This window comes from Polistes fuscatus, unplaced genomic scaffold (assembly GCF_010416935.1).
Source record: "Polistes fuscatus isolate 324 unplaced genomic scaffold, CU_Pfus_HIC Scaffold3, whole genome shotgun sequence".
Taxonomy (NCBI): Eukaryota; Metazoa; Arthropoda; class Insecta; order Hymenoptera; family Vespidae; genus Polistes; species Polistes fuscatus.
The window spans coordinates 15067585-15189972 of NW_025113107.1; the positions used below are offsets into that span (position 1 = coordinate 15067585).

The window sequence follows — 122388 nt, forward strand, 5'->3', positions numbered from 1 at the left end:
TTTTTTTTTCCCGCGTACACCACCTATGCGAGATCTCACTGAGATTTATAGTATATTATTAAATTTAACTTTTCTTTTCACTGTTACCAGGAATTAATATTGCCAATTATTATCATACATTATTATACTTTTCTATTTTCATTATTTTATTTAATATTCGTTCCCATAGATCGCGATTATTCATGCGAATTTCCTTCGTCGATCGGTTGCTTGTTGTATTATTTACGTAAATTTCTATATACTTATTTATTTATTTATATATAATATGTTAATCGTTACGTCAACACGTGAATGTTGAAATGAATAATATTATTTTATTTAAGATATAAACAAAATCGTATTAAAATGAATATATATAATACATTTTTTAGTATAACATTGTTTTGGTTTATGATAATTTTTATTTAACAGTCAGTATAATCATAATAATTATTATTGTTGTTGTTTTTGTTGCAAGGGATGTATCGAAAAGGTAAAAGATTTTCTATAATAGTTACGAGTTAAGAAGAAGGACGAATAGAAGTAGAGTATGGTAAAACCCGTCGCGGAATGTTTCCTCTTTTTTCGCGTGTGCGTAAGTAGGAAAGGGTTCGCATTCGCGAGGTGGAAAAACAATTTGAGCCAATTGCACGCACGCAAGCGGGCGTGGCTCGTTAGCGTGCGAAGACAAAGATTCGTTAGCACGCTACAAATCGGCCGCGTATGAATTTAAATTATAATGATTTTCCTTCGGTCGCAACGGCTCGGCCCACTCGTCGTCTTTTCGCGCTTCCGTCCACGCTTTATAATTATTATTATTAGTTGGCTCGCGAGACACTCTTTTATACCTCTCTTATATCGTCTTCCTTCCTTTCTTATTATTATTTTTTCTCCTGTTTTTTTTTATTTTATTTATTTTTTTCTTTTATTTTGTTTAAATTCTATCATCAGTCGCGAACTTCAAATAATTTCTATAACACGTATACGAATAATTTTGTGCATCGATAAATTAATGTTAAATTTTGTTTTCTTTCGTAAAAAAAAAAAGTAACATACGTATCCTGTATAAAAATACTAAAAAGAAAAAAAAAGAAAAGGGGTGAGTTACTCAAATGCGTAAATAAAATAACAATAGACGTGTAACGTAAATAAGAGAGTAGGTAAGAAAGAAGAAAGGAATAAAGATCGTTTGAGGTAAGCAGTTGGACGGAACAGTAGAGATAAGAAGGTTTATGCGTAAAAAGGGAAGAAAAATATAAAGGGAACAGCTCCTCGTTGTTATTACGTTAAGCGCGATTCGTGTCCATTCGGGGAGGAGGAGGAGGAGGAGGAAGGTATCGCGTACGCGGGATTCGCGATAAGGCATTCGCGATGAGCAAGGTATCCGCAAAAAGGGTTTCCTAAGAGAGAAGATTCCGGTGTATGTGTGTTTCCCCCTTGTACGGTAATACGCGCGAGGTAATCCGCGTGCAACCGCTAGATCGGAATACGCATCGCTTGCTGGCACGACCGGTAAACCGTAAACGTTGGCGCCAAGGAAAAGGATGCCACTTTTCTACACCGTTCCACCTTTAGCCCTATTTGCACTTTCCTTACCCACGGAGAAGACGTTTGCGCGTGTCTGACACGAACGACCATTTCGAGTTCAAGTTTTTATACCCTCCCTATGACTTTTTATTATTTTTCTTCTTTTATGGTAACACTGATGACCAAACACCGATTACATATATTTGTTCTTTCGCAAAGAATCTAACTAAGTTAACTTTAGATTGAATTATTTTATCTCCTATATGGTATTTGGGTTCTATATATGTACTTATCTAAGGAACCTAACCGATTTCACTTGATTTTTTCATTTTTTTTTATATTCAATCTTTTACCCGAGCTTCTTACTCTAAGCTCATCTTTCTCGTTACACTTATACTTCGTCTTGAAAATAATCAACTTTTATGTTTGATCATCAAAATTATCATTTCTTATAACATCAATGATATTCTTCGATATTGAAATAATCCATTTAACAACCGTATTGTTCTTTTCGAGATTCAATTGTCATTAAATTAATATAAAATCAAATGATAAATTTAAATAAGGATATTAGATTCGATGTTACTTCGTGTAATAACACCGGTTGACTTTTCGAAATAGTATGTTTAGAAAAAAAAAAACGAGAAGAATCGTCCTATATTTCGCGTTTTCCTTTGACATTTTCCCTTCGCGTTAACGCAACGACGGCGTTGTAAGGAAGAGACGCGTCTACGTGCATCCAAGCATAGAGTCGACGAAATAAAAGGAAAAGATGCGTTTCGCTCGTTATTCATCGCGTTGGAAGACGAGGACCCTGGCGTGGATGACTTCTACGTGTTTCTTTCTCTCTCTCTCTCTCTTTTATTCCATTCCCCAGTTCAGCACCGAAACTCTTCGCGTGTCTGCGCTACTTCAAGCGAACTTCTCAAAAGCGAGTCCTTGTTGACTCTCCTTACGCACATAGGTAGGTCGTACAAAGCTCGGTGGTAGTTATGATTACTCTACCAAACACTCTTCTTCTTCTTTTTTCTTCTTATTTCCATCGATTGATCTCGTTTCTCGAAAATACAATTAAAGAGTACTTTTGATGTAACAAACCTATGATAAAATAAGATTCGTAAGCTTACTCGTGCAAGTTGTCGATCGTATTAAAACTAAATCTTAACAAAAATAAGAAAGATATTTTCTGTTAGTATCTGTAAAGTTAGATGATGATAGTTTCTTACGTTATATATATAGAGGATTTTTATGTTACGTTACTTTGAATTATCCGATGGTAAGATGGTATATACTTTACAAAGTATTAAAATATCGTGCCACGTTAAATATATTATCGTAGAAAATTCCACAGTTTATAACGTAGAGAGAGAGAGTAAACCGCAACAAGTTGAAAATATCTCTGATTTACATGAATTGTGTATAACTTATTATTACCGATGAAACTTTCTCTACCAAGTAATATAAAGAAGAATAAAAAGAAAAAAAGAGTAAAAAAGGGATAAGAGATAAGATAAAACGAGATGAGATGAGATCAGATGAGTTTAGAAGAGAGAAGAGAAGAGAAGAGAAGAGAAGAGAAGCACGTAAGTCATCTCGAAGAAGTTTAGGAAAGTCGGGGCTTAGCTTAGGAAGAGCGTCGCGACGCTCTGCTCTGCTCTCCTCTCCTCTCTTCTTGTTCTCGTTCACGCGACGCTCTCGGGGTGGCACGAGTCAACGAAAGGGGGAAGTGTGACGGTAGCCAAGTCCTCATTAGCGCATTCCGCTGCGACGCCCGCGACTCAAAGCGTCGTAAAAACGGTTGAGATGTAGCGAAGCATACGAGTATACGAACGAGAAAGATAGATAGATGGATAGAGAGGAAAAAAAAAAGAAAGAAAGAAAGAAGAAAAAAAAGAGAGAGAGAGAGAGAGAGTGATGGGCGGTGAAGGGAGGGGAGGGGGGATGAAAGAGAAAGAAAGAGAGAGAGTGATAGGGTAGGGAGGAGGGGGATGGAATGAAGAGAAAAAGAATGAGAAGGGGGTGGGAGGAGGAGGAGGAGGGTGGAATCGGAGCTTTCAAATGCACCCACCCTGCGATCTGGAAGAGACTGCTAGTTGGACGGAGAGGAGGTGAAAGAGGTGAAGAAGAAGGGCGGGAGGGAGGGTAAAACGCGTGTGGTGGTACTTTCTTCCTCGTAGGTTCTTGCTTCCTAAGCCAGCTCTAATATCATCGCGTATCTCGATCTATTCCGAGCAACCAGTTGAGAGAGGTTCTCTTCTCGACGGATATTCGTCCGCCTCGTTGATTTCTTGGAACGAACATTTGCACCGTTCTCGTGGATTTCGTCACAATTTTCTCTTTACCTATATTTTTTTTGTTAACTCTATCTATCTATCTATCTATCTATCTATCTTTGTCTTTTTTAAGATCATTCTTTTCTTATCGCGAATCGAATCTCATTTTATTTCTTTGCACACTTTATTTTCTTTATTTTTCTTCTTTTACTTTAAATCTTCGTCTATTATAAAGGATTACGGTATTATATTATTTAGATTTTAAAAAATTAGGATTAATAAGTAATTCATTGTCATCGTTGTTTAAATGAGATAATCGTAATGTTAACTGAAAAATAATTAAAGAAGTTACGTTAGTCGGAGAAAAGATCTCGTTGCGAGAACGAAACGTTTTCTCGTCAGAGAGAAATCCGAGTGATTTATGAAAGAGAAAGAGAAAGAGAGATAGAAAGATAGATAGATAGATAGTTAGATAGAGAGAGAGAGAGTGGTACTTTGTGAAGAGAGCTTGTAGAAAGGGTTTGTAGCCGCGACGAGATACGAGACGCTTTTCGTCAACGTGTGTTCCTTCTTCTTCTTCTTCTTCTTCTTCTTCTTCTTCGTCGTTGCCGTCGTCGTCCGGAGGCTTTAAATTCATGTTGCGTGAGAGTGTTTATAAATACGGAAAGCCCAGTGGATTTGTCAAGTCGTCCTCCTCTCGTCTTTTCGACGAAGAAACGTGGAAAATAAGAGAAACAGAGAGAATAGAAAAGAACGGTGAAGAGATGAGGAAGGGTGAAGGGTGAATAGGGGAGTGGTAGAAGAAGAGGAGGGGGAGGGGGGGATAATACGACGAAATACACGTGTCACGGATGAACGCATAGAGAAAGTTACGTTTCGTGATCTTTCATTAGTTTCTTAGATTTTGATCGATATCCAATCTATCGAATTGTTTCCTTCTGTTGGTGTTAAAGATCTAAAGTATCATTAATTTTTGGATATTTTACTCTCTCACTCTTTTGATTCTATTTATTTATCGTATAAATATAATCAGAGAAATATTTTAGTATTAAGGGCTTTTGTATTTGATGGACACCCCATATAGACGATTTAAGATGGGGTTTGAATTTTCATTAATATTATATCAATTTATATCTTTTTTTATTAAAAAATAAATTATTAAAAAAAATGTATATTAAATATTCATCAACATATCTTTTTGTCTATTATTATCATCCAGGTTGGTAACATTTTTAGATCGTTAATTGGATACGCCAACAAAAAGTCACACACTTATGCGTGTATGTATTTTACGTGACATACTACAGATTACAAAAATATCATCCGCTTTGCTTATTGACACGGACGAACGTGGGCGTAGAATTTTCGTTCGATGAACTCTCGATGATCTACGAAGATGGATTTACGTTGGGCGGAAAATGAAATGCTTGTGTTGGGTGTTATTACACACGTTGCATAACTATAAGTAAATAAGTGCGTGTGTCTAGTTAAAATCGTTGTGTCGTTATCTTGACGATGATGAAAGTTTCGATAGATCGGTTGAGATTATTCCTGCTTTATTAGCCATTCTATTAAATATCGTTTTAACGAGCATAAAAGAACATGGATATTTCGTAACTATATGTGCGTGGTCGTTCGATTTCATTGGCCTATTTCATTCGGTAAAAAAAAATAAAAAAATAAATGTGAAGTCGTGGTCGTTCGAAAAAAATAAAAAATAATTTCATTCGGTAAAAAAAAAAATAAAAAAATAAATGTGAATTCATTTCTTTAAAGCGTTCTCGTAATCATATATTAGGTATAAAATATTCGCTCACATACACACACACACACACACACACGCATATGTATAAACATTTTATATAATAATTCTAACGTATTATACTTACTTCTGTACATTTATCTTTTTTTTTTGTACAATACATAGAAACAAGATAAAAATTTATCCTTGAAAATCTACACTGACGTGATCGCGTTTATTTCATTCTTAGATCTCGTCAAAGTCTTTCTGCGTGTTTCTAAGATTCTATAAAAAATACAAGATACGGTAAGTTTTTTTTTAATAATTAATCATTTATCTATCTCGATAAAAAATCAATGCACATACAACGAATATATATTTCTTTTTCGCAATAATATCTAATCGTGTTTAGATTCGCAAGTTTTTCCTCTTTTATTTTTTTCTCATCCCCCTCCCGTTGAGAATCGAGAAGAAATTATTTCAATCTGTTAGGCAAACCCATGTGATCATCGGCACCCCAAACATTTTCGTTGCCTTCTGTCATGGACAAAGTGGTTAGAACGGGCCGTGCAAATGTTTGCGGTCGTATTTGTTCGTGATCGGTAGGCAGACATAAGCCAGTTTGTACGGTTCCATGGGCCGATTCCATTCCCCGATCCAAGCCAGACGATACCAGACGTAAACTCGCGAAGGGTTGGTTGGTCGTGTAATGCGCCACGATTACAGGGGACAACAACCCCTTGAACGAAAGGCGCTTAAATATTGCTTTCGATCGAACGAGGATGCTCGTTAGCTTCCGTCTTTTCATCTTTCCGCCTCTCGTTCTGCCGAGTCTTTGACATTTTACGACGAGCCTAGCACGAGGCTTACGTTTCACGATAATCTTGCACCTATTAAATTAGATCCACTAGCTTCTTTTATTTTCTCTTTTTGTCTCTCTCTCGTTCTCTCTCTAATACGTTTTAATAAATTAATAAATTGTTTTAATATGTATATATTTAATTTCAAGGAAAAACAATATAAAGTAAAAATAAATAAATTTAAATATTACATTTTGCGTGTGTTATTTATTATTCGATATAAAGATTATATTGTTATTTAGGAAACTTATTTATTTACAGTAAAATTATAGAATTTGAGTTAATCGGTTTATGAATGTGTTCGTAATTATATTGAACGATAGAAAATAAAGAAGAAAAAAAAACGGTTGAAGTTGAAAAAATTGTTCTAACAGCGTTGTAAAGTTGATTATTTGTAAAGTATCGTTCATAGGTAGAGTAAAGGTATTGTATTATGGAACCGATGATGGTTCTCGATTTTCAAACACGAGAACCTACGTATACGTCTCTATAACGGCTTGTAAATACCACGTCCTTGTTTTCACGTCGTCCTGGAGAAGAAGTCAGTTTGTCGAGGAGAGAAACGATGATACTTTCGTAAGATAAAAAGCTATAGAAAGTGGGCAAGTCTTCGTATAAACGGCCGAACAAAGTGCTCAGTTTTATCACTTTATTGGTTTACTGCTGGAAGGCACCGACTCGAAACGCCTTCCCTTTCCCTTTTCAACCGGTCACAAACAATAAGTCGAGATTTCGTACTACTCGGCACAATATTGGCTGTCATAAATTTTCTAAACTTTAGTAGTTAGGAAAAGACTATTTCAGTTTTATATAAGAAAACGGTAAAAGTTTCTTTAGAATCTTTTTCAAAAAAAAAAAAAAAAAGAAGAAAAAAATCTTCCTTAAAACCTTTCTCTATCTAGACGATGATTTTTCTATTACTACGAAAATCATTTCTCAATTAGGTTCTATTATTCTTTAATCGAAATAATTTAATAAGAAATATATACTTCCTTCTTAGGTTTACCTAAAATTGTATCGACGAAAAAAAAAAAAGAGAAAAAAAGAAGAAAAAAAAAGAAAAAAAATACAAAAGTGTAGACAGTATAATAAATCAAAATAATTTGTAACATATGAAATTATTGCTTAATCGTTTCTCATTAATATAACTCGAAAGATTGACTTAATCTTTAGATTCAAAGGCTTAGTTCCGTGATGTACGATTTCGTGCGATATTAATTGCACTGCTAACGGCATCCGCCTTTTTACACTGGGCGAACCGACGGTGCGCGGGCCCGTGTAAAAGGGAAGAATTATTGCCACAGGAAATTCAATCAGTGTGCCTTATCCCTTCTCCTTTTTTGCTGCTTGATGCTCGCGTTGATTTTCCAGCGTGTAAGCAGGGAGCTGCTCTTTCACTTTGTATTTCTCTCTTTCCCTCTTTCCCTATTTCCTTTTTTTTTTTCTTTTCTTTTTTTCTTTTCTTTCAGCCCTTTTCGTACAGTTTGGTAGCGCGTCTTCGTTAAAACCACTCGAATCGGACAGGCACAATGACGAGAGAGAGAGAAAGAGAGAGGGAGCCCTTATCAATGTGTGCCCAACACGCGTAATTACGTGAAAAAGTGATAAGATCGATCCTGGTGTTATCGTTCCGATCACCCTTCGATTTCATGCCGTATCGATTCATCGAACGGTGCGACGACGCGCACTTACCAACCGATTCCGATCGCATCGAAGGGTGCGGCCTATTCATGCCAGGGTGAGAACATAGTTTGCGAAAGGATAGCCCTGCCTGCTTCGTTTTAACGAAGTAGTTGAGAAATTATTTCTACCTTCCTTCTTTACAAATCTTTTTTTTCTTCTTTTTTTATCCTTTTTTTTTTCTATACGTTTTCATTTTTAAACGCGTTTGCCATTAATCATGCGATAGAACAAATTTTTGTATTCTTACGATCGTATTTTATTATATTACGGGGAGAATTTATAATACGTTAAATGATAAAAATATTGTTGAAATTTTAAATAAAATAGAATCGAATGATATTCAACGAATATCGAATTTGGGATAATTCGTAATTTATTTAGTCGTTGTAAATACGAAAGAGCTAGCTAGGTTCGTGGGCGACGAAGTTAGCGGTTGTGGTTGTGGTGTTGGCGGTGATGGTGGTGGTGGTGGTCGTCGACAACGGGCCCATTTTCCCACAGTTAATAAAGCTATTAACTTATCTCCGAGCTGAAACTCATCCGGATAGGTATCCTTCGTGTGCTCACCGGTGAATATAATTCAAGTTGTCGTCTTATCCGACGGACATCTACGGGGACCAGTGCGAACTCTATGGGCTTTTAGGTCGCCGAGGGATTTTTATTTTGTGGTCGCGTGGCATTTTACCTATGGCCACGCACGTACCTATATGTATGTATATATATATGTATATTATATACGTCTCTAATGTTATAGTAGAAAACATGAAGGGCTTTCTAAAAGGGAAAAAGGGCCATTGTCGTTCGTTTAAAGATGCCACGGTTAAACGTTATCCGATGAGCTGTCAGAATCGATAAAGACACTTCCATGTCTCCTCTTCCCTTTGACTTCCTTTTTCCTTTTAACAACAGGTTTAGGTAAGAATCGAATACTCGCGTGAAAAACTTACTCGCGACAAAGCGATATCTCAGTTCTCGTAAAGTGGAAAAATTTACAACGAGAGATGATTCGGTATAGAACGATTGTGAAACGATTCGGTTTGGTAGATTAAATATTTCGTATCCGTTAAATCTTCGAGAACGTTATTTTATTGATCTTTTTTTTGTATTTTTTTAAATCTTTTTCAAACCGTTCGATCGTTTTATTTCTGTTTTCTTATATTTTCGAATAAATAAAATAGCCAAAAAATATACAAAAGAAAAAAAGAGAATAAGGAAAAAAAATGTTTGTTACGGTTGTCGACAGGTAGGTAAAAATTTCTTACAACCAAACGACCGAATGTAAACGTTTGCAAACGAGAAACGTCTCGGCCGTGGTCAGTGGTGCCACTTCATAAACGTTGGAATTATCAAAAGAATCTTTCATGTCCTCTTTCGAATCCTTTGAATCGCTTAAAATCATCGTCTCAGGGGTGAACGGGATAGTCGAGGACGGCGGTTGCCTTTGACGATTTTGTATTTCGAAGGAATAACCGTGACACGCAGGAAACTATAGGTAGCAAGGTTCCGGTAATCCGACCATTTACATGTTGAGCCGTGAAAATGTGTCCTTCTTAAATATTATTATAGCCAGCTTGAGAACATGGCCACACTGATACTTCCTTCCTCTCCTTTTTTTTCCTATTTTATTTCTTTTTCTTTCTTTTTCTTTCTCACTCTCTCTCTCTCTCTCTCTCTCTTTCTTATTCTCGTTTCCTGACTATGGAAAAGGACGAAAGGTAAAATGGTATTATTGTTCGGATGAATCCGAGGATAAATCCATGTTTGGTAATAGGAAACTATAACACGCGTACGTCCCCGTTAATCTGTTCTTTTCAATAAAAGTTTTCATTCTACGAACAACGAAAATATGTATACACATATAAATACCTATAAATGCGTGTATAGGTGGCTTATCAAGTATAGGACAGGGGGAATAGTTGTCTAATGCGATTATCGATACACATAATTCTCCTCTACTCTTCTCTTATTCCCATTTTCCAGGTGTCGAATTAGATTTTACTAATCACCTACGTGATTCGCAATCCAAATACGAATTTTATTAATATAATATATTCTTTTACACGCTCCGAGATCGTAATCATTTTCAATAATACAAATATTTTATCGAAGGTATGGTAACTATTAATCAGTATCGATCAATGTGCAAACTTGCAAAAGTATTGAAATTTATCACGATTACTTTTTTAAATTTATTTTATCGTTGAGACGAATAATAAACTCTTTGAAATATTCGAAAAACAAAATATATAAATATTTTCTTAGATCTGTAAATGAAATATTCTCTATTCTCATTTCCAAGTTTCAAATGACATTTCATAAATATATTCTCTCTTTTATTTTAATATTTTCAATATAATCAAGATATTTTATTCAACTATACGTTGTTATACCATTAATCAGCATGTCGCTAAAGTATTAAAATTTATCTTGATTATATCGCAGATTTATTTTATTGTTAAAATAAATAATGAATTTGCGTTGAAATATTCGAAACGTCGGAGAAGATTCCAAAAAATTGTAGATTCAAAGTATACATCTGCATATACATATATATATATATAATAAATTTTTTTAAATCTGTAGATAATTTTAGAATAATTAGCCGACGATGAGCGAGCATATTCGAGCGAAAAAAAAAAGATCGAATAGATAAGGTAGAAACGCATGAGCGAGAGGCAAAGTAACTAGAGGTTTGTTGAGAATGGCTGATTCGATATCTGTGTTAGTATACATATATATATATACTTTAATGTAAAATGTAGCATAGGTTGGATTTTACAAGGTGCTCGGTCGTTGGTCCGCAAGCGAAAAATTTCTTCTTTTTCACTTAATGAAATAGTTTGTTTGGCTTTAACCAGACGATCTTATCAGACCGGCAGACCATTTTTTTCTGCTTGAGATCTCACGAACGGGAGCAGAAAAGAGAGAAAAAGAGAGAGAGAAGCTCGAGTCGCGTTACGTAGTTGAATTCTCGATTTCCATGGAGCACACCATAGGGCGACCGGTCGATCGAGACGGGAAGTGGAGAACCGTTAAAATGTAAACGGAAGGAGCATACAAACTAACCGGTAGGTTCGTACTCCACGATTAAACGCATTGTACCCGCGGAAAATCATTACGATCAAACGATTTTTTCGAGACGTTATTAAGTAATACAACGTTAGGTTTGGAAAAGTGATGGTTAATTCGTCAAATGACTAGCCAAATCTTGAAATAACTATATTGACGTGTTTTAATATAAAAGTAGATAGAATTACGTATGAATTTATCAGATGTTAATAATTTAAAAGTATTCAATTGAAATTGAATTCGTAGATTAGATCCGATAGAACAGCACGACTGACGGAAGATTGGTGTTCAAAGTACGAGAAGAGATTAGAATATTGAATTATTTAAAACACCTGGTTATTTTAGAAATAAAATCTAAAATTTTTATGATTTAATGTTAACATATATATATATCGAAATAGTTTAACGAGAGAGGTTATCGGCTAAAGTTCTCCTTTGATTTGACTCTAATCGTTACGAAAGGAAAAGAGATATATGCGAATAGATAAGAACGTAGAAATGTACGAGGAAGATATTTTTTTTCTTCTTCTTTCAAGATTTCTTTTAACAACGCGAGATATTCTTTTTATAAATACATGGAATATACAAGTAAGCCGAGTTATACATCTTCGAGATCTCGTTGGTTGTAAAGAATTTTAATTGAATTGCTAACGTAGATCATTTTTTTTTCCTTTTTTATTTTTTTTTTTAGATTCATTTGTTCTTCTCTTCTCTCTTATTTCACGAAACCAAGAGAGAGAGAGAGAGAGAGGGGGTATGAGAAAGATAGATAGATGACTTTGGCCAAACGAATAAAGTTATTTCCTCGCGAAAAATTCCGTTTCGCTTGGTTTCAATGAAGATTAGTCGAAACGTCGTTAGCGAAACACGCACGAACGTCCTTAACGTTGGTGGTTTCGTGCACCATGACCAATGTACATTATCGCTTGGTACTAATTGTTCGACCAAATTAGTGCCTTTTAATTCGAAAAACGGCATGAAGATTGGGAACGATGGACAAACGAGACGTCGACGTTTACGGTACGCTATCGTGTCCAAAGCGATAATAAGGATCCGTAACGAAACTTCTCGTACGTTTTGCTTGAAATTATTTTTTTTTTTCTTTTTTCCTTACTTTTTTCGAAGCGAGAGAGAGAGAGAGAGGGTAATCATACGCTTTTGCAAATGTTCCTAACGTTAATTAATTATTTTCCCTGTCAACGAAGTTTGTCGAATTATCGACCGATCATCTTTTCGCGATTAGTATGCACCCTATTGTTCGTCGTATATTTCTAATTGTAAGTTGTTTTAATATGTAAAAAAGGAACTTACAAGAAGAAGAAGAAGGAAAAAAGAAGACAAAGTCCCGTAATCATCGTATCCAATCAGGAATCACGCAAATGTTCTGAACTTGATGATGATAGTCGATTCACGCGGTTGGAAATTAGCGAGCGCATACTCGTTGCATTATTTCGTGGTTCTCAGGATGTAAGCGGCTCGGTTCTCAGCTCTTCTGCCGTGCAAAGTGCATTAATTAAAAATCCAAGATCTCGTTAATTTCACGTGATAAAGCAATTTCGTCGATAGGCGTCGAACCATCTCGAATTCCCTCGATTTCGTACCTTCATTTATATAAGAACATATAACGCGCGTGTGTGTGTGTGTGCGCGTAAATGTATATATAATGCATACATAATAAATCTTAGAGTTCTATCACGGTACACTTTCACCATGTAAGATTTTCTATTATTTTTAAGTGTCTCGCTTACGGTACTTTCGAGTTATTTCGTTATTTATTTCTACTTTTTTTTAAAAGAATAATTTATTTATTTTTTTTCTTTTATATTTGAAACGTTTACTCGAAAGTCATCGTTTAATTTAAATCTAAAGTAACATTTCGCGAAAATGAAAATCGTAAGAACGATAATTGTAACGCTTAGGTCAACGTTAGTTTGAAGAAAAAGTGATCGTAATTGGACGTAGTTTGTAAAAGGTGGAATTGTCGGTTCGATTTCGATTGGCGATAATCGAGGGAAAAACGAATAAGCATATCGATAAAGCAATATTATGACAGGTAGCTTTGCAAAGCGATCATTCTACGATTAGAAGGAGAAATAGGAGCAGGGAAAGTCAAAGGAAGGAAATGTCGAGGACGGTATTGGACGTTGACGTGGTGTATCGATAGATAATACGTAGGTACGTACGAGAAAGATTGCATGCTACTCGAGCATTCGGCATTAATTGCAGATCGGTTTTGGCAGGTGTCTGGCAGACGTAATAACGATGGATAAACATCTCTGAGGCAGAAACCGGAACAGGTATTATTCGCATACATAGATGAATAATTACGTAGTCAGATAAGTTAGTATTATTACGTAAATTATTTTTTTTCTTAGCAACAAAAGTTACTTCGCGAGAAAACAAACGGACATTACGTTACGTTACATTACATTACATTACGTTGCTCTACTTTGTTGCAATATTTTCGATTAGTCTCGGTGTGGCGACGCGTTATAATTAAAAAATTTCGATAAATTACGATAAATGAAACTTTCGACGACAAAAATTGATACAAAGTGTTAGGTTAAAGAAGTTGATGAACGAGAAGCTAAGAAGCAGGTGGTGGTTCGCGATGCTTGGACGAGTATCGCGCCTCGTCCTCGAGGAGGAAGCCGTCGAGAGGAAGGAAGCGAGCGAGCGAGCGAGCAAACCATCGTCGAGGAAACCGGCGAGTACGAAAGAAGAGAGCCGTCGACGTCGACGGTTTTAATAGGAGGCTCTGCTCCTTTATGGGGCCACTTTGTATGGGCAATTTCTCCTTAATGACCGTGGTTCATTTGCTCGAGTCATCGCGTGCGTCAGAGGGTTATGCGATATGTAAAGTATATACGCGCGTCGTTACGGGACGTCGATCGTCGACCTTATTTTATCGAACTTCGGGATCGTAGGATACGACGAGTTTATTCTTTCTAACTTATTTTTAACCCTTTATTATATTCCTTAAGTTTCTCGTTGACAGGAAAAATCAATGTTACGTTTTACGAGATTGATTTTTATTCTCTCCTTTTTCATCTATTTTTTAACGAAATGACCAAAAAGGGATCGTTGTTTTGTTTTGTTTTCTTATTGAAACGAAATCAAGTTGGATCGGGTTTAGCGATAGAAGCACGAGCCAGATCGGAGCCGGCCGATGTGTGTACTATGTAAGTGCACGCTCCGCGAAACAATAGGGGGAAGAAGAATGGGAAAATTGATGCGGCAGGAACGCTCGAGCACGTTGGCCCCGCAAACTTGCCAAGAAGAAGAACAACAACAAGAAGAAGAAGAAAAAGTGCCGAGAGAGATAGGGAGCAACTACCCGTTCCTTCTTTCGTTCCTTCGTTCGTTCCTTCTTTCGTTCCTTCTTTCGTTCCTTCTTTAGTTCTTTCGCTAGCTCGCGTAATCTCTGTTACGGCTGTGGTACTTTACGTACGACAATACGACATATCTCTCGAATCTTGCATAGATCTCACGCCTGTGACCTCTGTAAATGTTTGTTGCGCGCCCGAGCCTTTACATACCACCTTCCCTTCCCTTCCCTTCCCTTCCCTTACTCTCCCCTCTTTCTTTCTTTCTTTCTTTATTTATTTCAAAGGATAGAGAGAAAGTAATACGTAAGAAGTTTACTTCGTTCCCTGGCCATGTAAGTTCCCCCTTATCAGATTAATTACACCGTCCTTAGTGCGACGTGAAAAAATATTCAACTGACACGTTTTCTCGATTCGCCGGCCAAAGTGTATTAATTAAGATCCCTTGACCTTGATCCCTCTTTACTTTCAACGGAAGAGGAATCGCAATAGCGCGGAAAATAATTCGGACGTATGATATTTCGCATCTTCCTGATTATATTTACTTAGTGTTTTATTTATACAATCATGCATGTGTCTCTCTTTCACCCCCTGTCTCACTCTCTCTCTTTCTCTCTCTTTTGAATTACCGAACTGACATCTCAATGCTCTGACATCTCTGACACGAATGTTCTTTATAATCTTATCTATTATCGTGAGACACCATGCAGGTCTCTTAGCACATGTTTTACAATAATAATTCTACTTCACTTACTCCAAGTCTCTCTTTGTAACGATTATCATCTTCCCATTCTATACTAATCACCCTGTCGCATAATAATAACGTTCCAAATATATATAAATAACGTTCCACGGTAATTATCAAAATAAATAACCGTATACTCTTTAAAACTCGATATCAATAACACATACGCAACGTACAATCATTTCTTATTCGACATTCGATTAGGATGCACGTTGATTATTATTATTCTACTCGTCTAAATTCTAACGACAACGTACGATAAAATAATTTCATTCTAACACCAGTTCACTTATTTTATTATTATATATTATAATCATTTTCTTTCCTGTTGTTAGTTTTTATTTTACTCGAAAAAGGGGGAGACGAAAAGAAAAGGAGCAAGAAAAAAAACAAGAAAAGAAATAACATCGGACGAATTTACAAACGACATTATGTAAATTAAGGTGAAATCCGTTTTAAAAAGGATTTCGAATATACACATGTATGCTTGCTTATGTTTGCGCGCATGCTCGCCTTTGCTCGTGCGCGAGTATCCGAGTGATTAAACGTCTCGCTAGGTGCAATAATTTTACGGTAAACAGTAATAAAGTTTCTGGACTCTCCGTCGTATTACTCTCCCCCCTTCCTACCTCTCTTGGACATAATTAAATCTCGACTTGTTCTCTCTCTCTCTCTCTCTCTCTCTCTTTTTCTGTTGTAACAGTTGTTGTATACCGGCGCTTTTACCGTAATCCACGAGAACTATACGTCGGGGGATTCGGGTTGGTTTTCTTTCATCGAGACTCCATCTCGCAACTTGTTCTCTCGACAAGACGATGTGTGTCAACGATTTTTGAATATCGTCCTGTAAGATCTCCGAAACCTCTACACTACGGAATGATTTAGGAAATTGTTGTTTGTCTCTCTCTCTCTCTCTCTCTTTTGAAGAATTAATTTTGTTTATCCAATTATTTTCATGCTTGTCTAATCATAATTGCAATTTTTCTAATATTTTTATATTTTATTTCTAATTGTATAAGAGATATAAAATATTAATAGATAAGATTTTTAGACTAATTGTTAGTTTTCATAAGCGAATTGCATTTTAAATGAAATGATTTAAAAAGAAATAGAGATTAGGAATCGTTGCCATTAATTATATTTTAATTAAACGTATCATTTATATTACTTAGAGATGATGATTGATGTTTAGAGAGATTTTTAGATTCGTTATAAATCCTATAAGTATTATACGAGAGCGTCGTTATAATAATAAATCATTATCATACTAATTTGTGTAGACGCAATATATCAAACGGACTTTGTTATCGATTTATCTTTCACGTTGGTACAATTAAATACAATGTTCCAATTTTTCAATATCCTTTATAACTATGAATATTTGAGCGTACAATAATGAAGGAGCTTTCAGTACGACCGATGTTGAGAATCGAAAAGTTTTAAACGAGAATCGTTGCTGGCAATGAGAAAAAATGAGCGCTCGAAGGATTCCTCTCGTGGTCTCCCCCTCAAACCCCTCTTCTTCATCCAGCATCCTCTTAGCGGCGATCTCGTACGCACACGTGGGGAATGCCGAAACATAATGTAACAGTTTTATTCACAGCGACCAGTGTAAATATGCGAGATTATGAGAGGGGCCCTCTGCACGATGCAACTCTTACGAGTCGTGTGCTAGCGCGCGCGCACGCGCACACACACAACTAAACGCGACTTCTCTTTCTTTTTCTTTTTCTTTTTATTTTTATTATTTAATTTTTATTTTTCCCTCTTTCCATCTTCTTTAAGTTTCTTGCAAACTGTGCTTAACGTTTTGCGCCTAATTCCGACCGATCGCGATGCACCCTCGTCATTTTTTTTTTTTTTTCTATCTTCGCGTAAATCTAACTTGTTTATATGTAATTAGAATTTCACGCGCGTACGCGTAATTTTACGCGCAAATATATATATATATCACGGTGTGTGTACGTGTGTGTACGATTATACAATTCTTTTCTCGATTTCAAACTATCTTGACATTTACAACAATTTTTTAATTATTAATATTATAGTTGAGATCAAATACTGATAGACATTTTGTTTAAAGTATAACATATTTTTGTGAAGTTTATTAGAAAAGAAACATGTAGGTATCCGCAATTATGACAGTGGAAACAAAAAATCAATAAAATTAACTGTGAATGATTGATTTTATATTAAAATTATTATACATGTATTACACGTAAAATAAATCATAAAATAAATGAAAAAGAAAAAAAAAATATGTTATCTCAGTGTCCACTGTTATAATTATTACCGGTACACGTGTCGACCATTACGTGAAACATCCTATATACAGATATGATCTTGAAAAACGTAATAACGTTTGACAATTGTACAATCGTTATCTCGACTTTTCTATTATTTATCTATTTTATTGAAAATTATTTATCGTTCTTATAACCGAACGTTCTTAACTACGAACGCGCGTTAGAATATAAAATTATTGCTTTCTATAGGAACGAGTTTTCTGATCTTTCACCCACCATGTATAACGAATTCCTATTGAAAACGTAAGTAAATCGTTCGACCGATATCAACGGTTTCCAACGTAGAACGTTCCCTCCTCTCTTTCTCTCTCTTTCCCTTTTTCTTTTTCTTTCAGTTTGAAAGGATCGAGATCAAGGCGAGTGCAGAGAAGCACCTTCGTGGGTTCTACCAAGAAAGAGCAGATTGATCGTGAGCACGGGTACCATGAGAAACTGAGAGAGACAGAGATAGAAGGAGATTCGCGTCGTTCACACACACAGACACACACACACACAGACACACGTAAATATAAGTCATACATATACATCCAAACACGTACGTTTACAGCTACACGCAGACACGTATATACGCACATGTGTTAATCCAAGTAATGTGTATGGGTATACATACAAACCCGTACAGTTACATCTATACATACATATATACGTACACATAAATATATGGTCCTAGTCGTTGGTTTCGCAAGAGACCCCTTCGTCGTTCTCTTCTTCCTTCTTCTCATTCTCCTGATCGTCATCATCGTCCTCGAGGTTGCACTCGTGATTCGGTTCTATACACCACGCGCGAAATCCCATGTGCGTGCCCTACGGCAATTCACCGTTGAGGATGGAAGAAAGAAAGAAAGAAAGAAAGGGTAGAAGAGAAAGAGAGAGAGAGAGAGAGATGGAAAGAGAGATTCGCGATTCGCTGGGATTTAATGTGGAAGGAAGCGGGCATACTTGTTCACCGTGCTACACCGGCATACCTCCGGCGTGGATATCGTGCAGGTGGGATAACGCCTCTCCTACTTACCTCCCAACACATACGCGTAATCACATATACGTATAGTATATCGAAACACCTACGCTTTCGGTAACGCGAACTCATATGTAGGTATATACGGGGTGATTGCAATTGATCCGTATCTTTGACTCGATAGAAATATGATTTTTCTTTTTTATTCGAGATGAAATATAAAAATATGAATAAGAGAGAAAGAGAGAGAGAGAGAGTTTAAGGGAGAAAATTTATTCGATGGTCCTTTCAAAGTACGTAAAAGTGGACGTAAATGATAACTTCGTTTTCTTTTTTTTAATATTTTACGCAGTAAACAATTCAAATCAAAGATCGGCCAAGAGAGGAAGAAAAGGGGGAAGGGTTGGGCATAGAAAGAAAGAAAGAAACATAAGCTATCGTACATAATCAGGCTGTATATAAATGTATATAAATGAGTCGTTAGAAAAGGGAGAAGGGATACGGTTCACACTGCCGTGTAATGGGAAGCCGTGAACTACATCAGTAACTACCACTCTCTTTCCACTACTCTCGTTCGTATTTATTGCCGAGCACGGTCATGAGGGATGGCTCGCGCATAAAATTAGCGATATCCGTAATTGTTATTACCTATATGCCGGACGGCGAAACGATAGTGTTGTTGTACCTACGTAAGTCGCCTTTCGTGCGAATCATTCTTCGTTTCTTCCTCACGTGACCGTAGTTTCCTTTCGAAGCGGAAGTTACCAGAGATTACGTATGATCGTACATACCTTTTCTTTCGTTTTTTTCTTTTTTTTCTTCTTCTTCTTCTTCTTCTTTTTTCCTTTAGAGAAAAATAATCATTCCCAACTTGGTTCCTATTAATAATAATAATATTTCAGTAAATTAATATCTTTCGTAAGTTTTGTATCTTTCGAAATGAAGAAATTTGTTGAGACGACGAGTATACGCGATCGTTGTTCATTTTATTTTGAATTCTCATATATTCCTATATAGAGAAAAATAAAGTTATTATCGATTTCGTTATTTAGCATCCAAATGTCTAATGATATTTTTTAATGAGACGTAAAAAAAAGAAAGAAAAAAAGAAAAAGGTAGCAAAAGTTTTGAATCTTGGTCACGGAAGAGGTTCAAGATTTTGTTCTTCGCGTACGAGTATATGTGTTTTTGTATCGTTAGTCTCCGTTCGTTGAAACGACGAGAATCGGGGATGTCTCGAGCATGAAATTAGTGATACTCGTAATTGTTATTGTTTATGGGCCAGATGAACGCGATAAACGGGAATTAGCTTTGCCGACAAACGGCTGGCAAACGGCGTTTCATGGAACTTTCTGTTCTCCCTTTGCTCCTTACCAAGGAACGTTCTGAATGCCTTGTTTGTGAATGGCTTCCACGCTCGGCTCGCTTTTTGGCATCGATGAGCACGCGCAGGATTTCCATCTCCTGGAAAATGAGAACGATTAAAATGGAGATTCGCTTGGTGTTCTTGCAGGTAAGTAAGGATTTAGGTAAGTGCTCGCTAGCACGCTAACGCAATTTTGTTGAAAACAAATAAATTACATCGCGTTGGGACTCTGACAACTTTAGTTTTATTTTCTTTTTTAATTTCTCCCCGTGTCCCCCTTAGTTTTTTCGTTTTTCTTCGTCGCGAAGACGCGTCGTCGTTGTCTCCTCCTCCTCCTCCTCCTCCTCCCACGCATCCATACTCCGTGTGAAAACTTTTGAAAATATTTATTTGATAGTTGGCATATAGAAAATAAAGATGTTAACTTCTTCTCGACGGTCTCTCACTCTTACGGCATTATTTAAATTACTACATAACCGCTTGAGTTGCCACGAACACGATACGATTCACTGCGGGAATAATTATCTTGCATAAATAAGCAAATCATGAATTTCATCGGCTTAATGTATGTACACTTCCTTCTTCTTCTTCGAGTCGAAAATCACCGGCGACTCGATTATCCGCTTAGTTTCCTCATTCGCGTTTAATGAAATAAATAAATAAAGAAAAAGAAACGAAAAATATATTTAGAGAGGACCATTGAAATATCGATTATGGCGTAACAGTGTTTCGTATTTAAGGAAAAAACGGAAGATATTATTTTGTCGGGAAGTATCTTGTAAAGTTGAACGCGTTCGTTATTATCTTCAACCATAGATCAAGATAGATAATATAAGTTAATAAAATGAAAATTTCCTCCCATCTCCTTTCTCCCGCGTTCTTTCGTAAAATTACATAGGAATCAAAATGTACGTTCGGATCAGATGAAAAATCGTGTTTAGTCTCAGTTTGCGTGGACGTTAAGCTGAGTAATTAAATACAATAAAAAAAAAAGGGGGATGACGGGGGTATTACGTTTCTAACGTAATCTCGATCGAATCTAAATCAACGGGTTTCTTTTATTATAAGGTTTAATATCTCTCCAGTTGAAAAAATATCAAAGGAAAAAGAAAATTTATGAAATACAGAATATAGTTGTCTCTCGACTATATCGCAATGCTCGATGTGAAAACAAAACAAAACAAAGAAAAACAAAAATCCAAAGAAAAAGAAAAATTATAACTAACGTTAATTACGTGCTCAGGCATCGTTACACGTATCGTAAATTAGTTTGTAGGACAAAGGGATGAAGCGGCAGAGAAAGAGAGAGAAGTGAGGAGGAAAAAGGGTGGAGGAAAAAGGGAGGTGGAGTAGAAGATGGAGAAAAAGATGAGCGATGAATGAGCGGTCGGCTGTCATGCGTTTAATTACCAATCAGAGACGCTAGGTTCGCGTGGTTGATTCTAACTTGGAAGTTTCTTCGGGGCGGAACTTCCTACGCGATGTTAAAATAAGTTAGTGTATATACACACACACACACACATATATATATATAAATATATAAAATACTTACACATAAATACATTTATGGGTATACGTTAGTGGGTATATAATAGATGCATCTCTAACACATAAAGGATAGATACATGGAGCTTAGGTTCGAATCGCGTAAACGAGAGGGTTCTATACTTATACACGGAAATGATGTAGAGGTTGGTAGATTGGTTGTGTTGTAGATAGGCTCGTACGTTCGTACGTTCGTTCGTTCGAGGGCGAGCCCGTAGAAGACGGGTAACGTTTTTATTATACATTGTATGCCGACTCTAACACACACGTAAGGCTCGCGCATAATCAGCATCAGATAGGAGATCTCGATTCGTCGATGACAGGAACACGGGATCCCTCGGTAATCGTCTTCGAGCTACTTCCCGCGCATGTGTGCTCGCGGCAAATGAAATTATCTTCCTCCTCAATGCTACCTTCTTTGATCTTCTTCTCTCTTCTCTCTCTTCTCCTTCTTCGTTTTCTTATTTTCTTCTTCTTCTTCTTCTTCTTCTTCCTCCTCTGCTTCTTCCACCTGTCTCTCGAGTCGTAGAACTCGTAACTCGTTAACAGCGAGTTTCGTTGCTCTCGGTTCTCTTTCTCTCTCTTCTTCTTCTTCTTCGATCTTTTTCGAGATTTCTCTTCTATCTTCTTTCATTTTTCTTTTTTTCTTTTTTTTTAACAAATGTTAAAGTAAAGTAATGTTTCTTATTATTACGGCGACAGTTAGGTAAGAAAGTAAAGAGGGGGATGGGATAGGAGGGTGGGGGGGGGGGGAAAGATATTACGTTGTGCAATTTTTGTCGTCGGATTACGTTCGAAAGGAAATAGGAAACGGTTGAACGCACGGTAAGTCTTGCAAGACGTTTCCTTCCGCACGACGACGACGACGACGACAAAGATGAGGACGCGTGTATCTGGTGTCTTCCGTAAAGTTTAAGCTCGTATATCGTATCTCCTTCTCAGTCGGCCACTCTCTTGTCAGGTCAGTGAACACTCACACGAATGCTATCGCGATGATGCTCGGAAACAACAGTGCCGGCTCGGTTTCAGCGCGTCGGACAACGGAATCAAGGAGCCGGTACAGATCCTACCTGGCTGACTTTGTCTGGATAGCTAGCGGTTCACTTCAAATCTAGATCGTAGATTTAACTGCAAATATTAATTAGCCGCTCCTTAATTCAGCTCAGCTAAGCTCAGCTCGTGAATCCTAACGGATTATGTAACACTTCCTTCCGTTTTATTTTCTTTTTCTTTTTTCCATGAATTTTTCATTTATCTTCATCGAAATCTTTAGACAGGGGGTTTCATAAACCACCTTTCGAATTCGATCATTACCTATATTTCGTATTTTTAATATAATATAAATAATTTCAACGAATATAACGCGCGAACGTTAATTATTAAAACGTTAACGTTTGCATAAGCTTTCTTTTTTTTTGTTTTTGTTTTATAGGCGTGCCGGTCGTAATATTAAGTAATAATAATATATAATATAATAAGTAACCAACATATAATAAGTGGTCATTAATAATTTAATTCAATTTTACAGCAGCTGCGTGTATTTCAAAACCATCCTCCCTCTCGCAACCCCCACCCCATACTCCATTCTCTACCAGTTTATTCCTCGTCTCTTTTTATGTTTATTACACAACGCGCGCGCGCGCGCGCGCATTTTAAAAACGATATTACATAGTTTAATAATATTTTAACAGATATCTTAATATCGTATTTATTTGAAAAAAGAAAGAAAAAAAAAACACTTTCTTCGTATCCCATACGGCAAATGGAAAATTCCAAATTGAAAGAAACCATGCATGCATCCTCCCATCGCACGTGGCATACTTGTTAACACTTTTACCTATGCTAGAACGAGTCGTTTAAAATTTATAATAATAATAACAATAATAACAATAATAATAATAATAATAAAATATAAAAGAGAGAAAAAACAAAAACTAAGTTGAAACGTTCGGTGTGGTGATTTTTCGTTTGCCCGGAGGCAACGACGAGAGACCGATATACTTTGCCCATAGATTTTACGCTACGATCGCAATGAGGCGGTTGTAGACCATAAATCCAAGCCGGCACGGTTGCAACGGAAACGCTACGGAGATATATCCCGCGGATATAAATTTCTCCTCGTTTTTCCAATGCCATTCTCTCTCTCTCTCTCTCTCTCTCTCTCTATTTCTCTCTATTTCTCTCTTTCCCTCGTGCTTTTTAAGGCTAGAAACCGATTCCTGAGTTTTCTTTTTTTAAACCTAACAATGGCGTTCTTTTTCTTTTTTTTATTCTTTTTTTTTCTCCTCCTGTTTCAATTGTTTTCTAAAGATATTTCCAAGTTTTTTTTTTCTTTTCGGTACTTTATTACAATATAAATATAAATCCTAGCGAAAAGGGATGACAAATATAACGAAAATAATAATTACTTTTTGCTTATGGGGGAGAGGAAGGTATAGGAAGGTGGTTAAAAGTGTCATAGTAAAATAAAAGTTTTTTTTTTTAAATATTAACGCAAAATTTTCGTCACTTCTTTTGGGAATAAGTATTCAAATTGATTTGTCGACAATAATTTCGTACAAAGGATGGGGTGGAGTGCGGTGGTGTGGGGGTGGTAGCGTACCTATGTCACGCGGGTAATGAAAAATCTTTCTTTATCTTATTTTTTCTTTTTAGTATCCGTTGCGTTGGCAGATTGTCAGCGTTGAGAAAACGAAATACGGCATAATAATATAATACTCGTGAGTGCGCAGGGCTTCTCAAATATCAAACCACACCATTTTCCACTATCTCGTGTAATAAGATGAAATTTTTGTTTGTTTGATTGTTTTATTTGCCATTCGAAGGACGATTCTATAAAAATTCTATAAAAATGGAAAAATTCCGTACGAGTAAGTAATTCTTATCGATCCGCAGAAAAAAAAATAAATTGTTGGCTCGTTAACAAGATACGAAGCAAATTTTCCAATTCAAGAGTCGATAAAAACTTAATGAAATAATTACGCGACGAGGGGGGGGAGGGGGGAGGGTAGGGGGAGAGTCGATTAAATTAAACTCGATTAAAAAAAAAATATACGTGATAAAAGAAAGATAAAAATGAAAACGTTTAATTTCGATCTTCTTCTTCTTCTTCTTCTTCTTACTACTTATTTCAGTTTTTTATTTTTCCATGTCGTTATTTGTTGTTTTTTTTAATCAACCCTATCGTATATAAGTAAGTAATCGAGATTAAGTTCGTACACCCGAATGAATGAAATTCTTTCCTTTATCTTAATTCATCTTGCCGACAGAGAATAGACAAAGATGAGAAATAGAAAAATAAAAGGTTCGATGGTGAAAAGGGGGCAAGAGTGAAGCGGGGGGGACAGAGTGCGTACGAAGGTAAGCCGACACGAACTATCGTTGAACGTTAAAGAGACCGGTGAAAATCACGGGGAGATAACGGAGGATGGTTAACGAGTCAGTCGTTCGTATATAACTTTCAAAAAAAGAAAGTAAAACACAAAGCAAGAGAGAGAGAGAGAGTCAAAGAAATAAATAAAAGTGAGATAGAGAGAGAGAGAAAGATTGTTTTTGCGTTTGAGTATCACTGGACACTATTGGGACCGCATTCCCCGTTTCAAGACCGAAGCACTGCATTTGAAAACTGCATTTGGAGCGGCATGTCTACATGCAAGGAGGGTGGGAAAGGGGGGGGGAAGATGATAACCTATATGAAGTGCTGTCGCATTGCCGAGGCAGCCAGTTATGCCAAATAAAATACTTGATTTGCTATATTGCCACCGATTCCAAGGTAGTATTTGCGCAGGGAGATGAGCGACATTCCACGAGCTCGCGTTTATGAACCCTTTCAACGTCGATCACTGATCAGATTTTCTTTCTCTTTCTCTCTCTCTCTTAGACACGCTCTTTCTCTAACTTTGATGGTCTTGCTTTTACTTAGGGATCGTCTCGATCTCCATGAAAAGAGGAAACAAATTGAAAAGGGAATCCTTGTTACTATTTAAGGGCCCGAGTATCGTGAAAATGTCCTCGTCAAGGTTTATACAAAAAGGATACGAAGGATTTAATTTCTTTTTTTTCTTTTTTCTTCTTTATTTTTGTTTTTTTTTTTAAGAGGGTAAAGGGAATGATCTCGTATTCGTCGATGGGATAATTCGATGATAAACATTGTAGTTTAATGTTTGTTTTGATTAGGAAAAAATCGAAATGTTAGAAATAGAAATGTTTTTTAAGGTTTTAGAATGAGTAGGTATAATGTTGTATATTTATACTTTTCTCTTGTTCGTGGAAAATGAACGATTTATGGAATTCTTAGGGAAAAGAAAGGCTACGATTATAGCAATCATCTTGTTGTCGAGTAGCACCAGTATTTAACCACTTCGTAACCGGAAATCGTTAAGAGAGTGAAAGGGCGCGAAAAGGGATTTCGTAATTTGTGCAATTGGATGGAATTGGAACGAGTGCCATCTGTTATTTCTTTAAACGTTTTTCTTCTTCTACTCAAGAATGATAATGACGAGTTAAAAACGAGGAAAATGTTGAAGAAATTCATTTGAAGGAATTATCTCTGGCAGAAATTATTATAAGAAAGAGAAAAATATGCGAAATGTGAAATTAGACGAGTGGAAAAATTAAATGATAAGATTAATAAAAAGAAAAAAAAGAAAAAAATAATAAACCGTATTAAATATATTACGTACAGTCAAAAAATGATTAATTATTAAATGAATCCAAAAATTTCCATAGATCAAAAGAAAATATTTTGTTATTTTAACAGCAACTATTAAAAATGAAAAAAAGAAATAAAACACATCGGTTTTTAATCATACAATTATTTAAACATTAGTGCTAAATATTATACATTTCAGTATAAAATTATTAAAAACTAGGGAACAAAAAAAAAGTAACAATCTCTTATAACGAAAACCTGAACATATTTAAATGTCCAAACATTAAAAGGTAACCAAATACATAAAAATAAACATAAATAAAAACAGAAAAAATAATAATTTGTAATTTATGAAATAGTCAGATTTATTTAGATATTAACAAATAATAAGGGTATAAGACTTAAACTAAATATTTGAAATCTCACGAGATCAGTGGAAAAACATTGAGAAAAGTATAAAGATAAAGAAATAGAATAGAAAAGAAAAGAAAGAGAGAGAGAAAGACAGAGAGAGAGGAATCGGCAGCAGGTAAGTAGGTGGACGGGGTAGGTGATGGAAGGAAGAAGGGCAGGTGGAGGGGCAGGTGGAGTGGCATGAAGCTCCCAGGACCCCGACGGTGGACCTCTACAGGGGGTCCACTCACGTCGACATGTTTATCACGCTCGTTCTTCGGACTCTCGCTCGTGCCATGCGTTATGCGAGCTTTGTATTAACGCTTCTCCGAGAGAACGAAAGAGAGGGATATATAAAAAGAAAGAGAGAGAGAGAGAGAGAGAGAGAGAGAGAGAGAAAGTGGCGCTCTCTCGAGTTCCTCGAGTCTCACGTTACTCCGGCGACACAATGCCGCCGTGTTCGTGTTCCTCCTTCTCATCCTCATCCTCATCCTCTTCTTTTTCTTCTTCTTCTTCTTCTTCTTCTTCTTCATTTTGTTTCTTCCCTTTTTTTTCTTGTACCTCGATCGAAGAAAGCTTCTGATACACGAAATGCCACTCGTGCCGGTTCGGAGTAGTATTTAGAGATGACCGAAAGATGAAAGTGAATTGTTCACGAAGATAACCATCTTATAAATGAAAATATGAATAAGTAATTCGATGATGCTGATGAATGATAAATGATGAATGATGACTCTTGAAATGAGATACCAGATATTATAATACATATTTATGGGAGAGAGAGAAGAAGAGAGAGAGAGAGAGAGAGATTGATTATAGAATAAAAAGAAATAATGGATACTTTTAAATATTCATTTTTAGTACGAGATATATTAATTAATATTTGTATATTTTCTCGATAATGGACGTTTTGTTAAAATTCGATAGAAAAATGTTGAAGATGAAACATAACGGTAGTGTATCATTCGTAGATAAATATTACGGTAAATGTTATATATTCATTAGACTATACGTGTCAGAGATTCCATGGGAATATCTTTTTACATCTTAACGTTTAGAGATAAGGAATATACGGCATCTAACGAGGTAGCTCGAGTAGCACGAGGGGAAACATCCTTTCAGAGAGGGAGAGAGAGAGAAAGAGAGAGACACCAAGATGATCAAAAGATCTTTGAAGAAGATGAACTTCGTGAAAACGATATATCGTTCTCAAAGCTATTTACGTTTAGAAATGTTTTATTATTCTTGTTTCTTCTTTTTTTAATTCGGGAAAATGTGCGTGGGGTTTCTCTTTCGAGGTAACAAACTCGAATAAATAACAAAAAAGAAAAAAAAAAGAAAGAAAATAGAATTAAAAGGGATAGGAGGAATGAAAACCCTCGACCTAGAAAAGCAGCCTCGTGTGATGTACCTTACATCTAATTGCGTTCATCCCCCTATATATATATTTTTTCTTCTCCAATCGGATCGAGCGCAAGATGGTAATTTTACTCGGAGTCCGGAGTGTCATAATTCATGAATTATTAACGGGGCTCGCGGCAAACTATCGCGAGAACGGACACGTTATTATTCTGTATCCTCTCTCCTTGAGAAAAGGGATAACGAGCGGTCCAGACGAGTTTGCACTTTGCGTCGAAGCACAGATCATTTTGTTTGCTCCCGCCGCGTGTCGATATTCTCTAAATTATCGATGATACTCCTCCTCCCTCCTTCCTCCAATTGTTTGCTTTAAAGAAAATCATTTCTTTATTTTATTATTCGAAATATAAATCTCAAACAAATGTGGACAAGTGTGATCTGCCTACATTTTTTATTATATTTTATTTTTTTATTGGTTAATATATTTGTAATAGAAATGATTGAATATTAAAAAAAGGTACGAAAGATAAAAATAGCATTTTTTATTTTGCTTTTAAATAAAATTATTAACAAAAGTAGTTTTTTTATGCTATGAGATTAAAAATTTTCGATTCAATTAATTTATATAAATTATATTATTCGTCAATGTTATTGGAATAAAATTAAATGAAAAAGAAAAAAACTGCATAATGTTTGTTTATTAGTAAATTCTTTGAAGGTGTATGCAGAGCGCGTAGTACACGGTTAGGTACATTTTAAAAGCGCAAGAGAGATCGTTTCATTATTCATTTTCGGGGTTATCATGGTTGGGCATCTATAATCAAGAGAATTCTCTCTCTTCCTTCCTCTCCTTCTCTCTTTTACTCTTTCTTGTTGTCCTTATCCCTCTACTTATCTATACGCATCTCCCTCACAGTCTTTCTTTCTTCCTTTTATCGTAGACTAGCACGCACACGTAAACCAGCTTAGGGAGCACAAACGCGCGCGTATTTATGGGTCGACTCTCGCGAGAGAAACTTCTTACATTGGACGAAAAGGGCTGGCTGCTGTTTCGAAGAAATCTTCCGAATCCGAGAAAAACTAGACTAACTTGACGCACGAACTCTGTTTCTTTTCTAACCTTTTTCTTTTTTATTACACTTAGCGTACAACGAAATCCAACGAAAAGTTTAACCAGTATTTTCAGTGTTCGAAATATCGATTGGGTAAAAACAATATTTACAATAATATGATATTTTTATTATAACTAATTGATTTAAATCGATAATATTTGTTTTTTTTTACGAGTAATCAGATTAATTTAGGTATTAATGTAAGCTCAATACATGCATATAATTTATCGCACAAATATTATAATTACTATTATCCTCTATATATTTGTATATTATATTTATTTTTTTGTATTTATATTTTAAATATAAAGTAATTAAAATAATGAGAGAAAATAAATCATATTTTTAAGTGATATTCGTCTCTAAAATTCGATCGTTTCAAATTTGTTACCCGCATATGATATCGGACGACGTCCGAGTAATAAAATACAAAATATGCATAGAGATAAAAAAAATTAAAATATTTCTTCCATATCGTAAATAACATCGTATTATATACCAGTAATCAATTACCAGTCAATTTAATGTCAACCAAGGACTCATTTGCAAATCTTTATAACGTTATCTTAATTATCTTCTTTCTATAACGATTTGAAGTTTGTTAACGAGATCAAGAGCAAAAGTCGTGTAAAAACAAATATCACATATTTTCAACTGGTTCTCTAAACGCATATCACGATCTGAGAAGAGATAGATGCTTCCGGGAAGTAAAAGTTGCGTCTAGAATTCCCTCAAAGCACGACTATCTGTACCGTCCAGATGTTTGGCTGAACGAACCTTCGCTCAATGGTTCGGAACGCGCCAGACGACTGAGATAACATTTAAACGGCGATTTGTCTTCGTGATAACGTACTCGCGCACATGTCAAGATTCACGAATTTGTGTTCGAAACAACAAAAAGTACGATAAATGTCTCTAACATAAGTACAATGACATCGATGCAATTTTATACAAGAAATTAATCTAAACGAATAGAAACAAATTCATGCAATTTATCGATATTATTCATTCGACAAAAATCGAAGACACCGTTAATATGAAAATAAAGTAGCGTTTAAGTTTAATAATGAAAAAACAATTTTTGCAAATTTATTTAAAAAAAAAAAACAAAAAAGGGAGATGAAAAATATTGGAAAAGAAAAAAAAAGTAGACATTTGTAGTGTTCCAAATAAATTATTCGTTGCAATATAATTTATTATAAAAATCAAATAGGTGTGGTAACACTATGAATATGAAATAAAATCAATTTTAGGGATAAAATAACTTTCCGGAAAAAATCGAAATAATCCAAAAAAAAAAAAACAAGGAAAAAGGGAAAAAGGAAAGAAGGAAAAGAAATACCGTGCTAACTGTCAAAGGGGGATAAAAGAAAAAGAAAAAGAAAAAGAAAAAGAAAAAGAAAAATGTTCGAGTATTCAAGTACAAAAGCCGGAAAATCAAAAGGGCAATTCGATGTTTATTCTGTCCTTGTCTCCGTTAGTGGTACGAGTGGCCTGCGACCTAAAAAAACATTTACGATTCGGCGCCTGCCGGCGCTTGACAGATCATCACTTCTCTTCTGTCAGTTGAAAACTAATAATTTTTTTTTCGATGGGGGTAAAAGTCTGACATTGAGAAGGAAGGTGCAAAAAAAAGGAAAAGAAAGGTGAAAGGTAAAAGTGAAGACTAATCGCCGATTTGTAAAACTTTATTTTTCTAAGATCCTTCAATAGAAATCGCGATTGAAAACTTTCTTTCTTTCTTTCTTTCTTTCTTTCTTTCTTTTTTTCTTTTTTTCATCTTTTCTCCAATGTCATGGAACTATATTTTTATTTTTACCTATATTTTTAATACCTAATCGATAATAATAACAAGTATTCGAGAAATACAATGTTTGAGTATTCGAAACGATCGAAAATTTGTGACAAATGTTCGTAAATAAAAAAAAAATAAAAAAAATGTAAAATAAATGTAGGAACGTTGAACCATGAAATATTCGGAGATTATATACGTTTCCGTCGTCGAATGATATAAATGAAAATGCTTTCCCCATTACAATATACATACATACGTCAACTTTGTTCGAAATTGTCCAACGTTACAGTATTTATTATAGGTACTTCCACTTTCCCAACATTCGTGTTTGAAATCGTAACAATTTTAACGACTGATTCGAAATGTCAAATAAATCATCGAATATTCCTTCGAATATTATTTACACAATATTCGAGATTTATCTTTTTTTTTCCTTTTTTAAAATATAATATTATAATCTTAATATAAATAAAAATGAAGCTTAATCTTGTAATTGAAAATAAAAATTATTCGACAAAAATCATGAGAAATACAACTAAGTTCTTTTTTTTTATATTTATATAGATTATTTATCACGATAATCGCGCATGATTTTCCTCTTTTTAAACGTTTTTTTTTTCAAGGTTTTATTCCAACATCATTTGGAATCGCTTAGAAACGAAAAGACACGAGCCAGGGAGATAGGTGAGTTATTTATTGCACGTAAATGAAGATATATCGTAGGGAAATCTTTTTTAACGATCGTTTCCCTCACCCTTCTATTTCCCCACCCATCCCTCCTTCAATTCTATTCCCTTTTAGAAGCCGTTAAACATTAAACTCGTACAACCAACCGAACGAGAGCCCAATGTCTTCTTTGCAACAGTTTGACGATGTCATCGAGTTGCACGTGGTAGAAGGTAACTGCATAGATTTAAATCCTATCGAAATTATTACTCGAGACATTTGAGTTTCGTCGAGTAATATGAACTGGATATCAGCCAACTACTAACAAATTTTGATCTATGACAGATCCTCCTCTCTTGTTGATCATTCCAATTACCGAGCCAATAACTTGCTGAATTTATTTTAATAAATTTAGGATAATTATTGGCAAATGTTCATTTAGTTTCTTATTATTTTATTCTTTTGCTTTATTAATATTATTATTATTATCAATTAAAGTATTTATTAAATTTAAAAACATTTCCTAAGTTTCAATAATTTATTATTACTATTATCATTATTATTATATGTCTTAGGTTTCATATTGTTCGATGACGATATATATTATTTTTTTTTCTATTTTTTCTTGTATGATTATCATCATCGTTGTCACTTCGCAGTAAAGTCAAATATATTAACTGAATATTTCTGTGTTGAGTCGATATTATTTATTAAGCTAATATTAATAATTTCTAAGATAGGTATCGGTAAGGTAGAAAAATTCGTTTTTGGGAAAAAAATCAGTGTCGAAAAGAAGAGGAGGATTTAAGGGAAAAGAAGAAAGAGAGAGAGAGTGAGTTGAGGTTACAGCTGTGCGGTGTGTTCGTGTGTAATTTATAGCATCGGTAGGGATTCTTAAAGGTGGAGAGAGGGTGGTTGGAAGAAGAAGAAGAAGAGGAGGAACATTAAGATACGGACACTGAATTGTGGAAAGAGTGACGGGAAAAAGCGCTGTGGTAGAATAGAAGAAGACACAAGGGACAACAATTTTGTATAGAACTTATCTGACTTATCAAATAATGGTCGGTAGTGATGCGACTCTTTTATTCTACCCAAATCTCTACCTACCCCCCTCCACCACTCTCAACCCTTTCTTAAATTATTTACGAGCACTAAGAAAGGGTAATCTAAGGTTTTCCGAATCAAACCTCGACGTCTAACTTTTATTTTTATTGCATAGAAAATTGTTAAAGATATACCTATGGAATAATAAAAGTTAATAATTTATATTATATTATATCCATTGTAGGATTTTTAAGAAAAGTAGAATTATCAAAGTTGATAGAGTAAATAGGAATAAATCAAATTTGTTTAGGATTAAAGTTTTGGAGGGGGGGGGTATACTTATCTTATTTTGAAAAATGTAATAGAAATTATTTAATATAATAAATATAATAATTAAGATAGATATATTAATTATTGTATATCTCTTTCTCTCTCTCTCTCTCTTTCTTTCCAATTTATACAATAAGATATTTCGTAATTTAATAATGCTATAAATATTATAGGAGTATAACGATTCTTATCGGAAATACTATTTGGTTAAGTTAATACAGTACTCCGTCGAGTGCAGACGCATTTTCTATTCGGAAGACTCCCAGAATCAACAAGGATGCATTTCTTTGACGACGTGGAACTCGCGTAACAACAACAACGGATAAACCCTCTTCACTTTCGAGGGGCTGTAGTCCAAGTTGGCGTCTGATTGATATACGGACTGTTAAGTGTTTGCAATAACCGACATTTATATCCACCTCTAATACATCCAGCCATAAATAACCGGCCACTTCGAAGATTGCACGCGGCACGAAGCGCGAAGAATGGCAGCGAACGTAAAACGAAAGGAAACCAAACCGTAAGAACAAAACAAATTTTATTTTTTTTATATTTCGTTTCGTTCATTTCATATCGATCGATAAATTATGAAAAAAGAAAACAATTTCAAATAAACGCTTATTTTTCATTTGACATTAAAGGTGACATGCAACATTAAATTTCCCTAGATCGAACAGAAAGAACACGTATTATATAATTTCGAATATTCTCGTCAAATGGGAGCTTAAAAAAATATCTTATCAAAAATAATTATATCTTAATAACAATTTCAAGTAACAGATAATTACAGTGCTAATGAATTAGGTGTTCATTATAGTATTTCTCAATCATTGATTACCGTCTAATAGGAATACATTGACGGATCATTAAATAGTCACATTTCGTGCTGGAGAGGATTGAAACAAGGAATCACTATTACGTATATCGTAATAGTGGTAGTAAGTAATGGAAGAAAACTGACGCAAGCGTGAATTTTCAGTTAGTAAGAGGAATCCCGTTTCTCTTCTCGTAGGAGGGCGTGGATGGCAAGCAAGCAAGTAAGCAAGCAAGCAAGCAAGCAAGCAAGCTAGCAAGCAAGCTGGTCGTTGATCGTTAATGAAACGCTTCGTTGGATCTCGACGGACGTAGAAAAGGATCGTTGCTATGTGATCTCTGTAGTAGGTACGCGTCGTGGCCGACCCCGACACGCGTAAATCCGATGCGTTGTTGCTGAAGCGTGAGTAATTCGATGGGGTGCCACCGTGTCGTAGTTGTTGCTGATGTTGGTGTATATGCTCTTGGAGACCCCTCTCGAACGTGCACGTGCCTATTCGGAAAGAGAGGACTTTCGAAAAACTCTTTCGTGCGATCTCTCTTTTTCTTTCACTCCGACGTGACCATTTACCTTCTCGAGAGGATAACGAAACGTAAAAGAAATAAAAAAAAAAACTCTTTCCTCGCGAAATGAAATATTTTGTTGGTTTCAACTTTTTACTACGCATTTTTCTTTGGAGATAGAAAAATACTTAGGAAAATCCTGACTTTGAGGATCAACGGGATCGTCGGTTGGTATTAAAACAAATCTGAAAAAAAGAAGAGGAGGAGAAAAGACAGTATATGGCAGGGTTGATACTCGTTATAAAAAAACGTTAACTCTGTTGAATAAAAAGTAGATGAAAGGGCAGCCGAACGTTGGTATCCTCTTTGACAATTTGTTCGATTGCTCGAAATTGCGACTGTGTACATGAAAGTGGACCGACTGCAACGAGATATATACCTATATATATATATAAACATCGGACAGTTGGTAAAGCGTAAAAGATTAAAAGCAAAGTTTTCGAGATAGGTATGAGGCAAGGTGATTAGTTCGTTTGGCAAAGAGGACCCAGGCAACTAAACGAAAATCGAACGAAAATGGTCATCGGACAGGACGGCTACCGTTGGACAGAGTTTTTTCTTTTTTTCCTTGAAATATTTACTTTTCACGGTACAACATCGAGGATAATTCTCTTTGTATTCGTCAATGGGGTGTAAACTACTATGAAGTAGAAAGGAAACGATGATTTTCTTTAGTAGTCTGTGGATACAACTCTCTTACCGATTCTCGGTCATTAGCTGGTATACATCAGCAAACTAACGTCCATAGGCTATGCTTAATTTGTGTGAAATCACTCATTTACCCTTGACGTGCCCAGCGTGTCGTCACGCCCTTTTGTATCACTTTTCATCTCCTTCCTCTCTCTCTCTCTCTCTCTCGGTTCTCTTTTTCAGTCTCTGTGGTGTGCCCTTTGGAAGCTCCTCGATCTCTAGGAGGTCCTTCAGGGGTTTTAACTAAACTCACACCTGCGATCACCGTAAAATCCAGGTGTCGTTTCACGAAAATATAACTCACCGTACCCATCTAACATTTATTTAAATCTCATTCGTGCGAAAAGTTTTCTTCATCGGTTTTATTCCAAAAGAGCATTCCTTTTACTTCGGTCAAATCCATCTAAAATTGTACTCCTTATTATAAATTGTCTTTTTTTTTCCTTCCTTCTCTCTCTCTCTCTCTCTCACTCTATTTTTCTTTATCTCGAGTTTTCTTTAAGTGAAAAAAGTTAAAGCTGTTCGAATATAAAGGATAGTCAAATGGATCCGTTAAAAGTAACCGAAGTAGTTTCAATGATCGTAGCTCATCCAGATTACATTCTTAAAAGTATTTCATTGAATCTTTTTCATTGAATTTTTACAGAGAGTTTTCGGTAGCTGGTATTATTTGAATAGCATAATGATCGTGTTTGAATAATTTCTCTTTTTTTTTTTTTTACTTTTTATTACAAAATACACACACGCACACATTTGCGGACAAAGTTTACAAAGATGCGTGAACGAGAAAGAAATGCAAAGACCGCGAATGGGCGTACGCATAGAAACCGCCATTAGTAACGGCTTAAGATTATCGTGGAATTTTGAGCTAACTAATTTGACGTTTTATCAATCACGAGCTGCCACTCTGTCGTTTTCATAGCGGACCGGCTTTTTCAGAGTTGATGGATGAACTCTGGAAATCCGTAACACGAGACCCCAAATGGGGAGAGAGACGTTAACAGGAACGTTCGCAAACCCCTCCTGCCTACCATGTCCATGCTGATCGTATTGTTTATGAGATTTTTATGGAGCTGAAATATCGGCAAAATACCAACTGACCGTACCAATATAAAGCCGGATAATAAAACGTCCATCGATAATTATGAAGATGTCATTGCCTGTTAAACGTTACGGATATCTCATATTTTTTTTCTTTTTTTTTTTTTTGATAAAACATCATGGTAAACGATCTTTGTAAAAGAAAAAAATTAGTTGCCTTTATCAACTTGTCAAGGATTGGGAAATTTGTATGGAATATCGTTTCGTGAATCATTTGTAATAATATATCCATTATGATAATAATAATCATGAAACTTGCCTAAATTACTCACGTTAATAGTCTACGTTAGAAAAAAAACGATGCGAATGAAAAAGAAAAAAAATGAGAAGAACATTTTAGCGAGAATACGTTTTGCTCGGATTATCCCTTAGTTTCCCACAATAAAAGGCACACGTGAACGCGATGGGGTGTTGAGACGTTTTTTTTATGAAGTATCCCTTACACGTCAGATCAACTCTCGTCAAGTTTCCGTATTGTCTCGAGAGTTGTAAGCTTTACTTTATTACTATAATACAAATTCAAGCATCGAGAAAAAAAGATTAATCGAAAGTACGTTAATATTATAATAATATAACAGAAAAGAGTAAAAGACATGGAAGTCTTACGGAAAAATCTGACGTGTCTCGAAGTCTCGCTTAATTAATAGCCTCATAGAAATGGATCGAGCCCTTTTTTTCGCGTTCAAGGAACGTTCTCATTCTCTTATTCCTTCTCTTTCTTTCTTTCTTCTTTTGCGTTCACGGAGGACCGGGTGGCAAAAGGGCACGTGCATGCCACGTGTCGGTAAGAGGATATCCGTCGGTGCTACCCTAAAGAGACCTAGCTGGCTCTGCCATCATTTTTGGCATCGTCCTTACGTTAAGAGAAAAACAAAGAAAGAAAGAAATCAAAAAAGAGAAAAAGAAAGAGTATTTCAGGTGCCGTGAAGTGTTCCCTATCGTAATCATCAAAAATAAGAAGAAAAAAATGAGAATAAATACTTCTGATATTTGAAATTTTCGATCTAATCGAAGATTATTACGTAAAACATGAATATCATCATATCGTTGATAATAAATTACAACGAAGATTATTATTTTAATTGATTTTTTATCTTGTCAAGAAATTCAAATATTAAAATAGGTATAACAGGGAATTAGGACAAGTTATAAATTTTTTTTGAACTATTTTTATTATTATTTTATTAATCTGTGTGTTATTAATTAATTCGCTTTTCGTGTTTGTATCTGCGTTAGTTTACCGAGTCAGGAATCGTACCATCGAACTTGTTCTTCAATAATAGTCGTCAAAAGAAAACGTTGAAGAAAATAATAGAAGAGTAGAAAATAAAAAAAAAGAATTAGAGGCTATTATCTTTCTCATCGAGCTGACATAATCATCAAGAGCGTCATCATCATCCTCATCCTCATCGTCATCGTCATCGTCATCGTCATCGTCATCGCTTGGTAGAATAAAACGAGAACGGGTTTGTCCGTAAAAGCGTTTGAAGTATCTCAGTTCGAAGGACCCGAATAGGATGAGAATGGGTAGGATAAATGGAGGTTGAGGAAGAGGAAGGAAGAGGAGAAGAAGAAGAAGAAGAAGAAGAAGAAGAAGGAGGAAAAAGAACGCCAAACGCGAGAAGCACTTTTTAAAAGAAGACGCTTCTCTCTTTCTCGACCTTCCGACGGCTGTATTACTTTCTGACAGCTCAGAAAAATTTAAGACATCGTTCCTGTACCTTCTACCGTTCTCCCCCCTTCCCCCTGCTCCTATGTCCCTTTTCTTCTTCTTCTCTTTCCCTCGGTTCCACCTCATCTCCTCCCTCTTTCCTTATTCTCGGCTCAGCGTGAGACCTTCCCTCTCTTCTCGAACAAGGTAAAATCCTTTTTTTCTCTTTCTATATTTTAGTTTCCTTTTTCTTCTTCTTTCTTTCTTTCTTCTCTTTCTTTCTTTCCTTCCTTCCTTCTTTCCATTTTGTTCCGTTCGCATGAACTTTCCGATCGGACACACTACCACGAAGAAATTTCCATTTTTCTTTCGGGGCCAGCACACTGGGACAACACAGCAACAACAACCCTTTGTCGGTTTCGTGCGAACCGCAACCTGGACCCTACTTTGTTAATTTATTGCGAGTAATATGTTGAGGTTTAAAACTTGCATAGGAATTATATCCATTATAAGAGGGGAGACAAGGTAAAATAGCAGTGGCTTTAAGATACGATAATAATGTTGTTTCTCGTTGTTCATTCTCGACAGATTCTTTTTATCAATCGACAAAATCAATTGTATAGTTAAATAAATGATACGTTTGTATAAAAAAGTATTATTTTCTATGATAGAAAAACATTCGTTATTAGAGTTGAAATATCGTAGTCATTAGTAGATAGGAAGGAACTGCTCTGTTAGTCCAAAAGCTTATGGTAATACGTTCAAAGCACGGTTTAACGCTCGGAAAATGCGCAAAAGTACTCCGATTTAGAACGGACCATCTATAGATCGAGAAGAGACGATTTAACAACAAGGATTCGAACTGACCATTGAATAGATCAAGCGTAGAGAAAGAAAGAGAGAGATAGAAGAGAGGAGGAGGAGGGGGGGCTTGACCAAAGGTTAACGACGAGCTCTTCTCGTAAACCTAATTTCAAACGATGCGAGCTTAAGCGTCGGCACGAGTTGGCGCACGCTCGTTTTCACGAATCCAACGAAATTCCTGTAATCCCGTGACCGTCTATTCAACAGCACGCGTTTCCGATCGTTTCGTTTAAAAGGACCGGTGTGCTGTCGAGTTGAAGAAGAAAAATAGAATGGTCAAGAGACGGAGGGAGGGAGACAGGGAGGTAAGTAGGGAGGGTGAGAGTGAGCGAGAAAAGGGAGAAGAATCGTGAAAGTTTACGAGTTCCTCGTCATTGTTGAATGAGAGGTATAGTCCGAGAAGCCGGGTATGTAACTGCTCCACCCGCAGACATTGTTGCGTTTTTGCGACTCGGTACGCGTGCTCCTGACCACTACCAACCACTAACAATACCAACAATGTTCGTAGGGTGTACCGTTTAGTTTCCTTACCGACATTGTCACCTTTGCTTTACTGAAAAACGATTCTCTGCATTTGGACAAACTACTGCTTTCAATTCCGCATCTAACTGTCCTCCTCCTTTTCATTTCTATTTTATTCCCTTTTTCTCCTACTCTTTTCTCTCTTTATTTCTTTGCTTCCTTTTTCTACGCGACTCAATCTGCTTTCTCTAAACGCATATACCTATACATATCTGTGTATCTACTCGCTGAAAGGTTTTTATTCCAAAAGGAAACCTTTTAACATTCGTTTAGTTATTTTATTTCTTTCGGAAGATTTTCAAATAACATTTTTATGGATTAAAAATAACCCGTGTACTTTTCATTCGGATAAAGTTTTGCATTGTAGATTAAAGTTTTCATTTGTAGAGGGGTGATATTCTAAACGGGTAAGTGTATTTTTCCGACATAAAAAAGTCATTCGAAGGTTTAAACGTCACGCGTGCGTACGTACGCTCAACTTCTCACTCGGATTGCGTTTTTCATGCAATTTAAGTCCCGATAAAAATGCCTTCCTTCCTTTTTACCTTTTCGCGCATCGTCAATTATTTTCACACAAATTCGTGCTACTTTCTCTCTCGGTTATACCACCCACTTACTACCTTCACCCCAATCTCGTCGTTGAACCTTTTGCACCAACGAAACCGCAGAAATTCTCGAACAGATTTTCAGTCCTCGAGGGCCCATTAAACTCCTATGTATCCCTTTACGTAAATATATACACGTGTGTGTGTGTGTATTAAAGAATCATTCGTGTTATTTCAATTACTAAACCCTTTGATATTTGGTAAACTTTCAAATTGAAACAGTAAAAACGAATGTAATTGTTCCTTTTCATGTTTTTGCTTTAGCGCGTCAAGATAAAAAGAAGATGTTACTATAATTTTATTATACTTAAAGGTTAGTATAATAATAGAAAATAATCATTCTCGAATTCCAGAATAATGGTTTTTTTTTTCATTTCAGGTTTGAAAGATAATCTCATTCATCGAAGCGACTCTTCAAACGATACAAACAAAATTTACTACAATAGGGAATATAAAATAAACATTTTTTTTATTTTTCTTTAGATGAATCATTGATCTTTTTAGAAAGCACATGGGAATTTTAACATAATATCGGAATATTGAAAGAATAACCGGAACTTATGGGAATTATAAGAGAGAATTTTTCGTAAAGAAAGGGAAGAAGAAGTAAAATAGTATTGTACGTCTAAGAACTTAGATGTCAATCCTTCGAAACTTTCTAAAGAAAAATTTGTCCCGTGGTTCGAGAAAATCGGTCGTTTGAATTTCCAAAGTCAGTCAATCAATGGGTTAAATATAGTGTATTAACGCTTTTGTATTTTTTATTCGTGTTGTTTCTATGGTTTCAAACGAGATTATAAGTATAGAATTGAAAATTTGATACCATTTGTCATCTTGTCAATAAATAAAAAAAAAAAAACCAAAATGTCAATTGGTTTGGCTGAAAAAAAAAAAGTATAAAAGATTTGAAGTTCTTTATTATTTATTATTCTTTACAATAATATTATTCATATCTATGTATTGAATAAGAAAATAAGATTGTATCATGAAATTTGTATCGATATAGATAGAAAAAAGAAAAAAAAGTATAAACCGAACGGTTTTCAGTTGGCGAGTCTGAGAAAATGGATTCGTCAATGGAAAGAACGTAAACGGAAGGGAAGAATGGATCGTTCTGCGGGAACATTTGGAAGGAGAAAGGTACTACCAGGTAGAAATAAAGAAACGAAAGAAAAAGAGAGATGCTGTTAAGTTGACGCGTGAATACTAAACACACAGTGACGGCACAATGAGGAGCAGCGCCCCATGGGGTGAATTGAACCCCGCCCGTTGAGAACCCCCCATGAGTGGGACTCGACGAAAAGTATGAAAGCCTCCTCGTCGTCGTCGTCGTCGTCGATCTTTTCGAAGCTCGAAACGTTTCGAGACCAACCGCGACGAGCAAGCTACCAACAAGCTCACAGATCAAAACGAACGAATAATCGACTACTCGTCACCGAGATTTTCCATCCCTTCGACACCAATTTCTAAAACGTTTCTCGCACCCCGTGGCTCGACGAACTATAATTTCTGGATCGATTTCGCGTTAGAAAGTTAACGAGGATCAAATCCTACAGGATCATCGCCTTACCGTTTCTTTTTTTTTTTTTTTTATTTCGTTTTGTTTCGTTACACGGATATCGGTTCTCACGATTTTTTTCCTCTTCCTCTTTTTTTGTTTGGCTGCCTTATCTTTCGACGACGAATTTAAGAAGGATGTAAAATATATATAATTATTGTAAGGTATATATATTTCGATAGTATTGGAAAGTAAACGATGACGACGAATATTAGAGAGATAGATTCGTTTTAAAGAACTTTTTTAATTTTACAAATATTCTTTCGTGCAAATTTGAATGAATACAAATAAATGATACAAATTATCGAGGATTTTAAATTATAAAACTGACGGGGGATTTTTCACGGAAAATTGGGAAAGGGAAAGTACTGAAATAAATAATTGAATGTTGTTAACAATATTTCGGAAGGATAAGCGTGATCGTTCGAACCAGGCATTGCAGTAAGACAACGAAACCGACGAAGAAGAAGAGGAAAAAGAAGAGGAAGAAGAAGAAGAGGACTCACTTGGTGGATTCATTTTGTCGACATGTTTTTCTGCATTCCAAGCTTGGCTCTCCCTGTAAACACTCGGTTTAATCGTACGAAGGAAATAAAATGATCGCTGCCGAAGGAAGTAACAAAGGGCTCGCCGAGTAGTTGGGTCCTTGCGTCGTCGGGTCAAACCAAAAGATCTCGGAGAGCACCTATGTATCTAAAAACGTCATCGTGCAACCTCCGAATGTCAGGGAATTTCTTATTGACGCCCCCCCGCGTACGACACTTTCCGTCTTCGCTGCAACCAAACCGGTTCTTTTTTATGACGGAATATTGCCCTGTCGTTCCTTTTCAGCGGCTCTCAAACTCGATCTATTCTTTCTCTTCATCTTTCTCTCTTTCATTTTCATTTTTCGCCAATGTTCGAACGGCTCGAGTATATGAAAATATTTTTTATTTCACCGAATTTGTTTTAAACAAAATATTTAATCTTTTGATCGATATTTTTTCTTTGACTGAACTCGTACAATAAGTAATTCATTTGATCGACGAAAAATCCACTATCCAAATACCACAACATAGGATATTATATGAATAGGATATTAAATAAAGAAGGAAAGGATATTTTAAGGATACGAAGCATGCGAGATCGAACGAAGGAACGAGCCAAGTCTTAAGGAGTCCTTCCTAAGGGGAACAAATAAAAAATGCGAGACCATTGCCAGTTACCGTTCATTTGAATCAGCTTCCCAATGAAAGAAACAAACATTTTAAAAGATAAAAAACAAGGAAAGATTGAAAGAGAGAAAAAGAGGAGAAAGTTGAAAGTGAAATAAAGGATTCCCAGTGGATTCTGCGATAAAATCGACTATGTCCTCTTTATTCGTCGCCCTCCTTCAAATAATAAGTGCAACAATAGAGTTAGACATATTTGTGAGTGGAATATATTTAAAAGATGATTCACGAAGTATTTTAAAGCAAATGAAATTGACCTGTTTAGAAGTGTCACTGTAATATAATAAGATGAATACAAGATAATCCTTGAATTGGAAAGATATATTTTAAAATACATTCCAAAACTGTTCAGGTCAATTTTACAGATTGTAAAAGACTACCTATGCTTCTGCAGTTTCTTTCTCAAGAAAAGAAAAAAAAAACAAGAAAAGAAAAGAAAAGAAATTTGTCTAAACTTTGGCGAGGCGAGTATAATAAAAGGGGAAAAATCGGATGCTACGCCAATGGGGGAATTGCAGTGGAGCCAAGAGGGTCTGTGAAGAAGAAAGAGAGAAAAGAAAGATAGAGAGAGAGAGAGAGAGAGAGAGAGAGAACGATGGTATAAGGCTTAGGGGTGCGAAGGGTAAGAAGAGGATCACTGTGTGTCGATAGGAGGAGCTTGTTGGTAGAGAATAGATGGTGGTGGGGGTGATAAGTGGGCCGGCCTTCTTCGAATCGTGTCCGCCCCACTCCGCTGGAATCCACGGTTCTCGGCGTGGCCGTGAAGTTGCGCCGATTAGCCGCAGGGCGGCGCTGTATCCGTCTGGAAGCGGTCGCTGGTGTGCCGGTTCCCTCACTCCGCGTCGCGGCTTTCTCGTCGGAAGACGGGCTCTCACTTTGGAGACCGCGTTTTAAACTTCAAACGACGAACCACCACAAAAGCTTCTCGAACGAGAGCGAACTCGAGATGAGATCATTCGCAGTCTCATATTTTTCGCGAGACGACCGCTCGTCCATCGTTGCGATTTCATTTTCGCGTTTACCCGACGAACAGTGAGGATTTAAGAGTGCGTCAAACTTGTGATATGTAATCGAGTGCGACTACAACATCGTCTCTTCGTCATTGTCATCGTAATCATCGTCATCGTCAGTGTTAACCAAACCTTACTACGGAAGAGAAATAATTTTAAAGAATAAAAGAAAGAAAGAAGAATTTCTTTTCGATCGCAATTAAAAATGGTTACTAAGTCATCGTCATCGTCGTCGTGTTGATATTTATTTCGTTGATACCGCGCATCATCCTATCCGTGAAAAAGAGTGAGAACGATAACGAGTGGTGCGAACACGATCGAGTGCATATTTTTCTTCTTTTTCTATTTTTATATATTACATACGCGAACGTGATAATATTCGAAGATATTTTTCCATCTATATCCTATTTATCTATCTATTTATTTATTTATCTCTTTGTTTCTCTTTACTTATCTCTCTTCTATTTTCTCTCTTTCTCTCTCTTTCTCGGCTTGTCGTTGAAAGGCAACAAGGGAAAAAGGGACCGAGTTCTTTGAGATGTGCCCGTGAGGGCGCTGCTATTTGCAGCATTCTATTATTTTCGTCGCGAATATAACACAACGAACAAAAATAATTAATATAAAAGAGAAAATAAAAAAAGAAAATATAAATTACATAACACAAATATGATGATCGGATGAGGACGTTCAGACGACGAGTAAGAAGAAGAGGGTGGTGGTAGACAGATAGTAGTCGGAGGGAAGAGGGTTGTTGTGGTTTCGTGGCGAGAACGAGGAAGCTAGAAAGGAAGAGGAAGAAGAGGACGAGGACGAGGAGGAGGAGGAGGAGAAAGAAGAGGAGGAAGAGGAGGTGGAGGAGGAGGAGGAGTCGGTCGACGGTGGCGGCGGTGGCAAAGGTGGTGGTGGTGGTGGTGGAAGAAGCAGAGGAGAAGCCGCGCACCGGACGCCATCTCCGCGTTATCGGCAAGCGGATCCCCCGGGACTCCCCCCCAAGCAGCTTCGACGTCGCGCACCCTCGCTGGGAATTACCCCGAGACAGAAATCACCCTGATGGGAGTGTATGAGGAGCGCGCCCCTCCTACCACCGGCATGCACTGGGTGAGTTTCATCCCCCTTTTCATTCAACAAAAACAACTATGGATGAACAGTTTTTTTCTCATACGTTTTATACTCGACATCTTACCCTCCCCTTACGAGCCCCCATTTCTTCTCTTTTTCGTCTTTTTATTCTTTCACGAATTTACACGTCTTTTCTCGGTTTCTCATTGGTAGCTACAAAGATCCGAGTAATCTCGCACTTTTGTTTTCGTTTGATTATTATATTCGCGCGTATCGAGTTGTCAGGAAAATCTTTGCTTTTTTAGGATATGTCTAATGTAATAATCAGGTATGGCAATTCATTTTCTTATATCTTTAACATCTATAGAATAATATTTAATCGAATATCGGTAATGAATTTTGCAAATTTTCAACGTTTCGTTAGAATTTTTTGGTGATATATTACAAAGACTACGAATAATATTCTTAATAATAGTAATACTCGTGGTAATATGCGTATTTTATTATTTATCAAATGTTATAAGAAATTTGTTCAACAATTAAACGTCTTAAAATGATAATTAAAAGCTGTCCTTTGTTTTTTTTTTGTTGCATTTGCATGAATCTACAAACTTGAGTCACGTGATACGAGTGAAGAGAATTCTTGTGAATTTTGAAGTATGGAAATCGTGAAGTTCGAGTCGCGTTATAACGTTCGAATCCTTCGTCTTTAATATACCAAAGAAAAATCTATATTTTTCCAATAAAAATTCATGGATAATTACGCGAAGTTCGTGCGATGGTTTAATGACAATTGTTTTTCGATTTTTCTTGTTAGACTCGTAAGACTACCCTGTACCTCCGGTTTACCGTTAAAGGCTTAGACAGCTCTTACTTTGGTTTATTCTACGTAACACTCTTCGTATTTCTCTCCTTTCGTGGTTAACCTGTTAACCGGCTTCGTTCTCTTCTAAAGTGAATGCGAATACTTAGTTATTTGTTTCTAAATACAAATTTAACGATGCAATTTAATGATAAAGGATTTTTATTTGACGAGTAAATGAAAAAAAAAGGAAACAACAACAACGACAACAAGTTTACAATGATTTATTTATTTTGACGTTGGATTTAATATCGATAATCATGAAAATAAACACAAACTGCGTATACTTTGAAATAGAACGTAAAAAAGAAATGGAATATTCCTAATACTTTTGACTTGGTCATTAAGAATATATCGTCGAATTCAGAGTGTGTTGTGTTCATGGATGAATCCGAGGCTTATCGGCAATGTAACGCCCGGTGATATATTCCCAGAGCGAACATGGCAAACGGGTTTCTCGGTTTCTTTCTCGCGTCGTTGTAGATTGCGCGTCTTGTCGAGATTGGGAAGACGCGGGGGGAGTGTGAACAGAAAATAAAAAAAAGGAATAAGGAAAGAAAAAGTAAGTAAATGATTAAAAAATAAAAAGTAAGAAAAAGGGACATAAAAGGAAAGGAAGGTGTTGGAAAAATGGTGCCATTTATTCTAGCGATTCTAGCCGTCTTAAATCTCATATTTAAATGAACATTTTCTTTCTTTTTCTCTCGTCAAAGAACATTTTTATATATTTTAATTTGCAAACAGAATTACGATTAGAATTTGATACGCGTAAATATTTAATTTTACTTTAGAAATATATCTTGCTTATTTGTGCATTATTATTATTTGCATAAGAGTAGGTAAATATTAGAATTGAATTATACGAAACAACGAACAAACAGTCGTTTTCCAATAAAAGAAAACGATGACGAAGTAAATGAAAAAGGAAGGAGAAGAAAAAAGGGGATTGCGAAATGGACGACGACGCCGGTACGAAGTTCGGATCCGCCGGCAAGGTCAGAATTATACATCGGGAGTATCGTGACAAGCTGTGGTCCCTATCGTCATCAACGATGTTCTTCCTTCCTACGCTTGGTTCGCGCTTCAATGCGTTCCTCTTATTCGAACTCGTTTCGAACCAAGACTCCAAGCTCGATGAACTCCACTCGCACGCGATTTTCTTCGAGATCATCATTCGTCCAAATACTTTAACCAGTGGTGTCAAACTCGCCCTACCATAAATCAAAGCATCGATATACCTTTTTTCTGCAGGCTTAAAGTTTGCTTAGAAAAATCTGTTTTTTTTTTTTAAGAACATTTATCACCCATAAAATTTCTTTAAATTAAATTACAATTCTACAATGCACATATTTACGCGTGTTTACAATTGAATTATTTTCCTATACCGCTAGTTTTAATAGCTTAATTATATATATATAGGTATATATATATAGGTATATATGTGGATATAATATTCACGAACCACCATGTGGTTGAAATTCAAATTTCGTCAATTAATTTAGGAAACCAGAATATGTACAAATTGTATCTGCATGTTAACACGTGTGTTAGGATTGTAGGGAATATGAATTTGATATTATCGTTTTAGATCCTTGGTGTATTTATATAGAAAACAATCTTTATCTTATTGTTAGATTAAATAAATGGAAAGAGAGAAAGAGATGAGACAACGGGTCATCGTACAAATCGAACATCGAAAGCAGAAGGATCGACTTTCGTTAATTGGCCGTACGTGGAACGTATATACGTACAGCTTGTAAACAAGCGTAATCGATTGTAGAGTGTCAGTCGTTAATCGAGTTGCATCGTTCCTTGATATTTGCCTAAAGTTCGACGAATGAAAGTATCTTCGTAAGGTGGTGCATCGACCTTCGGATTGATACAAACGTCCATTAACACTGAAATTAAATCAAAACCATCGCTCGAAACTATTGGTTAAAATAATACCAATTTTTCCCATTAACATTTTATTTCTAACAATATTTTCTTTACTCCGAATTAACCAAAATATGAGTCAAAGTTTATTTTCTTCGCGCAATGTATCTTTTATGAACAACCGATTCAACGTAAATTAAAAATCAAATATTTGAAATAGTTTATATCAATACAAATTATAAATCTTCGAATTGGTGAAAATTGTACCCGACCGTATCGTACTCTACTTTCCTTTTTGTTTTCTAATTTAAAATGAAAATTAAACGAACAAACGAACGAAGAAAAAGTTTCTTTTTTTTTGTTTCCTAACATACAAAGTTAAAATACATTCGGTGATAAGATTCCGATGGTCGTCGGGTATAGTATCCATTAGAAAATTATATAAGTTAATAGCATATTTAAATAGCTTAATTGTAAGTAGAGTAATTTTAGCATTAAAACGATATCGAAGTTGTTTTTGTATCGATGAAGAAAAAGGAATTTCAGAAATTTAGGTTGATGCGTGAGAGATAAAAATGGTGGTAAGCGTTGGAACCAACAAACGGCAGCCAAAAGTATACGAAAAAATTGTTCCTCGTCATTCGTAGCGAGGAATATTGAAAGAAAAGTGTAGGGGGATAAGAGAGGTCGAGGTCGAGGTCGATTTTTAGCTTTAGGAGGATATATTCATGGGGTATCGTTCGGACACACATACATACGTTTTCGAATCCGTTTTATTATAGCCCTGTCTCCAGACGAAATTAATTATCTACGAGGCTCAGAACCGGTAGAGAGAAAGAGGTTCCGTCACCCTTTCGGCCTTCTCAAAGGTACGTCGTCGATAAAAAGAAGCACGCTCGTTTCCTCTTCTTCTTCTTCTTCTTATTTTTCTTATTTTTATTCTTTTTCTTCTTCATTTTCATCTTCATCTTAATTTTCTTCGTTCGTTTAGTTCGCAAACCTTTTCGGCAAAGCTCAATCGAATTTATCGAAAGGAAAAGAGGAGAACGATGGTGGTGTGCAGTTTGAACGTTTACGGTGACGTCCGACGGACGGATGAAAAGTATGCGAAAAGGGATGATTCCAACATTCTACATTCTACTTTCATTCGAACTTAATTATTTCAATAATCCTATACACGCGTCCACGCACCATATTTGCATATCGATTATTCTCAAAGATGTTGCATTAACGTAAAGATATGATAAAGAAGAAGAAGAAGAAGAAGGAAAAAAAAAATAAAATTACGAAAGTATAGATAAGAATCCTGGCGATGATTAATAAATTATCTATCTTTATTTTTCGTTATTGCTTTGAGTATGATCTTTTATTTGATAAGTTTGAAAATATTTATTATTAGGATGTTTTTCAAGTAGAAGAAGAAGTAATAGTAGTAGTAGTAGTAGAGTAGTAGTAATAGTAGAAGAAGAACTAGAAGAACAAGATTAATAATAAGAAAAAGAAATAGAAAAAGAAAGACACGACGATCGAGATAAGAACTCGACCTCGTGCAGTCATCTTCTTACATCCGGCATGTGAACGATTTTATAAATAACTATATCGATAGTCAGTCATTTTCGGAACTTCGAATTAAATAATCGCACATTTGCGTATATTTATATTGCATAGGGGAATTTATTCCCAAAAGCGATTGGAAAATTTCGTTTAACACGCATATAACCACATATTATAAACGATAGAGTGATTATTATAGTAACCAAAGAGATAAGGACATCATTCTCTTTTCTCTTTTTTTTTTCTTTCACTCTTTTCTTCTTTCTTTTCCTCTCTCTCCTCCCCCCAACCCCTACCGACAGCGTGTCTGCTCGTGATAGCAGAGTCCACCGAGTTTGCTTCGATCATAATTTATTACTCGGTTCGTGTGTTTTCTCATGTGTTTACACATGATTGCTCATCATCACATTTTTAATACCGATCGACACACGAATGATCTTTACGAATCACAAATCCATCAAAAGATGTCACGAATCCATACGTTTTTTCATCTATTTTAATTCGTAGTATATTTGAAAAAGTTTCGCTAAAGTTATTTTACCAAGAACGGGAAAAGAAAAAAATAAAATGAGAAAAGAGAAAATTAAATTTGAATAAAATTAGAACATTTTGTGTTTTATTTCATTCGAAGATATTAAATCTTCGGTTATAGTGTTGTTTCAAATATAGCATGAAATCACGATGCTATTCATTCCAATACCAATAAAAATATTTCATTTCTTAGTAGAATAAAGTAACTTTGCATACATTCGTATTTAATGTTAAAAGATTGATCACAACAATATTCGTTAATTTCAAACGAATCATGTTTCTCTTATAATAAAAAAAACAGGGTTTGCACAAAGGACTTAGAATATGAATTAATATTTAAAATTCTTATCACAAACTTTACGTAAATTATTTATTTTTACGAATATATAGTTATAATTATTATTTATGATAATTTTTATTCGTTCTGTTAGAGATTTTTATTGAATAAATGAAAAATACGAATATTAGGAGTGTGCGCTTTCGAACGAAGGAAAGAACGCGAGGAAGATCGAGACGTTCGCAGAAATCTTAGAGAGTCGATGGTAGAGAGGAAGTTTTATGAAGAGGGGGGTGGAAGAGAAGAGGAGGAAAACACTAATCTCTTGGGTCGGGTCGCGATTCTTGGCCTCCACGGCATGTGCCTATCCGAGACACTCCGTCGCTTTTAACGTAAATACAATCATTATTTTCTCATTTTCTTATTTTCTTACTGTCTACAACTTCGAAAATGCTGACAACACTAAATTCCAGAATTAAATGACTTTTATGTACTCTAACAGATAATAATTATGTTAATATTATTATTATTATTATTGTTGTTGTTATTATTATTATTATTATTATTGAGGAAAAATGGTAAAAGTATAAATTTGTCTAATATATTTTAACGAGTAACTAACGATCCTGATTTTTTCTTGTTCGTTCTTCTTATTATCGTTATTATATAAAATTCGAAGAAACTTCGCGTTCGGTTTTCTCTTCGTTACGTTTCCAACTTTCGTCGTCGTAGTGCGTGATAGAAAATTTCTTTCAAAATATATATATATATTTTGTAAGTTTTCTCTTATCGTTATTTAAGAGATTCAATTATTTCACGCGATAGTCTACAAAATTGTCGTTAATATTTCGAATATATATCTGATTAGAAATCATCGGTGCGTTTTACTTGATCGTTCTCCAACGATTTTGAAAATAAAAAAAACAAATTGTTCGATTCGATTACATATTTTATTGTTCGACTAGAATTCAATCGTCTTGCATGATGAAAAGATTTTTTTTCTAAAATGAATCGTTGAATCGTTTTAGTTAGTTAGCTAGCAATCCGATATATTAGATTACCCATAAACGAATTCCATGTATTTTCGAGAGCAAAAGTACACACACCGTTTAGTTTCTCTTGGTTGCATCTCAATCATCGTACGCGATAGCAAGCAAACGGTGTGTAATAACGTACCGGATGTATGACAAGGGCAATAGCGAACTGCAATTTTATTAACGACATCCAAGTACGAGCGTTCACCGAGTATACGACTATTTCCTATATTTTCGTGAAATTTATTGCACGTACTCTGCTATTGGACGGACGGACGTGCACGAACTGCAACGTGCAACGTATCCGGGACGAGCAGTTATCATTAGTCAATTCTTTTCCAACAAATTTTCTTCTCTCGAAATGAACCATCTCTAAAAAAAAGAAAAAAAAAACAGGCAAATCTCGACGGCCAATGCAAAAGAAAAGAAAACGACGAGAAAATACATTTTTGATGAATTTCATTTTCGAGAAGAACGAATCTTGTCGTTGAACTCAGCTCCGAATGTGCCTTTCACGGAAAAGTATAGGCGGTGTATGATAACCTTACGTCACGACCCACGAGATATATAACCGTGTTATCGCTCAAATCGTTACGATATATATTCATTTTTATTTATTTTTTTTTTTCATTTCATATTCCTTCTTTTTTAAAGTCCTCCAAACGTTTTTCGTAGTTCTTTTACCAAGAATTATAAACCGAGTTAAGATTCTCTCTTCTCGATCGTAATATAATATAATAATAACGATAGTTAAATATTATCGTAACACTCATAATGAATGGATAATGTGTATTTAATGTATTTCTCGTTAACGTTGTACTTAATATATTTGCTTGAAAAAGAAAATCGTCGAAACTTGTTAGAAATTATTAGAATTAGTATTAAAAATGAGTAAAAAACCACTAATACTGTAATCACGTATTCCTTTTCTCTTCTCGATCATGCCAAATATAATAATAAAAATAGTTTAATAAATATCGTAACACTTGTGAAAATGGATGGATAGGATAGGTGTGCATATATATGTATGTGTGCGTGCGTGTATTCGGTATTAGTCTCATTAATCGTGGTGAAACAAAAGTGTCATGAATAATTCGTGAAAATTCGTGAGTATCTTTGTCAAACTCGATCGTGTAATACGTTTGCCCGAAGGTTTCTTCGCTAGATATCACGGTGAATATCTTTCGAGCACCTGACTCTATATCGTTGAGTATTCATCATGCGCCGTTGACATCGGTCGACTCGGTTACGATCCGATGACAAATATCGTGCTTCTCGCTTCATTCCCCACTCGCCCTCGATCGCCCCCTTCTTCTTCTTCTTCTTCTTCTTTTTGGGGCCGTGATCTATCATCGCAAAATGCGGTTTTAACGATAACGAGAGATCCACCGTTATTATAATCTACTCGAAATAATATATTCGTACGATCATTGGAAACGTTTCAATTCTAAATCCTTCTTATTATCATTTGATTTCAAATGATTTGATTCGATTTTTACGATCACAAAACATTTCTAAAAAAGGATTTGAAGTAAGGCAAAGATGATTTATCGAAATCTTTCAATTAGGATTTTTTTGTGTGTAGATTTGATTTGAAATAAGACGTGTTCGATTATCTCGATGCAATGAGAATAAAGAACAAACAAATGGCGGACGTTTAAATATTCGCGTTTAATCTCGAGATCGTTTTTGGCAAACCTCTTCCCTTACCTGACGAAGGTCCGTCGTGTGACAAATGGCGGAGGAGGTTCGTTCCATTTCGATCGTCTATCGATCATTCGAGTGGCGCGAAAAAAATGTCGTCCGTACGATCAAAAGTTTTTACTTCTTTATTTGTTTCTTTATTTCTTCCTTCCTTCCTAACTCTTCGAATGTTTTTTTCGTATAGTTAAGGTAGGTATCGAGATAACATTATCTTCGGTATTATTATCTCGACTACTCGTATTTTCCATTTGTTTTCCTCGTTCTTTTCCCGTTTGACTTCGAACAAAAATTTCGAAAAGGTTTTTCAACCGCGGAGAGTGGGATTTTTTCTTCGAGTTAGTTTTTCTTTCAATTTTCTCTTTTATTACTATTTTCTTTTTCGTTTTAATTGGTACAAAATGGAATGAAATTTGCTACGGAATTGGACTCCCTTTAAAATTCACGATCCCTCTCTTCCCTTTTTACTTCTTACGTTAGGATGTCTTCTTTATTCGTATAAGATTTTTTTCTCGATCTTTCCCATTAGCTTCGCGTAAAACGGAACCGCCATCGTCGTAGTCGTGCAAAGTTAAAGAGAGTTTTAATTCCGCGTAGGTAGAAAAACGCGAGAGTAAAGCTTTTCTATAACGGCGGAAGCTGTGTCCTAGTCTTTTGATCGATTTACGATAGCACTTGGTCAAAAGTTATGAGAGAAAAGTGCTTCCTTTCCTTTTCATTTCAAGCTTCTCACGATTGAAATATTCAAAGAAAGTTAAGGAAAATAAAAAGAAAAAGAAAGAGAGAGAGAGAGAGAGGAACGAACATCGTTATCGATCATCCTCTCGAAGAAGAGTCAAAGAAAAGAGATAAAAAGAAAAATATAGAAGAGTGGCCCGGGGCGGGAGGAGGGGAGTTTGGTTTAATGGAGGAGAGAACAGTCGATAGAACTAAAAATAAATAAATAAAAAAAAAAAAAATAAAAATAAAATTCTCTTGGTGACACAGCATTGGGGTTTACTCTTTTCTTTTCTTTTATCGAGATCGTAACGCTCTCATCCGGTCCTTTCCCCCCTCTCCCTCCTTAATTTTGTTTCTTTTCTGTTCCTCCTCCTCCTCTTTCTCCTGCACGAAGAAGAAGAAGAAGAAGAAGAAGTTTGGGGAGGTAGGACGGTAGCTCTTGGTGGTCGAGCAGCAGCTCGGACATTTTCGAGAGAAAGACCACTTTGCTCTTCTCTCTGGTGACTCTCCGGGCTCTCCGGGCTCTCCGGGCCAAGCTTGGTAGCCGTTCTGAGTGCAGATAGCGAAGCGTTTATCGTTCCACCGTGGTGTTAACCGTCGCCCACGCATTTTTCCACTCTTTTTCTTTCTCTTTCTTTAGATATTTCTATATGTATATCTCTTTGTGTTTGTGTGTGTGTGTGTGTGTGAGAGAAAGAATAAGAGAAACCATGAACGAGCGAGCGCCGGAACGAACGGAGCTCGACTCGGACTCTAGGCTGTTTATTGTTATCGCTTATCGTCGTTCTCGAGTAAGGGAAGCTGATATATTCGTGAAACCACGCGGCCACGAACTAACGCTAACTCTATCTTTTTCTCTTTTTTATTCTTTTTATTCTTTTTCTATTTCTCTTTTTACCTATCGCGAATCTTACCAGTATTCCGCGTTGAGGTCATTCTCGAATTTTATTACGTTGCGTTAGATTTTTCACGAAGAACGAAATATGTATTATATTCGTTATATTCTATCGCGATTTGTAATTCATTTTACTTTTGATTAGAAATTATATCGCATCGTTATTTCTTTTTTTACTTACAAGTTGAAATTTTGTGGCGTTCAAATAGAAAAATTCGTTTTATTAATCTGTCGATAGAATATCGTTGATAAAATAATTCATTTGAATGATTTATTTTGTTTATTACGATATTACGATCGTCTGACTTTGATTGAAATTATTAAATATATATTAGAAATAAATTGATTAAATGTTTCAATCGATTTATTAACCTTACGATAAAATTCATTTGATAAAGATAATGGTGTAAATTTAATTTGCATTGATAAAAGTATCGAGGAAAGAGATTATATATTATATAATATAATAAATAGATAATGTATATACTTAGTTATATAATTAATTGAAGTTAATATAATATTACGAATGAAATCGTATTCGCGTTCGAAGATAATTAAGAAATATTTCTCTTACATTAGAAATAATAAAGAAATAAAAAATGCATTAATGCCGATCTTGCAATTGATTAATACAACTCTGTCTGGTCGATTAAAGACTTTCGCGATTCACTAAGGAGCTTCTTAGAAATCATAAGTTATCGCATAACGCGACAAAAGGAACGGCGTACGTTCCAATTACATCTATCCCCTCGTGACTACACCGTGGAAAATGGCCATTGGTCGATAGGGATAAAAGAAAGAAATGAAGAAAAAATAGAAAAAAAGAAAAAGAGAAAAAAAAAAAATATTATGGAACGGTCAGACCCAGATTCAGACGTATGGTTGCCGTTTGTTCACCGTTCTGACTCGTTCGGAATGATCCGTCCTCTCGAGGTTTTGTCGTTAAAGAGAAGGAACGTCAGTCCTTGACGATCTCGAAAGTTATTCCGATCACGAGTTCTCCTAGGATAGCGAGAAAATTGACATTTCGAGCAAATTATTATCAGAATTAACGGAAAAGGGCTTTAAAGGAAACTGATGTTCTACTTACATTTACATTAGTTACAAATAAATCAAAGAAATAAAATACGAAATTATATATATATAAAGATTCGAATAACAATAAACAAATGTACATATAAGTTCGACAAAAAATAATTCATATTTAATAATTATAATATAAATTAAATAATTAATATAAATTTATATGACTCACATTATACCCAATTAACTATTATAATCACTAACGCAATAAAACCATTTGTAAGTTTATAGGAATAAAGAATAATCATCTGTAATGAATTGTGAGTATCGATTCGTTATCGATTATTGGTGGAGGTTAGATACGTTCGACCAATAGGAAGGAGAAGCGTGGCTTGTACGGGCCCCGGGAGTTTGCTTAGGACGGTAAGATCGGCCGACATTTCTGGCGACATTCTGTGTATGCCTTTTCGCTCGGATATATTGCGATTTCTGCTAGCTCGTTATTTACTTCACGTTTCGTGAAAATGAAAAAGGCGGAGTCTTGTGCAAGGTATCGCCGCCGGTGAAAGTCTCGGCACTCTTTTGCAGTCCGAGCACGGCCTCCTTGCCGCTTTGGGTCCACTCTCCGCGGATGGATAAGGATCTCTCGAACGAAGATCGATCGTCGAATGTAACTTTCGTGGGAAATTTATAAGATTTATCGAAGAGACTACGGGACTTCTTTTTTTTTTCTTCTTTTTTTTCTTTTTTTGTTTTTATTATTTGTCGAATAAACGGTTAACAATGACCGACCGACCTTCTTATCTTTTTGCTCCAATTAAAATGATCAATTTTTAACGACAATTCGATGTTTCGATTGTTTATTCAATTTTGTTTTCTTGTACAAAAAAAGAAAAAAACAGTCATCAACGCGAGAAATAAAATTTAATTAATTAACGGTGATAAGGAAAAAAACCTTATAAAATACTCGACAATATTAACTTATCGTTGGATAATTTTAACGATAACGAAAACAACGACAAATTGAGTTATAATACGATTACAATAAGTCAGGGAGAAAAATGGAAAAATCAATCGTAGGAGTGGATTTAGGCGAATCTTTAGTTTTCCTCTTAACGACTCTAACGCAGAAAGTAACAAATCAAGTTCCTCGCATGCTCGCCAGCGAAGAGTTATTCCAGCAATCCTTATAAGCGCGCGTTCCAACGATTCCTTCGTTGACCCGACGCAATATTACATAAGAGAGAATGAATACCGGTGATCGTGTACCGAGGAGAGAAGTGCGCGTTACACCTTGTAAACTAATCCGAAGTAGGCGGTTTAGAATTTTCCTAACGGCTCCTCGTATTGCCCGTATTCGACTATACCTGAATATATTTTACCTATTAAATCGACATCGTTATCTTCGACGATTAATTAAAGAGAAAAGATAAGGGTGAACTTTTATTTGTTCCTTCCTTCATTTTTTTTTATTTTTTAACGCGTACCGATAAAAAAATCACTCACCGATGAAAAAGTACAAAATATTTGGAGATGCACGCGTTATTATTATTATTATTATTTATTACAAACGATAGAAATATATTTTCCGTTAGCATACCGATCGACTTAACGAGCCTTCTTATATATTTTTTATGGTCTCCGTGGTATTATCGGTTTGAACACAACTCGAGTGTTCGATTTAGTGTCGGAGAAAGACGGTAGCGTACGCACACCAAGGAGATATAGCTTTCCACGCGGTAACGATTTTATCGGCGAAGTTTCTCGCCGATAAACATTATCTTCGACGAGGGACGATGTGTCCGACACGTTTGCTACCGTCGCCGGTGCCGCCGCCGACGAGTGGCTGCTACCTCTATCTGAAATAAAATAACGGTTAAGAGCGTAATTCTACGTTGCCGGACAAGTTTATTCTTATAATCTTCGTTTTATTTCTTCCTTTTTTTTCTTCTTTTTTACCTTACAATTTGATGGCAAACCAACAATCCGACCTAGCTAATAGACATTATTTTATTTCTTCCTTAGGAAAGATTTGAAAATTGTTTCTTTTTTTTTCTTCTTTTCGAATTTAACGAGTTAGTCGAGCGTGTCTCACAATTTCTTTGAAACGTTCACCGAATAGGAAGTCTCTTTTCGTCGTTGTCCGTTGTCTCCCGTTACATTTTCGCATCCCTACCAAAACCCTCCCCTACTACTCTTGTGCACACAACCCTGGGTTTCCTTTGGGCGGCCTCGGGATTCGCAAACGTGCCGCGTTTCGCCTAAGGCGCAGTAAATACCGGTATCTGCTGTCGTAAAGTGCACCATTGGTTTTCCACGAGACGTAGGTATATACTACAAACGTAGGTTTCTGTGCTGTGCAACGTTCAAAGAACGAAAGAGACGGAGACAGAGACAGAAAGAGAGAGAGAGAGAGAAAGAAGGAGAGACGACAGTAGGGCAACTCGAGTCGTAATTTATGTCTCCTCCGTGGTACGCGCCGCGGTACGCCGTGAGCGCGTTGACAGTTGAAACACGGCAGCTACTCCGATTGGTCGGCTTCGGGCGCCTTATAGGGTCGCGCGCATGCGCACACTGCCTTGCGACATCCATCAGAAACGAGCCGCCGATTCGCTACCCGATCGAGACACTGACTCTCTTTCTCTCTTTTTATTTTCTTCTTTTCTTCTTTCTATATATTTATTTTATTTTATATTATTTTATATTACTTCCCCCCCCCTTTTCTTTTTGGATTTCCTTATCTTTCTTTACGTCCATCCTTTCTCTCTCTCTCTCTTTTGTATTTTTTTCCTTTCTTTCACCAAGTTGCAGAGAAAGCAGGATTTGAGAAGGCAATATACAAGGGGGGAGGGCTGGTAGTGGAGGAGGAGGAGGAGGAGGAGGCGCTCGTGCGTTCTTTCTTCTTTTTATCAGTTCGATGCGATTTCTCCTACCGGTTCGACCTGTCGATCGATCATGATCCGTCGTCGCATCGATCGCTTCCTGCATCGATCTTCCTCCTTCCCGAGGCCACTTTTTACGACCATTCTGGACCGTCGAGTAATGCAAATTTCTGTTATGTAGGTTAAAAGATCAAACGTTTCTTTCCACGTGTATATTATATGTAAGAGAGAGGCATATCATTATTTATATTTAATATTAGAATTATCGGAGACACGAATGTTAAGTATTTTTCTTATTTTTCTTTTTTTGTACTTTTTATCTTCGTTCATTCCATTCCTCGACTTGAGAGTTTACGATCGATAACGAAGTCTAACTCTGAGAGTCCTTTGAAATAACGTGACACGCGAGTCTACGATATCGAGAAAACGAAAATTAAAAAAAACAAAATAAAAAGGGCAAGAGAGAAAGACGAAGGTGAGTTTTCGATACGCATCGACGGACGTCGTTACTCGTAGTAAACCTTTTCGGAACAACCGGTTTTTGGAACTTCTTACTTTTCGTTAGAACCGTTCCTTCCGTGTAATCTTCCTAAAAATGACTAGTCTACCGATTTTATTCTCCGTAGTGCTCTTAAAACGATTTTCTTACGACACGGTAGTAGAGATTATGCTACCAACTTGATTACATTTATCGAGTTAGAGACGGAAGGAAGGATCATTTGTTTTAATCGCTTATAAAAGTTTCATTGAAGATAAGAATAAATTTCAAAAAAAAAGTCAAATAAAAATGGTCAAAGTACTGGAAAATTTTCTTTTTAAGAATTTGTTCACGTATAAATGTGTACGAGAGAGAGAAGAAAGAAAAAAAGAAATATTTAACGTGAACGGTTTTGTTTCAACAGCCGGCCAGCTCGCAAGAGCGCGGGAGCGGCTTGGCTGTGGGGCGTCAAGGGGGGCCCGGTAGTGCGGGGGTCCCCGGAGCAGTCGAGCAGGCAAGGGACCTCAGTCCCTGCCTCCCCGCGTCGATGGGCGACGCTGCACGACCCACCACCTTACCGTGCAGTCCTCCCGCCGCCCACCACCACGGGCCCCATCACACGCCCCATCACACGTCCCATCAGACGCCCTTACATCAAACACACTGCGGCACTAACAACAACTGCTACGACGGACCGACCACCCCTTACGATTCCAGGGACTACGATTCGCCTGGAGGTTCGTTTATTTTCTTATTTATTATTTTAATACTGCGTTGAAAATCTTTTGGTTTTTTTTTTTTATAAAAACGTCCATTGCGTTTGAAATAAATTACTCTTATGTAATTTTGTAGTCCTACATTAATATCGATTGCATTAACCACTCTTTACGATTAGAATCGAACAATTGTCCATGCTTACAGAAGTTTGAAATAAATAAAACAAAAAAAAAAGGAATCAAAATAATATTCGACAGGTGGATCGGAGTACAGAAACAACGGTAGTTTCGATAATAATCCGAGTGACTTGAGTATGCCGCCACAAGGGACGCATCATCACCATCACCACCATCATCACTCCCATTTGCATGGACAAACTCACACGCAGGAACAACAAACCTCAGAACATTTGCAGACCATTCCGAAACTCGAGCCACCGCCAACGCCCCCGGCACAATCCGAGGATGTTCCTGGAGTTGTTTGTGCGGGCTGCGGGCTTAGGATATCTGACAGATACTACCTTCAGGCGGTTGACAGGAGATGGCATGCTGCGTGTCTTCAATGCTCTCACTGTCGTCAGGGTCTCGATAACGAAGTCACCTGTTTCTGTAGGAATGGAAATATTTACTGCAAGAAGGATTATTATAGGTGAGTTTACTTTCAACATCGTTCCCAGTAAATTGGAAAATTCATTTTCTTCTTTTTTTATATAATACAATTTAGTTTAAAAATATATAATTCTACTATAATACTCTAAATTATCTGAAATAACATCGAAGAAATACCAATAGTACTTATGGTTTTATTCAAAATCATATTACTCGGATAAGATGGTGATATAATTGTTGTCGATAATATACGATACGATACGATAATTTAAGTTTAACTTTGCTCATGTCTAAGCAAGAGAAAACATGATTCGCATGACGGCTTAAATGACGACGACGAACAGTCAAAAGAGAGAGAAAGAGAGAGAGAGAGAGATCGTTCCCTGCGATCTCTTTTCCGCTTCCTCTTTAAGTCGATAGGGAGTTTATTTATTACGTTACTCGGAGGTTCATTCATAGCGGAGCGTGTTTACACGACCGCCCACCGGCCCTCATTTTTCTCGGTACGGTCATTAAGCGAGATCGCACGCCGGTAACGCCTGTCACGCTTACGCTACCGTGTCTCTCGCGGAAATCCGTATTAAATCATTATATCGCGTTTAAAAGACGAGAAAGAGAAAGAGAGAGAGAGAGAGGAGACACCCTAACTATGATATTCTTATTAAAATGATATATTTTCTCTCTTAAATTTCAATCGAACAATATAAATACGAGTAAAAAGACACAATGATGTTATTCGACAAAATTAAAAAATAATTTTGTTTCTCTGTCTTTTTTTTTTTTAAACGAACGAATTTTCTAACTAGTCGAAGAAAATCATGTGACGAAAGTTCAAAGACGTCCTTCGACCAGTTCGAAAGTTTCACGTCCCTCTCGTTTGCAACCACAACCGTCTGCAGTTGCATTTTGACGGCGAACAATCCGCGTCATGAAAGCCACTCGTTACGGCTTACCGAGAATAGGTCGGGAGGCTCGTGCGAATAAGTCAAGCGCGAAGTAATTTATGCGATTCCGTGAGCCATTCGAAGACGAGCGCTGTTTGAAAATACATCCGCCGCCACCACCACCACCACCACCAACCAACGTTCATGCTGCCATTGCCGTCGTCAGCAGCACCGCGAAGCGGAATCCGACTAACGTTTGCGTAATTACACGTCATCTTTTCTTTTCTTTTAATTTTTCTTCAATTTTGTTTTCCCTTTTTTTCACCCCCCTCCCACAATCAATTTTTTTTTTGTATTTCTAAAAATATATTTTCTATAAAAAGGAAAAAAATGATCTATTTCCATCTATATAGCAAGTTCCAAGAAAGTTACACAACGATGTAATTTTCTTTCTAATTCCTTTCGATAAGTCGCATAATTTCGTAGTCTTACGATAAAATACGCGATTCATGGCCGTTAACATTTGCAAATATAATCCGGCACGCAATTGCTGCTACTGATGTATCCCGATGTATCGCACGCGAAACTAACATTTATCAAAGCCGACCCAGTTCGTGATTATTTCCTAATGAAATATTAGATACGTGGGGGTAGTTCTCGATCGAGAAACGATTTTATTATAAAGTCCAATGGCAATAGATTATGTATTAAACTGTTGCAAAGCGTACGTTGGACAAAAACAAAAACAACAAAAAAAAACGATACTTTTCCCTCGGTAGCGCACTAATCATCGAATTTTTTAAGTATCAATAATTCTAACTGCTAGAAAATAAATTGATTAAATTATCTTTATCTTTGATCACTTATGCCATGTGTTTCTTTTTTTTTTTTTTTTTTTTAATGAAAATATGACAATTTGTAGTAAGAAATTAGAAAATGTTGAGTTTAATTTACAATTAGGATAAATTGAACGACTAAGGCCACACGTACACGTCAGATTAAGAGGAAAAAAAAGAGAGTGAGAGAAAAAGACAGGGAAAGAGAGAGAGGGAGAGAAAATAAATGTAATTATCTTTTAAAGCCATAAGTTTTTTGAATCATCAGCGGTTAGAGAAGAAATTCCTCGATCTCTTTGATCGTACAAAATTCCCATACTCGTAATACGGAGTGGTAGTACGTACCAACGGCATGGTTGCTACTTAACGCGCGGCTTAATAAGAATTTTCTCACGTTTCCCTCTTTCCCTCGTCGGTTAACCAGTAATTTCCATTGCGGGAAACAATCGCCAGACCGGCAGGTAGAAATACGCGGAAATCACCTGTCTTACCATATTTCGAGCTGACTTCAGACACTAATCCAAACGACTCTTCTTAGGGCAACCAATAGTAAGTCGGTAAAATGGTGTTGTTTTACAGGACCCTTAGTATTTCAACTTGTACATTTTACGTTTGGTTAATCCTTACGGGATTGTTATCGGCCGCGCCACCCTTGCGTTCAAATTTCAGACAAATATATTTCTACGATATTACGTCACTCGCATCCGATTATTTCAATAATCAGACCAACTTTTAATTACGTTCGTAGTTTATCACGTTGATTAAATTCTTTTTTTTATTTTTTCTTGTTCTTTTAAAAGATAACGTATCTTTGTTTTCTTTCTCTTTCTCTCTCTCTCTTTCTCTCTCTCTCTTCCCCCTTCTCGTATTCGATCCGCGATAATTTCTTTTCCTTTCGGCAGAAATTAATGAAACTATCGATCTTTTATTTCTTTTCTCTCTTTCTCTAATTTCGTCCAACGTTTTCATAGATTTATTTTTTTTTTCTTTCTTTTTTTTTCTTTCTTCAAATATATTTTCTAAGATAATCGTTCCAAGGCGATTTCGAGGTTGTACACGAGTCGTCGTGCCGATTCGTCACGATTTCGTTTGTAATTGAAAAAACGAGTTCGAGTTAAATCGATGCGAAAAATATTCACCAAGTTGAGTTAAACGTCACGCGTGTCTGGTATATTACGGTGACGAGATTTGCATTGACGAATTTTTTTTCTTTTTTTTTTTCTTTTCGCGTTTAATTTTTTACCTCTTTTGCGCTAACAACTCTTTAATAGGCCAAGTATTGGAATACACAAATAACCAAGGAACAAAACAAAAAAGAAGAAAAAAACGGTTGATCTTAACTAGTATCATTATCTCGTACGTTAAACGTGTCACAGGAATGAATAGGCGTTTAATATATTATAAAAGAAGAAAAAGAGGGAAACGCAAAGCAAAAGTACAAGATAGTTATCGTCATTTTTAACATACGCGATGCGGGTATAGTGTGTAAGGGAAAGAAAAATATTACTCGTCAAAATCGTGTTACCATTCGTCGTCGGATAAACGTTTTAAGGTTATAAAGCTTCTTCTTTCTTTCTCTTTCTTTCTTTCTTCCTTCCTTTCTTTCTTTCTCTTTCGGTAGAATTTGAGGTACGAAGAATGAGACTTTAATGGCTGCAGAAAACTTGGTGTAACGAAGCGTACCTATAGAATTAGATCCTACCTAAACGTATATTTTTGAACGAATGAAGTGGATGATGCGAAAACTTTCCTCTCTTCCTCTCTTCCTACCCCCTCTTCAATCCCCTCTTTAATTCCCTCCCTCCTTCTCTCTTTTCTTGTTTTCTTTATACTTTGTAACGTACTTTGTAACTTGACGTAGATAGTTTTTATGGAATTCAACGCCAATTATGCTTAACCGAGTTTTTCCTATGTTTGCGTATTTAAAAAAAAATAAAAAAATATAATAGGTTCGAGAAGAGAAGGGGAAGGAAAAGGGACGACACCCCATACGCGAATCGGATATAGATATTTCGCGCTAAAACTTTTTTCTCATTGAAAGATTCCATTTTTGTATTCGACTAACTCGCACGGTCGATGCATTCAACGAACTGTTTTGAGTAATTGAGTTCGTTGTAAATCGTATAGAAATTAAAGAGTCGAAGTGTACTTTAGATTTCAATGTTCAATGTTTGCCAACGTACTAGTAAACATTGAAATGTATTTTCTTGTCTTTTTTTTTTCTCTTTTTTTGTTCTTTTTTTTTCTTTTTACACGAAAGAAGAAAGATAAAATAATATTTATTACATATGAGTGAGAATTTAAGAGATAATGAACAAAATTATATATTCAAATATTATTGAACGAGTATACGCGTGACAAAAAGAATGATAATAAAATTTATCAAACCGAAGTAAAGAGAGTCTGTAAATAACAAAAATGATTATGCATGAAAGAAAAAGGAAACGAAATGTTAAGAAGATTGTCAACGTTCTAGCCACGTTGAAATACTACTTCCCTTATAAGATCAATGATAAAGTCAAGCAACGAGTTAATGCAACGGTTAATAAAATGAATGAATGGTGAACTGTTCGAAAAAACAAAAACTTTGTGTGCTGTTGATAGAGAGGAGGTGAAAACGGATGCGATATTTTTTAATAGTGTCGAATAAGTGGGGTGAGAAGGTGTTTGTTAAGAAATAAACTCGTAAACTGTAAAAGTGGGGAAGTAAAAAAATGTAAAAAATAATAAAAATGTAGGAGAGTGAGATTCGGTTAATTTTTAATTATTCAAATTATTTCAATCTTAATATTTATAATATAATATAGTATAATATAATATACATAAAATATATATAAAAATTATCTAATATATATATATATATCTATATCTTATATATAATTATATATATATATAATTATTATTATATATATATTAATATATATTATATATATATTAATTAATTATATATCTATAATTATATATTAATATATATTTTTAAATTTAAATATACTATGTAATTATTATAAATATATGTAATTAAATTAAAAAAAATATATATATTAAATTTAAATATATTTTTAAATTAAAATATACATATATATATATATATATATATAGAGAGAGAGAGAGAGAGAGAATGATAAAGTTGAGGCCTCACACGGTGAGAAGGAGGATATTAGCGTATTCTCTCGTGGTGGTGCAGTCGAATGCGAGAGTAGAGTACAGAGAGAAGAAATTACCAAGCACGAACTATGTATGTATGTATGTATGTATATATGTATGTATATATATACTAAAGATCCGTAGTGGACACCGGCAATGGCTTCGACCACCGCTCCATCGACTAATGGTCACGACTCGACCATTTACCTCCGGCGAAGCGTCGATTCTTGATAAGTAAATCACCGGCGATCTACATTTCAGGAGCGACGCCACGATATGTCTCTGCGTTACGATCAACCAATACCTTTCTACACTATATTATACTACAACCTATACTCATACATATTGCGTATACGTATATGTACACGTACAAAGAGTCACATATGTATTCCTACAACTATTGTCAATTAAATACAATCACTATTTACTTGTGATAGTATATATTCTCAAAGTTCTGCGTTACAAGCAAATATTAATGATTACAAAATGTACAATGGAAAAAATGAATATTCTCGTGACTAATTTTGTACGTGTTATTTTTTTATCGTCTATTACGTATACGTTTCTACTCGTGATAGGAAATTAAATAATTAATCTTTTACATCGTCAAATATATTTGAGAGAGAAAAAATAGGGGAAAAATAAACAATGGCAAACTTGTAAATTCTAATGAAAGTTTTTCTTCGAAGATTGTTATTTCTATGTAAACTACTTTGATACTCGTAAAGATTTGATTATTTGCTAATGAGTAAAGGAATGTAATATAAGTAATCGTAGAAATAGTAGGTACCCTTCGAAGTAATTTCGGTCGTCACGAGAGTGTTAGGGTTGCGAAAGAGAATAAGGAGTTACAGTCATCGCCCTTCGTACCTCTTCTCCTCTCTTCTCTTCTCTTCTGTTCCTCGTGTACGTGGTATGCCTCGAAAATCGCATTAACCGATCTTCTTAGAGGGTACGCTCGAGATCCTAGGATAAGCAGCTGGTTTTATCGCGCCAAGAAGGACGCGTTTGCTTGCAAAGTAGAAAAAGAAAGAGAATGATAGGAGGGGCGGGGTGGAGGGACGTGAGGTTGGTATAATCGCGTCAAATGTAAATGGAAAGAGAAAGAAATGAAATAAGAATGAACGAAGTTTAGAAATGATCGATTAGTTTAGAAACGAAGTTACACGTGTTGTTGCTACGATTCTAACTGTCCTTTAGAAAACTCTCTTTAGAAAGAAAAACGAACCTTTCATTCGATTACGATCTGATGATAAAAATTTATAAACAACTATTTATAATTCCACCTGCCTATATTTCTATGTTATTATGTCAACTGTCTAGCCATGTTGGAATATTAGTTTCCCGCACGATCGTTAAAGTAGAGCCATGTAGGCACGGTTAAGTTACATGGATGGGTGCGCTCAGTCCGAAGAAAAATAAAAGACAAAAATCGTGTGCTGTTGATTCCAGAAAAGTGGAAAAACACGGGGGCACCTATTTTCTATTGTAATATCGAATAAATATTGAGAAGGTGTTAAATAGAGAAGTGTCGTGAGCCTTGTAAAAGTGCATAGTGATTTGTTAAAAACAACGACTAAATTGTCAACAGTATAAGAGAAAATATTCATCAAATCAATTTAAGATTAATTATCACATTAAATTCTTCGTAAAGTCTTCTTTTGATGATCAAGTCTTCTTTGACCTTTTATTGGTGGTTCTTGAAATGAATCCCCCAACGTTGTACACGCGCACATTAAAGTTCCAACACTATTACACTTTACTCAATGATCGTCGACAAATGTATTAACCCATTACAAAAGGTGTATATAATAATTGTCTTGGAGTAATTAGAGAAACACAATTAAAAATATGGTCTATTAATGAAATCATAATTTTGGTTCTATTAGAACAAAATTAAAATGGTATAAAGCAAACAGGAAAGAAAAAAAAGGAAAGAGGAAAAAGAAAGATAAATGAAAAACAAGAGAAAAGATTATAGAAAGGCAAGCAGACATCCCGTCACGACAGGATTTTAACCGAAAGGAATCTTTCTTATCTTCGTCTTTCGCGTCTCGAGCCGTTAGCATCGTTGCTGTGCTTGCTTGCTTGCTTGCTTGCTTGCTTGCTTACTTGCCATCGTCGCTTCAGAGTTGTTTCCAACCGTTCGTTCCTCTTCTTCTTCTTCTTCTTCTTCTCTCTTGACTGTTATTAGGCAGAGACACGTCGCGTGTCTCGTAGCGTTCGACTCTTCACGAAGAAGGAACATTCTTAACGTGTGCCATGCTACCGTGACATACTTTCGCTAACTCTCTACTTTTCTACAGGTTGCGAAGTTATCGAAAAAAAAGAAAAAAAAAAAAAGAAAATAAAAAGATGCCCATGAATAAGTTCATCACCTATCTTCCTCTTTCCCTCTATTCATTTTAATTATTTCTAATACTTTAACACATTACATTACGGGTTACGAGAATTCTTGTTAATAATAAAACCGATCATTGATATACGAAGTTACGAGATCGTGTATCTCCTTTTTTTCTGGGTTTCGTTGTCTTATTAATGCGTATTCATATAAACGAATTTTAAATAATAATTTTATTCAATTATATTCTATTTGGATAAGAGAATCAATGAATATACATGAACGGTTGAAAATTAAAAGGGGGTATAAGTAAACCTGCTTATAAAATTAATTTGAGATAAGTAGATAGAATTATAAACTAGACGATGTGTTTTTTACTTTTTCAAAAATACGTTTGGTTAAAAAAACGCTGTAGATTAACTACAATGTGTTTAACAATACGAACGAACAATTCTTTCCAAATATTTGATATCGATAATATTTGTATTTTTGTTTCTTCGATCAGTCCATTTCCATATTTTTGTTGGTAGGATCGATAATTCATTAAATCGAAAGGATTGTAATTACTTATCTCGAATTGAGTTATCGTAAATTTGATGTTAAATGAAATGAGAGATAGGAAGAACGTCTCGTCTCGATATATTCGAATGGGAATCCATGTCCTATAGAAAAATGGAAATTAAGAATAGGTTATTCGAGATACTTTGAAAGTTTCTCGTCACCTTGCGTGCTGGTTCGGCCCGGCCGGCTGGTTTTGTCGTAAAAATTACTTCGCGTAAAGAGATCGTTCGTTGTGTTGCGGTCGTCGACGTAGGAACAACTTCCTTAACTCTTTCGTTTCTGTTTCTGCTTGCCTTTCGCTTGTATATATATCTATCTATTTCTCTATCTATCTATCTATCCCTATCTCTCTATCTCTATCTCCTTCTTTCTTTCTTTATTTCTTTCTCTCTCTCTCTCTCTCTCTCTCTTCCGTTTCGGTATCCTCGATCTTTTCTTTCTTTTATTTTTTTAATTTATTTTACCACAAACGTTCTTTCCTCTTTCTCATTTCTCATAATTCAGCGTGATATTATAAAAACCTTTGACGTTAATCTAACCGAGACCATCCCATCTCTTCTTTCTCCTCGTTGCTTATAAATTAGTCTCAAGTACTTAATGAAATTATACGTAGCACAAACGCCTTAAGATTCTCCAATATTTTTCATCAAGACTCTTCTAACCGTGTCGAAGGTAGTTCGTTTTTTCTAGAACCTTTCGAGTGCCACCTTTTTTTTTTTTTTCTTTTTGCATTTGTAATCGGATGATAAATAATTACGTTAGTTTTTACGACTTACTAAGAAGAAGAAGAAGAAGAAGAAGTAATAGAAGTAGAAGTAAAACCTCATAATTCATGCATATATAACAACCTCGCTAACTTTGTATTACTGCCAACTCTGTCTGTTTTCATTCGCGGACATTTAAGATTTAAAACATGAAAACGTTCAAGATTTAAGGCGATCGTCAAGAAGATCTAAATACGCGATATTCCTTAGATTTGCCAAATTTTATTCGGAATTATGAATATACATCTCTTCATTTGAATTTCATTTCGAGAGATGAGTGTTAGTCGTTCGAAATGTACGATCTATTTCTATGATAATTTAACTTATCTACGATTAATTCTACTAATCATTTTTATATCACAATCGACGATATAATTTTATGATCATTTTTATCACGATTCATTTTAAATAACAAATATATTACCGAGAGAGAAAGAGAGAGAGAGAGAACACTTTACTTAACCTTTTGGGAAAAATATTCTATCTTATATACTTTCTCTCTTTTGCGTCGAGAGATGATCAAAGAAGAGAAATAGAGGATATATTCGTGTGCTTTATACAGTCAACGTTGGCGCAAAAATTCGCGTGCGATAAATTATGCGTGTCCACCGTCCCACGTGGTGATGGTGGTGGTGGTGGTGATACCGGTACGAGTTTGCTCGATAAATAATGAGTGGCGGGTTCGGGTGAATCCCTTTTCTCCTGTTTTCTTTTTTTCGAAATGAAAGAGAGCGAGAGCGAGAGAGAAAGAGGAAGTAGAAAAAAGACGGAAAAAAAACGAAAAAAAAAGAAAAAAAATAAAGAAAGAAAGAGAGGGCTGCTGATTCCAGCGATAATTTCTACGACTAACCAATAACGAAAATAAACTTACAAGAGAAACGTTCCCGCAAATCCGATCTGACGTACCCTTCGGTACTTGGAATCGACGGTAAATTTAACGACTACCTAACCCTTTCAAGCCCATCCTACCACCACCACCCTTCCCTTCCCTTCCATTCTTACTACCTTCTTTGAAACTTCCCTTTCTCTATCTATCTTTCAGGTCTCTTTCTTTTAACGCACGCGAAAAGGTCTGTTGCTGTCATCGTTATCGTTGCTCGTACTCCCCCCTCCCCCTGCCCCCTCCCACCCACCTCGTGTCGTCTTCGTCGTCTTCTTCTCCTTCTCGTATTCTCCGGATGTAAAGTCTCACGGCATGCATCGTGTCATTGTAAGTAGACTCAGGCAGAACTTGCATTAGCAACGTCTATCCGGCTCTAGTCCGATAACATCGAGAAGAAAACAACAGTGTTGTATGAGATTCATTCCACGAGAATGATCATCATCTTTTTGCTACGTTGTTGTAGGTGGTATTATGCGTTATACACTCCGAGAATAGATTACTATCAAATGGAATAGTTAGAGAGCAAGACGGGAGAGAGAGAGAGAGAATATGTTTTTAAGTTTAAAATATATGTAAACGTATTAAGGAGGAGTCTCGTTCTCGTATAAATTTTAATAGAAGTTTCTAAAAAATAAATAAACGTCGAAGAAAATATTTATTTTTATCTTACTGCGTCGCGTGTCGATTTACTTTACACGATATTTTAATTAAGGAAGTACGCCTGTGATATATTTTAGTCGTGAACAACATTGTAATATAGTTCAAAGAATGAGAATATTTTTTTTAATATGAGGAGGATCATGCATCGTGCAAGCAAGAAGATTTATCTCGAATGGAAATATCTAAGTTCTTTTTTAAATATCAAATTACATGGGCGAGTTAAAAGACATTTTTATTTGTCTACGCATAATATAGTCTGAAAACTTATGGAAAAGAATTATGCTCGTAATTTCTCAATCTGTTTTTTTTTTTTATTTAAAAGACATTTTTTTTGTCTACGCATAATATAGTCTGAAAACTTATGGAAAAGAATTATGCTCGTAATTTCTCAATCTGTTTTTTTTTTTTTATTTATAAAAAAAAAAACAAATTATGCGAATAAATATGTATAAATTCAAATCAAATTAAACTTAATATAAATTTGTTCAGATATAAATTATCGACTCGAGGATAAAATCTATTAAACGCAACCACTCTAGGAACCTGTTATAATAAATTCGATTACGTCTCATATGATTTCCTTTCTACGTGGTTTCGTCTTATCTCTTATCACAATTAAAGCGATAATTATTTTCTATTTACAATTAGTTATTTAATATGATTAGATCCGATAAAACGGGACTGTAACATCCTTGTGGTTTTTGAATGTTCTTTTTTACGATAAAACGTTTCACTATTATTCTTTCTATTTCGTATTCGTATACGAAACGTTTTTTATTTCACATGCACATACACATACACACAAATACACATTTATAAATACTTTGCTCGTTGATGAACAAATAATAATTGTTACATAAGAAGTGTTACGGGAGAATAATTCTCTACGAGTTTATAATAAGAGAATAAAATGTTTAAAAGAAATTTTGCAACGTGGACACGTGTAAGTGACGTTAGAAGGATATAAAGAAAACGCCTTTTATTCTCACTGTACTTACCATAAATGTCATCCGACATCGTTAATCGTTAGGCAAGCTTTTTTTTTCTTACCCTTTCTTCTTCTTCTTCGCCTCTTTTTATCTTTTATTTTTTGTCTTACCTTGTACGATCATAAAAGAAAGCCAAGCACCGATGATACGTCGGCAAGGAGAAACATTTAATTCTCGAACGATTTAAATCGACTTTCATAAGTGCAGTTTCACATTTTTTTACATCGAGTTATTACATTGTCGAAGGGGTATTAAAAAAAAAATAAATAGAGAAAGAGAGAGAGAGGGAAAATGAAAGAAAAAGAAAAGAAAAAAAAAAGAATGTTGGTAAGCGACGATAAATAATATTCGTAGAAATCGTAAAATAATAAAAAGGAGACTCGTTACTCGAGTGGGGAAGAAGAAGCAGAAGCAGAAGAAGAAGAGGAAGAAGGAGAAGAAGAAGAAAGATTGGAAGGATATACAGAGTGAGAGGGCAGGTAGGAGAGATCCTCGATGCTTTGGTAGACATTTGGTCGCTTTAAATCAACGCCGTGCAAACGGGAAATAGCGAGATGTAATTGAGCCATAACCCACGGCCGGTGAACGGACAAATATTTCAGCGCTGGGAGCTCGCTCATAATTTAACCCCTCGTAATTAAGATGCAGACACCCGACGGGAGTACCTACCATCGCCATTGGTGGAAGAAAGACTCTAAAGTCGGATGAAAGAAAGAGAGAAATGGATAGAAACAACAACACGCAAACTTTCTTCATTTTTCTTATTTATTTATTTATTTACTTGCTTGCTTGCTCTTTCGATTTGTTTAGGATTCCAAATTTTGGGCTAATTTTTTTATTAGAAATTATTGTTCAATTTATCGAGAAAATAATTACTAGTATGAATTTATTATAGTTTTTCGTCTGTTAAATGTTTGGAATATAATTTTTAAGAGCTTGACTTTGATTACTCTGATATAATAGAATTTTTCACACATATACAGACACAAATTCTTACGTATATTTATAATATAATGATAAATATATTTTATGAATATATATATACTCTTTTTATAGATCTAATCGTACACAATTCCCACATTTATTGCTTTATCTATTGCTAATGGTTTTATATATGGTTTATTATAGAAAATTAAATGCGTATTTAAAAAACCCATTTATATCGTTTTACTTTTGACATTAGATAGAGATGAATTATCGTTAAATTTGTCGATCCAATCCAACTAACGGAAGAAGGAAAAAAAAAAGAAAAAGATAAAAGCTATATGGTTTGACATAAAAAAAAAAAAAGAAAAAAGAAAAGAAAAGAATTACTCGTAATAAGAATTTAATTTTATTTTGGTAGATAGGAGATTTTGATTTCTTTCGACTAGGTTATAACGTGTTTTTAAATGAACGATAAAATAGTTCGAGAGAAGAGAAAAAAAAAGAAGAAAGCAAGAAAGCAAGAAAGAAGAAAAAAAGGAAATAACAGATGGAAGAGCTGTGGTGGAACGTTAAAAATCTCTCTAACGCTTACGGCTTTTAAAAGAACGGCCGCTCGTAAAGCTCGAAACATTACGAAATCCCATGGGCTGCATTTTGTCCGAATGCATGCTCCTTAAAAAAGAGGAGAAGGATATCAGTAAGATCAGTCGTTTGACATACGACGAGGCGGATCCTCTTCTACTTGGCGACTCGGACTTCTTTAAACCGTGGTCGTTTCTTCTTCGTCTCTTTCTCCCCACCTCCTCTCGCCCTCCTCCTTCAAAGCAACGTCGTCGTCGGCCGTTGACCAGAACAGAGCAAATGGGGAAAAAGCGAATGAACGAACGAACGAATGAACGAACGAATGAACGAACGGTGGAGAGAGAAATGATTAGACCTCGATAACGATAACGAGAGTGTCTCCCTATCGACGATCATCGTCCTTACGTTATCGGATCCAGTAATCTTCTCTTGGAATTTCGACGCATTCGCCCTGTTTTTTCGGCTCGAGGAGGAAAATATAGTCAAGGATATAAATATGATAGAGTCACGACCCTAACTTCGGTATCTTTTTCTCTCTCTCTCTCTCTTTATTTCTACATTTTACATGGTACTAGAAAGAGGAGGAGGAGAAGGAGGAGGAGAAGAAGAAGAAGAAACGAGTAACATAATACGCGGGACTCGTAACGCGTTCCAAGGACATGCATCATCGGTAGCCGTCCTGGTGTCGCGCTATTTCTCAGGCCCTTTCCGAGATCGTAACACGGTGGAGACACCGAGTTATGTCCTTGCCTTCGTTATCCTACCGAGAGTATAGGATACTCCCTTCTTCGAGATAGAACAACTGGGTGTTTCGAGAATTATAATATCTGTCGTTTTCTATCTTTCTAATATTTGTAATATTATTTACTATTTCATATGTATGACGTCTTGTTGTAAAAAACACACTCTACTTATAATAATATTCAATCTGAAATGATGATGATGGCAATCGGTAAATGTAAATTAATAATAATAAAAAAAACAAATATATTATATTATTATGGTTTTAAGAAAGATTGCGAATTCTGTTAGTCGTAACTCTTATCACCGAGTGTCGTCCGCGGTGGTGTGGTTTTTGAGTTATGCGACATATCACTTTGAATATAGATGGAAGTTTTATTTCGAGAAAGAAAAAAAAACAATAAAGAAGGAAGGAAAACAGAGTGAAAGAAGAAAAAGGGGTGGGGTGGGGGCGGCGGGTAGAAATGAGATAAAAAGAAAGCAAGGATATATCTCGATATAGTAGATTTGGCGAGATAAACAAGGCGGGGACCGTATTTGTACAGGTAACACCTGCGTACGGGACACTTCATGTATCACCGAAGGAAGAAGGGCCGTGGCCCTTGGCGACATGGCGAGAACACGAACGATAGCTCCTTCTTTCCCTTAGGCGATATCGGTTAAGGAGGAGCAAGGCCTCGGTTCCCTATCAGATTCACGAACAATGGCGCCCCGCTATGCCTACGCTTCTTCCTTCGTGTACCACCCTCTTGCGAACAGCTTCCATTTTAAAAGATCCTCGCGCGCGCACGCCCGCCTATTCGCATCCTCCTCTAAATTCGTTTCAATTTATTTTCATAGAAAATTCTTCAGGAATATTATTTTTATAATATATGTTTTATACGTCATCGATAATTTATTAACACGCGCGATGATAATATTTTAGAATTTGTCTTTCATTTTACATTTCGGCTAATCCTTATTTTTTCGTTTCTTAAGCACACAATCATTGTTTAATCATATTATTGCATATATATATATAATGTTGCGCTTAATAGAAATATTTATTGCAGTTCTAATCTTGTTTTAAACGATCCGTGTTTAATTATTATTATTTTTCTTATTTTTTCTTAACAAATAATATCGCGCTCGATATAAATTTCATTCTAATAGATATCAATTACGATTCATATATATATAAATTCTATTACTTTTATTAACGAGCAATCCTCATTAGATTATCTTTTCGATCGTACAGATAAGATCTCTACGTATAAATACCAATAAGTATATATGGCATAGTAACTGTATCAAAAGTAAAAACATAAAATATCATTTTTACATTTTTACATCGGACAAATTCCAAAAAAAAAAAAAGAAAAAAAAAGGAGAAGGATAAAACGATCGGGTCGGGGCGGTATCTTCAAACGGTTGAAAATAAGAAACTTCGCGCTCTTTCCGTCGTATTCTTCGGAATAATCGTTCGACTTGCGTCGACGACGATCATCCAACTCTCTCGCCATAAAACTCGATCCTCGGTGGGTTTTCTTCACAGGACTTGAGGGGTATATCGCAGAGCGCGATGTTAAGGTCCGTTTTGGCATTCGCCTCTACGGGGATTCGTTGGGAATTTTTACGAGTACCTGCCTCGTTGCTCATCGTTGTTCCGTAAGAGGATTCGGCGTATCCCGGCGGGGGGTCCCTCCTATCGGACAAACCTTCTTTCTCTTTCTCTTTCTTCCCTCTCTCTCTCTCTCCTCTCTCTCTTATTCTTATTTTTCTCTTTTGCGACGAGTCCTACGTTTCCAAGCGGCCAGCAAGAGCCAGCCAACCAGCCATGCTATCGTCGATGTCACCGCATAAAACATTCCTAAGAAAGTATCGCGTTACGTTAAACCCCCTCCCCCTCCTCCCTTACCCTCCCCTCCTTCTCTCCTTTCTTCCTTCTTCTTCTTCTTCTTCTACTTTCTTCAAACTCTTTTTCTCTCTTATACATGTACACAAACTTTTTGATCATAAAGGAGGAAAAGAGAGAGAAAAGGAAGCAAGCATCAAACGTGTAGGAGAGAGAAATGTCGATTCCGACGACCCACGCATCTCAAGGATTTTCTTCTTCGATATTTTTCTTCTTCCCTCTCTTTCTTACTTTTCGTCATTCGCTTTCTCTTTCTGTTTTTTTTTTTTTTTTTTTTTTACGAGGAATAATCTAGAAACGAGAAGACCACGAGAAGGAGCAGCAGCAACAGCAGCAGCAACAGCAGCAGCTACCGCTCGATGTGGTTGTATGTGTAATACACTCTTCTCGAAAACAGGGAGGACACACCGCTGTGCGTGGGATGCTACGTGACTGCTGCCGGCAACGTTTGCATTAATCTAGATCACAGCACTATATTAACCCTGATGTCTTTTTATTGGGATACCGCCACAGTTGCCACCGTCGACGAACAATTTTTCTCACTTCTGACGATCGAATCTACTCTACTCTTCTCTTCTCTTCTCTTTTCTCTACTATTTTCTTTTCTTTTATTTTATTTTATTTTATTTTTTTCTCATTTCATCTTTCGCTCACTTTTTTACAATTTAATTTAACTTTCATACACTCAAAGATTTGTATACCCCAAATTAATTATTATCAGGAATATTTTGTTCAATACCAAAAACGATATTTTCCATTGAAACGATTAAACGAATTTTGTATTTAAATCTATAGGGAAAAATCAATCGGATGGGTGGATGGGTGGGGACGTCATGGAAATTCGAACATCGTGACTCGACATTCGAGATGTTCCACATTTTGTTCTCTCTTTTATAAAAATATAACTCTTGAATTCGAAATCAGTTAATTCATTGATTAGCATCGATATCGCTTTTATTCCATTGAAATGTACGCATTTGTATTTTAATTGTTAAACATCTTGAATTATTATCAATTGTTAATCATTTATCATATCAATGTTTTTAGATGAATTTTCTTTTACGATCATTTCATAATAGTTTTTAAATGGTCATCGATGATGATGATGATAATAATAATACGATTTATTTCTACTTCGTATAATCGATCTTCGTAAATATAATCAATGACGTATAATCGAGTCAGTTAAAATATTACGGATAATATATTATTCGTATATGATTTAACAACATTCGATTACATTTCTATTCGTTACGAATATCTATCACGGAAAATAATTACCGCGAAATTATCATGAAAATTATACGAATAAAATAACAATGAACTCGATTGACGTTTTTAAATTAGCAATATTTTGGCGAGTAAAAAAGATTTAATGATAGATCGAGTTATTTACTTGTTAACGCGACACAACGTTATCGGCACTTAAGTTGATAAAATGAACGCAAATGTCGAATGGTTGTCGGATCGAAGGCAAATAATTCATTGTCAGGGTGAAGAATCGACAATTCGAAAGGTCCATTAACGTTTTACAGAGATTTCTTGTCTCTCTCTTTCTCTCTCATATTCTCATTATATTATCTTTCTCTCTTATATATATATATTTTTTTTTTAACGATTAGATTCGGAGTATAGCTTATCGGTGGATGCATTAATTACCGATCTTCGGGAAGAAGTTCAGCTTGGTGTTCGGTCCTCGACAAGTTTTATCGCGAAAATAATAATTTACGAGCTTGAGAAGATCCTTTCTCCCTTTCCCCTCTTAAACAAAAAAAAAAAAGAAAGAAAAAGAAAAAGAAAAAGAAAGGAAAGGAAAGGACGAGTTACCAGTGCGAGAATTACGGAAGGAAAATATGCAGTAGGTAGAGATACGTATAATATTCATGCAGAGCTTTTGCTACCTTTCTCGACGTCCGTGTATCGTATCTGATAAATGTCCTACTATCACGATATTTTAAAGTTCGCGTATTATACGAATACTATAAAAAAAAAAAAAAGAAAAAGAAAAAGAAAATCTTTATTATATTTACAGTAGGCATGGTAGTCATGATTAACACGCCAACTTATTTCTTTTATTTTTATCCTATGATAATTGCTAAATAATTTAAAATTTATTAAACCTTCCAAATTTATTATTATTATTATTAGATGATGTTAGAAACTCGAAAGCTCATTACCGTAAATATTTAATTCTTCGTTCTTAAGCAAGAACCCACCCACCCCATTCGCCATTTTGGTATTTTTATTCGAACCTTTTCTTTTTATGGAAAAAGGGTAGGGGGAGGTGATCGTGAGTAGGTCTCATAAAGATCATGGTTGAGAGAAAACTATATCGAGAGAATTGGTTCGATCATTATTCATGTCGTTAACTGCACGCGTAATTCTTCGTTCCTTTCGTCGTTGGACTCGTCGGGAGGAGTCTCTTTGCAGCTGGCGGAGAACGATGGTGGTTCCAGTTCGGTGGTGTCTCGTGCACAAGCTACAGAAAGAAAAGGAAGAAAGAAAGAAAGAAAGAGAGGATGGTCCAGTCTCTTTCTCTCGTACGTGAGAAATCGCGATTCCTTCTCTTCTCTCTTTAAAGGAGAGGCTTGCACGTTCTCGCGGTCGTATCCCCCTGGAAGCTCCTCCCTGGAAGCCCCCTGGATGATGGGCTACGTGAACGGGAAAAAGTGCGAGAGGGGGGAAGAAGAATAAGAATAAAAAATAAGAAGAAGAAGAAGAGGAGGAGGAGGACGAGGAAGCAAGAGGAAGAAGAGGAACGGAAAAGAAATATGAAGCGGAGAAAAAAGAAATATGAAAAAATATAAAAAATAATAATAACAATAATAAAAAAAGGGAAGAAGAAGAAGAAGAAGAAAAAAAAGAAAAAAAAGAAAAAAAAGAAGGGAAAGAGAAGAGAATCCACGTGCTCCACGGGTGCCGAGTGTGCGAACGCACGGCGAGTGGTCCGAATCCGCGTATATAAAGGATTTCCGACTCTTTGTGGCGAGTGGCAACGGTGGTGTTTAGGCGTTTGGAAATACACTGCCGAGCGCTTAGAATACGCGTCACATTGTATAATAATGTATCGCATATGGCGCATCTTGTAAAACTCTGCGGGCGTTCTTCTAACATCTCTCCCTCTCCCTCCTCTTCTTTCCTCTTTTCCAATACCCCTGACCCCTACGAATATTCTTGCCGTGTACGAATTTATGCGTCTGTGTTATTATATTGCGTGTACGTGTGTTGTTCGGTTTTCGTAGACGAAACGGGATGAAAACGTGAATGAGCTTATTCTCGGTTGCTCGGTTGCTTCATTCATTCGTTGATTCATTCGTTCGTTCGTTCGTTCATTCATTCATTCATCGAAAGCAGCCTGGTAGAGAGAGAAAGAGAGAGACCTCAAACGGCAAGTCGTCCTACGTGTTTTGTCCGCGTTAAAGAAAACGGAATTTGGTGGTTCCGTCAAAAGCAAAAACCAAGTCGAATGAGCAAAATCGTTTACGGTTTGTTTGCTTTATTCTTAGCGAGGACTTTCTTCGGGGAAAATTTCATCTTTATTTTTCTTCCTCGTCCTTCTTTGAAAATTTAGATCAAGATCGAAGAAAGCTAACGAATCATAGAAGGCAAAGTTCATGCGAAAACTAGGAATTTACGAAGGATTAACCATGGGTAAACTAAATACGTGCCATACAAAGGCTACTTCGATCGATCAAGACCAGTACGCTTGGGTAGATCCGATTAAACGAAAATACTCGGCTTTACGTGTACTCGAAGCGGAAGAGAATCCAGCAGAGAATGAGAGAGAGAGAGAGAGAGAGAGAGAGAGAGAAGGAAGTCTTTGGGTCGTCAATAGGATCATGAAATGACAACAATATGTTTGAAGTCAAGAGACCCTTCTAGGAAGGAGAGACCTGTTGGGACTAATCCGTTAGATTAGGTTTTGGGGTTTACGCATGAAGAGTTCTTTTCATAGCTTCCCAGATCAGAAATGTAATAACACTTATGTATCGGATAAATATATGTATCTGGTAGAAAAATATTAAATTCATATTAAACGTGAATTTATACAAATATCCTGAAACGAATATAATATGATAATAGACCATAGAAAAAAAAATATAGTTTTCTTTTCGTAAAGTAAAAGAAAAAAAGAAAAAGAAAAAAAGAAAAAGAATCACGTAAAGTTAAAGTAAATCATCCGTAGAAAAGGTTTCCTCATTTTTCGAATGACGGGATGACATTATCGAAATATCGTTCTCTTTGTTAACTCGCATAGTCGCATTCTCTCTTTGTTACTTACCGATCTCTCGACATTAACGATCTGGAAGAAGTTTCTTCTGCGGCTTGTGAAACGCGAAACAGGCTTTCGAAAAGAGTTGAAAGAAAAGGGAAAAGGAATGAGAAGATAGTCACGTGTATTTATGGATGTTGCTGCTGTTGGTGGTAGTGGTGGTGGTGGTGGTGGTGATGGTGGTCGCGAAGGTGGTTATGGAGGAGGTGGTGGTTGTGGTGGCGGGCCGGATCGGCGTTATAAGATCGGACACGTCTCTATCTAGGCTCTTGGGCAACATACGGCCAAGTTGGGGACGCCAATATATTTGGAAGAAGCGGGGAACGACGAGATAGGTGGTTAGGTAGGTAGCCGTGGTGGATGTCGAGCGAGATAGTCGACCGGCTTCGGTAATGGAGACTGCAGGGTGCCGCTAATGCAGTAGCGATGTCACGGTGCCCGGTGCATTGGTATATTCCTTCCCTTCCGCCGTTTTGCTTTCGCGGCTACTAAGCCGTGTCCTCTCTTCGCCTTCGCGATATCGACGAGAGGCGTACGCGTCTCTTCCCTTCTTTCTTTCTCTCTCCTTCTCCTTTTTTTTTCATATTATTTTTTTTCTTTTTTATTTGTGCCTTTCTTCTTCTACCTTTCGCTACATCGTGCCGTGCCGTGCCGTGCCTTGCCTTGCCTCGCTTTGCCTTGCCAGCAACGATCTCTGGAGGTAGCCTGATATCTCAGCAATATCGGACCTTTGAAAAAGAGGAAAGAGGGTTTAGCACTGGAATGACTTCGTTCGTTCGGGCAAAACTCCTTGATATTTCTCTCTTTCTCTCTCTCTCTCTTTCTTCTATTCTGCTTTTTTTCTTCTTCTTCTTTTCTTTCACGAATTTGATTATTATTGCTATTGTTAATTTGATCGTTTATTATTATTATAATATATATATATATAATTCTTGCGCCAAGAGCAAATAGATATTTAGAATGTCTTGAGATACTTTTGAAGAAAAAATGTTCCGAATGTCTGTTCGCAGGATGTTCGGGAGCCTGAAGAGGTGCGCGCGATGCCAAGCTGCGATTCTCTCCTCGGAATTGGTGATGCGCGCGCGCGACTTGGTCTTCCACGTGCGTTGCTTTTCCTGCGCGGTGTGCGCGGTCCTGTTGACGAAGGGCGACCACTTTGGCATGAGGGACGGCACGGTTTTGTGTCGGCTGCATTACGAGATAGGTGCGGAACTTCATCCTGCCCAGAGTCCACCGGTACCCGTTTATCCACCGGGTCCGCATTATCCAGGCCAATTTCCGTCTCCCGAATTCCTTCATCATCATCACCACCACCATCATCACCATACGACGGTGGCCGCGGCCGCGGCAGCGGCAGCCGCGGTCGCTGCCCATGGTCCACCTCATCCCCACTCGATGCACCCTCAGCATCCTCACAGTCACATCAGCCCGGTTCCGCTTCAACCCTCGACACCGTCCGTTCCCGATGCCGGCTCACCCCCAAAAGTACCATACTTCAACGGTGCAGCAGCGGCAACGGCAGTCGTACCACCACCGAGGCAAAAGGGACGACCAAGGAAAAGGAAGCCTAAGGATCTCGAGGCTATGACCGCCAGTCTCGGTGAGCTCCCATACGCCTACTCTACTCTTTCTTTTTCATCGAGCTCCATGCAACATTGTAAGATTATAATTCGTATGTTGGTTTATTTCATAATTTTTCTATTTCTTACTTTTTTTCTAACTTTAACCACCCCCTGTATTCTTCTTCCGAATGATTCTCCCATTACTTTTCAAATCGGAAACTCGCGTCTAGATCAAGATCCTTATAAGTACACCAAAATTCCATTCGATTCGTACCATCCGTATACCTAAGTAGTAAGTATGTGAGAACTGAGAACAGGATTTCGATACACGTTCCTCTCTCTCTCTCTTTCTTATTCAATGTAGTAGGGTATCTACTCGCGTAGATCGAGGAAATCGCAGAGAAAGGAACGAAGAAACGAATGTTTCTTCCTCGAAGACAGCGACGAACCCCGACGATCGAGAGAGAGAAAGAAATAAAGGGAAAAAGAAAGAGCGAGCCCTTGTTCCGGATACACGAATCCGATTCTCCTTTCCGCGTGATTTATGGGACGCGTGGGCGTACGCCGTTTGCCACCGAACCCTGATAAAATTTGTCGCTGCAACATAAATTCACGAATCCGATCCCGAAGGAAGCGCGTACTCGGTGGACGGATTCTCGCGTGGGCAGAGTTCCTCGCGGACACGAGCACCTCCACCTCCTCCTCCTCCTCCTCCTCCTCCTCCTCCTCGAGAACTTAATTTCGATTGTTGACCGACCGTGGGAACACAACAACTTCGACCGAGTCTCTTTTCTTCTTATCTCTTTTTGTCTTTCTACCTCTCATTCTTTCCTACGTGAGTGCACTCTTCTATACTCCTTCTACTATCTATTCTTTTTCTTTTCATTGGAGGAGGTCGACCAATGTCGCCTTGTTTCTCTTTCCCTCCCCCTCCTCCTCCTACTCCTACTCCTCTTCTACCTTCCTGTTCCTCGAGTTCCTCTAGCTAGCCAACTCGTCCTCGATGGAAAAGCATCTTATAGATTTCTTCCTCTTGTCTACTTCGCAATCCACGCTTTGACAGGATTTGATTATTCTCTTTTAATTTCTCTAACTACGTACATTGTTAATTATCGTTCATATTTTAATCGGTTCATCGCGATTTTATCTTGTTGTCATTGAGATAGATGTTTGTAGGTATGTAAGTTAGGATCTATCGATCGTTTTAATTGACGCTTATGGTACCTACAGGTATACGTACATATACCTAAGTTCCATTGGATGTCGAAGATTCTGACTCGTGGCAACAGGGATATCGGATCTCGTAGTAGCTGGATAGGATCGATCAGTCGATGGAGTTATCCCGACATCGACGATCGTTCTGTGTTTCCAAGAGCGAGAAAGAGAAAGATATGTATATATATATATATATACATAGAGAGAGAGAAAGCGATAGGACGAACCGTCGGAAGTGTACGTCGTTTGCCGTTGTTGGCCGCCACGAGTCTATAGCGCTGTTTGATGTGTATCACGGCTCATTAGCTCCTTGAGTGCAAACAAGAAGGGTGATAGCGTATGCGAAAGGCCGCTGGATACACGGCCAATTACAACTCTATGCAGCAAATAGTTCGCAGACACGATACCTCGTTTCACCGTGAATATATACCTGCTTAGCTAGCTAGCTAGCTAGCTACCTACCTACCTAGCCACTATAGTCCAATCCCATTCTACCTCTACGATAGACCTCCCCCTTACCTTTTTCGTCTTACCCTGTCTCATCCTATTTACAATCTTTTTAACTTTGGAAAATGTATAATACATTCTACCTTAGCAATAAAACAAACGAAAAAACAAGAAATACTATTGGTTATCCTAGGTGGAAATCTAATCAATGCGGATTCGATTTACGTTTTGCAGACTTGAACGCCGACTACATAGACATGCCCTTCGGAAGAGGCGGTCCTGGGACTCCAGGCATACCTGGCTCCAATAGTAGAACAAAACGAATGAGGACAAGTTTCAAGCATCACCAGTTAAGGACGATGAAGAGTTACTTCGCGATCAATCACAATCCCGACGCGAAGGATCTCAAGCAGCTTTCCCAGAAAACTGGCTTGCCAAAAAGGGTACTGCAGGTAAGCTTTAATACCCATTTCTATCTATCTATCTCTTTCTCTCTCTCTCTCTCTTTCTTTCTTCGATGATGATGATGATGATGATGATGATGATGATTCCGCGAGCTATCGTTATTCGAACGAACGCACTCACGCACGCATTCATAGAAGAGGAGATAGATCGAGAATCTTTTCTTCTTTCTTTCTCACGTCCCTTTACGGTATTTGAACTTTTATTCCTTTTTTTTTCTTTTTTTCTTTTTATTAGAACATTCTTTAACAGCTACTCGTCTTTTTAACGTATAACGAATAGACTTTTGTTAGATATTTAATATCCAACCGTTACCCTGAATATTTTCTAAACTGTTTCAAATCACCTCGAAATAACAATTTCGTAACTCGTTTGTAGGAAGGAAGGAAAACAGACGGCGGACGGTTGGAGAATAGTTTATTAGAAGAGAAACTTTCTTCCCGATGACTCGTCGTTATCCAACCTTTTTGTTAAAACTTTCACGAAATGTGTTTCCCGCGATTTTATTGTAAGAAATTAGTGATTTAAAAACACTTATTTACGGATATTATCCGACAATGAGTCAATTCCCGTTCGTTGCCCTTTTATATCGATCAATGATGATTTTTACCGTCGCTTTAAAACGACCTAAAACGAGATTATTTCTTACTATTGTACAATTCATCATTCTTGGATGTTGTTTCTCACGTTCAACGAGAATTCTAAACTCGCGATGGGGGAGGACATTTGTTCTTCCATTTCAGTTAATCGTACGCAATTATATTTATTCCTTTCAAAGATTCAAATATTAGAGACAAATTTTGTACCAACGTTGCAATTATTTTTCCGTATAAATCTATTTATAAACATGTCTTAGAAGCAAACAAAAAATATTTATTCCGCGAATGAATCTCGTTTTAAAAAGATGACGCGTAAAAATTCATATCTAACGTATTTCGCCCAAAATTTCATCCAGCCGAGATCTCTCCCTCTCTCTCTCTCTCTCCTCTCCCTTATCGAAATTTTAAAATAGAACGTTCTATTTATAAGAAACGAAAAATCAACGGTTTTACAATAAACGGAAGGAAGTGGTCGAAATCTTTGTTCGACGTCCTATCTGTTCAGATAATACCAATCACGTATGTGTACACATATATATATGTATAGCCGATGGTTCGGACGCGTTCCTTCCGCGGAATCAAATATTTTTGTCATTTTGAAAAGATCCACTAAAAACTACAAAAAAAAACAAAGAAAAAAAATAAACAAATTCGAAATAAATCTTCAAAAATATACGGGCAGCCAAGACGCGTTTTACTCGTCCAAGCGAGGTTAGCGAAAAAGGGGGATGGTGGGGGTTGTGGTGATGGTGGTGGTGGGCGAGAATAAATTTCGAATGGAAATCAATTCTCTCGAAATAGGAATTTAATCTGGAACGACGACGACGATTATAACGAAGCTGACACTCGGAGGTGGGAGGAAGATAAAATGAGGAAGCGGTGGCGGAGGGAGGGTGGGGTGGGGTGGGGTGCGAAGCTCGTCGCACTCTCGAGTCCGCGTCCGACAAAACTTAGCCGGGGCGTAGATTTTGACTTGCGCCGGATTGACGGAGGGTCATAATTACGGAGAAAGGCCACGGGCTCGTCGACGGAAATATCACGCGGACGCGCGGTTCTTTTAACTCAACGGCAGCCGGTCGGTCGGTGCTGCACTAATTGGGAGGAGTGCGCTCGAGTGCGAGCACGCGCGCGCGTGAATATTTTTATAGGGCGGCTACCTACCCGCTTCAAAAAGGGCGAACACGAACACGACGAACCACCGACTATCCATCTTCTCGCTCGGTTTTCTCTCTCTTTCTCTTTTTCTTGCTTACTCACTCGCTCGCTCACTCAGTCAGTCAGTCAGTCAGTTACTCTCTCTCTCTCTTTCTCTCTACTTTTTTCTTTTTTTTTTTTCATTAATACACGCTACGTTCAACGCCAGACGCAAGGATATATTTTTGTAGTTACGCATTGTCGCATGGATATTTGGTAATCTATACTTAGAAAACCCTCGAGGAGTGAATTTATTAAGCGTATCGGGTCTCATTCTCTCGTTCTCTCATTCTTATTCTCTAACTCTCACACTCTCTCTCTCTCTCTCACTCACTCACTCACTCTTCTTTTGGAATTCATAGCGCGAGCGTTTGATTAACGCTTTCACGTTCAATTCTCTTTCTCTATTTCTTTTAATAAAGAAAAATAAAAGAAAGGAAAATGGGAAAAAAGGGGAAAAAAAAAAAGAAATGAAATGAAAAGGAAAGAGCTTTTTCACTCGTAGGAAGAAGAAGAAGCATCGACGCGATCTCGATATAGTCGTGAAAGGCAGGCGTGCTATTCAAAAGGGCGAAGAAGAGTTTCAAAAGAGAGAAAGAACGATAGAGAGAGAGAGAGAGAACAGTGCGCAAAGGTGTCCTTGAGGCTAAGAGAATGGTAGGAAAAGAAGAGAGAAAGAGAAAATGCGGAGTACCTACGATGCTAGAGAGAAAAAAAGAGAAAAAGGAAAAGAGAAGGAGAGGAGAGAGAGAGAGAGAGAGAGTCAAGGGTGGACGGGACATGGAAAAAGGAAGAGGTAGAGAAAGAGGAAGAGGAGGAGGAGGGGGGGAGGAGGCGGCTATTGTATTCGACGTAGCATAGGGTTCTTGGTCGCCATCTTGCTTGATATTGATCGCGAAACGCACGAATACTCGCTCGCGGCTGCGTTCACTATATACACTCTATATAACATATAAAGAGGGGAGGGGGTGGGGTGGGGTTCAGAGTGGGTAGAGGAGGAAACGTAGAAACGGGGTTTCTCGTAGACGCGAGTCGAGTGCGCGCGCGCGCACGAGAGAGAGAGAGAGAAAGCCGCATAGGGCAGTCCGTCCTTCGAAGGCAAAGGGGGGGAGGAGGAAGAGGGAGAGAAAAAAGAGAGAGAGAGAGAGAGAGAAAGAGTGATTCTCCTCGTTTCTCCGCTTCTCGTCGACGTCGCAGCAGGCTCCGGTGGCTCTTTCGGTTCGCGGGGGAGGAGACTATCTTGAAAATGGCGACGTGCATCGAGAACACACGGCCCGTCTTTTATCTATCGGCAGAATAAAAGGGGTAACACCGGGAGGAAAGAGGAAAGAGAGGATTTCTTCTCCCAAAGCCCTCTTCCTACACTCCTATTCTATTTCTTTCCTTATATATATATATATCGTACTTATTATTGTGTCGACGATGTAGTTATATTCTTCAACGTAACTTTGCGTTCGAGGGTAAAGGAAATCCTTTTTTTTCGTCCTCACTAACTTCCACTTCCATATCCTCATCCTCATCTCCTTTGCTTCATTTTTCTTCTTTCATCTCGAGTTCCTCCAACTTGTCAATTGGGTGTTTCTCTTTCTTTCTTTATTTCTCTGGATAATAATATATATATATATATGTATGTATTCATATTTGAAATCAATGTACTCAAGGAAAGGTCTTAGGTAGAAGACGAAGTATCTTAAAGACATCTTCACATTTAACGGTCGTATTACTCGGCTCGACCTACTTCATAAACCCCTTCTGGAATATCGTACCTCGATAAAGCTCAAAGAAGAGAGAGAGAGAAAGAGAGAGAGAGAGAGAGAGAGAGAATTTCGAAGCGAGAATCTGACGCGACGACTACGACGACTTTGCGCGGAAATAGAATCTCTCAACGGACTTTGACGAATTTCGTTAGGAACGGAGACACAATGGTGTCTTTGACGGGCCGCGAATCTACCCTCCCTTCCTCCCACCCTACCTCGGCACCTCTCCATCGCGTTATGAACCGAATCGTTTGTGCGGTCATCTCTAACCCGACATAAATCACGCTACGCAAATCTTTTTCATTATTTTTATTCTTTTATCATACTCGCGCCTTTTTCGACTCTGCCCCCCCCCCCCGAAACGACAGCAAAGAGAGAGAGAGAGAGAGAGAGAGAGGAACGACGATGATTATTTGCTTTCGATTTTTATAATTTTTCATTTTCTTTTAAATTAAAAATATTTCTAATCGTTTACGAAAAATAATATAAAAAATAAAATAAATAATGCGACTATACGTTTGTCGTTTTGATTTGTTTGTTTCCCCTAGGTTTGGTTCCAAAACGCGCGTGCCAAATGGCGACGTATGGTGTTGAAACAAGAAGGAAAATCGGACAAGTGCGATAGCGTTGTCGACGGAGGTTCATTGGGTGAACTCGAACTTTATGGGAACAGCGGCGGAAGTGGTGGTCCACCGATGAGTCCTCCCTTCATGCTCGGTGGTCCTCACAGTCCAGCATCTTTGGCGTCCTTGGATTGCGCGTGATCATCAACGACCATTATTGGAATTTCCACGATAGAAGAAGATAATTCGTAAATCATTCAATTTCAAACAAATCAATTATTTCTCCGTGGTTTTTATCCGACTCGACGTTTCCTAAATGCGATTCCTTGTTTGTTTATGTGTTCTTTTCTTTTTTTTTTATTTTTTTTTTCCCCTAAGCAAATATATATTTTTTGGTTCTCGTCGAGAGAGATGAATCCTTTTCATACGGATTTTCGCCCACGTAAGATTTTTTTTCCTTTCTCTTTCAATGAAGTCGATCGAGAACGAATTATTAACGGCCAATCGTGTGTACCAATAGGGATATTTATCATCGATTTATAGAAATTCTATCGTACGTAATGCCGATTACGAAAACTTACGAAAACGGAGATGATGTGAAGTAGGTAAAGATAATTGAAAATAGTCGAGAAAAATTCCTTGTATTTATTGTAGTCTAATCGGTGAACGTCCGCGAATATTATTTTCTTGTATAGAGAGAAATAGAAGAAGAAGAATAATAATTATAATAATAATAATAATAATAAGAAGAAGAAGAAGAAGAGGAAAAAAAAAGAGAGAGAGAAAGAGAGAGCTTTGTCTCGCTTAATAATGAAAGAATTATTTCTGAAGGATGCCTAAAAAGAGCCTTCTGCAGAAAGCAATGTAATTAGCTAACGATGTCTATTTATTGGTGTAATCGCTCAGAGGTAATTAAAATGCATTAGCTAAACGATTACGATTTATGACGATGCAGCGAGCTCTGACCATTTTCCCACCCCCTCGCCCACGCCCTCGTTTTCCTCCCCTAGCCCCCCCCTTTCAACCGAAATTCAACGTTTCGATTTGCGAATCCTTTTTATCGATCAAATCATTTCGCTAATTTTAATGGGGGTATCATAAATCAAATACTTTTATTTAATATTTTTCGTCGATCGAAAGAATTTATAGTAATCGGAGTGAGTGTGAAAAGAGGAAAAAGATAAATGTAAAAAAGAAAATTAAGAGTAAAGAAAGAATAGAAAAGAAAAACGAAACGTTGAATTTCTTTAGATGATAATATAACACTCGATATTTATAATAATAATAATAATAATAATAATAATAATAAAATAATAATAATAATAATAATAATAAATAATAATAATATAATAATAATAATAATAATGATAATAAAATAATAATATTAATAATAATAAAAAGAAAAAAGGGAAAAAAAAGAAAAAACGATTGCGCAATGTTGTTGGTTCGAAATAAAAAGAAAAACCAAACGAGCGATTAAATCCTTGACGTAATAATCATAATTGTTGTATATAAAGGACGTTCCTCGAGTTCTTCTTAAGGCACCGCTATAGGTTGTAGGGTTATAATTGCATTCGGTAGCGGTCGTGTTTTAGACAACAACGGTAATAATAATGATGACGACGACGACTATTATTATTATTACTTCTATTATTAATATCCTTGTAACGAATGGAACGATTGTCTAATTTTACAAGATGATTTTTTCATTGAATATATTTTGACAATATATACGTTGTTTTGTCGATTTTTATTTTCTACGATAACCCAGCTAATTGCTACACACTTCCTCTCTCACCTTTTGATCGATAACAGTTCAATGTAATCCGTTTTTTTTTCTTTTTTTTTTTATTTCTCATTCGAGGTCAGGAGAATGTTCTTCGGACGTTGGTTATCAATATCTTTTTTACGATCTATTTGCTGGCTTTTCATTATTTATGCCGTTTACTCTCGACGTAAGTATATATTTATTACTTTTAAAACTCAATCGTGTGTCGCAGGAACGAGAGAGAGAGAGAGAGAGGTAAGTCCATTTTATTACGTTCTCGGACATAAGAAGATAGGAAAAAAAATTCATGAATTTTCAAACGAACGTCAATGATGCAAAACCGAATGAGACATAAAACCGAGCAGATCCTTTTTTTCGTTTCTTATCTTTTTTTTTTTTCTTTTTTTGTCCTCACACCCATTAAAACGTATACACGTTAACAATTTTTCTTGTTCTTTTATTCTCATCTAATCGCTCTAAACCGTTAGATTATCGATCGATAATAATAAAAGTGAACGTGTGTTAAAAAAAAAAAAAAGAAAAGAGAAAATTATTTTAATCCTTCCGTGACTGATTGATTTTTTTCAATGAATAATGAAAAATCGAATACGATCCGAATATTATAAGATATAAAATAATCTAAGATTTACAAAGTGATAGATACTTAAATGTGCGAGAAATATAAATGAATATGTTATATATATACACACACACACATACACACACACACGAATGTGACTATTTTCGAGGATAATTCTCATAGATTTGCAGGTTTATTCGCTCATGTACAGAAGCATAGTACCGATTTAACGGCTCGATTATGCGAAGCTATGAAACGCAATGCACCTCGCGCAGACCGCTGGTTGGACATTAAAATTGAAATTATAAGCTGCCGCGGCAGATCGAATTATGCAAGAGTACATAACCGTCTACGTGTAAATTTTCTTTTCCCTCTTGCGTACATAACATTTGCCCGCCCATAAAAGTCCTCATTAGTTATCCGTTTATCTCCTTGCTTACTCGTACTCGTTTTCTTATCCTTTTCCTTTCTCTCCCCCTTTCTCATCCTCCTCCTCTTCCTCCTCTTGTTCTTAATAATATTTGCACTCTATATTTTCAATTTTCAATTTTCTATTTCTAACTATTCTAAAATATTCCTTTAATTGATCCCTGTTTTCTTATATTCTTCTCAAATGTAAGATTTTTTTAACTCGCACAACTTTCGATTTCAATTGGGGGCTTAATTTCCTTTTTTTTGTTTTTTATTTTTTTTATTTTTTTTAAACAATAAACAAGGAATACTTTTCCGGCGGAAAGAAGAGTCCTATTCCGTTTACGGTAAAACGAAAGATATGTTATCCGTACACTTGTCTCTTCTTATTTTCCATCTCTTTCCTTTCTCTACTTCTTTTCCCACTCGTGGCCCATGCAATATGCATCGAGTAGAAGAAGTAGAAGAAGAAGAAGAAGAAGGAAGGAAGGAAGGGCCCTTCGTGGTCGTTCTAATGCATGACGTACAACACCGTGATACGATTTCAAGTGGAGATTATTTTTTGAATTCTAAGACGTTGCAAAACGGAATTGTGGATGAAACGTAAGGTAAAGAATAATACCGAAAGAAATACAAGAAAATATAACGTAACCGAAGAACAAAGTATCCTTGGTTAATAAGAATTTTATTATCGAGAGAAAATATTCTTTGGTAAAGATATTTGATGTTTATCTTGTTTTTTTTCTATCTCATAAATTATTAGAAAACAAATTTCTTCTCCTTAAAATATAAAAATCAAACGAATGTTCGATAATTTTCATCTTTTTCCTAACGTAAAAACTTTGTTTTATATTTTTATTAATCCATGAATTGTTAATGTTTTTTAGTTACGTCATAATCATCATCGTGGTCATCTATAAATCAATAAAAAAAGATAATCGCTTTAGTGTTTGGTTGGAAAACGATAAAGGTAGATCGAACGAGGATTCGGTTCACATTTGACGAGCGTTCATTTTCGAAACCGATGAGGCGTGATCGAGGATATCGAAAAGATTCCTAGATCTTTCCGTTGATGTCAAGTTATCCAGTGTTCTCCGACCGGTTCGGAAAAGGATCGAGATGTCGATAACACGGATGATCGATGCCGAAGCTTCGAGAAGACAAGGGGAGAGAACCTTTCGATAGACAACGGCGAGACCGTTGTCGCTTCTTGGCGACGTCTCATTTACTTCGTCAAATAAAACACGACTTCCTTTCCTCGGTTCTAATCGATTAAAATTCTCAACTAATCTTACACTTCAAATTATTTATTCGAATATATCTCAAATATATATTCAAGTATGACAAGTACGAAATTTGTAACGCATTGTATTGTCAATTTTGTTTCTTTCTTTTTCTATACATTTCACGACCTAATAATTAAGATATCGAGATTTTTTGTACGACAGATTAATCATTCCTCTATCGAAAATTTACGACCAGGACAGAGTATTCCTATACCCAATAGTGGAAATCGTTAAATTCATAAAGCACTCATTGTCTATCGACAGTTCCCGTTAGTTACGATAATGAGAATCTTTGAGATGACTTAATGCACCAACATCAGAAATTACGATGTGTGTTTAATAAAAAGGAAACGTGTATAATCGAGTTATATGATTCTTGTTGGTATTGAAAAAAAAAAAGTATGCGCTCGGATACGAGTGTACGAAGAAAAATCACATAAATATAGATAACGAACGTATGATTGTGAGGAAAAAGAAAATATGGATAACGATAAGTTACGATGTCTGCGTCTTTTAATAGATTCATTCCTTTCTTCGATTATTTAATATATCTAAAGATGATACAATTAACATTTATATGTACAAATATAAGGGTTAAACATGTAAAAAGTTAATTATATTAAGAAGATGACAATGATCCAAAAATAATAAACGAGTAACGAAAATTAATTGACGCGATTGATCGAATCGGTGAGAGAATATCTAGTTCTACATTTAAGAATAAAATAAAAGCAAAAGAAGAGAGAAGAGATTTTTGTTTTTTCCCCTTTATTTTCACGTTCGTCTATCGAAAATTCCACCTGAGGATTTTCTAGTACCTTCGTTCTCTCTCAAATCCCTTTGCCTGGTTGCATTTCTCTCGAGTTTACGACTCGTGGATTCCACATCTCTCTCTCTCTTTCTTTCTTTCTTTTTTTTTTCTCTGCGTTTGCTTCGCAGTCGTATCAGAGGAGGAAGCTCTCGCGAATACGCGTACTCGCGCAACCCTTATCCGAAGACCTTTAACGCCCTGGATCGAGTTCACGCTCGAATACCATCCGACAAGGAAATACGAGAGACTCCTCGATGTGTTCCTCTCATTTTTTTTTTCCCTACCCTTCCTATTTTCTTCCTTTTTTTTTTTCTTCGTTTTTCTTCTCTTTTTTTTCTTTTTTCTTTTATTTTTTTTTCTCTTTCATCGCTCGTGATTTCACCAACGGTACGACATTGAATAGTTCCAAGATGGAAGATACCACTCTCGGTGAGAATTTTTCTCTATATAAGAAGACGATCCATGGAAATATCGAGTACATTTTTTTTCCATACGAATTATATAATAATACAGTGCAATAAGGTATTATGTGGGTCGGATATAAAACATATGACATCTGATATATTTTTGGGTATGAAAATGTAATTGGAAAAAAATACGAAAAATATATTTTTATATTTGTTAACTTTCATATTAAAAAATATCAATTGTCATTCCTCGCAAATCGAAGACTTAATATTTTCTATGTTATGGAAAATCTTGTTAGAAGAAAAAATATAAAATTAGATATATAACTACTCCTTATTTTTCCACATTTTGATACCCAATCATTAAACTTAATATCATCCAATTAGATATAATCTCAATTTCCAAATGTTTCACCATAATAACCAAACACAGTAACACATCCACCAATCTAAATAAAATATTATAACTTTGGTGGATCTCAGAAACGAAAGAGGAAACTAGTGTAGACATTTAAGTCCGGATACACAGGCCAGTCAAAATTTTCTCGTCTTTTTCGGTTCCTGGTAGTTACAAGCTATCTTTCTTCTGAAGAAAGTTAAATCGAAATAACAGAGGTTAGGAGTGAACGAGTTGCGTGCGCTCGTGATGCACAACAAACGCTTGCACAAACGCATGCACAAACGCGAGCACATAGAAGAGAAGAAGAAGAAGAAGAAGAAGAAGGCACGTGCTACGTCGTGTCAGGAAGGGTAATGGGGCCAAGGGAGAGGAGAAGGGGGAAACTTTTGACGCCCTATGTCACGCTCGGATACCATTCGACAAGGGGCGCCGCTCTTCGAGGCCAATAATTCAGACTTCAAGGCGCGAGCGTGAAGATCGCCATGACGAGATATCAAAAGCGCCGTATATGTTTACGCCCTGTCTCTCTCTCTCTTTCTCTTTCTCTTTCTCGTGTGCTTTGCAGTTTCTCAAAGCGTCTGCAGACTTCGACGTTGCGAAAGAGAGAGGAATACGAGACGCATAGACGTAGAAATGAAGGGAGTGAAGTGTACCTAAGATAGACGTGTTGTTGATGAATTGTGCTCGAAAAATTCGTACAGCATTTGTACGAAATTTCTCATTTAAATAGATACCCTGTATTGGAAAGTTTATTACCGATTTTCATTAAAAAAAAAATCTCATCCATATTAAATGGATTTGGCACTGGATTTTTTCGCGAAAATCAAATATTTTTACTAAATTATTCGAAATATTTTCATTTTTGTTTAATCGTAATCGAAATTTATTTTCCAACGAACAAATTCATGAAATATTATATTGAGTTTATTCGTTGTTAATTATTATATGTTCTTGACAAATAATGATCCAATTAATAACCCAAAAGAAATGAGTTCTTTTCGATCTTACTAGTTTTACTTTAATTCTTTGTCCACAAGTATGGAATCGTATAAGTATATATATTATTTATATAACGAACCTTACGAAATTCGTCCATCTTTTGTCTCCTTATTCTTTTTAGCTAGGACAAAGCATCGAGTCAAAGGTTAACAAAAAAAGGAAACGAAGGTAAGAGAATTTATTCCTTTGTCCACAAGTATAGAATCGTATAAGTATATTATTATTTATATAACGAACCTTACGAAATTCGTCCATCTTTTGTCTCCTTATTCTTTTTAGCTAGGGACAAAGCATCGAGGTCAAAGGTTAACAAAAAAAGGAAACGAAGGTAAGAGAAATGGTTGAAATGGTAGTATAAGGAATAGGGTAGGTAAAATAATAAAAGAAAGAAAGAAAGCAAGAAAGAAAGAAAGAAAGAAAAAAAAAGGAAAGGGTTTTTTAGTCGGCGTGTACTCGGATAGGACGAGAATTTCTTTGAGACGACCTTCGCGGTCGCGTGCACAGGAGACTAACTACTCAGCAACCCCTATCAAGTTTTGTAGAAGTTTCGGCGCCTATGACGAGGAGGTCGAGGAAAAAAATACGAGTTGGTGTAGAGGAGAATACGAATGAGAAGGTGAAAGGGAAGGAGAAAGAGGAGAAGGGGGGGAGGAGGAGGAAGAGGAGGCGGTGGACTTCCCCCGTAGTCGCGCGGGTGACAAACAACCGCGTGCGGATTCCACGGATCCGCAGGGCGCGCAAAGTCAGCGCTAATTAGCGGTTCACGAGCGTGCCGAAAAAGAGAACGCTGAGAAATAGAAGAAAGAGAAGAAAAAGATGGCGCTAGCTAGCTTACTTGCGAACGAGTGAGTTACTGACTGAGAGAAGAGAGAGAGAGTGAGATGAGAAATGAAAGAAAGGAAAAAGGAAGATGAGGAGGAGAAGAAGAGAAGAAGAGAAGAAGGAGAAGATGAGGACAAGGAAGAAGGAAAAAGGAAGACCTGCCTCAAGATGGTAGGCCACGGTGTGAGTGGGCCATTTGAATATATCGACTTTGGACAGTGAGCGATGTTACACCTGCCGCTGGGAGTCAGCGTAATAGCCGCGAGATGTCACGTTGGGGTACAAACCGAAACAAAATTCCTAAGTTAACCCCTTGGTCTAACAATAAATATCAACCCCTTCGTTGTTTTTCTTTTTCAAATTGTATATCCTACGAATTGTCTTTGCCACGTCGCTCTCTTTTCCGAATAAATTTGGGAAATCGCTTGATTTGTTTTATTTTTTGAGATCGTTGGTTGAAATATTTGTCGAGAATACGTTTCTAATTAGATTAGAATTTTTTCGAAAGACGATTGAAAAGTAACGACAATGAGACAGGTAGCGGATATCCCACTAATTACAGCTGACAAGTTATCATTTAATTCGCGAAAATATTTAACAACGTTGACGATAAATCTGTCAATCCTTTGAACCTATTTTTCGATTTAATACGCGCCATAGAAATTCGTCATGTTGAAATAAATCGTCCGTAGAACGTTCGAAACGTTCTCGAAGAAAGTTGGTTTATTTGTCGAGTCGATTGGCACTGACAGGAAGATGCTACTCGTTATTTTAGGGTGTCTGGGTTGCGAAGAAATTTTTGTCGGACGATGTACTTCTGTGCTTTTCGTTCTTGATATACGTAACTGCACGCATCACCGCCGAGCAAAGTCGGTAGGCGGAGCTAAGAGAAGACACGCATGGTTGTTATACTCCTTTGCATATTTGTCAACAAGATCGCCCACATGGCTATCTAGGTGTAGATAAGTAAACCTTTATTTTATTTCATCTGCGCATAGTCTTCGCAATTTTTTTTCATTTCGAATACGATCTTTTCCAAATTTATATTTACCAAAAAAAAAAAACAAAAACAATAATTTTACAAATTAAAAATGTAAATGATAAAAAGTAATACAAAAAAATGGTTTGCTCGTAACGATGACCAAATGGAAAATATTCTCATTTTATTTACAAACTCGATTATTTTTGTATAATAATATATTCTAAATTTCGTGTACCTGCATACCAGAAGAAAAAAGTTTAGTAAAAAATATTCGATTAGAAACAATGTATTCGGTATGAACGTTGTCTTATTTCATGTTACACAATAATACTATATAACAATGAATCGTCTCATTGTATTATCATTATTATAATTATTATCAACGTGGGTAATCCTATCGAACGAAATCCTCGTAATCGATCGATGACGTAAGTATTACAGCGGAGATCGATCCGGTCGTTGGCGGTCCGACGCCAAGCCGTTGTCTACTCCCTAACGAGAGGCTTATATCGGTCGATTAATTAAAATGCATTTTATTTAGCGAAGAATCGATCGGCATGGCGCCATCGTGGAAAGCCACGTGACCATTTCGTCTGCATCCAAAGTTCAATTCTCTATTCTTCCAACCATTTTATTTCAAAACTCAACTATCTTATTTTTTCATATTCCAATTCTTTACTTACCATCGGTATTATAAATGAAAATTAATAAAAATGTCGACGAAAAACGAGAAAAAAGCTTAGAAATTGTCGAAATGTAAAAGAAAATATTACCACGCCTGCAAATTCCATTTCTCTATTTGAATGCATATTTAAAGGGACAAACACCTACTGCATTGCGCTCGGGATCGGACTTGGTAATGACGGACACCTAAATGAAGATGACAGGCAATATAAATTATATTAATTTACGAAGAACCACGTGAGTTCTAACGCCTCCAGCACTCTGACGTAGCAGAGTGAATTGCTAAGCGAGCAAGCAAGCAAGCAAGCAAGCGCATCATCTAACTGATTGTGAGTTCAGGTTTCCGTTCAACGCTCACCTCGCCGAGAGAAAGATTTCGTCGCAATAAGAGATAAATGATTTCGAGGAATCGTAAATGAAAAGTGCGCGAATGAATCTGATGGATTGCGGTGGCTCGACGATAAATCATATACGATCTGGAGATCGATAAATTTATACAATCTTTTATTTTTTCTTATTAATAATCTATCTATTTATATCATACGAACCAATATCAATTGAAATTACGATACCAAAGTGACGGATGACTAAATATCGTTGGTTATAATAATTAACGATTAAACACCTACGCTTGAGAATACTATTGTAAGTGAGTGCGATTATTTTAATAATAATCTATCGACAAAATTTCCGCACTCGCTTAGTTGTCAACCCAATAGTACTACCGATTTTATTTTGTTGTTACTTTTCGATGTCAGGTGGTAGATATGTATCACCTGTCAACGGGTGATATGAAGACCCGGAAAGGATAATAAATATGAAAGAGTACAATAGCCGGATGCACGTGGTCCTTATTTTGGGTGTTGTGCGTTAAAGGGTACGGAATAGAATTGGACGAACAAAGATAGAGATAGATTGTTTGTTTGATAGATAGATAGATAGATAGATGGATGGATAGATAGATAGATAAAGAAGGAAGAAAAAAGACTGGTCCGAGTGTAGATGTTACAGGCTGGTTGGCGTGTCCAGAAGGGGGAGGCAGAATCTAAATTAATTGACGGCCAATCTCGTATAAGGCTCATAGCTCGTTAATTGGCAGCTTATAGGTGAACGACCCTCGTTAGTTAAAGCGCCGTAACCACCTCCCGCGTTTCGACGATAGAAGAGAAAGAGAGAAAGAGCACGTGCTGCGTTTTGTGACGCGTTATTTCAGCCGAGCAGGTTACATACGTGAACGCAACGCGACATCCTCGGACATCGGTGACGCATAACGAGAACGCACAGGTGCACCTCGAAATGCGAGCCACGACGATGCTTCGGTGAACCGTCGAGCTTTTAACGACATAATCCAACCTATACCAACGTGTATCCGCTGATGCGACGATCGATTCCGAACACCCTACGCACGCGTGTTCCAAATTTTCATTTCATTTTCATTTTTTTTCGCGCAAAATCGAAATTTCATCTAGTCAAGAAATGTTAAAATTTGTTAACAGTTGTTCTAATTATAAAAATCACGTAGATGCTATAGAATATTATTAGTTTTCCGAAAATCGTAAAGTAGGTTAGATTAGCGATTCGTTCGTAAGTTCCGAAGACGTTTTCGTTCGTTGAATTTTTGAAGATTCTCCTCGAAAGATAGTAGTGGGACTCGTTCGAACTAAGAAGGTCCTGCGAGAGAGATGCGAAATCACTATCGATCCCAACCCTATTTCTCCTCTTTATCCTTGTTCCTTCTCTTCTTCTTATTCATCTTCCACCTACCTACCTACCTACCTACCTACCTACCTCAGTTTCTCTTCGACGTTCTTCTCGATTCATCCGCCGGCTATCTTCTTTAGGTGAGGCTATAAATTCGGGGGAATTGTAAATACAACGGCGGGGTCGGAGAGGAGAGGAGAGGAGAGAGAGTGCATCCCGGGAAAGGCGAAACCCTAAATCACGTGTCGGACTCGGGCCACGAGGAGGAGGAAGGAGGATAGACTGCGGCTCGCGGTCTTCCGACGGCCGTTTGAATAAATAAACAAATACAGATTAGTTTCAGGAGGTCACGGGGTGTAAATCATCGCGAAACTCGTTACATATCACTATATATGCGCTTGCCCGTCGGATAATACGATTTGTTGGAGGATCGACCCGTGCACGCGATCCTCGCCCTCCTCCGATCTTCGTGGAACAAAGCCTCGGGCTCCCACCCTCCTCTCTTACCCCTGACTTCCCCTTTCTTTCTTTCTTTCTTTCTCCATCGTGTTTCATCTACATCAAAATCCACGAATAATGGCTAAAGAATTTTCTTTGCAACGTTAAACGGATAAAAACTCTCGGATCTCTTTTCAACTTTGTTCGATCATTTACCTACATCGGGATGCGCGTGATTTTATTTTTCTATGGACAATTTTTGTATCAATTATCGTAATATTTTTAATCCAAAAGTTTCTTCAATATCACCTGGAGCTAAGAAAGGAATATTTGTTCATTTTGACGAAAACAAATTTCACAATGAAATAATATTAAAGAATAGTAAACGAGTTCGATGAAAAATCTTGCGAGGAACGAAAGAGTGAAGCTTGGAAATGGGGGCATTCGGACAAATTTTTTCGGCGTCTACGTTGAAAAAGAGAGGGAGAGAGTAGTCGAACAATCTCAAGCCAGCGCTTTTTCACTCGCTCTAACTCAAAGTAGAAGAAGCGAAAGAAAAGAAGGCTCGTTAATTCTCGAGGTACATTAATTTCCCGTAAGTGCGAGGATGAGAAGGAGAGGAAGGAGGTGGAGGAGGAAGAAGAGGAAGAGGAGGAGAACACAAGGGGAAGCGCGGTTGCCCGGAGGGAACGTCGTCGTCGAGCTCGGAAGCTGGTGACCAGATGGTTTAAAGAGTTCCCGGCTTGTTCCTCATTAGGTCGTCACCGGACCTTCGCGCTTCGAGGCGACGCGAGTTGCGCCTACATCCGAAATCCGACCGACGAGATCCACCTCCTTCCCCCCCTTATCCCCCTCTCCTACTCCTCCTATCCTTCATCTTGCGCGTAAGGAACCGCTTCATTGAGGAATCCCATCAACGAACAGGACCACCCAAACTGTTCTCCGTTTTGGTAATCGTTTCTAACTCGCTCTTCTTCCTCTAACATCATATTTTTCCCCTCTCTATTTCTTCCTCGAATTATGTTCAAGTAAATAAATGTAAATACTTTATCGTTCCAGGCGTGTATCTTAGAAATCATTGTCAGTTTAAGTTTTGGTATATGAATGTTATCGTCGAAATAGTACGCGTTAATTTCCGAGCGAGTACAGAAATTTTTGCTCGCGTTTGAGATTAGAACGAAACACGACCGATAATTGGATCGAACGGATAACTTGAATTGCTAAGGATTTCAATGTAAATTCTTCTTATTAGTATTAGGTACGTTGTAATTCTATGCACGAGGAATGAAATTTTGATGTTGGCTTATTAAAAAATATCATCGCGCAGTGGACGTTTTACGAATCGCGAAACTGGCCGAAAGAAAAAACGCGCGAAAGAAACATTGAAAATCGTCTCTCGAGGAGATCGTTACGGTCCACGTACGGTACGCCATTCTTCTACCTTTCGGTTTAATTAATTGGCCATAACTCGTGAAAACCGTAAATCTTCGATCTCGCTCGTGTACGAGCGCGTGCGCTCGGCCAACGGAAGAATGGGCTTGTAGGTGGCGATTGTCTCGAGGCCCACGCTCAAATACGTGTGGGAGTTTAGAAACCGACCAAGCAACGTGTGTATCTTTCGCATATTCTCCAACTATGAGAAACTATTTTTTTCTTCTCTCTCTCTCTCTCTCTTAACGCTCGTAGAATCGAAATTTTTCAAATACCTGACCGATCGATATTATCTTACATTTTCTTACCTACTTGGCAACATTGCAAAACGAGATGACAGATAATTATTTATTTATTTTACAAAGAAATATAAATTATCCTTTAACCAATCCCAGATAATCAAATCTAAACGAATGATTTTCGTTCATTAGAATTATTTTCAGCGGATTTCCTGTACTTTTATTTTCTTCGTTTGATTTCTTCGAAATCATAATAAGACGTTATTTTTTAAATAACCAAAAGAAAAAATATATATATATATTTGAAGAACAGCGTAGAGCGAGGTTCGAATCACGAAAGATAAAAAACATGGCGTGCCGAAATGAGAAATCATGGTGTCTGTCTGTTGTTGGTGTTGTTGTTCGAAGGCTTACGGGTGGAAGAAGAGGACACGCCATAAGCGCGACTCCGTGTCACGATAATGGTGTAACTCAGGGCTGGAACGAACAAACTCCAAGCCCTTTTATAACGATCCTGAATTTCCTTTAGCCAAAAATATCCCATATTCTCTTTAACGAAGCGATATATCTTCGTACAGGTAACGTTATCGGATCTATCGTATCGATCTTCCTTATTGATCGCCTACCTCTTTACTTTTTCTCCCATTAAGCTTCGAAACTTTGGATTTTATAAAAAATCTTAACCCCTGTGTACCCCCCCCCTTCACCATCATCCACTTCCTTCTTTCCTTCTCGTACATAAGCACGTTTACTTTAAATAAGATTTTCATTTTTCATCATACTTTGCATTAATCTTACCTACGTATTTTTACTCGCACATTGTGAATAAAACACTTGAAATTACTAATGAAATAATTGCGAAGAAAATTGCGTTAAAAGTGTCGCCCACGTTCGGCATATTATTCGGCCCGGCACTGGCCAATGGCAGAAGCAAAAAGGATATCGTCGCGATTGCGTGTGGTCCTCGACAACATCGTTCCCCCTTTCCTTTTCCACGATTCCTACTTGTACTTTCTTCATCTTCCAACCATCCCCCTTACTTACGCGAAGGTAAAACCACCGACGCAGAACTGTCCTACGATTCGAAAACAGAGAAAAAGAGAAAGAGAGAGAAAGAGAGAGAGTGTAGAGAACTATGATCGATGATGCTGCAACTGCAACTGCAACTGCACAAAAGCGACGATGCGCGTATTCGCTTTCTCGCCTATCATTTTTCCTTTTTTTTTTTCATCCTTTTTATCGTTATATTATCCTTTGTTCGAACTCTCCTCACTTTTACGTGGGTATCGTTATTTTTGTTTTCTTTCTTTCTTCAAGATATTCTTCCAGTCTTAATCTATTTTCTTTCTCCCTCTCCCTTTTTTTTTTTTCTAAATCTACGACTAAATAGATCGCCTAGTCAAAAAAGGAGAGAATTTTTCGAGAAGATGAATGATAATTACGAGGACCGCCTCAAGACACGTCGAAACGAGAAACTCCAAATCTGCTTTGATTTTTTTCCTTTCCCCCATTCTCTTCTTGTACGTGTCAGTTATCAACGAATTCTTCGAGATCGCAAAAGAGAAAGAGAGATAATGAATTATAAGAGATACGTACAATGAAAGATTGATGGAAATAGAAAGAAAAAAATGAGATAGAGAAAGAGAGAGAGAGGGAAAGATAGTTAAAAAGAAAAATGGGAAAGGAAAGAAAAAACAGAATGAAAGGGACAAAGATAGAAAAGAAAAAGCAGAAAAGAAAGAGGGAAAGATGGAGATAAAAAAAGAGAAGTAAACGAATAGAGAGAAAAATAAGGATAGAAATATATAGAAAGATAGTATAAGTAGAATCGGTTGTATTCGAAAGGTTCCAACAAAGTTTTCTAAGGAAGGCGCGAGGAGCATCGATGGCTCGATGACCTCACCGAGGGGGGGCCGCCCGTTTCGTTCTCTCCGCGGGGTTCTTGCTACCCGCCAACTTTACAAACCTCTTTACAGATCGTTATTCGTTCGATCGGGGCCACACATAAATCGGGGGGAGGGGGTGGGGGCCCTGAAACGAGAAAAGAACGAAAAACAAAATAAAAAAGAATCACGCGAGAGAGAGAGAGAGAGAGGGGGGGGAACAGTTAGGTTTCTAGCTAGCCAGCTAGCTAGCCAACAAACAAACTATCCCGAGTAAGGCACGATATCACGAAGAGAGAGAGAGAGAGAGAGAGTTAGAAACGAGAGAAACGTATTCCTCCTACCGAGTGGAAAACTTATTCCGATCGGCACCCTCGGGGTCAAGGGTTGCCGTAAATACGACTGGAAAAGCACCTGCTGCGAGCCGATCGACGATCCCGACCGAACTCTCCAACTTACTTACCCCCTCGCCAAAATTTTTACCACGATTTACGCGCTCCGAAAAAGATTTTACTTCTTTCTTTTTTTCCACCATCCCGCCTCCCAACCCCAAACTTCCCCCGCAGCCCGTCGTCATCCCTTTCTAGTCTATTCCCGTGTTTTCGAACGTGAAAGCAACGAAAAGGAAAGGAAAAAGAATAGAAGAAAAGAGAGAGAGAGAGAGAGAGAGAATTATAGAAAGATTACGACGTTCACCGTCGTTTGTAATTAAAGGAAAGTTCGAAGGGCGGACCTTCTTCTTCTCCTCTTCGTTTCGAATCCATTTCGAAAGTAATAAATAACGAGCGCGTTTTTTTTAAAGGGCTGATCAGTATATACATATATATATGTATGTATGTATATATATATTTGTATGTATGTGTATAGAATAGGTACCTTTAGAGAGAAAGGCAAGAAAGGACGAAGCGAAACGCAAAGCGATATATCATCGAGGACATAACAAATGTTTACATATTTAAACGCATCTACATATGCTTATTATGCATATAGAAATGGCGGATGCAGATGGACGTGGCGCGCGAACGCAACCCAACGAAACCCAACGAAACGCAACGCAACGCAACGCAACGTAAGGCAACGCAAGGCAACGTTACGTTCACGGGGTACATTTCATCGGGCAGGAAATCGTTAGAACTCGGACGCGTATCGAAGTCGTGACGGTTCACTTGATGCCCACCGGACGTGCAATGCCTCCATCCTCTCCGACTTGACTCGACTTAACAGCGAATGGATCGTAAAAGTGAAGCGTAAAAAACTCGAGGAACGCCCACCCTACGCCTTAAGACCGCGGAACCTTTCTTGCGATCATTATTCATAAAATGCACGAGAGTCCAACTTGCCTTTCGTTTGCGTTTCTTTTCCCCCCTTTTTTCTTTCTTTCTTTTTTTTTTTGTTTTTTCATTTCCTTCTTTTTCTCCCCGTTTCAATATTTACTTCTTACTTTTTACCGCGAAGCAAAAATACTCGCCCCATTTTTTCGTATAAATTTTCACGACGCTTCGAAATTAATTTGATCGATGGTCGATTTAAAATCTCCCCCCCCCTCCGAAACAAAACAAAAAGAAAAAGAAATAAAAAACCCCTCGACACAAGTTCAAAATTCGTATTATCGTCTGAGAAAATAATCCATCATTCTTTCCATCATTTTTGGTTCGTTTCGTTTTCCTTCCATTTGAAATTACTCTCGGTGGACGCGAAAGATAATGAAAAAAAAAAAAAATAAACAACGAATCTGTATTAAACCAAATTAGAAATAGAAGAAAGAGGAAGGGGAGGGGGGGGGAAACATATCCTCAAAGTGAGAGTTAGTATTTCAATCATTCTTGACGCGCGTGTCGACATCGATTGGTGTTACAGCAGGCGCAACAGTGTAACGCGACTCCACCGCAGGAACCGTTCAAGGAAAGTAGCACGCGTGTAGCCGGATACACTAACGTAAGATCCTTAAGGGCAGTCCTACAGATTTTTGCGGTTTCTTTGAAAAGAACGAAAAGGAGAAGAGCAAGAGAAGAGCAAGAGAAGAGCAAGAGAAGAAAAGATGAGATGAGCTGGCGCCAAGTCGTTGCGTTTGGGACACGTGATACGTCTGTAGGGGGTGTGAACCCTATTTCTTCATCTTTCTCTCCTTTTTCTCCCATTCCCTCTCTCTCCCTCTCTTCTCAAGAAACTTTTTCTTTGCCGTCTCGTTTTGCATCTCTCTCTCTCTCTCTCTGGTCGATCCCAAAGGACGATGGCTAATGACGCGTGAAAGGTTGTAAGGAGAGTTAGGCGTGTTCCCGACACGAACTTACATTCAAAAGAGATTCTCTTTTCAAAGGAAAGAAGAAGAAGAAGAAGAAGAAGATCGGGGACTGAAATATTCTAACAAACTTGTACATAAGTAAACAACGCATCGATAAAGAAAATATTCGATGAGAACAAGATGAATTCTCATATAAATGAATAATTATTTCACGTTATTGTTTTATTGTATTTAAAAAAGAAAAGAAAAAAAAAAGGATATTATTTATCAGTTCCCCTAGATGCTCGTTGTTACTTGGAGCATAAAACGTGAGTAGTATCGCGTAGCAAATCTCTGTGTAGCGAATTGGTGGCGAGGCGGGAGGAGGGTGGTGGCGGTGGTGGCGAGGGTAGGGGGGTACTTTTGGCGGACAGAACTGCGGACAATGCTGCTCGAGATCCCCCTCGACGCACGATTGATCGGCTATCAATGAACTCCATTTATCTTCCCGACGAGAGAATAATAATTCTCTTCTTTCTTCTATCGCGAACGGTGGTACCCTCTACGTGAACCAGGTGCGTATATTGCTTCAAAGATTTACTACTAAGTCAGTGTATAGACGAGTTCCATTGTTGTCTCATATTCATTCGCGACTTTTATTCCATCGATGATTTTATTCGCCAATGACCGACGATCATCACGATCACGATGATGATGATGATGATGATGAGGATGATGATGAGAATGATCTGAATGAACGATGATCTCCTCGGATGATTTACATCTATCAAAAGATAGAAGCGTGTATATCTAAACAGGTATTAAAATAACATTTTAGTTGAAATCGATGTTTGATCGTGTAAAAACGTTATAAAGTATTATATATTTCGTTAGTATTGAAAAAAAACGTGACATCTCTAAGAACGTCTTATGGAAGTAATCATTACTTTCGTAAAGTTTTCTCCACCCAACTAAGAATTACTGGATGCACAGGAGGGAGTAGAAATGGCGCAATGGAATCGCCTCGGTTCACTCACACGAGTTTGCTTTCCAAGGACGCGTGGGTGTTGGTACGAAATGTATACGTATATATATATATTCATGGTCGACGCCGACGAGGAAAAATAGAAAATGAGGGACTGAGAGGCTGGAAGAGAAGCAAAGAGAAAAAGAGAGAGAGAGAGAAACAAACAAGCTCTGCCAGAGGGGCTGGGGAAACCGAGTTTCACGTAACGAAGGTAATTTCATTCTTCGTAAGGGAGGTTAGCCTCACGACGAGGAACGAAGGGTGAGAAGAACCGCTGGAAACGGGGTAGAAACAGGGTAGAAACGGGGTAGGTACCTATAGGAAAGGAGGAATGGGGGATCGAGAGGTTGAGGGTAGACGCCAGAAGAAAAGAGGCTATTCCTATGCTAGCGACGAGGAGGGTTTTGCAAAGAGAGAGTAAGAGAGAGAAAGAGAGAGAGAAAGAGAGTGGAATGGGCCGAACTGCTTGTGTAGAATTTCTCCATCTAAAAAGAGACTTTCAGAATAACAAACTACGAAAGAAAATGGGAGAGAAGAAAAAAAAGGGCTTCGGGGGTTATTGGTCCGAGTATACAGTAGCAATGATTCGCAAAGGATGTGGGTGGTAAGGATGCCAAGAAAAATAATGGATATACGCCTTATTATGTCCTCGTGGTATATCCACCTCTCTCTCTTTTTTTTCCTTCATGACTTTTATTTTTTTTTTTCAACGTAGAAACGTGAGAAAATAAAGGTAGGGAGAGAGAATTAGCGAAAGAGACGCTAACGACCAAGTTTTCGCGTTACACCGAGTAACACACCCTATACTCGGATTTTTCTCTTTTACCTTCCCTTTTTTTTTTTTTTTTTGATTTATTATATTATTTCTTTTTTATTTCCTATTTTATTTCATCCCGCTTTTCCTATTTCTTTTCTCGCATTTTACTTTATTTTCTTTCGTTTCTTCCTTTTTTTTTTGTTTCTTTTTTTTTAACGATGTAGCAACAGCAACGAGAGTATGATGTTTCGCGATATTTAACTCTAGCTAGCTTCGAGTCATATAATTACGAGAGTTACGTCAAATAAATTCATTCACGCGCTTGATTATCGTTATTATGAATTCTTAACGAACTGTAAGGTTGCGTTAAGCGCAATTAGTTAACGATTATTAATTATTAAATCAAAGGACAAATACGTATGTGATATTATATTACGTGTACATATAAATGTCATCTGCAAAGATTAAGATTAAAAGAGAAAGAGAGAGAGAAAAAAAACAACAAATAATGTATAAAGTTTCATGAAAAAAAAAGAATGAGAAATCCACTTAAGTCGGTAGAAAATATTCTTTTCTCGCGGTTGAGAAGAAATAAAGCAAAATTTACGTTTAATTCCCTTCTGTGGATTCCGATTTCCATAGGTAGCGAGCACGTGAACGCATGCTCGATGACCGAGCAATAATGGCAAAGGATACAAGGCGTGCTGCAACCAACACGGATGATGAAATACACTTACGACCCCTCTTTTGGTGCTGAGCGTGTATTTATAAACACACGTCACCCCGCATTAACCGACGGTGCACCTTTTGTGGACGACGAAAGCTCGCAACACAAAACGTAATACCTGAAACCAACGACGAGGGCTTCCCTTCGGTTGAAAAGAAAAGAGAACGAGAGAGAGAGAGAGAGAGAGAGAGAAAGCACGAACGACGACTGACAATGAGCGAGATGGAAAAAGAGATCAAAACAACAAAAAAATAATGCAAAAAAATAAACAACCGAGAAGAAAAAGAAGAAGAAGAAGAAGATGGAAGAGAAAAAAAAAAAAAAAGGTGAAACATTTGGAGCACGCACGCACGCACGCACGTTTCGTGCCGGTTAGTGCGTTCGTTCCTAACGCGATCGTTTTCGCCATTTATGCTAAATACGAATCGAATACCGTCGGCGTATTCTCGGCTCTCTGGGTTCTCATAAAACCGCAATGAATATAACAGAAAGAATTCTCATTGAAAAAAAAAAAAAAAGAAAAAAAAAAGCATTTTAAAAGAATATTATAAAGGAATAAAAACGCCCAGTTATTCGAACAAAAAAAAAACAAACAAGCTGCTTTTAATACCTAATTTAAAACATCAAATAATCGTACCGGTATCTTAGGGGGTGTGTCGAATATAATCGAATAATATGAGAAGAAGACCCGTGTTTAAAAGTCATTCATTTCGATACATTTAATTCGTAACAATTATATATGCGCGAATGATAAATAAATTTATAATAAAATATAATGAAATTATAATAAAATTGATAATAATAATAGTATCGTATACATAAACCTTGTTGGTTTAACGGATAAACGTTGGAATCGTTACGATTATTGAAGAGTAGACGAAAAGTAACCGAAAAATAAAATAAAACTAGCCCTCCTCCCTCCGTTTGGATGATAAATCGGTAAAAAATTGTATGCCCACGTATCCAAAAATTACGCGAATGTACTTTTTCTCTTCCTTCCTTTTCCACCCCGTTCTCCTCCTCCTCCTCCTCCTCCTCATCCTCCTCCTCCTCTACTTTTTTTCGTTTTATCCATTTTTCTATTTCTTTTTTCGTTCCTTTTTTTTTAATTAGTTCGCAAACGTAAAGAGTAAAAAAAAGAGTAAGAGGAGAGGGAGGAGGAGGTGGAGGTGGAGGAGGAGGAAAAGCAACGGCGTTGCGGCGTGTACAAGCTTCTCGTTACTGTCGAATATATTGCGTTCCATGCGGAAAAAAGCAAAAGTTACATACGAGCCCTTTTTTCACATCTCCAGCCTGCAAACCCACCCTCCGACTCTTTTCCCGTTGCCTCGACGTCAGCCTCCTGTAATTGGAACGCGGGTGTCGAGTCGCAGATCGGAGACCTAAATGGAAATAAAATAAATTCTATTCCTAAAAAAAGTGAGAGAAAGAAAGAAAGAAAGAGAAAACGAAAGAGGGAGAGAGAAAGATAAAAAAAAAGGAAAAAATGATAAAAATTGCACTAGGGGGAATTTAAATGTCCGAGAAATGTTCGCTTCCTTACCCCCTTCTTCTTTTATTTTGATTTTCTAATATCCTAATATTTGATTTTTGAAGTGTTAACGAATCGAGAATGGCCAATGAGCATTGGTGAGCATTGTTGCGTGCTTTTCCCGATGTAAAGGGAAAGAGGGTGAAACGCGAGAGGATCCGAGAGAGATAGAGCGAAGCGAATTGTTTACTCGATTGATCGTGGGTTGATGGTCGGTCAGCCTGGCAAACTAATGCGCGTTGCTTGCGCGCTAATTGATTGATTACGCGACCAAATATTATGCTCATTTTCGCGGGCCGCCGGCTCAGCGCGCAAATATTTTCCTCCGGTTGCGCGTACAAATCGCAAATCGTAACTTTAGCTCTGACACTTTCTAATTTATAATATCGATCTCGCGTTATTGGCAAAATATCCAGGACAACCGGAACCATTGATTTTTCATCGTCGATCGATGACAAATATTTCCCAAAAAGAAGAAGAAAAAAAAAGAGATATAAAAATAAGATGAAACATTTTTCACGGAAGATAATATCGAGATGTCGATAAATTTTTTCGGAAAATAATCGCGAAAGACAAACGTGTCGGCGGAAGAGACTCAGGGAGGGAGGGTGTTAGTAAAGCGCGAATTTCGTAAATTTCTTGTTACTTTTTGTTGTTTTTGGTTTCGTTTTTTTTTTTTGTTTTAAACGCAAAGTTGCGGTCAACGAAGCGAAGCCGAGTGCCTATTCGCTTCGACGAATCGAGGGTTAAAATTGAAAATCCCGTAGAGCGAAATACGCAATCGGTCACGAAGAAGAGGGTAGAGCAAAAGGGGGTTGGGAGTGAGTGAGAAGGGGCAGGAGGGAAGGAGGTAGCTCTGATTTTATCCCCGGCTTGCAGTGGTCGTCGTCCCGCCCCAATTAGGGAGGAACTTCGCCAACGTTTTCCCCTCTCTCCCTCTCTCTCTCTCTCTCCGTCTTTCTCTCTTTTCCTCTTCTCGTTCCTCCCCTTGGCCGTCTTTCTTCGCTCTCGGTACGGTGACGTCGACGCTCTCGATTTCACCCAAAGCCGACGCTAACGAGCACATGGAAGTCACGTGGAAAGAGGAGGAGAGTGTACGAGGGTGGTAGTTGCAATGGTGGTGGTGGTGGTCGGTGGTACTACTAGAAGAAGATGTCGGATCGAAAGAGGGAGACGCTAGGACATCATGGAAAATCAAGGACGGTCACGTGGATCTGACAGGTGAGTCACGCTGGCTGACTTTTATCCGATTTCCTCTTCTTTTCTACCTTCATCCGTTCCTTATATCTCATTCCGACGAGGAATCGCGTTGGAATACGAATTTTGTATACGAGAGACTTTCGAAGTAACCACGTTGTTAAGATAGATTCGCGAGGAATGAATGTTATGAAATTGATTAGAGTGAAAATATTATATAAATAAAAGTGACGACACGAATATAGGAAACAATAATATATAGAATAAATAAAAAATAAAAAAGATGATCATCTTTTTCGAAATGTAGGTAAGAGAATTTTATAATAATGACTAATTGAAGTGCGAGGAATGACAGAATGAGAAATATAAGACACAAATCGTGGGTTATCGCATTTGGAATGATACTTCGAGTTGCATTGAATTTGATGGTCTATCGTAACTCGCATTAGGAACGTTCACGGACACCCCTCGATGTTCGATTCAAGCGTATCGGAGGGTGTGCATCGGATTGGCCGCACAATTATAGAAATAAACATCCAAGCTGGGTAGTATAATTGTGTTAGACAAGGGGGCGGGTGGGTTAAACACAATGGGGGAGAAAAATAGAAAGAGAAGGAGAGAGGTTTACGATCGTGGTGATCGTTGAAAGCGTAAAAAAAAACGTTAGGGGTTTAGTAGGGTGAACGATGATGATGGTGCCTTTGATTGCGGTGCCCATATATTCTCTTAACGTCTTTATACGATCCCTGACGATTGGTGTTGGCAAAAAAGCGAATGTTAGAGGAAGGGTTTCAATTGACTTTTTCCTCAACGGGTTGCACTTGGATGTTTATTGTGAGGTTTACAACGATAAGAAAAAAAGAAATATATATATATATATATATATGAATAGGCAGACGTTATCTAGTTATTTTATCACTCGACTATTTTAGACACTTATGTGGAGGAAAAAAGCAAAATCAATAGAGTGGACTGGCGAATATATATGATCGAGATGTCTAGACGTCTCGCTAGATGATGAGATCGAAAATATTCGCGATTAAAGCGTTAATTAAATTCGTCGATCGTGATCGGTTTAAAAAAGAAAAGTACTATATAGTCTCTCTACTCTCGTGCTAGTATACCGAAACAACGAAAACCACACAAATGCTAGTTGGAAAACTCTTGACGCCGCGCCGTAGCAGAATGCTCATTTGAGATACCACTCGACGTGGAACAGATTTCGGTGGTAAAGAGAGAAAAAAAGCTTACGAGAAAGAGAGAGAAAGAGAGTGGCTACAAGCTTTATTTATCTATTACACACCGGCCGAATCGAGAGGAACTCGAAAGGATTACCGTGGGACGGAGAGAGAGAAGTTTCAAGGGGTAGAATAACTGAGATAGAAAGAGAGAGAGAGAGAGAGAGAGAAAGGTGGATCGAAAGGGAGCATATGTTAGGGGTTTTCGTAGACCCCTGGGGGTTGCGGGTAGAGTAGGGTACCCCCCAATTACTGGCTCCCCTCTGGTCTCTTCTTCTTCTTCTTCTTCTTCGTGTAGAATCACTCACTCACTCTCTCTCTCTCTCTCTCTCTCTCGTATTTTGTGTGTTAGGCGGGATCAACCCTCCAGAAACTACTTCATTACGCAGACAGCCGTGTTGACTTGTATTGTGCTCCATCTCGAAGAGGGGAACCCTTCAAATAATATCTGTGACGAATCGCTTGCACGCCTCCTCCCTTCTTTCCTGTCTCTCTCTCTCTCTCTCTCTCTTTTTCTTTCTCGCTTTTTGGTCGTCCCTATTTTTGCACTGGTACCATTGAGATTCATCGAGGTTGCAAGCGAGAGATTTTCCTCCGAGTCTTTTCTTCGTCGTCCCTCGTACACGGCTCGTTCTCTCTCTCTCTCTCTCTCTCTCTCTCTCTCGCACACTCTCGTCTTCTTTCTCCATTCTCCTTCCTCACTCACGACCCTTTTCTTCGCGACGATGAGACGATCTACTCTTCGCTCGCTACACCTGCTGTACACCATCTCGTAACGGTGGCGTTAACGATCTCTACGCAGCTCTCCGTACATTTTTTTTTTCCTTTTTCTTTTTTTTTTCTTTCCCCGTTCGGTTCCGTTCCATTCCGTTTCTTTTCTTTTCTTTTCCTTTCCTTTCCTTTCCTTTCTTTTCTTTTCTTTCTTTTCCTTTCCTTCTTCCTCTCTTTTTTTCTTTCTCATCTTTCGATTGGATTCACCGAGGGTGCAAACTCTCTCTCTCTCTGTCTGTCTCTCTCCTTGTGATCTCGTTTAACTAGAAAATAAATGATGAATGATATTACGAAAAATATTGTTTCCTTCTTGTTTTTTAAACAACATCAACCGTCAATCGAATAAACTAATCTTTTAATCGATCGGTTAATATTGTTGACGAGATTTTATTCTTCTTCCTTTTTTTTTTTTCGTTTTTATCTTTTCTATCTGGGCCAGTCATCCCTATACTAAGCGATTAAGTAAATAACAGGGTAACTTTATGTACTTAGACTCGAATGCATCACGCTCGATCGTTCGTCTAATAACGTTCCTTGCTACTGGATGATCATTCAGCCGCGACTAAGTATTACTACAAACAGATTTTCTAATCTATCGTATAAACATTCACGTAGGAGAGTTCGTTCGGATCTGGGCACGATTTGTTTGAGGAACGCTTCGTTACTTTACGGGACGATCCTCGGGCGTTAACTTTCTAACGTTAGGTGGATTTAAATCCTTTAGATTTATGACTCTACAATCCTATCCTTTTTTTTCTAGTGGATTTAAAAAAACTTTTTTTGAACTATATATTTATTTGTTTATAATATCTGTAGATTTTCTTTTTTAATCTAAATATGAAGATTATCAATTTTATCACGATATTTTATATAGTTAATATTATAAAATAATAAATACATAAATAATGCAATGTTTAATAATTAATTAATAGATAGATATGAAATAATTATTAAAATATCTAAATAATTATTTGCATTATAAAATAAAATTTATGATACTTTCTTATTCTGTTCGCTCTAAAGTTTTGAATTATATTGATTTTTGTATTCTGTATATTTAAATTCATAAAACAAAATAAGTGTGAATAAAACATACTTTGTGTATAACCACTAATTTTTAAATAATTATTTTCACGCTTTGATTAATAATAACAGCCCTAAAATTATAGTTTTACTTGATCCTATTTGATGACATATTTAAAAAAAAAAAATTACGTGTATATTAATTATTTATATTTTAATATTATTAATAAACGCGCGAGTATAAAAAATAATTATTAAAGTATTAAGTAATTACTTTTTAGATCGTAGAATAAAATTTGTCTAAATAATATTAATACTTAAAAAATTCGTTTGATCAAGAAAACTCGGTCAAATAATTGGACCGGTTTATTTAGAAATTTTGCGTACACCATGAGAAGTTCTAGACAGGCAAGGTAAAACGCGATTAAGGCACGAAAGGACTCAATCTCGAACAAACTCACAAGCGGAACGCGCGAGGTAGCACCAGCAGCGAGCAACCCTGCTGATTAATGATCCACGATCGAAGTTGGAGAGTTTCAGCGAGGGGGTCATAAAAGCGGCGTTTAACGTGGCGCAATGCCTCATCATTCCTTTGCTATAAATCAGCCTAAACGTAGCCGGCAAACGAAAGAGAACGAAATATATTTGCTCTTTTTCTCTCTCTCTCTCTCTCTCTCTCTCACACACTCACTCTCTCACTCTCGCCCTTTCATTTTTTTTCCTATTTTTTTTTATTTAATATTTTTTTCTTTTTCGTCGATAGCACGATGTACCGACTCATTCTACATTCATTCGTTTGTTATGATTTCAACTGCCTAACCTTCCACCGATTTTCATATCATCTACCTTCTCTCCGTATATTTAACTTCGTTTCATTTCTTTTTCTTCAAAATGATTTCAAACGATGTTAGAATTTTAAAGATAAAATTTCTTCCCCTTCGATTACGTTTTCTAATATATATATAAAATGATAATTAACGTTTACATATATTCCATAGATTTCATTTGTACAGTTAACAAAATATTATCTTTCTCTTTGTTTAATTATTTAAAAATATATAAAAAAACAGAAAGAAACGTATCATAAATGTATACTTATCATACATATTTAAACTTACACTAATAATAATTATATATTAAAGTTAGCGAACGTTCAGAGAGATATTTCTTTACTTCCTGTTTTAACGAACTAAAAATAGAAGAAGAAGAAGAAGAAGAAGAAAAGGAAATAATAATAAGAATAAAATAGTTAAAGATTAGGAAACGTCAGCTCGACATACACAAGAGAAGCTAACGAAGAGGTACATGCGGTATCCTCGAGAGTAAAACCAAACTATGTTCGCTTATTCGCTCATTCGCTTATTCGTTCGTTCATTCGTTCATTCCGTTGGTTCGTTCGTTCGCGTGCGAGTTCGTATCTCTCGGGTTCTCGTGTCGGACCGTAGAAAATCGTTAAGGCCATTATGCCACGGAATTAAGACGTGAGCGTTGCGCGGATCCCGCGGCAGGTAGAACGACGACGAAGACGACAACGAAGACGACGAAGATGACGAAGAAGACGACGACGAGACATTAATCATTTTGGTATGCGCCGACAAGGACGAAGAAACGACGAGAAGTGCGACGACGACGACGACTACGACGACGAGGAGGAGGAGGAGGAGGAAGAGGAAGAGGAGGAGGAGTTCGTCGACGAAGATGCCAATTCTCTTTTTCCTTTTTTTCTATCTCTCTCTCTCTCTCTCTCTCTTTCTCCTCTTTATCTTTTACTCTTACCATTTGACTTTCTTCGGTATACGAAAAAAAAAAGATGGAATCGGTGCTCATTGTGAAGTCCACCCGGTGTTCAATGCACCGTGATTACGTCCTTGCGAGTTAAGATTTACAACGTTTGTTCTGGAACAAGAGAGATAAAGATAGGGGGAGGGGAAGGATGGATAAAAGGGAACGAGTGTGAACGCGCGTATAAAAAGATACATACGCAAATCGAAACGTCGATTCTTATTCTCTATTGTCATTGTTCTAATATTGTTATTTTTAATATTAGCTTGTAATGTAGGTTGTTTAATATTAGAGTATTCAAATAATTGTTAAATAATCGATAAAAGTGTCTGTTGTTGTTTAAAAACTCGGAGTATTTGTTCTGTGATCCCTCCTCCTCGAAATCCACCGTTGATCTGAGTCATTGTTCTCTGTAAAAAAGTTCTTTCGGTGAAAGTTGTTTACAGGATCTTCCGAACGTTGAGCATGTGTATAAAAAGAATAATAAACCTATTTAATAAAATTTAAGATTAAAACGTTATGATTTTAATATTTCTATCTATTTTATGTAATTATTTTAATACTTCTGCGCAGTGATGATTTCGAGGGTAAAATTTAGCTGCAATATAAGAAGAGTGCATTAGTGCATTAAAATAATTGTTAAATAATCGATAGAAGTGTCTGTTGTTGTTTAAAAACTCGGAGACTATGATCTATGTACCGTCCTCTTCGAAATTCACCGTTGAAATGAGACATTGTCCTCTATCAAATTACTTTTATTGAAAGTTGTTTACGTGACTTTCCGAACGTCGCGCATGTGTATAAACGGAATAATCCACCTAATCGATAAAATGTAAGATTATAACGTTCTCATTTTAGTATTCTTTTAATTTTTATGTAATTGTTTAAACTAATCTAGATTTTTTTCAACGTTCCTGCGCAGTGACGACTTCGCGGGTATAAAATTTTCCCGTAATATTATATTACATATTTTCGTACGAGATAATTTCATTCTTCGTGAAATAATCTTTGAAAGATTAATTTATCGTTTCGCGTTTTTTTAAATGAAATTTGTAATATTACTGTATTTTGTCTGACGATATTACATTAATTAACGTTTAAAGAATATTATTAACGATTAAAATAGTAATTTATTCGAGTAACGTTATTTCCAATCTCATTACTTTACTACTTTACATTTATTATTTATATTCGTTGGATTCTATTGATAATTTAAAATAAAAATATGATATATCCCGTTAATTCTAATTAAATGTAAAATTTATATTATTCGCAAAATATAATCTATAGCTTGCATATCGTTTTAATTATTATTATTATTATTAAATATTAAAGTGCATCTATTAATCGAAAACATTTTCAATTGATTTTCTTCTGTTCGATTTTAGTAGCCTAATCGAGACGTAAACGTGTAAAAGATTAAAACGTAAGGATCGTAGGTGGGACATTATCGAAATGTCCGAATGTAAAGTTATCTCTTTCTCTTAGGTTCTATCTTCGTTTCTCTTTGCAGGGTTCCCTTCGCTTTTCTTCCTGGCGCAACAAAGAACAATGGCGTACGGTGGCCGCACGTATAGTCCGTCATTGTTCGTCTCTGGGAGCTCGTTTAAGTACCTACCCAGGACGTTTCGACCCCGCAGAGAGATAAGAGTCGGCACTCTTTGATTCTTCTCATACATTCGCTAAAGAGAGAAAGAGAGAGAGAAAAAAAGTACGAACCCCCACGTTCGATCTTAAACTTGTCTGCTCTCGAAGATATTCAATTGTAACGTTTAACGCAATCAAACAACATTTTACCAAATTACCTCACGCATTAGATCTTATCTACAAAAATTTACAATAATAATAATAATAATAATAATTTTCAAGTTCAATAACATTAATCGGATACGGTTTACGTTCAATCATGCATTCGTATGAATACTTTTCCAACGTGAAAATAATTTCTCGTCAATATTACCATTCGATTTGTTCTGTTTCTTATAAATCAATTGTCGAAATAAGATCGATCGATAAAAAGAAACAAAACAAAATCAAATAAAAACTTAAATCGTATTTTCGTTCGAATAAAATGTACCTATACTACTTGATACGAAAAAAATTCGATGCACAATAATGACGAAGACACATTTTCTTTACGATTGTATAACACGACGTAAAAAAATAAAATATATATCAATTATCGATGACCCGTTTTATCTTATAGATAATTAATAATGAAAAGAAAAAGAAAAAAATAAGGAAAGAGAGAGAAAAAAGAAAACTCGGAAAGGAAAGATCGGAATGAAATCGTTGAAGGTATGGTATAGTTCCTACCATCTTTTGCAGGCATAGCTTCCGTATGTAAATCCCCCGTGGAAGATTTCTCTCCCACGCCGAAGAAACTTGTTCGGGATCGTTATCGCCGCGTCATCGTCCAGGTCTGGACGTCTTGGTCGAAGGGTGACTGGCAAATCTCGATGTCAACGGGTCGGGAGAATCGAGAGAACGAGAAAGAGAGAAAGAGAAGAAGAAGAAGAAGAAGAAGAAGAAGAAGAAGAAGAAGAAGAAGAAGATAGGTGGAGTCGTCCTTCCAATGGCAGAAGCGTCATGAGTCATCGTCTCGAGTCATCCTTAAACTGCCTTTTAATATCTCGGCTGCAGCTTCGTGGTGACACGAAGGAAGGTGAGAGGACACCAGGGCCGCCGATCTTCCAACGACTACCTGTGCGCCAGACCGAACTATAAGGGGAGGGGGAAAGAGAGGGATGCTGGTGGTCACGGGGAAGGTGTACTACCTCCATGAGAAAAAGAAGCTGGAACGGGGAGAGGAGAGGAGAAGAGAAAGGGAGGGGGAGGGGGAAGAGGAAATCATCGGATAGAGTCGGAGGCGAGGAAGCTATTACTCGGCGAATTCTTTCCTGATCCTCCTCCTCCTCCTCCTCCTTCTCCTCCTCATCTTCTCTTTCTTTCTCTCCGTATCTTTTTCTTGATCATTCTTTATCTCTCTTTCATGGCGCATCCAAGTACCGATCGGTTCACTGCTATGTCCTACCGTCCTGCCACTGGTCGCTTCCTTTCGATTCATCGGTTACGTTCATACGAATCGAAAATGATCGAGACCACGATCGCGGATGATTACGAATATTTGACGGATATTTAGTAACGAGGATGTAATAAGTAAGAAGGATCTCGTCGTAAACATGATTTTTATCGTACAGTTAAATTTTCGTCTAAAGTATTAAATCAATGGATATCTTACTTAATTATGTTGATGATAATTGTTAATAAAAAATCATTCCATCTTGAATATTTTCTCGATAAAAATATTCTCCGTAGTAATATTATCCAATTATCGATTTGTTTCTCATACGATAAGATAATTCCATCGTTTATAACAATGTTTCTTTCTTACGAGAATATTTGGTAATCTTCGATGTGTGCAGCAAATCAAACGAAAGAGAAAAATGGAGGCCAAGGGACAAAGTCACGCGTTCATCTTCGTCGGAACGCGCATATTGTAACTAGCGACACATTAGAACGCGCACACGCGATGCACCGCACTATAATCGAACGTATCTTCGTGTATCATTATGAGAGAGATAGTAAGAGAGAAAAGGAGTGTGTGTGAGAGAGTGTGAGAGAGAGAGAGAGAGAAAGGAAGATACCAAAGAAGAACTTCCTTTCCTATTTTTTTTCCTTCTGATTTTTGTTCTCTCTCTCTCTCTCTCTCTCTCGCTCTCCTACCGAGCATCGTTTAGTTTCGAGATCGACGCAAAATTACCGATCACCTCGTTCCGGGAAAACGTACGAGAATGGAATGACAGTCGGCATTTGTATTTTTGGGGGAAAAGATCCTTCCCGTCATTTTTATTCCAAACACGCAACGACGATTTAGCGAGGATTCTCTATTCCTCTCTCTCTCTCTCTTTTTCTCTTTCGCTCATTTCCTCTTTTCTTTCTTTTTTTTTTTGGTTGAGAAACCGCTTCGGGATACTTACCATTACAATGGGTAAACAAACCCAGAAGGTAGGAAAGGTGTTCGAATCTTTTCTCTTCTTCTAAACCGTACGATTATATCGTATAGAAAAGAGCGAAAGAATGGAAGAAAAAGAGAAAGAGAAAGAAACGGTAAACTCCTAGGGAATTTTCAAAGAGAAACTGGGCAATTCTCACTCGCCATGTCTGCTCCTCTCTGTTCCGTTTGTTTGTATGTATGTATGTATGTCTGTCTGTCTGTCTGTCTGTCTCTTACTCAAAAAAGCAGACGAACACAATTTGATCCGATTGCTCGCAACAAAGTCGGCAAGATAAAGACAGGTTTGCTACACTGTCGAAATAATTGAGGAGAGATGCGTGATTGGACGATGGTTCGAACGTTTTTTTCTTTTTTTTTTTTTTTTGTTTTTTCTTAGTTGCTGAAAATCGACCAAGTCTGCCTAATTTTTGTCCAAAAATATTCTTCTCGTGTTTCGGAATATTTATACCGATCGAAAAAATACGAATTACCTCGTTTTATCAACGTTAATAAATATAAACAAAAATATATTTAAAAAAAAGATATAAATATATATATATATTAAGAGAATAATATTTCAATGATAAGAAACATTTTTACGAACGGTATTGTTAGGTAGATTCGATTCTGACTTATTATAGTACGAAGACGTAAATCATGGTAAAACGCGAGCGCGTTATTTACCATAGCGATATGCACCAACGAATCGTTTAGCCATGGCCATTCTCTCATCCTGCCATCAATATTAACCGTCGAATGCTAGCCTCGAGAGTGAGTTAGATGAGAGAAACGAAGAGAGAAAAGGTAAACGATATATATGTGTATATGTACACCACCGGTCAAGAGTTTGGAATCCCTTGCTGATTTCCAGAAAAATCGAATACACCGCGAGATAAATTTAAGAAAACAATTCATCGTTATTACATCCAATATAAACGATTGAATTATTCGAGAGATTTCAACATTTTACGCTGAGATCATAAAAGGTTCGATCATAATATTCAATATTATTAATAGTCTTTACACCTAATTAAAGACAACGTTACGAATAAATTTTCCCAGTGGAACATTTTTTCTAACTTTTACGAGAAAAATGAGAAAATATTCGATTGGAATAACTCGATAAAAAAAATGTAATGATTACAAGGATGCTGAAAATATGTCAGGTTGTTTTGTTAGAAGAACACGTATTGTTCGTATAAAAATAACAGGACAAAATGTAAGACATATTACTCGTAAGTTATTGACGACAAAATAAATCTACTTAAATTAGATTTCTTTTAAAGCTATATTCATTTCTTTTTTTTTGTCAATTATAAATATTCCGTTTCTATGAATTTGCGTAAGAATTCGAAGCTTTTGGCAGGTATTGTATATGCGTTGCTCTCCAATGCACGTAGTACTTGGATTTATGCATATGCGTATATATATATATATATGTATAGTAGGTATACTTATACCAATGAATATAAAGGTGTGTATGTATGACTTTTCTCTAAGGCTGACCACCCTATACTATCCCCTCTGTCAGCATCTTCGCAAAGAGGAATATTTAGTGATAGTCGCCTGAAGGCAGGAGCAACGGACGACGTTAACTAATACATGCTCAAGCTGGTGGGACATAGTGACGTATGGGCCTCGGTAAATAAACTATTAATATTATGGTAACGTCACGCATTCCTATCCATATTGGCTCGGTTCGTTCGCTTGGCGCCTATCTACTTGGAGAAAGGAAGATGAAGGGAAAAAATAAAACGAGATAAAAGAAAAGAAGAAAAGAAGAAAGAAAGAAAGAAAGAAAGAAAGAGAAAGGATACTTCTCGTTCGAACTAACTCTGTTGATGGTGGTGGTGGTGGTGGTGGTGATGGTGGTAACCCTAGTCCTGCGGGGGAGCAAAAGAGTAAGAGAATGAAATAGCCGCTTTGCTCGACCAAGATTTACAAGGCAAAGAACAAATACGTAAATTACGGTTGAGAGCTAATGGCTACGAGTAATAAAGCTGAGAGAAAGAGAAAACGAGAGAGAGAGATAGAGAGAGAGAGTTTTCAACGCGATACAATCAAAAAATTACCGATGACTACTACTTTTCTACAACACTCTACCATTTAGCGTTAATTTGAAATCCTAGTAACATCCTTATTTCAATCGAGAATGAGAGAGAGAGAGAGAGAGATACTCGATAACGGCAAATCACGTTAGAACAAATACAACGGAAATGGAGGGAAAAAAAAAGCTAGGAAAACACATAAAGTTATAACTTGTCGCATGCATACATATATATATATATATATTATATACGTGTATATAATGCATATACGTTTTTGCAATAGCGATTTAGCTCTAGATAAAGTTATTATATCTTTTAGGGGATAAAATACACGGTGAAAACTGTCATACGAGGTTTAATTCGGTTTTCAAACGGGTCGTTCTCGTTTTTATCGACAAGCATCGGATAAGATTTCATATAGAACGGATAAAATATGCGTCTATTAATTTTATAGATATTGGCGCGTAAAATCAGGATCGGCTTTACTGCCGATACATTCCTATTGAAATACAACGTGATAATCTTGCTGAACATCGATCGACGTACGAGTTCTCGATAACGTTCGCCGGAAGTTCGTTCCTTCGATCGAGAAAATCATTTTTTTCAAATGAAACACGCGCGTCAGCGCGTATCATCGTACACATAGTAGAGACACTGTTACATTGACTTTCTATTCGTGATTTCTAACTTTGGACGGGATATTCTTGTTCGATTTTACATATGCAGATAAATGTGTACGTGTCTATGTATGTATGTATGTGTGTACGTAGCATACAACTACTTTTGATCGGGCTATCGGTTAAATTATATTTAATTACACGAACGACTCCGGGTAATTACTTTTCAATTATATCCTCTACTTTCAACTCTGATCCACGCGTAATTACGCGTTTCATTGTAAGCGACGCGATAAAGAATTCATTTCAATGCAGATACGATTTAACACATTCCCGCCTTGTAATTAGTTAGTCACGACGGAATAACGATCATTTTATAAATCTATGCAAATTTATTATTTCCTTGCGTTACTATACCGATCTTTATCATAAAATCGCAAAACCGATCATTTCTATTTATTCCTTTAATACAAATTCAATGAAATGTAGAAAAGTTCGATTATATCATAGATGATCCGATTTCTTACGCATTCTACCCGTTATTTTAAACAATTTCTATTTCTTTTTTTTTTATCCCCAAAAAGAAACGTTTATAAAAGGGTAAAAAGACAAGAAATTTGTTTGAAATAACATTTGTTAAATTTACCGTTCGATTAAGTAGACAAAAAAAAATCATATTCGAGACACATATTCCTTCTCACGGTTTGAACAAAAAGGACGGGTAAATAAAAAGTAGAAGTCCTGTTCGGACTCTCGCGATGCCGACTCGGTCAGAGATGAATTTTTTTTTCTTTTTTTTTTTTCACTTCGCATAAACGAGTAGAAGTAAAAGAGAGGAAGAGAGAGAGAGAGAGAAGTTAGCGTGAGCATCCGTGATGAGATGCGAGGCAATCAATGCGCCATCAAGTCGGCTCGATTTACGGCTACATCGTCACGGCTTCTATTCGTTCCCTTCGAAGCCCTTCTTCGTAGCCTCTTCTCCTTCTTCCCTTTTCGACGAGGACGATGAGGAGGAGGACGACGACGACGTAGACGACGGGTTTGCTTCTCGCGAACCGGCCGACGGCTATTCAACGCGAAGAATTATTTCAATTTAGCATTTTACCCCCTTCGTATTCCATACTCGTATCTCACCTTCTTCTTCTTCTTCTTCTTCTTCTTCTTCTTCGATGGATTTACTCTTAGCTCGTTTCATCTCTCTTTCTCTTTCTCTTTCTTTCTTTCTTTCTTCAGTGACTTTCTTTTTTTCCCATACGCGAATAGGAACGCTGATTTATCGAGAAAGGCTTTTAGATTTTTCATTTTCTTACTTTTCGTAAGATCGATACGCGCTTTACTTTCTTTTCTTTATACGCTAATGATAAATATCTAAACTATCTTTATCTTAACCGTTACGAACTGATGATTTATGATATACGTTAAGTTTCGTTGAAAATATTTGTTGAAAAAAATTGTAGAATTAGAAATTTCGAATTTTTTACTTAAACGTCAGGAAATACATTGTCCGATTAATCCGATTAAATTTGAATCATTAGAATAAATGATACTTCGCGAAATATACTTTGCGTTATAACTTAGTCGAATAAATAAATGGAATAAAATAAATGTAAAAATTAGTTTAACGCGTTCTCGTATCTAAGCATCAGAAATACACTGTCCGATTATAATAATTTGAATCATTAGAATAAATGATACTTCACCGAGCTATACATTGCGTTAACTTAGTCGAATAAAAAAATGAAATAAAATAAATCTAAAAATTAACTTAACGCGTTCGCATTTAGATATGGTGGTCGACCCTT

General features: G+C 36.9%; 1 protein-coding gene and 2 long non-coding RNA genes across 3 annotated transcripts; 2 read left to right on the forward strand and 1 right to left on the reverse strand.

Moving 5' to 3' along the window:
• Nucleotides 1–18233: 18233 nt before the first annotated feature.
• LOC122520164 lies at nt 18234–107747 on the reverse strand. The gene is made up of 3 exons (XR_006304462.1): nt 107652–107747; nt 19839–19928; nt 18234–18313 (listed from the first exon to the last, which is right to left on the reverse strand). It is a non-coding gene; the product is annotated as an uncharacterized LOC122520164 (long non-coding RNA).
• Nucleotides 43063–87521, forward strand: LOC122520156 (protein apterous-like). The gene is made up of 6 exons (XM_043640165.1): nt 43063–44412; nt 58630–58942; nt 59180–59570; nt 80020–80609; nt 82468–82685; nt 86794–87521. Exons 1-6 carry the CDS (start codon nt 44365–44367, stop codon nt 87007–87009), a joined length of 1776 nt encoding a protein of 591 aa, XP_043496100.1. The 5' UTR covers nt 43063–44364; the 3' UTR covers nt 87010–87521.
• Nucleotides 107748–108976: 1229 nt separating the features above from the next.
• On the forward strand, nt 108977–115619 carry LOC122520166. Its single transcript, XR_006304464.1, has 2 exons — nt 108977–109134; nt 115438–115619. It is a non-coding gene; the product is annotated as an uncharacterized LOC122520166 (long non-coding RNA).
• The last annotated feature ends 6769 nt before the right edge of the window (nt 115620–122388 follow it).

Bases quoted from the DNA above. Each gene is read 5' to 3' on its own strand.
- LOC122520156 (XM_043640165.1), top strand. From the start codon at position 44,365: ATGGGAGTGTATGAGGAGCGCGCCCCTCCTACCACCGGCATGCACTGG. The intron at 58,943-59,179 runs GTTCGTTTATTT...AATATTCGACAG, and splicing joins GGACTACGATTCGCCTGGAG to GTGGATCGGAGTACAGAAAC. The intron at 80,610-82,467 runs GTGAGCTCCCAT...TACGTTTTGCAG, and splicing joins GGCTATGACCGCCAGTCTCG to ACTTGAACGCCGACTACATA.